The 144,179-nt window shown below is 38.2% G+C and overlaps 5 protein-coding genes and 2 pseudogenes across 6 annotated transcripts in view; 1 reads left to right on the forward strand and 6 right to left on the reverse strand.

Annotated features, from left to right (window-relative positions):
- Nucleotides 1-5,794: 5,794 nt before the first annotated feature.
- LOC149814558 (RNA polymerase sigma factor sigE, chloroplastic/mitochondrial-like) lies at nt 5,795-11,378 on the reverse strand. Its single transcript, XM_089988789.1, has 6 exons — nt 11,241-11,378; nt 9,671-10,372; nt 9,408-9,554; nt 8,783-9,019; nt 7,422-7,685; nt 5,795-6,305 (listed from the first exon to the last, which is right to left on the reverse strand). Exons 2-6 carry the CDS (start codon nt 10,364-10,366, stop codon nt 6,108-6,110), a joined length of 1,542 nt encoding a protein of 513 aa, XP_089844915.1. The 5' UTR covers nt 10,367-10,372; nt 11,241-11,378; the 3' UTR covers nt 5,795-6,107.
- An 11,709-nt stretch (nt 11,379-23,087) lies between these two features.
- LOC149814559 (beta-glucuronosyltransferase GlcAT14A-like) lies at nt 23,088-33,984 on the reverse strand. 2 transcript variants are annotated; one of them, XR_016428062.1, is made up of 9 exons: nt 33,845-33,984; nt 30,008-30,106; nt 29,874-29,930; nt 29,614-29,768; nt 29,422-29,506; nt 28,832-29,170; nt 28,576-28,651; nt 28,374-28,491; nt 23,088-27,840 (listed from the first exon to the last, which is right to left on the reverse strand). XR_016428062.1 is itself a non-coding variant. In XM_089990022.1 (9 exons), the coding sequence occupies exons 4-9, from the start codon at nt 29,614-29,616 to the stop codon at nt 27,868-27,870; spliced, it is 666 nt and encodes a 221-aa protein (XP_089846148.1). In that variant the 5' UTR covers nt 29,617-29,768; nt 29,874-29,930; nt 30,008-30,106; nt 33,845-33,984; the 3' UTR covers nt 23,088-27,867. The 2 variants fall into 2 exon arrangements, 1 of the variants encoding a protein (XP_089846148.1); XM_089990022.1 differs by having other exon boundaries at nt 23,088-27,893; nt 28,374-28,510.
- LOC149814560 (T-complex protein 1 subunit epsilon pseudogene) lies at nt 33,841-34,146 on the reverse strand (annotated as a pseudogene).
- A 14,367-nt stretch (nt 34,147-48,513) lies between these two features.
- LOC149814561 (putative WRKY transcription factor 53) lies at nt 48,514-51,043 on the reverse strand. Its single transcript, XM_089988729.1, has 3 exons — nt 50,414-51,043; nt 49,527-49,652; nt 48,514-49,382 (listed from the first exon to the last, which is right to left on the reverse strand). Exons 1-3 carry the CDS (start codon nt 50,731-50,733, stop codon nt 48,812-48,814), a joined length of 1,017 nt encoding a protein of 338 aa, XP_089844855.1. The 5' UTR covers nt 50,734-51,043; the 3' UTR covers nt 48,514-48,811.
- Nucleotides 51,044-64,895: 13,852 nt separating this feature from the next.
- LOC149814562 (secreted RxLR effector protein 161 pseudogene) lies at nt 64,896-65,453 on the forward strand (annotated as a pseudogene).
- Nucleotides 65,454-80,491: 15,038 nt separating this feature from the next.
- On the reverse strand, nt 80,492-81,604 carry LOC149814563 (subtilisin-like protease SBT2.5). Its single transcript, XM_089989325.1, has 3 exons — nt 81,444-81,604; nt 81,067-81,214; nt 80,492-80,950 (listed from the first exon to the last, which is right to left on the reverse strand). The coding sequence occupies exons 1-3, from the start codon at nt 81,521-81,523 to the stop codon at nt 80,888-80,890; spliced, it is 291 nt and encodes a 96-aa protein (XP_089845451.1). The 5' UTR covers nt 81,524-81,604; the 3' UTR covers nt 80,492-80,887.
- A 15,017-nt stretch (nt 81,605-96,621) lies between these two features.
- LOC149814564 (polypyrimidine tract-binding protein homolog 1-like) overlaps nt 96,622-144,179 on the reverse strand; it is a 53,528-nt gene continuing 5,970 nt past the window's right edge. Inside the window, exons 2-11 of the mRNA XM_089990133.1 lie at nt 144,073-144,179; nt 142,995-143,204; nt 130,163-130,225; nt 129,996-130,069; nt 129,816-129,911; nt 104,783-104,840; nt 104,584-104,688; nt 104,417-104,498; nt 97,438-97,550; nt 96,622-97,362 (exon numbers count right to left, since the gene is read on the reverse strand). The exon at nt 144,073-144,179 is cut by the window's right edge and continues 178 nt beyond it. Coding sequence (XP_089846259.1) covers nt 96,976-97,362; nt 97,438-97,550; nt 104,417-104,498; nt 104,584-104,688; nt 104,783-104,840; nt 129,816-129,911; nt 129,996-130,069; nt 130,163-130,225; nt 142,995-143,204; nt 144,073-144,179 — 1,295 coding nt within the window. The 3' untranslated portion in view covers nt 96,622-96,975. The remainder of the gene's footprint in view (nt 97,363-97,437; nt 97,551-104,416; nt 104,499-104,583; nt 104,689-104,782; nt 104,841-129,815; nt 129,912-129,995; nt 130,070-130,162; nt 130,226-142,994; nt 143,205-144,072) is intronic.

The following is a 144,179-nucleotide window of genomic DNA, read 5'->3' on the forward strand; positions in this document are numbered from 1 at the left end:
GTGGGTCAAACAAACTCAGAATGATCTGATTTTTGGTGGAGAGCATGAAGACATATGCATGAAGTTGCAGTAAAAAATTCAAGTTAAAATGAGCTTTGGTTACATACAAATCGATAGATCTAAAATGCACAAGAATTCAAAGTATAATCTAGAAAGCAACTGAATATGATGAAAGCAAACTGCACATGCGTGGATGTTCAAAAATGAGATCTAATGTCTTAAAATATGAATGGATAAAAACTTTGAATCAGACTCCACAACTCTTCAAGTTGAATGATGCTACTCACGCTGGGAGGAGCCCCCAAACCCCCCTCCTGTAAGGGCAAAAACTCTAAATCAGGTTTCACAACTCATCAAGTTGAACGATGCTACAGTTAGTGTGCAGGTCAGTCGGTGTTTGATGGAGAAATGTTGGATCATTTGTTGGATGTGCACAGAAGTAGAGAGAGAAGGGAGAGAGAGTGAGATGATGTTTTACCCCTCTCTTGTAAGGGTAAAAACTCTGAATCAGGATCTACAACTCATTTAGTTGAATGATGATACCCACGCTGGGAGGAGCCCCCAAACCCTCCTCCTGTAAGGGTAAAAACTCTGAATCAGGCTTCACAAGAGTCAATGTATAGGTCAGTCGGTGCTTGATGGAGCAATGTATGATCTTCTAATGGATGTGCACAGAAGCAGAAATAGAAGGGAGAGAGAGAGTGAGAGGGTTGATGTTCATGGCCTCCTCCAGGGGAGATTTCTTTCTCGGATAATCCTGCAGTGCAGAGACTGGGTCTTAAATAATCATCTTCGGGGCACTTAAGTCTTTACAACCACTCCTTTTCAAGAATCGTCATTTTTTTTTGCACCAATGGAGGAGAGGGTACTTAAGTCTTTGCAATCTTATCAAACTCCAACGCTAATTAATGCTGACAAACATGGGGATACGAGACGCACATGCTTACATACGTGGTGCTCTTTGGGACCCCCGATCATGAGATGTAGCTAACTGCCCTGTTCGGTGGGGGGGAACATATAACCTGCTTCGCAGTCTTGGACATCAGTTTGCCTGTCGTCCCACAGTCCCCAGATGGTAGAGCACTATCATCGTTGTCTTGGACGATAAAGTGCTTTGTCGTTCCCCAATCTTGAATAACATCGAGTATGTCATCCCAGTGCTAGATGGTTGTCTGTCTGTCATCCCACAGTCCCTGGATGGCAAAGCACTATCATCCTTGTCTTAGACGGTAGAGTGCCCTGCCACCCCCTGTCCTGGATGACAATCTGTCTGTCGTCTTGCAGTCCCTAGACAATAGAGCACTACCATCACCCAGTCCTTGATGGCATAAGTTTTGCCATCCCAGATTTGGACGATAGTTTGTCTACCATCTCGTAGTGCCCAGACGACAGAGCACTACCATCACCCAGTCCTGGATGGCATCAAGTCTGCCATACCAGTTCTGGACAGTAGTCTGTCTGTCGTCCCATAGTCCCCAGACGACAAAGCATTCCCATCCTTGTCTTGGATGGTAGAGTGTTTCGTCATCCCCATTCCTGGATGACATCAACCCTGTTGTCCCAGTTATGGACGACAGTCAAACTGTCACCCCATAGTCCCAAGACAATAGAGCATTATCATCCTGGTCTTGGACAACAGAGTGCTATGTCATCCCTTAGCCCTCGACGACTATCATTCTTGTCTTGGATTGCAATCTGTCTGCCATCCCACAGTCTCTGAATGATAGAGCATTATTGTCCCTGTCTTGGACAACAGAGCGTTCTACCGTCCCCCAGTCTTGGATGACATCAGGCATGTCGTCCCAGTGCTAGACGACAATCTGTCTACCATCCCATAGTCCCTAAATGGTAGAGCATTGTCGTCCTTGTCTTGGATGACAAAGTACTCTATCATCCCCCAATCCTAGACGACATCATGCATGCTATCTCAGTGCTGGATGGCAGTCTGTTTGCCATCCCACAATCCTCAAATGGCAACTCACTATCGTCCTTATCTTTGATGACAAAGTGCTCTGCTATCCCCCAGTCTTGGATGGCGGAGCGTTTTGCTGTCTCATGGTGTGTGGACGGCAAAAGTTTCTTGTTTCCTAGTCTAGACAACAAAACGTTTTACCATTTATCGCGCCAGCTTTTTCATCCTCTTTGGGTTTGGAAAACTCAACCTTGTTGTTGATCTATTCAACATGTTGGTATTGTCATACCATCACTCTCTGTCCAGAAACTTGGCCACTTGTAGCTTTCATTAAAATTCACAGTTTCTCTACCAATACTAGCCCGACCTCATTCGACAAGACCCAAACAGTCATGATAACCCAGTTGTTTCTGACATTAGCCTGACCTAGTTCGGTGAGATTCAAATGGTATCAACAACCCAATTGTCCCTAAACTGGCCCGACCTTGTTCGATGAGACCCATACGGTCTCCACAACCCAGATGCTCCCAAAACACTAGTCTGACCTCGTTCAGTGAGACCCAAATGGTTTTCACAACCCAGTGGTTTTCAAAAACTAGCCCAACCTCATTCAGTGAGACCCAAACAGTCTCCACAACCTAGTTCACCCTTTAAACTGGCCCAACATCGTTCAGCGAGACCTAAGCGGTCTCGACAACCCAGTTATTGTCGATATTGGTTCGACCTCATTCAGCGAGACCCAAACAGATTTGACAACCCAGTTATCCAAAAAACTAGCCCGACCTTGTTCGACGATACCCAAATGGTCATTATAACCCAACTGCTTTCAAAGCACTGGCTTGACCTTGTTTGACGAGACCCAAATGATCTCTATAACACAATAATTTTTAAAAATTGGTCTGACCTCATTCGGTGAGACCCAAACAATCTCAACAACCCATCTATTTTTGAAAAATTGTCTCCACAACTTAGAGGTTTTTACACACTAGCTCGACCTCATTCAGTAAAACCCAAACGGTCTCTACAACCTAGTTTACCTTTCAAAACTAGCCCAACCTTATTCGATGAGAACCAAGAGGTCTCAGCAACCCAGTTGTTCTTGACACTAGTCCCACTTTGTTCGGCGAGACCCAAATGGAAGTTGTCTCAAAACTGGTCTGACCTTGTTAAACGAGACTCAGATGGTCCCAACAACCAAGTTGCTCCTAAAACATTGGTCTGACCTCATTCAATGAGACCTAAATGGTCTCCACAACCTAGTGGTTTTCAAAAAACTGGCCCAAACTTATTTGATGAGACCCAAGCGATCTCGATAACCCAATTATTTTTCAAAAATTAGCTTAAACTTGTTTAGCGAGACCCAAATAGTCTCCACAACCCAGTTTTCACAAACTGGCCCGACCTCATTCAATGGGACCCAAACAGTCTCGGCAACCCTGTTGTTTTTCAAAAATTGGCCTGACCTTGTTTGGTGAGACTCAGATGGTCTCCATAGCCTAGTTGCTCCAAAACACTGATCCGACCTCGTTCGAGGAGACCCAACATGGTCTTGATAAGCTAGTTGTTTCAAAATTTGGTTGATCTTATTTGAGGGTGTTTATTTGTCAGAAATCAAATCACATTCGATTAATGATAAAAAGAGGCATCTATAAACACCCATTTTTTTTAAAATGCTCAATGCTTTTAAGAAAATGTGTTCTTAGGGTTCCAAGATTGAGATTTCAAAAGAAAAAACTTGATAAAATCTCACTTTTCCCCCGGATGATACACATGCACACTATTTTGCCTTGGGACAACACACTAGAGTGTCATCTTGACCTGGGATGACGCACTAGAGTGTTGTCTAAACCTAGGATGACACTCTGGAGAGCTGGCCTGCCCTGGGACAACACTCTAGATTGTTGTCTTGCCTGGGAGGACACTCATGGGTGTCATCCTACCTTGGGATGACACTAGGGGTGGCAATAGTGTCGGGTTGGCGGGTCGACCCGACGGGTTGGCGGGTCAGCATACCTCAACCCAAACCCGACCCGTTTATTAAACGGGTCGGCTGTGGCAAACACGAACCCGACCCGTTTAATAAACGGGTAACCCGACACGACCCGCCAACCCATTTAATAAATGGGTTGGGTCGGGTAAACGGGTTCTCAGGTTCGCAGGTCAGGTTGACGGGTCGGGTTGATGGGTTGACGGGTCGACGGGTTGGCGGGTTGGGTTGACGGGTCGGGTTGGCGGGTTGGCAGACGGGTTGGCGGGATGGCGGGTTGACCCACCCGCCTAACCCATTTATTAAACGGGTCAGCCGGGTTGGCGGGTTGGCATACCCCCAACCCGAACCCGACCTGTTTAATAAACGGGTTATGCGGGTCGACCCGTTTATTAAACGGGTTGGCTTAAGCCCAACCCGAACCCGCCTAAGAGGCGGGTTGGCGGGTCGTGTCAGAAATTGCCACCCCTAGATGACACTCATAGGTGTCGTCCTACCTTAGGATGACATTTGAGTCACTGTGAAACGATGTTTTCCTATATCGTCTATCTATTAAAGATACATATAAGCCTCAAGAAGAGGTGTGTCTCAGTCATACCAAAACCATTTCGTGCAGGACTCTTCATAAATTAGCCTTATCCTCCCATAGGGATAGCAATCGAATGCATTTCGGTTGGATTAGGACAAAAACCCTTGGTCTATATCTCAACCTAGACTCTTATAAATATGGGGTAACCTCTCCAGCCTAAGGGGAGGAAGAGGATCTGAAAATCTCTTATCTGAGTTTTGGTCCTAGAGAGAGTGCCTATGCTAGCCTTCCCTCAGGCTAACCCTGTCTCAGCTCGATCCTTATACTGTTATACCTATAACCATCATAACTGCGCAAAGGTATTGTCGAAGTCATTGCAACAACCATTGTACCTACGCGAAGATACTGTTGAACCGATAAAAGAACTAAGCATACCCCAAAGTTCAAAAATGGCCTACCATTCTACCCTACGATGACACGCCAGAGAGTCATCCATCTGTTAAAGATACAAATAAGCCTCAGGAGGAGGTATGTCTCCATCACACTGAAACTTCTGTGCGTTTCATAAAGGACTCTTCATGGATAAGCCTTATCCTCCCACAAGGATAAACATGGATCCATTTGTGTTGGATTCAGATAAAAAAACTCTTAATCCATATCCCCTAGAGCCTAAGGGGAGGAAGGCGATATGAAACTCTTCTGTCTGAGTATTGGCCCTAGAGAGCACCTACCTTAGCCTTGCCTTCACTCCAACACTCTCTCTGCTCGATCTTTATTCTGTCATACCTACAACCATCTTAACTGTGCAAAGGTGTTGCCGAAGTCATCGCAACAACCATCGTACCTGTGCGAAGGTACTGCTGGACCGATAAAAGAACTAAACAGACCCCAAAGTTAAAAAAAGGTGATTTTTCAAGATCTCTTTGATAGTTTTGCGCTTTTCATGTTAGTTTTCGATCTTTTTAGTTATTATTCCTCGCATAGATATTCACACACGTTTGATTTCTATCGCATATTTCATTTCATGGTGGTGAGCTTCACGTTTTGGAAATAGAAAAACCTGAAATGATTACTGAGGCTTGAAACTGGCATCCTATATCTTTTGAAATATTTTGAAAAGGATTTTGTAAAATCCAGGTAAGTCCTCTTCCTTTTACTGCAAAATATTTGTTAACACTCAAGTATATTCCTAAACAAATAAAAAATGTGCAAAATGAGAGAAATATGGGAAAGACCAAAAGAGTAAATAAAGAACAAGACTTTACTCAACAATGTCAACCCTTCTAATCATCCAACCAAACTGGAAAAGAATCAATACAATTCATAGAACTGAAGTACAAAGATATGAATTTAGCTCAGAACAGAATTATAAAAATCACATATCATATATATGAATTGAGGAAAATTGACAAATTACATATGATACATGATACAATTTTTAGAAATCTTTTAAACCTAAAAGAAGAAACATGAGTTATACAGGAGAAAAGGCTTGCATTCTGAATATATGCCTAGTATAAATTCATATTTACAAATATCATGACATGACATAAGGCTTTTCCTTTTTCGCGGTGTGTCATGTCATAATGTTAAAATGATGATGACTATGATGTTGGTGAAGAAGATGAAAAGAAGAATCATTAATGCAAAACTCATGTTGTCGTTGCTGCAGCTGTTTGCTATATGATGTATCGGCGAAGGTAATCAACTCGAGCTGGATGCTTCAGCTTCATGAGTGCCTTCACTTCATGCTTCCGAACCATCTCTCTCGAAATGTTCAGATTTCCAGCAATCTCTCCCAAGGTCCTGTCTCCCTTGCCATCAAGCCCATATCTTTGTCTTATCACCAAACTCTCTTTTGGCTTCAATGAGTCTAGCTGCAGCAGAAACCAATTAACATGTTAAAGACATGCTTCAAAAAAATAATTTTTCACCTTCCAATGGGAAAGAGTGAAATTACCATATGGAAAATACAAGGTTTCAAATGAGGTTGCCCATTCTGAGGAAAGAAGTCAATGATACTAGAATTAGATTTTGTGACTGCACCCAACTTGTCTTAGATCATGGTTGACAGTAAACTTGATAAAGCCCCACCAGAGTAGGTATAGGCCTTTGACAATTTTAATACTATCATCAAGCCCTTACTTTTCCTTTTTCCTATTCTGGTTCACAGTGATTACAATGACTGATCAGTGTATTTGTGTACTCCATAAATGAAGTCTCAAAAAAATCTAAACAAAAGTAGGACTGGAACACCCAACCTAGAGCCTAGTCGAGTGCGTAAGATTCTCAGTGACTTTATCATTCTAGGCTCAGCTCAGCGAGACTTAACATGCGATTGGCTTGAGTAATAGGAACTCATGCAAGTATCTTTTAGTTAATAGAGTTTCCACAAAATCAAACCAAAAACAGGACTTGTTGGCCACCAAGTCTATGTCCCACCTTATGGACAGACTATTTTAGGTCAACTAGTTATTGCAGGATTTGTTTGATTGAAATCTCTAAGCTAGCATTAGTAATCATCATTGCAATGTAGATAATAAATTTAATTATTTAATGAAGCCATACTTCTTGGTTATAAAAATAAGAAGAGATATATGCCTTATGCATTATCTTAATTTACACATCAGAACTTTATGGTCCACAATTGCTGATAGGAGGATTCTCTTAGATCAGTCTGGATGGAGTCCTACTTGACTGTAGAGAGGCCGTATCAATCTCAATTGACTTAGGGTTAGTGGCTTGGAATAAATGTTTGTAACACAAACACATCACACATCAGGGGCCAGTATGCATGCACATGCACACATGAACCTTTTTCCCATGAGAATAAAATGAAAAATGAAGTGCTTTATACGGTTACCCTATTATTGGACTATGAAAAATCTGCTATTCAGAAGACAAGAAAAGAAGTTGGTACATGAGAAATGAAGCTTTTAACCTGTCACCACATAACATCTAAAGGATTTCTTGCAAAAGGAAGAAGGAATTACCACATCATCAAGAGCAAGCCGCAGCAGGGCAGGTGACCTACGCCTGTCATGACCAACCCCTTCCACATCTGTTAGCTGCTTCACCAACTCTTCTTGTGTGATTAAGTGTTTCACATTCAAAGAGAGAACCTGTTTTGATGCCCTCATAACGTCAAAATACCTTTCACTTGAAATCCCCACCTTTTCTCTGACCTCTTCTTCACTAGGCATCCTTTCCAACTCAAACAGTAGTTCGAATTTCGCTCTTTGTATCTCTAATCTTACCTGCAGAAGAATCTCACAGTCAGCCTTCTGTTCCCCGGATGCCATTTCTCCCCACCTCCCCCCCCCCCCCCCCCGCTTTAAACCCAGATGCTACTAAACACATTATACAATTAGACACATTTTCCCAGTTGCATAATATAAGAGTTAGAAACTACAAATGTGTGATACACAGAGCTTTGAACTTCAATTGCTTTATTTTATTGATCAAGTACATTCAAGATTTTCCTATGAAACTGCCATTTTCCAATAACTTAGGGATCTATATCGAATTGATTTTTAATCACTTTCATATGCTTGATCAATACTAAACCTATTGCTATTGGTCTTATCAATCACCGGGGTCTCAACATGGACTGTCTCCTCATTGGAGAGTACAGAGCAGAAATTATGTTGCATTCTTTCCCAGTGGAACCAAAAGCCTGTTGGTTATGCCAGTAGGTCAATAAATAAGATTTTATATGATCACTAGAACCGCATAAAATTCAATATATGAAAGTTTACAAGACCACTAGCAGAGAAAAAACAGGAGATGATCTCATAGATAACCATCATTTCAAAATGCACAAGCATTCATGTGTATGAAACCAAGATTCTATTGATTAAACCAGTGAAACAAATGGAAGTTTATAAGACCACTGGTCACAACATAGGCACAAGTTCAGGTTGCAAATACCGTCATTCAAAATGCAATCATTACTAATTCATGGAGCTAGGTAGCCGATTTGTTGGTCAAGGACTCAAAACCATGAACAGTGACTATATGAAGATAAGTTGAACAGGAAGAGGACAACATTGTCATCATATCATTCCTGAGCATGTCATGTGGAATCTAAGTCTCTGTTCGACAATGCTTAACAATGGTTGAATATCTGCCCAGTATTCTCACTGCAGAAATTTAGCTATCTGAAGTGCTCTCTTTAAGTATTCAATAATACATGTTGAGATTATACTATAAACTGCATCATAATTTGCTGTTTCCATTTGAAAGTCTTTTATTGGTTTAAATATAAATGATTTTGTTTAAAAGAACAGGGCCCTATACCATTGGGAGTATTCCTTAATTGAGTCAAGCAGAGGAACAAGAGGATAAAACTTACAGATTCTAAGCCAAATGAAACACGCGTGAAACTTGAGAGGGTCAATGATCGCATTATTGCATGACGGATCCAGAAGAGGCCATAAGTGGAGAGACGGAAGCCACGCTTCAGTTCAAATCGGTCGACAGCCATGATCAAGCCTTTAGCCCCAGCTTGACAGAGATCCTGAAATTTGGTCCCACTTGCAATTTCTTGATAATACTTGTTTATCACAAACAGAACCAGCCGAAGATTGTGCTGTAACAGGTCATCAGAAACATTACTGTGAGAGAAAATCCTGCTAGAATTATACAGTCCTTAGCTACTAGTTGCAAAAATGTCAGTGGTTTAGCAATCATAAAGTTCCCAAACTTAAAAGAAATATTGACCATGATATTTGACAATCAAAATGACCCGAAGTGCCAAATATGTATCCTATGACTTGATTTTTCACATACACTCATCCAAATTTTATGATTCACATAAGTGCGTACTGTGTACAGTGTACATGAAGAGTTTTCCCCACTATATGATTATCCAATTAGTTGGAAATGATGATGCCATACTGCTTTCTACATCTGATATTCAAATCATGTGCACTTAAGCATATGCTTGCTAACACACATGCAGAGAGAGAGAGAGAGACCTTGATCAGCTTATTTCTTGCAGCTTTACCCACTTGCACTTGTCTCCTAAGTTTAGTCACACTCATTTTTGTGGCCGATGCAAGTTCAGCATCAGTTGGTTCTCTTCGAAGATCCCTCTCCAAGTTTTCCTTTACCAGAAGAATAGCCTGAAACCAAAAAGACAAACACTTAAACAATCATCCAAGAAGAGAAAAGCGAAAACGAAGTAAAAAAAAACAGAACTTTTCCCACAGAGCCTTCAAAGTAGAAAACTGAGCCTCACCTTCATTGGCTGCATCAGTTTGAACAGCCAGGCATGCTCAGAAGAAGGAAGGACAGGTGGGATCTTCATCTTCTTCCAATCCATGCTAACCAAATCAGTAGAAACAGAGTACTCCCTCAGCAGCCTATCAACATCCCCTGTATCTTGTGCCCTCTTCTCTTGCAGTTTCGAACCATTGGTCTCATCTTTCTTCAGCTTCTTCAAAGCAACCCTGTTCTCTAAACTCAATCGCTTGTTCCTCCTCCTCTTCCCACTCGTTACCACCCCAATGGCATCACCCACAAGATCAGCATTCCCTTCATCCTTCTTCCTCCGCTTCTGCCGTTTCCGGTCGCCGGTGACTTCCGTCTCCAAATCCGACACATGGGTTGGGCTCAACTTGTATATGTTTTCGAGCGCGGCCGCGGCTTCATCGTAATCGATCTCGACGACGTCGAGTACTGCTGCGTTTGCCGTCTTTCTGGCCTTTGCATTTCTTCTCTTCTTGGGCTGCTGATTAATGGTCTCAACAGCCAGGGGCAGGTGCTCTGGTGCGGTTGATAATGCTGAACTCTTGTGCTTCTGGGCAACCTGTTGATCTGATTTGAAGGCTACAACCAGTGGCCTTCTCAGAGAATAACAATTGTGTGTCTTGAATCTCAGATCGAAGCCTAGCGGACCACGAGAAGCCGAGCCAGATACAGTGAAAACTCCCATGCCAAACTGCTTATAATACAAGACAAGGGTGAGCTGCCATCAATTCTTGCTGTAAGTAAATTGATGATGTTGGTTGATCACAGCACGTAAAGGGTGCACATCCAACCACCTGCTTGGTATCTGGTGGCGGAGATAGACCACCCTAAAGTACATTCCATAGTTACCGAAGCTTCTTCGTACATGGAGAAACTCGCTTCCCAGAAGCTCGTTTACAAGCCAAAAACTCTTCACTTTCTTCAAAAGGAAGAGAAGCTTTGGGAAACCCGATTTTAAAAAGATGGGAAACTCGATTCTTTTGGCGAGAAGCCCGTTTTCTCGTAGTTTCTAAAATCGATTCTTTTAGCGAGAAGCCAGTTTTCTCGTAGTTTCTAAAATCGATTCTTTTCGCTTTTTTAAAGTTTTTCTCTCTGCTTCTTGTCACTTTCCACTTACTTTCCCCTCATTTCCCATGTACGATAGAATTCTAATTTTTTTATAACAAGCTTGCTTGCTGGTTTTACATCCTATTATTTTTTTTTGTTTATGTCATTTCTTATGTGCTTCTTCTTGTCCTTAATATTAATTTTATGTATTTTTTTTATTTTTCAAGTACTTATATAATCACTTCATAATTGTATCTGGTTTCCTACCTCATACTACTTTTTAGCATTAGCTTCTCAGCTTCCGCTTCACGCATCTCGTATCCATTTTATTTCCTGGGGTAACTATGGTGCATTCTGATCTACTATATGCAATGCAAGTGTTTTAATTATACATAAAGAAACCCATCTACGATCAGCATGAGTGATGCTACCATGATTTTTTTTTTAACCATAAACTCAAGTGAATTCTACTTGAAGGGAAAGAAAACGATGAAGAAAAAGATGAAACATACCTCGAGAGAGAGGGAGAGGGAGACGTAGAGCGAGTAACAGCTCCTCTCTGCAGTCTGCAGTATGATTCCGGCGAGATGTTTCAGGGATGGTGAGAAGAGAAGGGAGCTGGCACACGGACACCGTCAGAGAGATTTATGTGGGGTGGAGATTCTCGAGGGAAGATCGTCCACAAGTGAAGCAACGGTTTGGATTGATCGTGTAACGCCATCTGACGGCTGATATAACTGCGTGGAGCAGCTTCATTTCTCTCATCCTTCTGTTTCTCTGAGTTACACGTGGTTGGACGCTTACATTTTTTTTGTGTTGTTTATGCGGTGAGTGTGCAGTCCACATTGCAGGCATTCGAATCATGGCAGGCGTCGCACATGGATGAGTTTAAATGGATCTGAGGTCCGAACCGATCCGACCCGGCCCATGATAAACGTTACTAAATATGGATAAAAAAATCAGGGTCTTCTATCCGTTTGGAACAGACTCTTTTCTTGGTTAGTGCTTTCTTTCTTGGCCTGTCAATGGATCAGGTTCGACGAGAACACTACCTGAATTGGGTCCTATAGGGCCCCGGGTTGAAACCAATGATGGTCCCATTAATTAGCTAGTCGGATTGGACTGCAAGAACCAAGTAATATATGGATCGGGTTTGGTTTGTAAAATTTCAAACCAAAACTGGGTCTGAACTGAGTTCCAATTAAGATCTGTACTTTTTCAAAAAAAAAAATGGGTTTGGTACATGTAATATATCCAGACTCAAATATGGTTTTTTGGTCAAATCCAGATGCAGACCCGGTATTGGCACCTCAAAGTACCAGGTCTAGAGTAGGTGAGGTCTGACCTGTTGATAAAGCTACTTCCTTCCCAACTATTTTGAGAGGGACTACTTGACTTGACCATACTCTTCCAATTTGTGCTTCTAAAGAAGGGGAACAAACAATACATGGATCCGAAAATCTTTTCATAAACCTATGCCCATGCCCGAGATAGAAAGAAATGCCATGGACCACTCATTCTTTGGCACCAACTTGGAGCTGAGATGGATCATGCTCAGCCACAGCCATTTTCGTCCTCACATGTGAAAACAAGAATGCCACCTAAACCACACTAGACCACCTATTTTACTGGGTTCGTGATTAATCAAGATCCCTGTCAGATCCATATCCACATAATTGCATCCAATTCAAATATTGATTTTAGAATATAGACCAACCAAGGAAAGCTTCCCGCACACGTCAACCAGCTCAGATTCAGCTGACTAGGCTGATTTTATCACAAATATCACCAAGTTAACTTACCGAGTTTTATCACAAATATCACATATATATCAAATTTAGGTGATTTTATCATCATACATTCATAAAAAGTGAAAATCACGATATAATGACAATAAACTCATGCATTGTCTTTATCAATATATCACAACTTTATCGTGATTTTAACATGATTTCAATGTCAGTTTGCTCTTTTTGTTTTACATATTTAAGTACCGTTCAACCCATTTACACGAACCTGTCAACCCGCAACCCGTTTATATATATATATAAACTTATCTAACCCTAACTCCTAACGGGTCGGGTCAACCCGTTTACACGAACCCGACAACCCGCAGCCCGAGACCTCTCCTTTCCTGTGGTGGTGTGCACCTGTGTGGTTATAGTGTCGACCCGTTTAATAAACGGGTCATCGTGTCGTGTAATCGTGTAGTGTCGACCCGACCCGTTTATTAATCGGGTTAACCGTGCTGTGTCGGGTTACCCGTTTAATAAATGGGTCATGTTCGTGTTTGCCACATCCGACCCGTTTAATAAATGGGTTGTGTTCGTGTTGAGGTATTCTGACCCGCCCACCCGATTGCCACCCCTACACAATACCAACCAGCCAGCAGACATCATCTGGCTGGGTCTTGCCGTATCAATAATCGCTTTACATGGATTAAACGATTGAAAACTCGTGGTGTGTGTATATATATACAGTGCGTTCACTGTTAGTGGATGCTTCTCTGCCGCTGATACATGTGAGATCAGCAGCGATTGTTGTATTACAACGTAAAAAAGGGAATTATGATCGTAACCGCCACTAATTCCCTTTTTTTCGCCCAGGGCATTAGTGATAGTCGTGACCACTGAATGTCCCAGATCTCACCAAATCGGAAGTGTAAGGCGGGTCCGACCCCTGTAAGACGAGAAGCCTGTCCACTATTACAGGCTTATATATATATATATATATGAGTAATTATGCACTCCTTCTGCCCCCTCAAAAATCCTTGTTTTGGCATTTTTCCTCACATTTAACACCATAGATGTAATCTATAGGTTTTGTTCAGTGGGGACCGTATTTTGGATCACCAGAATCTGATCTGTATACAGGTTTTTTTGGTGATCCAAAATCAATGGCTATGAAGGTACCAGTTTTTCTCAGCTCATAAAACATGTTTTTAGTAAAAAAAAAACACGTTCCAAGAGTCGACTCCCACTAAATCGAGCATGCTAAACATATCCAACTGTTCAGATCAATCATAAAATACTTTAAAACTATGGGGTAGAACGAGAGATGAGACCTAATATGCTCTCTCTCTCTCTCTCTCTCTCTCTCTCTCTCTCTCTCTCTCTCTCTATATATATATATATATATATATATATATATATATATATATATATGGAGAGAGAGAGAGAGAGAGTTGTGGTAGCTTCCTATTTTTATCCATGCCAATCGCAACTTACTAAGTTTCTGAAGGATTTTTTTTTCTAGTTTTTTATTCCAATACATGGGTAGGTTTTATATATAATATTTAAAAATCAATCTGCAATTTTGATAAATATTCAAGCTGAAAGCAAATCAACCATGTTGAATGTGACACCGTGAATGCTGGATCCACGCAACTGGCGAATGTTGGACTCTCACAACAAGATGGACGTGTGAGTCTCATCCAGCCTGGAGTTAAGAAAGACGATTTTCAGGGAAATCAAGAGAGGAAAGAATCCAAATTCTCAAGATAAGGAGGAGTCTCCTTATGATAGATTAAGAGAGAAAGTTGTTTGTAATAAAAAACCTTGTAAAAATGAAAGCCTATATCAGCTAAAGCAACTCACTCTGGATGTTGTTCATTGAGTGAGAGTAATCGTGAACGCAGGCACATTCACGTTAAAATTCGTGTTCCTTTTATATGTGTGGTGTGATTTTTTTATGGTATCAGAGCCAAGGCTCTTGGCTTCAGAATCGTCAATGGCGTCTTCATCTCTGCCTGCTATAGTATCAGCTTCATCAACAACCTTCAAATATCTCAAATATCTGCACTCTGGTTTCGATCAAACTTGATCGAACCAACTATTTGCTATGGAAAAACCAGTTTCTGCTAATTTTATACTCATGATCTCATGAAGTATATGGATGGCTCACCACCACCACCAAATCGATTCCTAATAGGTGCCAACGGAAAGGAATCTGCAAATCCAGCCTACACTTTGTGGCTTCGATCTGACCAACTCATTTTGAGTTGGTTGAATGCCACTTGTCTGAGCTGATGCTTGCTCTTATTGTTGGCTTCAGAAGCTCCAAATACGTCTGGTGTGTACTTGAAAACGATTTCGCCAGCAGGGCATACTCCCGATACATGCAGTTGAAAGAAGAGCTTTCAAGTCTCAAAAGAGGTACCATGAATATCACCGATTATTTACAGAAAATAAAATCAATAGTTGATGCTTTGGCCATCATTCAAAAACCGATCGACGATGAAGATCTGTTTTTTTGTCTTTCATCGACTCGGGAGTGAATATGAATCGTTTGTTACTGCCGCGTACACTCATACGGTTCCACCATCGTTTGAGTGTACAGGTTATTTGTCAAGCATGTCACCAACAGGGTCACAATGTTAAAACTTGTCATAATTAAATTTCAGATTGCTCAAAATGATGCTATGACTCAAACCATTTGCAGCGTTTTCCATAGATTTCAAAGATGACGAAGATTGATATGTAGATACAGAGGCCATAAATCATATGACTGGCAATGTCAAAAACGTCCCGGGTGATTTTGGTATCAAGGTACAAAATTTATTATTGTTGGTAATGGTAAGGCTGTTTCAGTCTCTCGATCAGGTGATTCTCTTCTGAAGCTTAACCTAAAATTTAATTTGCAAGATGTTCTGTGGGTTCCTGAGACCAAAAGAAATCTTTTGTCAGTTGCAAGATTTTCAGTTGATAATGATGGCTCTTTTGAATTTTTTCCATAGGATATCATGTCAAGGATCTGAGAACGGGGAGAATTTTGCACAAAGGAAAGATTAGTGGACATCTATATCTTTTTTTTTGTGAAAGACAAGCTGGGGTTTGGCAGACCGTTTAAACAGGCATTGCAGTTCCCTGAATGGTGTGTGGCCATGGTAGATGAGTTTTCTGCCTTGCTAAGGAATAATTCTTGGGTGCTTGTTCCTCCCTCTCAGGCCTCTAATGTGGTTGGTTTCAAATGGGTATTTAAAATTAAGCAGCATTCAAATGGTTCTATTGAACAACATAAGTCTAGACTAGTCCTGTCATCCAACCTACCACTGTGAGAGTGCTCTAATCTATTGTTGTTTGTCGCAATTGGCAAAATCCATCAACTGGATGTCAAGAATGTCTTTCTGTATGAATTTTTGGATGAAGAGGTTTACATGACTCAACCACCAGGTTTTGTGCATCCTGCTTTTCCAAACCATGTTTGTCACCTTCAACGAGCTGTTTATGGGCTCAAACAAGCTCATTGTTATTGGTTTTGCCGTTTCAATGATTTTCTCATACAAGTTGAGTTTGTTAAAAGTCGTGCAAATCCTGCTATATTTACTTATCATCATCAATATATCTCTTTTAGTGCTTTTACTTTATGTTGTTGATATTATTTTAACTGAAAACAAATCTTCTGCTATTTTCTCTCTCATTGTCAAAGTTAACAATGAATTAGAGATTAAAGACCTTGGAAATTACATTATTTCCTTGGTCTCCAGATACATTGGACAAGTTTTGCATTATATTTGACTCATAATAAATAATTGGTTCATCTTTTTGGTATGTTAGTTGCCAAGCCCATCACCACACCAGTCTCTTCAGATGGTAAACTTTCTCATAGTGATGGTGTCCTGCTATCCGATCTTCTGGAATATCGATAGATCATTGGCTCACTCTAATATCTCATGCTCACAAGACCTGATATTAGTTACGTGGTTAATCAGGTTAGTCAGTTCATGCATGACCCCACGAATACTTATTTGGTGGTTCTGGTTGCTAAGCACATCCTTTGGTATATCAAAGGTTCCCTTGGCCAGGGTGTCAGTCTACGTCATGTTCAGTAGTTCTCTCTAACCATCTTTCAGATGCTGACTGGGTTGGTTGCCTAGATACTGGTTGATCCATTGTTGGCCATTATATATATTTTGGTTCGAATTTGATCTCTTGGGCAGTCAACAAGTTTTCCATTATAGCTCGCTCTAGTACTGAGGTAGAATACAAATCTATGGATCTTTCCGTTGTAGAATCTCTCTAGATTTGTTATCTACTTCATGATCTTCATGTTCTTGCAACTTGTCATTCACTCTTTTTTTGTGATAATATCAGTGCTTTGCATATGGCTCACAAACTTGTTTTTTTATGCCCGCATAAAACATATCGAGCTGGATTATCATTTTTTTTTAGAACGTGTTACTCATTGTGAGGTTCATGTTCAATTTGTATCCTTGTCTGATCAGATTGCTGACATTTCATTTTAAACAAGGGGATCTCTCGTAAGTTGTTTCAGTATTTTTGGTCCTAGCTTTTGTCTCTCTCTCCCATCAGCTTGTCGGGGAGTGTTAACGTGAATGCTGGACCCACACAACTCGTGAGTGTTGGACTCCCGCAACAAGATGGATGTGTGAGTCTCATCCAGCCTGAAGATAAGAAAGACGATTTTCAAAGAAATCAAGAGAGGAAAGAATCCAAATCAAAGCTGGATTCTCTAAGATAAGGAGGACTCTCATTATGACAGATTAGGAGAGAAAGTTGTTTGTAATAAAAAACCTTGTAAAAATGAAACTCTCAGAGATTCACGTAAATATCGTGGATTCCTCTCTTGTACGTGAGCCTATATCAACTAAAGAAACTCTCATTTTGGATGTCGTTGATTGAGTGAGAAATCGTGGATGTAAGCATATTCTGCTGAACCACGTTAAAATTCTTGTATAGGATTTTAACATTAGTAGTGTTGATAAAATGTGATTTCCAAAAACTGTTGATAAAAACTTGTGAAAGGAAACATCAGTCTTACCCAGATTTAGCTAAAATCCTTTTTAAATATGTGAGAACGCCCTTTGCAAGCTCCAACCATCCTCCTTTGCTTGACGGGAAGGTAAAGACGGGGCATGTTCTCAATTTTCGTAGTGTGAATTACACCCCAAGAAACACCCGATTAAAATAGAATATATATATATAAGTATCTATTGAAATGAATAAATAAATAAAGATAAATTAATTTTAAAAGTACCTTTTTTGGACTCAAGGGTCTGTTTAGCTTTTAAGCTCCTTTTTAGTCCATGAGCACCTCCATGTAAGTTTGAGGGTTCCTCAATGGCATCAAGATAGAGTTTAAGAAAGGCTTGAGTAAGCTTGTTCTATCCCAAATAAGGATAAGACCTATCCAGAAGAGTTCGGCCTTCCTTACAAATGCACAAGAGAAGGGAAGACCGGTTAGGGATAAGATAGGGATGAGCCAAATGGCATATCCGTACATTCGGAGTACCAGATGGTAAAATCCTTTTGTTGTTCCCAAATCTGGATAACACTACATTGTATCGTACCCAAAATTGACACATGATCAAATGACAGAACCATTCTACTATCCAATCTATGGACAAAAAGGGAGCCGGATGACGGGATGAGCCACCGTCCGGGTCCCAAATTGGGAGAGAGAGGGAGTCGAACAGCGGGACTGCTGTCATTTGGGTCCCATGTTTGGAGAGAGAGAGAGAGGGAATCGGATGGCTGGACTGCCGTTGTCCAGATCCCAGGTGCGGAGAAAGAGAGCCGAACTGTAGCATCGTCGTCATCCGGGTCCCAGGTAACGAGAAAGAGGGAGACGGTGTTGGACGGCAGTGGTGTCATCCGTTGCAAAAATTTAGTGTTTATAGATGCCCATCTTTGTCATTAATAGAAGACAATTTGATTTATGACAAAGAAATAGACTTCTGCTAACCAACAACCAAATTTTGAAACAACTGAGTTGTCGAAATCATGCTTGGTCTCGCCAAATAAAGTCGGGACAGCTTGAAAATTACTGGGTTATGCAGACTGTTTAGGTCCCGCTGAACGAAGTCAGGTTAGTGTTTTTTAAGAAAAACTGAGTTGCCAAGACCGTGATTGGTCTTGCCAAATAAGATCAGCCCAGTTTGAAAAAGGTAAGGAATTGGGATGTTAAGACCATTATAGGTCTCACCAAATAAGGTCATGCTAATCAAGGAACCACTTTATTTGTAGCAGGGAGAGAAAATGTTGGGCTTCAGACATGGGTAGCATAAAAAGAGTACAGCTCGCTTTCATGCCTTTTAGGTTCATTCTGATTATTGATGCCTTTTAATGATTTTCTCTTAAGAATTTATGGGGGCAAACTTTATGAGTCCTACACCTCTTAAAGATTTATGGATAGGGTGGGGTTGCCCCAATAAGGCCTTAAGGCAGAGGTGTCATTCTTAGGATGATAATCAATTTAGACATGAGACTTTTTGTCTCAGTAAGGGGAGTTAAGCATACTTCGGTCGGGTGGCATCGAAAAAAATGACAGAGCTTTCTGTAAACTCCTCAAACTCAAGATCCCTATAGCTAAACTCTTTAGTGCATTATGACACATGCAATGGACTTTTATGATATGTAGCAGGACTCATGAATTTGTAGCATAGTGGGTAGCCTATGACAACTATAAATGATTGGTCATATAAGGTCAAAGATTTTGCTCTTCCTTAAAATTAATTTTCATACTTGAGACTCCTACCTTTTCATTTTCTCAGGCTGGTATAAAGTAGCGACACTCGACTTCACTGAAATTTTTCTCGTGTAATTCTGCTTTAGTTTCAAACAACTAGTTATAAGAACATGAAATTAAGTCTCAAGGCACTCATGTTAGGTCTAATAGTTCCTAATAAAACTTGAACTCTGAAGGATTAGGGCTTGATGAGAATGTATTCAAGTACATCTTTTGCCCTAGGTAGGTTTCTTAGAGTCATTGTCTTTAACTCAAAAGGGACTCATTCCTCACTTTTGTCATCCCTTGACCCGAAGCCTGACAACCATGGGTCTCATGGCTTCTCGGTCTAAGAGGGATGCCTCTAGCTATCCAACCTCTGCCTCTAAAGCCATATGATCGAGGTCTACCACCTTGCCATAAGTCGAGTTTAGTATTGACTTTCACCTAGCACACATTTTTTTTATTCTAACCCCTACTCCTAAGAAAGTGTCATGGCCGGAGCCTGCCACCTTGCCATGGACTCAGAGTATATGTTAGCTTAAATGCAGAAATAACTTTTATGCCTTCTCTTTTTTTTTAGTATTTTTTTTTTGCATTTTTTTTCTTTCTCATGCCTTTTCAATATTTTTCCCTATCAAGATAAAAGAAAAAGGCTCCTTAGGGGGTTAACCTATAAAGCATATTAGCATCTAAGGTATTCAACACCTAACCCTTTTCCTAAAGAGTTGGTTGCCTGGGTGGGTTTCCACTAGATCTACATTCATGCATTGATAATAATCTTGTGTACTTATAATTCATCCTTATAGATTCATGATCTAGAATTATTGGATTGAAGTCCATTGGCCTCATTGTATTACTATCTTTTTTCTTTTAAGAATTGGATGTCGTATGTGATAAACTCTCGTATGCAGGGACATACTTGGGGGAATAAGAATTTTAAAAGAGTTGGATCTATTTTGAAACATGATCTCTCATCTTTAATAATCTTTCAATAATGTGCCATGCATTATGATGAAGCTCCATCCTCCTCCTATGATAGTTGGAGTCCAAGTGAACTGGACTGTCAAGACTATTCTGGGTCTTGCCAAATGAGGTCAGACCGGTTTAACGATAACTGAGATGTGAATATCATTTTATGATCTTGTCGAGCAAGGTCGAGCTAGTGTCCAGGACAATTGGAATATAGAGACCATGGTGAGTCCTGTCAAATGAGGTCAAACCAGTGTTCAGAGGTAAATTGGGCTTTCAAGATCACTTGGGTCTCATTGAATGAGGTCGAACTAGTTTGGGATTTGTATGCTTGGGTACTAGTTGTTCCTTCTTACCTAAGAAATTTGAACTTTAAATGGCTTTTACAATGACTTATCCTTGAGTTTCAGATATGTTCAAACTCCTTTGACATGCCCCCACATGATTTTCATATAAAGACATCATCGTGAATGTTAAAAAAAAAAACAAAAAAAACATGTTTGATAAAGGCTTTCTTAGTCTTATCAATAAGAATAGTATGCTCATGTAACAAAGTGGATAGCTTGAACCCTAGGAGAAGAAAATTCTTTTAGATTTTTTGGCTTTTCTTATTTTTTTTATTTTTGGAATATTTCAAGTTTTTTGGATTTTGAAAACTTTTTCATGTTTTTGGATTTTGAAAACTTTTTAATTTTTTTAAGTTTTTCTCATTTTTTTAATTTTTTTTTTTTCAAAAAAATATTTTACAAAGTCCAGGTTTTGAAGGCTTACCTGGGGCCATGGGATAATGACCCATGAAGGATCTTTTTTCTCCTCCATACCAATGTGGTTCTGCCCTGACTTGTAGTCACTGTGTTTTGAGCATGCTGGTCTTTTTGAAACGAAGATAAGGAAGCACCCAAATTGTTGTTCGACTTTTGTAAGCCCAGGCTGAGAAGTGTCAATCTTATGTCCTCCACGGTGACAAAACCTCATACTGAGCTAATGATAGTTGACTCCTTTTTTAAGTGATCCTTTAAGACCCATGAGAGTTTTCCTCTTTTGCCTATTTTTAGTTTAGGCTCTCTGTAGCCTAGACCTTGTGTCCCTGCTTTTGGCACTATTGAGAGAGGCTCTCTCATGCCATGTTGGCTTTTTTCTAGCCTCTCGAAAGATTGGTAGCCTATGTGCAAAGCAATTCTTCATCTATTTCCACATTTTCGTACATACTGATATAAGGGGTGACTCTTGAGTTGAGAGACATTTACCCTGCCACTATTCTTAAAAGCCTTGGGCCTTTTGAAATGGTCAATCATTGATGCTTGGGTCAAACTGAATGATTTTATATTCACGACCGATCTTGATTATGGAGTCATTTTCTTCTTTAGCCAAACTGTAGGTATGTCAATTTGCTCGTCAGATTTGGATAATAAAGATTGTATAGGGAGGTCATCCTTTTCTGTGATAGAAGTAAAGAGAGGAACCTTGATGTGATTGTTGTCTGATGAGTCCAAACGAATCACACTTATTTGAGGCCAATCTCTTGAAATTTTATGGTTCTCTCATGGAACATGTTTTCCTTGTACTCTTACTCCTCCTTGGTAGTAGACTTGGCAAGTGACAGATGACTAATAAGTATTGGCATTGCTCATGAAAGCTTGAGGAATACATGTCACTGAGTTGGCGGGCGGTTCTTATTCTATAGCCTTTTCTAGAAGCCAATTCGCTTTTGGTTAGCAGGCTTGGATCCCTTCTTCTGTATTATGATTTGGGAATGGTTCTTAAAAAAAACCTAAGTCATTGTTGTCTTGGTTTTGTGGTTCCTCATTAACCAGCAACTCGTCTCTCTCGATAAGGACTTCTATGATGTATCCTAGGATGATGCATTCTTCATTGTCATAGTCCACTACCTAATGATACTGAGAGTATTCAGACGAGTCTTTACCCTTCATCTATGGTGGATTCGATACTTCGAATAACTTTATCAGGCCATCCTGCTATAGAAGATCAAAGATATGTGATCGAGCTTGCTTGAACTTTGTGAATCTCCAGTCTCTGGTCCATTTTGGATTGCCTCATATTTATTATTGTTTAGCTTCTTTAAAAAGCCCTTTTGATTGTTTGCATTCTGCCCTTGACTTCTATTCTTCTTGGTCTTTTGCCCTATAGCCCACACTGTGTTGACTTGGCCTTTAAATGGGTTAGACTTCCTATATATGTTATCTTTGTTGCTCTTCAAGAACCTATCATACACTCCTCTTTTGATGCCTACTTGAAAAGTGGTAGCCTTCTTGATGAGTTTGGCATAGGTTTTAACCTGAGCCATACTGACCAGGCTCCTCAAAGGTTAAGAAAATTTGTCTATAACTATCATTAAGGCATGAGAATCTAAGATCAGCTCCTTCATCTAATTACTCATAGACCCCCATCTATTTATTAACTCATGAGCACCTTCCTCTTTCTTCTACTTCTGGTCATAAAGCTGACTGGTGGTGAGAAGGGCCTCTAGATTGAAGTATAAACGATCTATAAATAGGTTTATGATTTGCTTGAATTCTCTGACATGTTAAAGGTTTATGGTAGCATACTATTCCAAAGTCATTCCTTCTAAACTCCTGGGTAACTAGTTGATCAGCCTCTTATTGTTATGTCGATATTTGGCTACACTCTCCATAAACAAGGCCATGTGTGTTCTTGAATCTCCCTTCTCACTGAACTTTAGAAATTTGGGGGGTGTCATCATCATCATCATCACACCCCTTGGGCAAAAAATTCTCTATGAAGTACTCTTTCTAATGATCTACATATTTCATTCTAGCATTGAGGTTTCAAACCATATCTTCTAGAAACTTGATTTTCTGGTTTGATTTTGAGGATGTGGTTTGGATCAGGCGAGTCAACGTAGGTATGTAGATTATCTTCTCCCAGTCAAATGTATGAGATTTATTGTTCTAGTTATAACCTCTTTCTAAATTTGACTCTTAGGCTCTCATATCCCTCTTGTAGGCACATGTTTCTTTGTGTGCTAACTCTTGGGCTCTTCTGACCCTTCTATGGGCTCGTGTCTGCTCTTGTTTTAGTTACTTTTGAATCTCTCTCATTTTTTTGCCATCCTCTCTAAGTTCTGTCAGACTTGTGTTAGCATATTCCTTTCTTTTGACTGTGTTTTGAAATGCGAGGTCTTGAGGGTGTCTCTTAGTGGATTCACCTGTGCTAGAACTGTTTGTCTCGTAACCCATATGGAGACTTTTACGAGACTAGTGAGAGTGCATTTCTTTGAACCAAGTTTTGAAATGTGAGGTCCCTGAGATTCATCTTTTGGTAGACTCATCTATGCTAGAATTACCTATCTCATAACCTTTATGGAGGACATTACGAGATTGATGAGGGTACCAACGTGACCTGGACTTAGAAAACATTAGGGCCTTTCTTCTTTTTTGATCGTCTATAGACTAATTAAGATTGTCAATATGGACCTTCTATTTTGGATCCTCATCAAATATAATGTTTTGCATTATATGGGGTGACATCCCGTATATGAGATTGTCTAGAGGTAGTTCCTTTGAGATGGATTGGATTTAGATTTTTCGATTTTTGAATCAAGTATTCATGATATTCCAAACAATTGGTTCACACAAACCCAAACAAATAATGAGAGATTTCAAAATTGATGGATACCCTAGTTCTCCTTGAAAGATGTATCCACAGATCTGCGAGGTCTCTTCAGGTTCTAGAGTTCAAGATTTTATTCTGAATCTACACCAATATACCCAAGCTAACTTAAGGGTACTGATGCGGATTATATGGCTCTAATAATACCACCACACATATTCCTAAACTAATAGCTTAAAGGTACTGGTGGAAGGATCTGAAGATCCAAATGATAGGATGAAAGATTTTTTGAAAAACCCAAATAAAAGAGGGGCTCTAACTTAAGAGAGGAGATAAAAAATAAAGAGAGCACACAATAAATCAAACAATGTCTCAATCAAGACCCTAACTTGTTAGAGGTGATATTTTTCTATTTTCTAAGTAACATATATTTTCTCTATCAAGTGTTTCTAAAATATGAGAAAACCTAAACCTAATATTTATGTATACATCTAATACAAAAAGACTTATATTCAAGATAAAGATAAACTCAAAAAAAAAAAACTCTAAACCTATAGAAAAAGAAAATTTAACGACCGTATAAAGGCAACAGAACAACAAGGCTACCAGACGACAAAACTACTGAATGACAATGCTACTAGATGACGAAAGCTTCTGAATGACAAAAGCTTATGACAATGCAGCCGGACGATAAACCTTGAATTAAGGTTTTTTTTTAAACGATATGGTTTGCAACGAGGGATGGCAACAAAAATGGGTCAGCCAACACTGTTTGGGATGGCAAAGCTTTTGAACGACGGAGTCATGCTGGATGGCGAATCCCATATACATGTGGGTCTGCGGACAACGAAACCAAAAAACACTACATACTTTAGGTCTACGGATAGTAGAAGCCTAATGGCAAAATCTCCTCAGACAGCAAGTCCTGCAAACATGTGGGTCTGCAGACGGTGAAACCAAAAAATGTTGCATACCTCGAATCTGCTAATGGCAGAAGCTGGATGATAAAACCTTGTCGAATGGCGAGTTCTGCAAACACGTGTGTCTGCAAATGATGGAACAAAAAATATGTTGCAGACTTCGGGTCTATGGACGACAGAAGCCAGAGTCTCTAGACAGGGGCCTGCAGACAATGGGAAACAGGTGGCAGACTATGTGGATAACAGAGTCGGTAGTCAGCAAAACAGACTGAGCAGCAACAAGTCAAAGGGCAAAACAGAGCCTGACGACACCATGCCAGATGGCACAAGGTCAGCGGACAACAAAAGAGGTTTTGTCATCCGAACATAGACAAAAACCCAAAAATGGAGATTTTGGGCTCATTAGGGCTCAAAATCTCCCCGTAATGCAATTCTAGCTACGAAAAAAACATATGATGTCCCATTGTGATCATCAAAGCCTATTGACAAAAATTTATAAAAGGGAAGAATAGACTCACCCAAATTTCACTAAAGTCCTTTTTGAAATGTGTGGGGATGCCGTTTGCAAGCTCTGACCATCCTTTGTTTGATGGAAAGGTAGAGACAGGGCATATTCTCAAGAAATGCCAGATTGAAATAGAATAAAAAAATGTGCAAGTATCTATTGAAATGAATAAAGAACTAAATAAATAAAGACAAATTGATCTGAAATGTACCTTTTTCAAATTTCAGGGTTCGTTTATATTTTAAGCTCCTCTTTAGTCCATCAGCACCTCCGTATAGGTTCAAGGGTTCCTTAATGGCATCGGGACAGAGTGCAGACAGGGCTTGAGTAGGCTTGTTTTGCAGGGCTAATACTTAAGTATGTAATTTTTAAATGACTATATTCTAGGGGTGGGCCCCTATTTATAGAGTTTTAGAACATGATCTAGATCATGAGATCTTCTGAGTCTTGATCTGACCCAAATAGGTCCATGTCTATCCCAAATGGGAATAAGACCTAGAAGAGTCCGTCCTTCCTTCCTGGAAAGCATGCAAGAGGAGAGAATGGTTAATGATAAGCCAAATGGCTTATCTGCACATTCAGAGTACCGAATGACAAAGCCCTTTTGTCGTCCCCAAACCAAATGATAAAGTTTTTTCGTCATTCTCAAACCTAGATGATACTACATTATGTCATTCCCAAAATAGACACATGACCGGATGGCAGAACCATTATGTTTTGTCGTCCAATCTATGGACAGGGAGTGAGCCGGACAACAAGGTTGTTGTTGTTTAGGTCCCAAATAAGGATAGAGAGGGAGCCGGATGGTGGGACTGTTGTCACTTAGGTCCCAAATAAGGACAGGGAGGGAGTCGGACGACAGGACTGCCACCATTCGGATCCCAGGTCTAGAGGGAGAGGGAGCCTGACGGCGGGATGGGCCACCATCTAGGTCCAAGGTCTGCAAAGAGAGGGAATCAGACGGCGAGATGGGCTGTCGTCTGGGTCCTACGTCTAGAGAGAGAGAGGGAGACAGACGATAGGACTGCCACAGTCTAGGTCCTGAGTTTGGAGAGAGAGAGGGAGCTGGATGGCATGATGGGCCACCATTCGAGTCCCGAGTCTGGAGGGAGAGAGGGAGCCGAACGACGCGATGGGCTACCATCCGGGTCCCAAATCTGGAGAGAGAGGGAGCTGGATGGTGGGATAAGTCATCTTTCGGGTCCTAAATCAGGAGAGAGAGGGAGCTGGACGACGAGACTGTCATCGTCCGGGTCTCGGGACTGAAGAGAAAGAGTCGGATGTCTGGATTGCCGATGTTCGGGTCCCAGGTGATGAGAAAGAGGGAGAGGGGGCGAACGACGACGGTGTTGTCCGTTGCAAAAAAATTGGTGTATATATGTAGGAATCTACTCCCCACTATATATATAATCACTATAATATAAGAACTAGAAATATAGTAACTACAATATAAACTAGGCATTTCCAACACTTTTTTAGCAAATCCAACCATGTAGATGAGTTTAGCATAGTGAATTTGCTAGAAATAAACTCTCAAATCATGTATTTTCGAGAAAAAAATGAATATTTATAAGATTATCAGCCACTGATTTTAAAGCCTTAAAAAACCTTGTAAGAGTTGGTCCTTATAAAACCAAACATGTATGTCACATTCATATGGTTATATTTAAGAGAAAAGAAGAGAAAAACTATGAAAATTATAGTTTACATGATACTACAAGAAAAATACAAATTAGTGACAGACGCTATCCATCGCTAATTCATCACAAATTCGTTGCTAACGTGTTTAGCGACGGATTGGTGATGGCTTAGCGACGGATAGCGTCTGTTGCATAATCCTGGACGGTAAATAGAGACAGAACTGATCTCTCGCTAATCCGTCGCTAATTAGCGATGGATGTAATCCGTCCCTAATTCATTGCTAAATAGGCACGGATTTGGTTTTGCGACAGATTACATTTTGTCGCAAAATCAAATATTAGCGATGGATAATATCCATCGCTAATCTGTCGTAAAAATTAAAAAAAAAAAACTTGGTCGGGTATGATGCATAAGAAACCGGGTCTCAAACCGGGACCCGCGTCGGGGGAAACCCCCGGACCCCCTCTTGTAAGGAAAATATATGATACTGCTAAATAGTATAATACAGTTAACACTTTGGAAAAAAATGTCATTCTTACCCAAAATGAAAAAAAGAAAAGAAAAGATAATAAGAATGCAATAAAGTTAATACAGTTGAAAGTGGACAAAGCAAACATGATTAAAGATAGAACAAAGTAGTATTAGGCCATGCCAGATTGCCTGCAATTCATTCAAGTTCATACTCGGTTGAATAGGAAACTAAACGGAGACGATGATTCCCATATAACATTTATAGTGATTACTTGGTTCTTTGACAAGAGAATGAGCAGACTCAGGCTTAACAATCATTCACTACGTGAAATGGCTAATGGCAATATTCCTGTTTACAAGAATCAATGCAACGAAAAACTCCATGAAATGGTAGATGACAAAAAAACAACAGCTATCACTTACAAAAATAGAAGTATACAAGTATGCACCAGTAGCAACTGATAAACCCATTGTTGTGGTACCCTCTGAAAGTGACCGGACCTGGTTGACAGAAATTCCAATGAGCAAAAGAGCAAGAGCCTCCCACTGCTTAAGATAAAACCACAATCTTGATTAGATGAAGAATACAACATCCTTGACTGCAACAAAAAGTAATCATTCAAAAATAACTCTTTCAAGAACATCAAGACCACTTGAGCAACTTATGATCTGAAGATACAATTTTTCAGAAAAACAAGATAGGCAACTCCAACCTTTTATAAGAGACATTTAACCATATTGTCAGAAGCAATGAGCATACCTATTTTCATGGATAACATGTATATCCTTAACTTTTTGATAAAAATAATTTGTAAAGAAAAGCTGAAATGTGGAATACACTTTCCACATACAAACACAAAGAAAATGACCAGATGAGAACTCAATAAATCCACACAAACTGAACCATTCTTCAGTCCTGATAAACAGCAAGAGGGAGTGCAAAAAGGGAATCTACACTATATTAAAACAAAAACCAAACATATGTTTTGTAAAAGTTGGCATTCATCCTGTTAAACCAAATGAGTTAATAGGTATGTAGAATAGTATAATTTCAACAATCACAATTCACAGAAACCTACCTATAAATAACCTAAATGATGTAGGCAGTTCTCTCGTCTGTGTTGCCCAGAAAACATCAGATTTCTCTGACATGTATAGCCCAGGATCAATGATTAGTGGCTTTGCCCTTTTGTCCCCCTGTAGCAACAATGTAGACCTTCTCAGGCTGAAGATGGAACACCAAAAGCAAAGAAAATAAATCACTTTAGGAGAAAGACTCACTTCTTCCATCCTAGTTGACTAGTATGATCGATGAAGCTCAGGTTTCTTGGTAAAGATGAGAATATATACAGAATATCTGCACAACATAGTGTTACAGTCATATAACATGCATAACTTTAAAAAGGGACGAAAAAATAGAAACTTTAACTCCACAAGCCAGAAGTTTCTAATATTAGACAAACTAAGCATTGCCTTGTAGCAGGGAAATATGATAAAACTTTAGCAAAGAGATTCAGACAAAAATAGGAAAAGTTACCATCTTGTGTAACAAGTGGATAATCTGACGCACTTAGATTTATGAACCAGTCCCATTCTTTGCTCTTCTTCATAAGAATGGTGCAGGCATGAAGGGTATTAGAAACCATTGATGGACCTCTGTGTGTGACCATATTTGCCTTGGTAATCATGTGGACATTACCCACTTCTGAAAAAAATGGGTCCTTCTTCACACCAGTTGCAAGTTCCAATCTGTCGGCAACTGGAGATTCCAAGTCCAAATGAACCACATACTGATTTAGAGGATGATATAGCGCACACAACGTTCTCCACAGTTTATCCAAATCACCTGTTGTTAGAAGATGCCGCTTAGGCTGTCCTGCATGATGCTTGCAAAGTGAGTTTGGCAATGGATTTCAAACACAGTACAGCTGTATTAATTTGGCAATGATGATAGCTTTGACCAATAGTCTTTACTAAAAAAACAGCATGCTGAACAACAACAGCAACAAATGTAGAAGCACACGTAACTCCATCAAGGTGATACATCTTTTAAGCACGTAATGGAAAAGGCAGTGCAATATCCAGCCAAAATCAAAGGCAGCCGCAATTCATATAATGGTGTAATACCTTGAAAAATGTGCTTAAATTTCCATTCAACATCATGAAGATCCCTTGCAATAAGCTCCTGGGCTGGTGGTTGCAGAGAAAAATCCTGCAAGCAAATCCAAAAAACTTGTAAGTTCCCCATAACTTAACAATTCATTCCATATAGAAACATGTAGCCATTCCATATAATAGGACCAGAGAAATAAAGCATACCATGGAGGGAAAACCTTTTCAGCTGCACGTCGAGGGACTGAAAATCCTCCATGGGTGCTAGTATCACTGGCTGTCAAAGTCTTGCAGAAATAATTGGTTGGCTGTTTGCTAGGAACTCCCATTTCAGAAGGAAGATATGCATCCTTCTGCTCTTGCTGCAAGAAAGAGAAGTACACGTAAACAATTTGATGTAATCCTAACATAAACGAAACTCATATGTGAGTTACAAGCAAATATTGCAATGAGGGCATGAGCATTACCGGACTTAGAGGTTGCAAAGTCATTTGTGCATAGACTTCATCGGTTTCTACATCTGCCTGAAATTTCATAGCCAATAGTTGTAATGACCCATCTTGCGAGAGCTAGAAACCAGTCAAAAGAACAGAGAACTCACATGCATGGTGACATCATGAAGCTGACAAATAAGTTGTGGAGGCAGGCTGGGATAATTAGGAACATGATCAGTCACTTCCTTGTTAGTTGATATAGCAATCTGAAAGCAGAACGTATCACAACAACACCAATCATAAGGAAATTAAAGTTACCCATGTAGAGGATGAAATGCTTATGATTCATTATCCTGAGAGTAAATCCAGCTAAGTTAAGCAGTAAACACGAACCAGCAAATGAATAAAACATCAGCATCAAACAGCTAACCATAACTTACTTGTTGTGACCCTGAGGGAAGTACATGACTCAGCTCCCTACTGCAGGTTGTTAAAATGTATTCTTCAATCATTGTAATTATATATATATAAAGGATGATACATATACATATATGGTATATATATATATATATATGTATCTTCCTAATTATATATATAAAATATATATTCCTCTATTATTAGCCGTAGGGGTAGTTTAGTCATTTCACTTATTTTTAGGCATATTCCATTTAGAATATGATTGTAATTTATTTTTTATTTTTTATTTTTTATTTTTTATTTTTTATTTTTTATTTTTTATTTTTTATTTTTGTGGTTTGCGCCACCTAGGGAGGCTTCCCAAAAGAGTCGTTGGGGAGCCCCAACGACTCCTTTGGGAGCCCCCTATGTGGCTCCTCTCTTGTATTATAAATAGGGGTCTCACCCTTGTAATTTGAGATTCTTGAGGGAGCTTTAGCTCCATTGTAAAAGGGTCTTTTACCCTATTTTTCATAATAAAGAGATATTCTTCTAGCCTTTTGGCTTAACCCCTTTGTGGGTTTATGGGTTTAGCACTTTATGTGCTTTTGGTTGCTCCCTATGTCACAGGGATTCGGCCAGACAGGTGTCGCACCCGCATCCACGTGACACGATGCAGGTGCGCCACCGGGTGCGGTCAACCCGACTCTGGGTGCGTTGACCACACCCAGGGTCATTTTGGTCCAATTTTTTGATTTTTTTTTTAATTTTGCCTTGTGAAATGGGCTGCGGAATTTTTTTTTTAAAAATCTGCTGACAGCTGACCGCGCAACGGGACCCGCCCCTTGCTGGATTTTGATTTTGATTTTGGCCTTGATAGCTTCGATCTCTTTAGAGTTGCCTATTCCCTGACGAGGACTTCCAGATTCTTCACCCCTCCACACCCCTTGTTGGATCCCTGCAGGTAGTGATGAGAGAATGAAAGGACGGAACAGCCAAAAACTGCTTGTTGTTGCTGCTCTTGTTTTATAAAGGGGGCACTTGTGTCCACAACATCTGACGAGCTTTGTTGGCATCCCATGCTATTCCTGCCTCCAAACAATGAATTCGCAGCGTTGGAAAACATACTGTTAACTTGGAAATGATGATCCATCTTCCTCAAAAATTAAAACCAAAATTCAAGAGCCTTTTAAAGTCTTTATCCTTCAACCATCCAGATCTTTCTTCGTCAAGGATTTTCTCTCTCCATAATAAATGATAATGGTGGTGGTAGCCTTGGTGGCTATTAGTATTCACTTTTCTCCTGACGAGATGGGTGCTCTAACCGTAGCCTGGTGTAGACCTCTCTTTTCCACATGTCAAATCCAATAAATTTCTTTTAGCTGTCATCCAGAGTCTAGACTGGAGATCTGTGTGCAACTGTATATAAAATGAAATTTGAAGAACCCTAGGCAGTAGCGTGGCAGTGGCGGTGGAGCCGTAGGCCTCGTGAAGACTCTCTCTCCAACAAACCACATCAAACCTTTCGCTTATATTTTTTTCGTGAAGACCAGGGAGTTTCAGACATGATTGAATCATGACAGTCAGCAGAACGCAGCAGGCTGGATCGATCAGATTGCCAATCCTTTCAGTTCATCAATTTTGTCCCGTTGCGCCAAAGTATACAACAAGCAGAACGTGGGTAACAAGTCTTCAAACAAACACACCAGCAAAAAAAAAAACTGGTTATAAGTCCTATATATATATATATATATATATATATATATATATATATATATATATTGTCGCACCCCCACACCCGGGTGTTTTGGAAGTGCCACATCCCCACACCCATGTGACATAGGTTGCCCCTTAGTGGGTTTGTGTATTTGCACCTTTAGTGTGCATTCATGGGTTCATTATCGAACCCTTTGTTTTCTAACATGGTATCAGAGTAATGTCACGATCGGGTTGTCTTTTGGTGCATCACAAATGTGACCGTTGGGGGCTCCCAACGACTCCTTTGGGAGCCCCCTATGTGGCTCCTCTCTTGTATTATAAATAGGGGTCTCCCCCTTGTAATTTGAGATTCTTGAAGGAGCTTGAGCTCCATTGTAAAAGGGTCTTTTACCATGTTTTTCATAATAAAGAGATATTCTTTTAGCCTTTTGGCTTAACCCCTTTATGGGTTTATGGGTTTAGCACTTTATGTGCTTTTGGTTGCCCCTTAATGGGTTTGTGTATTTGCACCTTTAGTGTACATTTATGGGTTCATTATCGAACCCTTTGTTTTCTAACACAGGTAAGCAGACAAGAGGTCCAGCACATGCATGCCAAAGCTCTGAATTCAAACATTTCTTTTCACCTGTACATCCAGCAAAGATTCACATTGTAAAACTGCAAATGAGAAATGGTAAATATGCATTAACAGCTATTTATCTAGATATAATACCATACAACTAGTTCCAGAGAAGTTAAAGAGGAAAACCAGAACATGAAATTTGTTTTAAACCAAATGCAAGCGACCTATCAAAAATTTAATCCATCAAAAAATGTTCTCAAGAAGGAATCCCAGTTGATTTAGTTGATTGCAAGATTCACACATACAGTGACCCAGATAACTAACACCAGACTATTTCCAGTGCCTAAGATGGGGATGAGAGTAACTAAAACAGGAAGTTTCACTGACATAGCAGAAACATTCATTATAAGTAAAATCAACAGTACTTCACTAACTCTTAATTAGATTATAATAATATTGAAAAGCATAATGCAAGAGTTCAAAGAAAAGTGTACAGTCGAGGTGACTTTTGAAACCATTCTCATAAACATGCTCAATTGCCCAAAATGAATTTCTTCCAGGGCAAAAGGACTATGTGAACCGTACCCAGCTAGAAAATCAATAATAAACCACCAATTCATTCATATATTTAAGCCTAATGGCGACATCAACATTTAAAGAACGAAAACAAGCTGCACAACTAACTAAAGCCAGAGAAACAAAATCAGTGCTACATACCTCACCCTATTTCCCAACAACCGAGATATCATTGATCAGTGACAACCAATGAACCACTGAAATATCCTTATATTTAAGCCAGAAACAACCTTAAGAAAAACAAGATATATTAAGCAAACCATCACTTTACAATCATCCATGAGTCAAAGCATATCTAGCAGACTAGGGTGCAAACCGTTGCATTAGATCATTTTGGCAACAAAAGGGCAAAATATCTTTGGAAAAGCAAAAGGCCAATTCAGTTGGTAACTGGGGCATCCGTAGGAAGAGCATTGAAACAGTCCACAAAAGTATTATCAGTATCACAGTAAGATGAACAGGCTATTGAGGGTTGAAATTAAGTAATACAGGTATCAGGAAAAATAAAAAAGTGAGACATTTGCCAAGAACAAAGGAAGATGGTTTAGATATATTTGATGAAAAGTTTCCACATTCACCAGAAAAGCATAATGTAAAAACAGGCAAATATATGCAAGAAACTATTCAATGACAAAACCCAAAGATTTTGGAGCAGAAGGTGTCCAATTCATCTCGAGATATAAAAGGTAGACATTTTAACAAGTCCATTAAAAAACCATCATTGAGGTCAAAGAAGAATAATATGACTCACATCTTTGAAGATAACGTAGTCATGCAAGTCTGCACCAGTGGCTCAATGTTGGTGGATCTGAAGACAAACTTGTGAGAAATATGCTCCAAATGCTCTACGGCAATTCTGGAAGCCATCTCAAAGCCCTCCGCTATCCGTATGGGATGAATACCACGATCTAATAAACGTTTAGCCTGCTCCAGAAGTGCACCTGTCATTACAACCACACCGGTGGTTCCATCACCAATCTCATAATCTTGACTCCTTGACAGTTCAACCATTAGCTTAGCTATTTGATTGTCAACATCCATCTGCTCCAACATTGTTGCCCCATCATTTGCTACCAACAAGAAGCATCAATCGTAAGAAATTTCCAGTTGAATAGGCATTTTAGAGAAGTAATGGCGAACCCTCACCCGCTCACAGAGCCCAAGCCCAAGATGGACTCGTGCGTGATGGCCGTGAGCACGACCATGGCCGCCATCGACGCGAAGCTCAGGGCGGTGGTTGAGGTTCGAGAGGACGAAGCCAAGCTGCTGCTGCCCACCGTGCAGGAGCCCGAAGGAGGAGGCGCGGTTTTGACGCCGATGCCGCTCCTCGAAGACGAGCTCAAGACCGGGAGGGCCAAATGGGCGCCGAGGTTCAGTCAGCCCGCCGCCGCCAAGCTCTTGCCGGAGGTCTGCTCATGGTTCGACCGCCTGGATCCGCACTTCGGCGACGGGTGGAAGAGGGTGGGCGTCTACGGTGCGCTCAAGGGGTCTCTCGGGGAGATAAAGCGGCAGAAGGACGTGCTCCTGGCGCTCATGGAACTGTGGTCGCAGGAGACCAACACCTTCGTGTTTTCGTGGGGGGAGATGACCATCACTCTCGAAGATCTAGCGGTGATGGGGCTTCCCGTCTTCGGTAAATTGGCCTGCGATAGGATTTGAGAAGCCACGGACCAGCAGGCGGTCGCCGAGAACGAGCTCGACCTATTTCTCATCTTCCCCGAAAAGAGCAGAAAGGCTCGTGGTTTAAATAGAAAAGTAGGGACTGATTAGAAAAGTAGAGACGGATTAGCGACCAAAACCTTTCATCTTGTGATAGAGTTTGAGACAGAATTTTTTTGTCACTAATTTCAATTTTGATGACGATTAGTTTTCTCTAACTAATTCGTCTTAAATTTGTGATAAAAAAATTTATCGCTAATTAATATTTTTATTGTAGTGTGATAGTTCTTATATTCTAGCGATTAAAGAATCATGAGACTAAGAAAATAACGCAATCATAAGGATCACAAAAAGAAACACCTAATAACATAACTATTGTTCCACAAAAGAATAAAAAAAGACATTTATTAAAGTGAATGACTCTTATAAAAAATCATGTTCTATACCTTATGAATGAATAAACAATCTCATTCATCATGTAAGGCAATCACAAGTGCAAAATGATCAAATATCAATATAAAAATTATTTATTTATAAACTGTATAATATTTTTTAATACTTCATAAACAACTTTAAGTTTTACATAAAGAATACATAAGAGTAAAAGAAGAAAAATTAAATACAAGTTAAGCAAAATTTCATAAGATCATACTTGTGAAAGACACACAACACCATTTCAAATTATTTTAAAATATATGATAATTTTTCAAAAAAAAAAAAAAACAAAGTTCAATAATAAATATGAACATAATTTGACATTTATAACCATGAATTGTTCAAATAAAGCATCTAAATGTCAACAATACATGCTCAGAAATAGTAGAGATTATGGGTGTCAGACGATCCAGAACTGAAGAAAGAACTTTTAGACAAAGCACATCGATTTAAGTATATCATTTATTCAGGCAGTACCATAACGTTCAGAGATATTCAGAGAAATTTTTGATAGAATGAGATGAAAAGAGAGATTGCAGAGTATGTTGACAGATGTTTAGTGTGTCAACCAGTGAAGATTGAACATCGAAAACCTAGAGGACCGATGCAGGCTATAGAAATACTCTAATTAAAATGGGAGGATATCACCATAGGCTTTGTTGTGGGACTACCCAAGACTAGACATCAATACAATGCTATATGGGTGACTGTTGATCGCCTTACAAAGTCGGCACACTTCTTACTGATCACGACCAGTCAAATCTTAGAGACTCTCGTAGATCTATGTATAGAAGAGATCATCAAGTTATATGAAGTACTTGTATCAATCATTTCTGACACAGATCTGAGGTTTACGTCAAAGTTCTGAGGACAATTGCATAAAGCTTTGGGGACAAAGATAAAGTTTAGTACGGTCTTTCATCCTCAGATGAATGAACATTAAAAAAGGATAATCCAAACATTAAAAAATATGTTGTGAGCTTGTGTATTAAACTAAAAAGATGAGTGAAGTAAGCATAATTTACATATAAAAATAGCTATCATTCAAGCATAGGTATGGGTTATTTATATATGTATGTGTTATTTTACTTCTATAAAAGGCTAAAAGCATATTTTTGTTGACTATACTATATATCTACATGTACAATTATATATATATATGTTATGGATATTGATATGTTTTGTGAAAGCATGTGTAACTTTGTACTTCTTTAATGAAAATATAGTATTAGTACAAAAATAAATATATTTTTATGTATATTTTTTTAGATTTTAATTGAGGTACTGACTAATATGCCTAGTTCTTGACTAATCTTTTAAGGGGTCTACCGACTAGGCACTGCTTAACCATTTTGAATACATAGGTTTTCAGCAAAAAAAAAATAATAAACTAATGCGCGTCTGTTAGTGGTGCACCTAGAAGGTAGTTAGCAGCTACGTACTACCTTATTATATATATATATATATCGGCAAAAAAAATAATAAACTTATGCGCGTCTGTTAGTGGTGCACCTAGATGGTAGTTAGCAGCTACGTACTACCTTATTTTTTTTATATATATATATATATACACGATGTCCTACCTTTTAAGAACTATCATGTCGTACCAAGACCCTTCCCACATCCGTATTCGTGTGACAATAGGTTGGAATGGTCTGGCTTGGAGCCACTAAATTCTTGTTTGTAGATTGGTTACTCATGTATCATTGCAGTTACAACAATCTGTAAAGGAAAACCATAGTATCCTTGTCTGAACTACTCAATGTGAGGACCTTGCATCTGCTTTTTATAATCCATTCATACACAGACAATGGACCTGGTTAACCTGATGGAACAAAGAAACTTAAAAGTACACAGTTTTAGAGACCAATCTTATTGATAAACTGATACAATACGACACATATCTTAAATGTTACGATTATCAGTCTGATACAGACCGTATCATATGATACAGAGGTGCACTGTACTGTATCTTATTCTTATGATACACCACGTGTCGTACGAGTCAACCTCTTTTTTAAAATTTTCTGACATACTGACCACTTATGGAAGCTATTTTTAAGCGCTAAGAATCATTTTGATCAGCTTTTTTTTTTCCCTCCCTCTCCAAACTTCATTTTTAAGCTTACCTACTTATTTTTAAGATCAAATCCACCTTAAAAATGAGAATATGTGCTAAGTTAGAGTCTTAGCAGTGTTATTAAAAATGTGTTTCAAGGCGCAAAAAGCATGCATAAACTAAAAGGCGAGGAGTTTTATGCCTTGAGGTGCATATATAAAGCGCAAAAAGCCTGAAGCGTGCACCTCATACGTCTTGAGGCACACGTCTTGGGGCAAGGCGCGCCTCAAGCCGAGGCATATACGCCTCTATTTTTTTGGTCAAATGAGGGTCAAAACCCCCATTTAACAAAAAATTAGGGTTTTCATACAATTTTAATTGATTAGGCTAGTAAAAACTCATTTTTACGCTCCACCTTTGCCTGCTCGATCTTCGGCTCCTCTCTGGCTTGCACTTCCCTCTCCTCTCCTGCTCGTGCTTCCCTCTCCTCACTTGCCCACGTCGCCACCACTGAGTCGGCTCGCTCTCCCTCTCTCAGAGGTCAGGTGTGCTCTTTCCCCCCTCTCTCTCAATCGGTAATGCTCTTCCTCCCTTTCAACGAGTGTGTTTGCGAAAATGAGCGACTCTACAACTGTTGTGCTGTTAGCGTGCTATCACAGGCGCGTCTAGTGCAGCGTCCCATCTCCTTTAGATGAGCATGAATGCTTTTAGAGGGCCCAGCCCATGAGTGAGTTCTTGCATACCATTCGTTGCAGCATTTGATGGATTTTACAGCCCACGCGTGATCTCTACTTTCGATGGTTGAGGTCAACCTGATGCCATTCATTCATGCGATATACAACATCCCATATAGTGTCTATTGAAAAACCTTAGCTGGTTTTTTTTTTGTTTCATGTTTTCTTTTTATATTGTTGAAATGAGTGTCGTTTGCATTTTATTTATAATGAATGTTTTTTATTAGCATGTGCACACAATAGGTTGTTGTATTGTTCTAATTTTGGTTCCCTTGTTGTATTTATATTAGCATTTTATTTTTATTGGATGTTCCCTTATAAAAAAAACAAAAATTTGTTCATTGGATGCTCTCTTATTGCATTAAATTATATCGTGCTATGTCTTTATCCTCTTTCCTCCTTATACAGGATCATCTAAATGGTCTTTAAGATTTAGAATATTTGTTTGGACATTGAGATCACGTTTGGATGTTATTTGTTGTTTGAATGAAAATCATTCTAAGGTATTGTCAGATGACCTGAATTTTTTTTATAGATCACAGTATTAATGACAAGATATACTTTTAATATTGATTTTCACTTATCAGATTTTAATATTAATGAGATTTTTTATTTCTTTTTGGTTGTTGCTTCATCAATAAAGAATTTTTTATTTATTTATAATTTTAGATATTTTTTATAATTTTTTTAAGTTTAAAAAAAATTGAGGCTTACCATTTACACCTCAAGACTTATGCAATAAAACGTGTCAATTTCCATGTGAAGACGTGGCGCTCTTTTGCAGGAGAAAAAAGGGTCAGGGTGTTGGGTCATGTTTCACCGCCGGTCCGGAGTCGCCGACGCCTCAGCCACTAGCTGGTCAGAGCCCCTACAAAATCAAACACACAGAATGCGTACCTGAGGCGGCCATTGCCGGAGGGCGAAGGATGTTGCCGGAGAGGGGTTTCCTTCAACTCAGCCGATCTGCAGCCACCACAAGCGCAAGCCTCCGAATGCCACCGGTGAGTTGACATTTTCCCCTCTTTCACTGTGTTTTTCACCGTATACACAGATTTGATTTTTCATACTCTTTTTCCCGTATGAGGTTGCTCATGAAACCTCCCTTTTATAATCACCGAATGAGAACGGTTAAGCAATCGTTCCCCTTTTATTCGATAATGGGTTTAACGGAAGGAGCACTTTATGGGGAGTGTTACCCACATCGTGGGTAACCACCACCAACGTGGTGGTTTATCCCAACATTCTCCTACTTGTTCCGATGATAAACCCTTTAACCAGAAAACCTTATGGGAATAACTTGATGAATAGAATGACCTTTTTATTCTATTCTATAGGTCCTTAGTTGAATCTCTAATCCTTATGAGATTAACAACAACCATAATGAGAATCAAAAGACTGAAAGTGATCACGTTATTTATATGCATATGTCAAAAAGAGTTTAACAATTTCATCTTCATTACATGTTCGGAATATAATCCCGGTGCTAGCCCTTTAGTAAGAAGATCAACGATCATCTCTTTGGTACCAATATTAATAATATGCACTAAATGATTCTCCGTCCTTTCTTTAACAACAAAATACTTCAATTCTATATGCTTACATGACGTAGTACTTTTGTTGTTGTTCGAAAAGAACACCGCAACTTCATTATCACAGTAGACCTTCAGTGGCTTCCCAATGAAATCGATCACCTTTAACTATGATATGAAATTATTTAACCATATAGCCTGCAAAGTAGTCTCGTACAATACTGTGATTTCTGCTTTCATGATGTGGCCAACAGTAGTCGTTTGCTTTCCACTCCTCCAAGAGATTGTGCCCCTAGCAAGTAAGAAGACGTACCCAGTAGTAAACTTTCTACTATCAAGGCATCCTCCTAAATCCGCATCTGAGTAGCCAATGACCTCGAGGTGATCAACTTTATGATACGTTAACATATAATCTTTTGTCCCTTGCAAGTACCGCAAGACTTTCTTGGCAGCCTTCCAATGGGGTAAACCTGGGTTAGACTGAAATCTGCCAAGTACCCCTACTGCAAAAGAAATATCTGGTCGAGAACATGTTTGCGCGTACTGCAAGCTGCCAACAACTGATGCATATGGATAAGCACTCATCTGTGCTTTGTCAATATCGTTCTGTGGACAATCCTTTAGGCTCAGCTTATCACCTTTTGATATGGGTATAGAACTAGGAGAACAATTCTCCATCCCATATCGCTTTAACACCTTATCTATATAGGATCTCTGAGAGAGGCCTAGAAAATATTTTGCTCTGTCTCGACGGATCTCAATGCCAAGAACATAAGCAGCCTCACCCATATCTTTTATATCAAAATGTGATGCAAGAAACTGTTTTATCTCTGAAAGCAACTTTATATCGTTGGTTGCAAGTAAAATGTCATCCACATACAACATCAATATAATGAACTTATTCTCACTTTCCTTAAGGTATATACACTGATCAATAATATTTTCTGTAAACCCAAAAGTCACAATGACTTGGAAAAATTTAATATACCACTGTCGGAAGGCCTGTTTAAGTTCATATATTGATTTGTTAAGCTTGCAAACCAAATGATCATTTTCAGATAAATCAAGAGGTTGTTCCATATATACCTCTTCATTCAGATCCCCGTTGAGGAACACTGTTTTCACATCCATCTGATGTAACTCAAAGTCATAATAAGCTACAAGGGCCAAAATTATCCTCATTGACTCCTTAGTTGAGATAGGAGAAAATATCTTATTATAGTCAATGCCCCCCATATGGGTGATTCCTTTAGCAACCAATCTTGCTTTATGTCTCTCTATGTTACCTTTGAAGTCTTTCTTGGTATTAAAGACCCATTTACACCCTACGGGCTTTACTCCTTTGGGTAACGTGACAAAATCCCACATTTGATTTTTAGCTATAGAGTCTAACTCTTCTTTCATGGCTTCTATCCAGTGCGAAGATTGTTTGCTTTCAACAGCTTCCATAAAAGTCAACGGGTCATCATCCATATCTATGAAATGACCAGGTTCCTGAAGGTACACCACATAATCAGGATGTATGACATATCTTCTAATCCTTGTGGATCTCCAAACAGGTCGTTCTTCATGCTCAGATTGAACCTGATCATCATGCTCATGCTCTTCCGCATTATCCACAATAGGTTCACTTTGGATTTGTGTATTAACAATCGAATGATCAACCACACCATTATTAGGAATAACAATGTGGTATATTTCGATGTTTTCCTTAAGAGGTGACGAAATTGGATCTTGTACTTCCTTAAAACCAAGGCTTTGAAGTGCACTTAATCCTACTGAACCATCTTTTAGGAATTTTACCTTATCTGTTTCAACAATCTATGGTGAGTGAGATGGGCAATAAAACTTATACCCTTTTGATCTTTCTGGATAACCAATGAAATATCCAGTGGTTGTTCTTGGATCAAAGGCTTTAATGTGCGGGTTATACAATTTAGCCTCTGCAGGACATCCCCATATGTGGTTTTAGGGACAGATTTCGTAGGAACCTTATTCAAAATATGGAGTTTTAGGGACAGATTTCGTAGGAACCTTATTCAAAATATGCACAACAGTCCTTAAGGCTTCACGCCACAACTTTATGGGAAGTGTTGAATAATTCAACATGGCTCTGACCATTTCTTTAAGCATACGATTTTTCCTTTCAACTACACCATTCTGATAGGCACTATCAAGCATAGTATATTGAGGCACAATGCCCTCCTCTTAGTAAATATGCCGTAATATTCACCACCTCTATCAGACCTGACTATCTTAATAACCTTATCAGTTTGTTTTTCTACTTCTTTCTTAAATTCTTTAAACATCTAAAAAAATCAGATTTTTTAAAGATCAAGTAGAGATACATATACCGAGAATAGTCATCAATAAAGGTGACAAAATATTTTTTGCCTGTGTAACAAGGGGAAAACGGTCCACATACATTCGTATGGACTATCTCCAATATCTCACTGCTGCGTTTGGCACCCTTTTTATATGTGTTTGTATGCTTAGCCTTTAAGCAATCAATACATGGGTCATTGTCGGTAAAATCTAGAGATTTCAAGATCCCTTCATTTATGAGTCTCTTTATTCTCTTTTCAGAGATATGACAAACCTTTGATGCCAAAGCATGTAAGATTTAATTCATCAGCTATTTTCAGAAATTTGTAATAAATTATATTCATGAGAAACTAATGACAAATTACCTCTCTTTTTCAACCACTTCTTGTGCTTTATGCAATCTGCCTTTCTTATTCTTGCAAAAGAAGCACCTTATGGGAGTAGACTCAGATTGTCTGTCTTGAAATGACTTATCCCCAGTTGGTTTCTTCCTAGCATTTCTCTTAAATGCATTCTTCTTTGGTCCTACCTTGTATGTATGAGAAGCCATATGTGTACTCTGCACCTTCTCTCCTTTCAACCTCTCTTCTTCTTCAACACACTTGGACATAAGTTCATTGAACGTTCATTCATCATTATGTGTGTTGTAAGAGATTTTGAAAGGTTCGTATTCCAAAGGTAAGGACGTTAGAACTAAATGTACTAGGAAAGAATCAGAGATGGTGAGCTTCATGTCATTTAGCTGAGACGCTATGTTCCTCATCTCCAAAATGTGTTGGCGAATGTTTTCCCCTCCAGTATATTTTATAGATATGAGTTTTGACATCAGGGTACTGGCTCTGGCCTTGTTTGAACTCACAAACTATGCCTCAATGGCATTCATAAATTCTCTCACTGTTCTGCATTATGGGATAGCACTACGAATATTCTTAGCTACTTTAGATTGCAAAAGCAACAAGCTAAGCCTATTTGAGCGCTCCCACTTCTCAAAAGCAATCTTTCGATCAACAATGCTCTGATTAGTGAGGCCAACAAGTTCATCTATCCTTAGGGCCAGATCTAAATCCATATATCCTAATGTAAAAAGAACAATTTATTTCTTATTATTAAAGTTAAATTCATATAGAAAAGGTATAGAGCTAGAGCAATCTAAAATCACAGAACTAGAAACTGCATGACAAAAGACACGTATCAAGAAGCATTCGTACGAGACTAAAACTTTAATGAAAAAGCAAAAGAATAAAGACCCTTGATATGCTTATTTCCAGGTGAGTGAGGGGGGTCATCGGAGTCCAACTTTGGTAAGAGCTCCGACACGCGAAACCACTTCGCCTACCGACCATATTCGGTAAAACTAAGGTTCTTGTGAAGTTAGACCATCAACACAAGGTACCTTTGGATACACATGTGTGATGTATCTCGACACATTTATCTTATTCTACCTTACTTAAATTTCAAACACGATAAAACTACCTTTGGGTCGTTTATCATTTCATGAATATAAGTACAATGTGGATATCAACTTAAATTGTATGATAATATAAAATTCTTTGATGACACACATGTTTTCAGTCACTTTGGTGACATAAAAACACTAAGTCATCTAACTATCCTTAATGCCAATATGAAAAAACAATATCTTGAAATGGTCTGTAAACCAAATGGACCAGTCATATGACCTTCGAAATGGTTCAAAAATTGAATGAACCAGTCATATGTATCATAAATCTGTCTTAAAGCACTCTGAACCGGTCTGAAATGGCCCTGAAACGGTCATCCAAGGGTGTGAACCTTATGAACCGATGTCAAGTATGAACAAAAGTTCATAAAAACCCTATAACCATATGCCAAAATCCCTGTATTCTCTTATATTTAAGAAAATAAGGTCTTAGCATCTCAGAATCGGTGAGAAACTGAAAGGAACCAATAAAAAACGGCTTTGAACCAGTCCCTGATCCGGTTAAGACCAAATAGTGCCTGGACCCTAGTGGATTCGGGTCGGACCCGACTATAACCGGATCCAGTTCAGACCCGGTATGAACTGAATCTAGGTCGGATTCGGTATGGACCAGATCTGGGTCAGACTCGGTTGGAACTGAATCTAGGTCGGACCCGGTTGGAACCGGATCTGGGTCAGACCCGGTTGGAACTGAATCCAGGTCGGACCGTGTAAGAACCGGATCCAGGTTAGACTCGGTATGACCCGATCCGGGTCTGACCCAAGGTTTTAATTGGATCTGGGCTAGACCAAAGTGGGTCCCCACCCGAATCCCAGGTCCGATCCAGAGGAGCCTTATGGATCGGTTCGGGTGGGGCTGGTCCAGATCCAAACCGAGACCTAAAAATCCAAAACAGGTTTAAAATAACCTGAAACACAAAATAGGGTTTCAGAAAACCCCATTTCGCTCTTTTTGCTCCAGATGCAGAGAGAGACGGTCGCTGCTGCCTGCCGGCGACCCACGTCGCCTGCCGACGATGCTCCCTGCCAACGACCAACGCCGCCTGCCGGTGACCAACGTCGGTGCCCCGATGGCAATTGTTCTCAGGCAAAAACAACCACCTGCCGGCCAATCATGAAAAACAGAGGTCCAACGACGATTCTGACAACTCCTTAAAGGCGGATGGAGAAAGAAAAGGTCGGCGATGACCTGGCCGACAGAAACCCCCAAAAAAAATTTGAGGTAAGTCGGTGCCGGCGACTGGCTGCAAAATCGCCCCACGACGATCTACCATGCCGGACGGCCAGAGCACACCCCGCAGCGGATGCGGGGTGTGGGCCCATAACCCATTGTTGGGTCGTGTTTCACCGCCGGTCCGTAGTAGCTGACGCCTCAGCCACCAGCCGGTTGGAGCCCCTGCAAAATCAAACACACATAATGCGTACCTGAGGCGGCCATTGCCGGAGGGCGGAGGATGTTGCCGGAGAGGGGTTTCCTTCAACTCAGCCGGTCTGCAGCCACCCCAAGCGCAGGCCTTCGAATGCCACCGATGAGTTGACATTTTCCCCTCTTTCACTGTGTTTTTCACCGTATACACAGATTTGATTTTTCATACTCTTTTTCCCGTACGAGGTTGCTCATGAAACCTCCCTTTTATAATCACCGAATGAGAACGGTTAAGCAATCGTTCCCCTTTTATTCAATAATGGGTTTAAGGGAAGGAGCACTTTATGGGAAGTGTTACCCACATCATGGGTAACCACCACCAACGTGGTGGTTTATCCCAACACAGGGTCCTCTCTTTTGCCATATAGCCTCTTGCCACTGGTTCGCCAGTTCTTTTTCTTATTCTGCTTCTGTTTTGTTTCTATTCTTTCTCTCTGTAAACACTCCAAGAAAATATGGAAAAAGAAAAGGAGAGCTCGAGATCAGATGTAGAGAATTTGTCTCCCTCTGTAGAACAACATACGAGAAAAAAGTAGATAGAGAGAGGAATTGGGGAGAGAGGATTAGAGCTCAGATGTGAAAATGCTATCGTTTGAGTTCCTGTTAGTTTTTTCTTTTTTTTGTTTTCTTTTTTGTTTTCGTTTTTGGTAGCCAAGTTCGTGTAAAGAAATGCCAAAAAAACAGTAACTATAATGGCCTGAGCTTTTGAATACGTAGTGGTGAATGAATAGAATGGAAGGGAAAAATGGGTGAGAAAGTTGTGAGGTAGGAGAGGACGCATTGCATAGGGTGGAGGGAGAGAAGTTTTTTTTACAGTTTTTTTTTCTAATTTTGAAAGGGTAAAATGGGGGAGGCATACTCTTCATTTTTCAACTTTCAAAAAGTTGGGCACGTGGTGAGAGGCCCTATGCAAATGCCATGGCATATAGCCATGGTATATAGCCGCTCCCTGGAACCGCTCTCCCCTGTTTGTGCTGCCATAATGGTTCCTATAGAAATGCATGGGGCTCCGTGCATTTTCGCAGGAACTTCCTTATTTCACATGCACTCAAACGAGTCCCAAGGCATCTTTAGTACTTCCCACGAAGAACAAAGTAAATGCTACGCCCATCTGCACCATTGTCTCAATGAATGCATGCTTCATAGTTCAGATTCCCTCATTATCCATAAACCAGAGGGGGCACTGATCACAAGTCACAACCAACCATTGCTTGAGTGAACGACGTAGGAGGTAGGAACCAACCTGCTCCTGTTCAGCTCATATGCTTCCAAATCCGGAGGGCAAGAACTTTTCATGTAGAGGGACCCTCATTCATAACTTTTTGTCATGGAAAGATAAAAATAACCCAAAGGTTAGGATGTTTCCTGTCATCTGCAGATAAGAACAAAAGGTGTCAACTGTCACCAATAAATGAAAAATAAATGCTATAAAAGAAAGGAACATGATGTGAAAACCATGCGTTCTGCGTTTCTTCGCTTGACAAGCACCACCTTAACCGTCATTTCTACTAACTTATCCACGTACCTTCCTCTAGTTTTTCTTTAAGCTCTTTTTGTTTTTCTTCAAGCCAACTTACAGGCTTAGGTAATATTATAAACCCACGTTAAGCATTAACAGATAGAGCCGCTTAACTGCTATGTGGTATGTGGCTTGTTATGTCCACGACCTCCTTGTCGCTTGTGTCATATTTACCCTGTAAAGAGCTCGTTCTAACTCATAAAGTAAACTTGGCAAGCCGAACACATGTAACAGGCATTCAGCTTGGCTAAGCTCGTACAGTATCAACAAATATATTTTAGATGTATTTTATGTCGTAATTGAAGTGATTGGCTCGCAAGCAATAGGTTGAGAATTCAAGCCCTATTGCTTGCAGTTGCAAAACAATGCATTTATTATGTAAGTCCATTCAAGCTCAACTTAATAAGTCTAGACTTCAAATCTTTCTTTTTTTATGACAAAGCAAAACCCTCACCGAGAAGCGTGTAACCTAATGGAACTGCCTCCCTGTGAGGTAAAACTCTGAGTTGAGGATACAACTGTGATAAAGCAAATTATAATTACTTGGGTAAGCTCGTTCAGTTGCAATTACTTCCAGCATTGCAAATTGTTTCATTTTTTTTTTTTGTAAACAATCTAGCTCAAGCTTAGGCTCGTTTAACTCAAGCTTACTCAGATGGCCACAATGCAACCCGTGCTTGAAAGCTAGGCAGCCTAGGCTCATTCAGCTTGTGTACCAGCTCTACCAACACCCCTACACAAGCTCTAGGGTAACCTACCGACACATCTCTCTCTCTGTATCTCTCTCCTTTTCTTTTATGGAAATATTTCATCTAGAGAACCAACCTTTACTTGATATACCAAAAACAGCTCCATGCTTTATGAAAAGATATTCAAGGACCCATGTTTTCAACAAAACTGATAAACAGAGACCCTGAAGTTATTTTCACTGTTAAGATGCATGTAAAATGTCATCTTTAGCCTCATTTTGGAAAAGCCAGTTTTCATTGTGTTATAGTACAAGAGCAGCAGGTCAGTAATTTTATTATATAGAACTAGAGGTTAACCTGAGTTATGTCATATTGAAGTTCTCGTATGAGAGTTAGGTTCCACATATCCCCTATATATGTCATCCCCCATCTTCATACCCCTTTTGAATCTTATGATTATAGTTGTTTTAACCAAATCTGACCTTATAGATGGATTGGGCATGAACAATTTAATAAGAATCGAACCTTGGGTCATATTTTCTTGACAAAAAAATGATTTTTTAAATTATAAAGTTGTGTTTTGTCAACCATTGTTTTTTTAATCACAAAAAAAAAGTCGAATTTGGGTAATTTAAATGTCGATTTTCACTAAATGAATGGTTCAGATCACATCTATGGAGTCTCATCTCATGAAAACAACCTGCATCGACATCGGGGATGAGTGGAACTGATTTTCCTATTGGACAGTCCTATTATGGTTCCTGAAAAAAATGTCTTTTAAAAAAGGTTAGGGAAAGTTTCACTTAGAGACTCATCTTTTGCCTGATTACTCCTGATTAATGAGAGCAGATTCAATGACGTGTTGGGCCCCAACCACGTAGTGCCACATAATGGCTGCACCCTTCTGTTAAGAGCTGGGGGCCATGCCTTCCACCCCTTCCCCCTTCAAAAGGGCCATACACCTTTTCACACAATCATGTTTTCTGATTGATCTGAACCAATGTTCAGTATTGTAATAGGACCTGTATCGTTTGGCCAACGATTCAGGTGTATCGGGGCCGATACTGATACTCATCGTTTTGTATCGGTCAAGAAATAAATAGAAAAATATTATGTGTCAATCACAATGTGGCAGGTGTTAAAACCATTAAGATAATACTACTTTTTACATTTATTAAAAAAAAACCCTATTCAGGTCAGTATCGTATCCATTTTCTGGCGATACGATATTGTAAGCACCGATAATGCTGACTACATTGATCTGAACACGGAACCCGCTGAAGGTTAAGATGCCTTGGCCTCCAGGTATCTTACCAAATCCTTGTAGGCTGTTCACTAAAAGGATAGGTTGAAGCCCAAGTAATGCAGACGAAAAAGTTTCATACCGATGAACCATGGTCCTTCTGGAGATTAATTGCAACCATGGTGTATATTTGGCCAGGTAAAGATATGGGCACACTGTTGAAGTAAATTCAAGCTCATCATTGTTCTAGAGAGCAAAACACAGTTACTTTTAAGCATTAAGATTCAAATGACCCATCAAAAGAGTGAAGAGCACAAAAAAAAGACAGGTGAGGGACCTCAAATTCAAGAAACCGTTTCCAGTGCACGGAAATGAGAATCTAATTATATTGTACATCTCTTAGTTGATGATAAGTGCTGCATAGAAACTGAAGGCTGAATAGTGAATACCACTACTGGATATACCTAAGAAGAAAACTGAGGCCAGTTGATCAGTGGTTCCTCATATAAAATTACATAATCCTTCCTTTACGACAAATTAACGTGAACATGTCGCTTGAGCTTTGTAAAATGAAGTCCATGCTGTGCCAAGGGCCATTCCTATGACAAGGGAAAAGACATTGTTCATCTTCTGATCTTAGACTAGAAGAAGTCCGTGACGTCGAAAGCGAGATCCTGGCCAAGATCTAAGGGTGGGAAATCTATGCCAACAATTGGAGAATTGGGCGCCGATGTGGCGGCTGATATGATATCGGTCAGGTCGGATTCCGAAGTGTGCAGATTTGGCTGCTCCATGTCGTAAGAGAAGATGTAGTAATTCGAGTCAGAAGTACTGGGCGAGACGAATTGTGGTGATACAGATCCCATTAGTTGATTAAACGAGTGTTCTTGTTGCTGCTGCTGCTGCTCTTGGTGCTCTGGGGTCGGGAGGAAGGAGAAAGGTGTGGCAGTGTTTGGCTCATCTAGGCCTTCAGTCTTCACCTTGAGGCCAGTTTTGAAGTTCAAAAGCATTTGTGGCTGGAAATTTTGAGGATGCTGGTTTCGTTGAGTTTGTTGGACAGGCACTGTTGTGGAAAACTGATGAGTTGATTGGTTGCAGGTGTGCTTCCCCCTGTAACTTATGTCAAAAATTGTGGGGTTGTGGTCAGATTTCTGCACCTGCTTGGTTGCTTCACATCCTTGGGTATACCGGTGTGTGCATCGGTAGTACCCTCTGCATACAACATCAAACATACCCAATTAGTCTTTTCATGTACCATAATCTATTTTGCTTCCCTCATTCCTTTAACCTAGTAAAAAATTTCATCAATAAGGATAGGTTTTCTTGATGTAAGTTCTGGGGGGTTAATTGAAGTACCTTGGGTGTTTAGCACCAAGTATGTCCTTTTGGCCATACTTCCTCCAGCTATACACATCATCTAAGGGCCCCTCTCCTGTCTCTGGGTTAATGTATACTTGCTCTGTCCATTTGGGCAAGGTCTTTCTGCAGCAATTAATAGATAACCATATGTTTAGAAAGAAGAAAACAATTGCCAGTTTAAAGACAAAAGAAATTTCAAACAAAATGTGCCAATTGGGTAAAAGGCATTGCTTCACGAAACCTGGTTATGCTTAACCTCATGCCAAATGAATAAACTCAATTTTTAATGGCAAATCATGAATCCCCACGTTGAGAGCCATAGTGTGGTGAAGAATGCGCATCTTTATCTAATACAGTTAGTTTGCTGAGATGGATGGTGGGGATGAAGGCAAACTAAAACTGCCAACTTTTGGTGCTTCCTTGAAGCAACTTGGACGACCAACCATCGGGCTAAAGGCCAATTGGGTCATTGAAGAGAGCCAAATTGACGCTTTCCTCTACCTTTCTCAACACGGAAAAAAGTGAGCGCGACTCTGCAAGGACAGACATGTCTGCCCAGTTGACTTCCTAGAAATGACTAATTAAACACTATTTCACGCCCCCTATCCTCATCCCCTCCAAAGAATTTTTTTTTTCATAGATTCTAGTTACTGCGCTGCGCTTGAACAAAACCTTGAGGGGACGTTTGATTGGGCGGACAGAACTATGTAGAACAATTCTGTCTCGACTTCTAATTTTTTTTCGTCAGACAAAGCTGGGATTAGGCAGACCTCTACGGGTTATACAACCATACCATTTGGGGTTCCAACTTGCAAGCAAAGCCCCCGTTGGTAGTAAGGAGTTCTAATCAAAGATGAAACATGAAGTCAAACAAGCAGACCTACCGCTTCTTGCAAACATCCCGGCGTTCCTGTTCTCTAAAGGCCTTGCCGGAATTCTTGTTGAAAATTCCTTCCTGCGGGCTGCTACCGACCGAGCGCGGTGAGTCGGGCACTACCGGCACCGGCGGCATCTCCGGCATGTAGGACTCACCGGATTTGAGGATGGCGAGAACGTTGGCGAACGACGATAAGACCTTATTCACCAACACATCTTTCAACTCGGAGGATGATGGTGCCTCAAGGCTCCTTTGGAGCTGCTTTGCGAATTCTTCGCCCTCAGTCAGTTCCATTATCACTCTCTTCTGCAGGTCTCCGCCCTCCATTTTCCTATCACCACCGAGTCAGATCACGGGAAAAATCCTCAAATTATGCTCCTTCGTCAGAATTGATTGATGCCAAGAAGCAGGCTCAGGTTGATGCAGAGAAGAAGTGTCTCCAAACCTGTGATCCTCGAGATTTTGGTGTCTAAAACTGCACTTTTCCCATGGAATTGGTGTCTCTCACTCATTTGCTGATGAGAGTAGGGTTTTCTTTGGAAGAAAGTGGCAGGAATTCTTTAGGTTCTAGGAGCAGAGGATCTCTGTGAATTGATGAGCTTCTCAGCAGAGAGTTGAGAATGTTGGTGTGTGGAGAAGGTGAAAAAATGGGTGCATATATATATATATATATATATATATATATATATATATATATATATATATATATATATATATATATATATATATATATATATTTATATATATTTGGGGTTCAGGGTGGGGATGAGGTTTGATTGTTTGAGTAAGGAATGCCAAGGCCGGTCTTTGGTCTTGCTTAAGAGCGAGTGATTGACTTGGTCATAACCCTACTCTTTTCACTAACAATGGCAGGTTTAACTCTAAGTACTACAGAATTGTTTCGCTGAGGATTACCAATATGCCCTTTGCAGCTTTCCCTTCACAAAAACAGGTGGTGTTCAACACATTGGGAGGTAAATTGGCATGGAACCTAGTAGCTTCGAGCGCGTTTGGCATGGATCTGAGGGATCGGTGAAATTCAAACTCAAGTCGTGAATCCCAATCAGAAATGGATCTGAGGGTTCGAATTGATCTGTTATGCTAACCACCCCATATTTTACTTGGAACATAGTTAATTGACAGATTTGAGCTAGGCTTTGTTTAACTTAGTTCGATAGATCAAGATATCCAACTTGACCAACTAACAACTCTAAGCTAGCCCAGGACTAGGTCAGGCTGGGAAACAAGACAAGCCGCTTGTGCTCGACTAGTAAAATGGGCTCGGTAAGCCAAAAAGTGGCTTGGCTTGGCTTGGTATATGCTTGTTAAGTATGCTCGCGATATATTTTATGTTATGTAACGTAGTATAAAATAAAGAGTTGATGAATTTGGCTTGTAAACAATCACTTTTAAGAGTTCAAATCCATTTCTTCAGCTTTGAAACATTGTATATTTTGCTCAAATGAGCGAATTTGAACATGTCTCACTAGGTCTAGAGTTCAAACATTATTTTCAGCCTTGAAACAATGCATTTTTTTCGTGCTCGAACTTGGCTCGTTTAGCTCAAGCTCAGCTTGAACTCTTCACAAAAACGAGCAAGTCTTGAATACCTCATGTTTGGTTCGTTTACCAGCCTTAGGTCCAGGAAAGAGATATGAGGGACTTTAAAATCGTTGTCAGGGGTAAATTTGGGCAGTCAGTGGAAGGGGAATGGTCAAAGAGATCATGGGGGTAACTTTGACTATCTATCAGGGCCAATTTAGTAATCCCATTCGCCACAAAACACTGACCGTCGAGGGGCTGAGTGGAAGTGGGGCCCACTTATCCTCAGGAACCGACCGAGAATTTTCAAACCTTCTTCCGCATTGGCCACACAACCCGTGGATGGCGTCCGCGTGATGACGTCCGCGTGATGACGTCATGCGTCCCTTTCGTAGACGTCATTTCGCACATGACTTTGAAGCTTACGCTCTCCACCGTAACAAGGAAGCACGTATTTACTGCCGTCAATCGCTTCAGGTCCATGCATTCCTGGCCGTCCGATGGACTCCCCAAAGCACCCCGTGGAGTTGTGGTAAATGATTGGGATGAGAGTCGGGTAAAAAGAGCGGCTGATTCATCAGATGATCGGGTCGGCGATTATTTGGGTCGCGATTCGTTGACGAGGTCGGGACTGGGGCTCCAGTAGTAAATTACGATAGTGACCTTATATTTATGCCGTACGGAACGGAATGGTTGGGAGCGTTTTGGTATTTTATGTGAGAACAAAATGATTCAACAGCAGAAAAAACGGCAGCTAAGGGGTGGGCAACCGACAGGGAGGCCCGATGGGCCAAGCCGAACCGAATCAAAGGTTTAGGCTCAGGCCCATTAGCAAACGGATTGGAACCCGTCCTGTTATATACATGAGCTGGGTACGGGTCGGTCTGGAGGCTACCAGGCTGTCCCGATGAGCTTGATCTATTTATTAACTTTTTTTTAAAAATAGTATTTTAAAAATTAATTTATTGATTTTATTAAAAAGTAACTTGCAAATGAGTTTGGGCCGAGCCGATCCCGCTTCACAATGAACCATTGAGCCAATTGGCCAGGTCATGGGCTATTCTTCAAACCTGATCCTGTTAAGAACTTGGCCAAAACCCGACCTGTTAATAAACGGGCCGAGCCATCTTTGGGCTGGGCCGCACTTAAAGCCCGATAGGCCGAGCTCTAAACGGATCCGGGCCAGCCCGATGCCCACCCCTTCTAGTGTGAAATTGAAATCTTTTTTTATTTATTATGTTATTATCAGCCAAATATTGTATAAGACAAATTAGTTTTTTTTTATAGGCAGGCTGGGTTAGGCAGACCTCACCCAATGTTGTCAATATCTGTGTCAACCCTGAATGGTTTGGTCACCGATTCATTTGGTTTGATCGATACCGATATTCAAGTGAATCATTTTGTATCGATCAAAAAATAATAAAAAATATTATGTGTCAATCATAACATATGTGTTAAAACTATTAAAAAACTATTAAAAAATAGTATTTATTTATATTTATTAAAAAATAGTTGATTTATGAATAAAGCATACCAAATTTCTATAAGCCGATATGCACAACAATATTTCCCCCACCAATTATACAATCATACCATTAGGATTTGAACTTTTACTGTCCCAACTGACTAACTGCTCCTACCAGACAAGTGGAACCCCATTGGGATAAAATAAATTAGTTAAAAGATTAAAAATATACAAAAAATGATCATACTATACGACCAAAATGACATATTTACTTAAAAGCCTTAAAAATTTTGAAATTTGTTTGCTGTCCAAAATCACAAATACTGTTATTTTTATAACCTTTTTAGCCCTCACAAATATCATTTTTTGAGTGAATTTCCTTCATATGCGATGTTTTGAGGTTGAAGCTTAAAAAAAATGTACACTTTTTTATGCGAAGTTATTACATTTTTTATGTGAAGTAACTCAAGTATTTACGCATTTTGTCGGTTGAGTTTTCACATATTTTTTATGAACTTTTCTATCATTTTTAATGCGAAGTAACTCAACTATTTGTGAGGTTTTTAAGTTTAAATTTAAAAGAAATTTCATAGTTTTTTATGATATGTTATTTCATTTTTTATGCAAAGTAACTTAGGTATTTGCACACTTTGTATGTTTGAGTTTAAAAGAAATTTTGCTGATTTTTATGTATTAAAAAAAATTATGAGAAGTAACTTAGGTATTTGTGATGTTTGAATATTCAAGTTCAAATTAAAGTTAATCAAATAGATCTGGATTAAATATTTTTACTGGAATCTTCAATGACCTAGGTAGGCATGCACATGGAGATAAGGTCGACATCTCCTCTTTGATGCCCTAACCAAAATTAGGGTTAAGCCTCTTGAGACTTTACAATTTCATTTTCAAAATATTTTGTAATCTGTAAAGCTTTTATGAAGCCTCCCTTAGCCTATAAATGGAGGCTCTCATTGTTAGCATAAAATAAGAAATCAAAATGATTGGAATGCTCGTCGCTTTCTCTCTCTCTCTCGTTGGACGTCACCTGTATGCAAGTTTGTGAGGAGGATGAAGGGAAGGCTATCGTGTGTTGGAGTGAAGGGCGGTAGTCAAATATTGGGAGTGATTCCCTTGTGATGTGTTACTTCTGCCTTTGAACTTGCATTAACAAGTTTAAGAGAAGTTAAGCTTGTGTTATCCTATAACTTTTCCCGTATATAGTCTAATTTTCATAGTGTGTTAAAGCGGATACTTGTCAAATTTTCAGAGCGACTTGGTTTGAACTGTGTAGACAGTCTGCGATAAAAGAAAAGTTAGCAAAAAAGCACCAACACATTATAGGCAAAGGGCAGGTTTGAGCAGTCAGTTTCATTATAACTATTCTCAAACTAGGCCTTTACTTGAATTATGTTGGTGCTTTTTGGTTTTTTTTTTTTATCGTAGACCATCTACACAGTTCAAAGCAACTCACTCTGAAAATTGGAGGAGTATCTGATATTAATGTAGTATGGAAATTGGACTTTGTACGAGAAGAGTCATAGGACAATGAAAACTTAAATTACGCATAGGGGCAATTGTGCTTGCATACTTTTATGCCTCTTTGACTAGTGTAGAGGCAAAAAAAGCAAATTTGACCGACATGTTGGTCTTATTGGAGAGAGTTACTCCTTCATTATACTTAAACTGTTGATTTAAGCTAAAATATTAGTTATTTAGTTGTATTTTGATTTTTTATACAATTTACTATGTTATGTGGTAATCCTTGTACAAATCTCTATACATTTGAAAATGAGAGCACATATATGTTGGAAGGCCCCTAAGAAGCCAAGTTGTCCATGAATTTCCACGCCTCACAATGTGGAGACAAAATATCAATGAAGATGCACCTTATGAAAGGAAGTCTTGTCATTATATGGGCTATGACCAGTACTTTAAGAAATTGCAAAAGTTGACCAGGGCAGATGTAAGCATATTTTTTTATTAACAAGTGATACATGTTTTTAGGCAATGTAATATTGGACTAACCATAAATGAAACTTCATTACGTAGGTAAAGTGGTACTCCTATAAAGATGCGGGTGAGGAAGAGGAGTGTAACGCCCCAAATTTCTAAAACAAAACTTTGTCCAAATTTCATGATTTTTTTTTCTTTATAGTAGAATTGAAAAAGACTTTAGCAGTGAAAATCAACGATAGTAAGTCATAGGTATGTGGCAAATCCCTTATTGTCCACAAAAAATATTTCATTTAAGCAAACCAAAATGAGTCATTTATTGCAAATAGACCATTTGGTAAAGCAGTGCTAGATAAACTAGGTTTGAAAATGAAATGTTCAACACAATCTGGAGAAACTCTGAATCTCAATGCCACCCTACTCTGCATATCATACCACAGGTTTAATACCTGTATCCCCTATAAAATGAGATAAGAACCATTTCTGGTATGGTAGAAAAATATTCTAATTCTAACAAGCATAATACATTGAAGATATAAAAATCCACTTTAGAATCGAAGTTGAATTTATTGTAGCTCAAGTCTCCATGATTTAGCATATCAATATCACATGAATTAAAGCAAGTGCTCCTTGAGCCTAGCTTAGCCATGGAGATATAATTTGAGTCCTTTGCCTGATCGATCCAACAGTGTACCAAGATCAGTATCTTACACAAGGTGATGCATGAGTAACACTAACACGCATTCATTCATTTATTCATCGATGTACCTATAGCTACTATAGTATTTTCATAATTATGAGTCCACCCCCTGGTACATAGAAGAATTTAACTTCAGTGTTAAATGAAGCCATATAGATATTTATTATGCTATGTATTTTTGTATGCCTAGAGGCCTGAATGACCTTGCCCGTAGTGGGGCGATAGTTTTCAAGTCGGGATAAACCCCACTAGGTCATTTCATATGCTTCATTCTACTACAGTAGTGAGGTTGAATCCCTAGATCTTAAAAATAATCCGGCCTCCTAACCTTTGAGTGACCCAGAGACCTAAATTCTTTGGTTCATAAGATAATGTATGTCATTTGAGGTAGTACCATCATCATCTGCCTCGATGAATGTAAAGTCCTTAAAGGGTTAGACAATATAATATTTCTTATTAGAACGTCGAGTGCCACATAGGCAATTCAGTACATTTTGTACAAAGGGAATATAAACCCAACCCCAATCAGTTTGCCGAAGCACGGGTCAGTTCTCATGTGGATAGGGACTACCTTTATGTTTTATTTATATGCATGCAAACATCGCTCTTGATGTCTACGACCTTCATGAGTGCTTCACCCCTTGTGGGTGGATAACCAACTCTAGCACAATGACGCTTTCGAGTATTATTCTTGTACAGTATTTTACAGAGGCATGCATAATCAATGATCACTTTGGATCGACTGCTCGACGCATTTAGCCACAACAAGTACTGGCCTAACATAACACAATGCCTATTCTGGCACAATGGTCCTTACAAGTGCAATGCCCTTGAAGGCAAAAATAGAACGAGCCATCTAGGCAAGGTTCCCATAATGAGGGTATCATCGTGACATCCATACTAGCTTAGGTGCATATTTTGCCAAAAAAATTATAGCATCTCCTCTGTTTAACAGGAAAAACACGACATTCCTTTTAGCTTAGAGAGCATCTTGTCAGAAATTTCAACATCTCTCCTATTTATCAAGAAAATCACTATTATCATTTTTTGATAGATGCACACCGTTGTGCATACTTTGCATCTTCAATGGTTTATTAAAAACTTAAGTCTTAATTAGACCTTACGCTGATGATTTAGATGTTTACGTAAATATGATTTTGCACAAATCTGAAATATTTCTAATAGGAGTTTCTTTACCAAACAATGTTTTGAATGAGACAAGGTATTTGGAATCACTTTGGGCAATAAGGATTAGTCACCATTTATATGCTTATTATAGCACAATTATATTTAGTAAAAACAGGAGCCTCTATACATAACAGTGTGACCATAAAGCAAGGTGCGTGAAGCAAGACTTGGTGAATTAAACCATTTATTGGGCTAAGTAAAGTGCATAAGAAGGGCCTGATAAATGAAACTATGCACCATGCTAAGTAAATTGTGTAAAGCAGAAGTCTGTGTACATAACGGCATGACGATAAAGTAAAGTGCGTAAAGCAAGGTTCAGTGAATTATACCACACATCGAACTAAGTAAAGTGCGTAAGTTAGGCCCAATGAATGAAACCATGTATCGGGCTAAGTAAATTGTGTAAAGCATAAGCCTTTGCACATAACAACGCGACGACAAAGTAAAGTGCATAAAGCAGGGACCGATGAATGAAACCACGCATCGGGCTACGTAAAATGCATAAAGCAACATATATGTATATTTTTACATATATATAGTAAATAGAGAAGTAGTCACAAAGATATACATGTGGACACCGAAGCAAGCTTGCAATAGCCTAGAGGACGTAAACCAAGAACTAAGACCCTATGGCATATAATTTAACGCAAATATCGAGCGATAGTGATAAGGGTATGCGCGTGAACACTGAATCAAGCTTGTAGTGTCCTAGAGGGTGTGAATCAAAGATTATGACCAGATATTATTTTTAAAAAAATGTACGATAAGAAAAATTCCACCGTACATAACAATTAATCTAACAAATAACTTGAAAGAGAGAGAATAGCGTGCAAACCTACCAAAATTCGATAGGAGTGGCTCAAGGTAGTATAGAGGCACTCCTAGGTCATGGTCGACACATCCTTATGTTCGGTACGGTCACAACCAAAGGCATCTCATGCAAAACTTGTCAATGTTGAGAAACGAAGAGGTATAGGCCAAAAATAGATTGGACCTAGTTTAGGTCCAACTAGGTTCAAACCTACTTCAAGTGGGCTAGACTAGGTTAGATGGGTTGGACTTAGTTAAAAAAAAGATAGGGGAGGTCAAGCTACTAGAGCCAAGGGGTCTTGACCTAACTAGGCTCAGTCTAGGTCAGGTGGATCCAAACTCTCCTCAAGTGAGCTCAGTTTAGGTCAAGTAGGCTTGACCCAAGCAAAGACCAAAAATAAAGGAAGAGAGAGAAAAGTTAACATGGTAGATCAAGTAAACTTGACCTAGGTGGACTCAGGCTAAGTCAGGTAGGTCCAAGCTCACTTGTAGTTGGCTTGGTCCAAGCTAGAACCAAAAGAGAAAGATAAGAGGAGAAAGGCTAGAGAGAGAAAGTAGACAGAGAGGGAGGGGACAATTTTATAAAAGGGGGTCTCCTCTTATTTATAGCCAAGAGTTTGAATCTTGGATGAGAAACATTGCCGCTATTGACCCTCATCCTTGTAGTGAACCTAAGACTGTATTATCTATTTACTATTAATAATTTTTTTTCTCAAAAAAGAAAAAAAAGTGATGATGAAGTAGTGTTGCCAACATGATGTTGTTGTGGTAATCTTGACATGAATTTTGCTTCTTTAGTTCATATTATTTTTATGTTTTTCTAAAGTTTTTAATTTATACGCCAAGATTTTTGCAATCTTTTTCCAAAAGAATTTATCAGGAAAACTTTCCCTCACTTAAAATAACTGCGGTCATTATTATAATCATGTTCTTGCCGGCTGACTTTGGTATATGTTTTATTTGCAAGAACAAATTGAATTTTTTTTCCAACAGGAGCTCGGTAGGAAAGGTTAGTGAACGTCCGCCTTGTGGTGGGACGTTGCAGGTTCAAAATCTAGTGGTACAGTTGAATAAGTTGTGGGGATCCGACTAACCCCGGCTTGCCTTTCAAATAAAAAAACAAGTTGCATTTTCATTTGTTTAATTAAAAAACTTCAGCGCAGTGTCGAGGGCTCCACATCTAGGAAGAGGCGATTTGTGACCATTACCCAGTCGACACAACCTCATGAGTTCAAAACCTAAAGGTCACAAAGCTGGGTATACTCTCTCAAGAGCATTAAAAGACTTCAAGAGTTTTTTTTTAGCACAAGAAAAAATCAGAACATGAGACAAATATTGGGTCATGAAATTCTAGAGGGTGGTCACCAATTTATTGTCCAGAGATCCCACTGACTTATCCACAAAAAAAAAGCCCACAACACATTAAGGGCTCTCTCCTACCCCTTAACCATTTCGTCACATGGTTTGGTACGTTATCAATGCTTCATTCAAACTTCCATCTCCTTTTTGCTTGTCCTCTCAAAACACAAGCCTCAATGACTGAAATTTCTTGGATATTGGGTTTGTTTATCACCAGTAAGTAGGGGTGGCAAAATCTGACCAGACTGGCCAACCCGCTTCTTAGCCGGGTTAGGGTTTGGCTTAAACGGGTTTGTGTCGTAAATGAGTCAATCCGCCGAACCCGTTTATTAAACGGGTCGTGTTCGTGTTAGGGGTATGCCAACCCACCAACCCGTTTAATAAACCAGTCAACCGGGTTGGTCAACCCGTTTACACAAATCAGTCAACCCGCAACCCGTTTATATATATATATATATATATATATTAACTTATCTAACCCTAACTCCTAACTTTACACTTTAGTCACCCACGTAACTCCTTCCTACCCAGCCGCAGCCGAGAGCGCGAGACCTCTCCTCTCTAGTGGTGGTGTGCGCTTGTGCGGTTATCGGGTCGACCCGTTTAATAAATGGGTCACCGTGTCGTGTAATCGTGTCGTGTCGACCCGACCCGTTTATTAAATGAGTTAATTGTGTTGTGTCTGGTTATCCGTTTAATAAATGGGTCGTGTTCGTGTTTGCCACATCTGACCCGTTTAATAAATGGGTCGTGTTCATGTTGAGGTATTCTGACCCACCGACCCAACCCGATTGCCACCCCCGTAAGGGACACTTATTTTATTTAACTTGGCCCATATTCAATATTTTATCGGACATAGGGTTTATTAAAAACCTTGAAAACGATTGCATTGTTTTCTTTCATAAGTTTCCCAAGGAAACTTCCTAACCAATTTTTAGCCTCACTTGTCCCCATCGAGTTTAGCACATGAAAACAGGAATTTCAACTGAGAATGTATGGAAACCGCTAGGAACGACATGACTGTTGGCTTTATTTGTAAGTGAATTTCTAAGGACCGAGAAAATTTTGTGGAGTTTTACGCTGTCAGGACAGTGACTGAAAGTATGATAGGCAGAGCCAACGCGGTTAGGTCTCTGTTCTTTAGAGTTAGAGTTGGCGTTATTTGTATAAAGGAGGAAATTTGGTGGAGTTTTTACGCTGACAGGACAGTGATTGAAAGTACGCCAGGCAGAGCCAGAGAGGCTAGGTTGCTGTTCTTCAGAGAGGTTCTCTCTCTCTCTCTCTCTCTCTCTCTCTCTCTCTATATATATATATATATATATATATATATATATATATATATATATATATATATATATATAACGATAGCTTCATGGTTTCTTCTTTATGTTTTCTCCTCGGTAGCCTTTCTTGGCCACTTTGTGTATCGTTGCAAGAAATCCATGGCTCGTGTGAAGTTGGGTGCAACCATGATGCACCAACAATGTTAGACAATGATCACAAGTCCCACTTACCTCCAACTTGGTTGAGGCTCTCAACACGGGGACGCTTACGATGAGCCACACATATATAGGAGTGTGTCACAAGGATACTGCAGATACTGAGACACGATGTGGATTCGTGTTTTTTATGAATTTGTAATAGATATAGTACACAATACATTAATTAATAGAAAAATATAACAATTTTTAAAAATAATAAACATTTTTATAATATAAAAAAAACATGTCATAACACGTCACATGGAGGGTCCACGTGTTCTTGTTTCATGTCCGTGTGACAGAGATAGGGATGCGGACTGTTTGGATCTAGGTTGGATATCCAATCTAATCCAAACCCGTTTAGTTTGTTATGTTAAGGAAAATTTATGGATGATTTGTGTGTCAAGAACAGCTAATCTGAAGCATCATGGACCAGAGGCTCTAGAAGATGAAGATTAACTGTTGGTTGTTGGTTGGAAAGTGACAAAAGTTAAAAAGCTGTGGTTTGTTGTCCAAAATATATTTATCGAGGGATTTTGAAACTTTTAAAACTAAAATCAGTTTTTATAATAGATTCGTTGTAACAATATAGTCATGATATATTTAATATATCTAAATTTAGTCACTGTTTTTAACTTTTGTGGATCAGATTTTGCAAAAACATCCTGAAAACACCTACTTATTGGCTTATTGATGATAAGCAACTATATATCACTTTTTCTATATGGTTAATTTAACATTAAAATAAATATATTTAACATTAAATAGATTCATTATTATAAAAATAACTAAAATACCCTTAAAAGAATGGTATTTTTAAAATGCATCACTACCTTTTGAGCACTATATAGGTTCTTTGAATTTGAAGGGAATTAAAAAGTCAAAAACCTTTTTTCAAGAAAATCACTTTATTAATCTAATAAATTTATTTATTTTACCTCAAAAAGTAATCATACATTTTTAAAAAATATCACATTCTAAGGATATTTTAATCATTTTAACATAGTTGAATTTATCTAACGTTAAAGACAACTAGTTTAATGTTACATTAACCCATATATAGTTACTAGAATATGAGAACTAATGTGTGAGCCACGATTTTCATGAATTTTTTTGTTTTTTTTTCTTGAATCTAACCGCATGGATGTGATCTACATGCTTGCTTTTATAAAAACCCTCTCTTGAATCATCCAATTTTAATGCATAAATGATATTTTTTTAAGGTTTTAAAATCAATTGCTCATAATCTTCATAAATATTCAAGCATTCAAAAATCATATTTTTTCATAAAAAAATACACAATCCAATGGTTGATTCATAGCAAGTTCACCACGCCAAGCATATCCACATGGTTGGATTTGCAAAAAAAGTGATCCCATATTTTTAGTTCTCATATTTATGTTCTTATATTCTACTGATTCTCTCTCTCTCTCTCTCACTTTATATATATTGCTAGAATATGAGAACTGAAAAATATAAGAAGTCTCATAATAACTTACCCCAGTCGTTTGATCAAGGCTGATCGGGCGGTTGTGGGTCGTTCCACTTTTCACTTTTCCACCCATCATATACCTCAGAAGCAGATTAGGTCATGCTGAAGATGAGCATTTTTGCTCATGCTGACATCATGGCCATCCAATTTGCATTTTAAAAAGCTCAAAAGTCAACAAAACCACGTGGCATTCATCCAAAATGCAAACAGACGGCCATGATGTCGGCATGAGCAAAAACACTTATGTTCAGCATGACCTGATCTGCTTCCGTATACCTCCCTACTTAAACACAACACCCGCCTTCTCTCTCTCCTCATCTCCTTCCCTGCAACCTTCGTTGGAGGCCGACCACTGCCAGAGCGCCGTTAGAGGCCGAGCACCCCCTCAATGTCGAAGGTCTGCCCTTTCTCTTATCTCTCTCTCTCTCTCTCTCTCTCTCTATATATATATATATATATATATAAACTCCCGTATTGTTGATTCTGTAATTCTTGTGAATGGTTTATATAAATTGATTCTTGATTCTCATTATGAACAAACCCTTTTAACTCTGCATGTTGGCATAAAACGTAAATGTGACAATGGTAGGTCATCAATGTTCTGGCACAGGAGATTGGGACATATCTCCATTAAGATAATAAAGAAATTAGTGAATGATGGAGTTATTAAAACTCTTGATTTCACTGACTTTGGGGTATGTGTAGATTGCATTAAGGGAAAGCAAACTAATCATAATACCACTAAAGGTGTCAGAAAAAGCTTTGAGCTCTTACAAATTATACATACAGATATTTGTGGACCATTTTCTACTCCATGTTTTGATGGTAAAAAATATTTTATTACCTTTATTGATGATTTCTCTAGATATATGTATCTCTTTCTACTGCATGAGAGATCTGAGGCACTAGATGCCTTTAAGGAATATCACTCAGTAGTAGAAAGGCATACAAAAAAGAAAATCCAAATAGTGAGATTAGATAGAGGTGATGAATATTATGGAAAGCATGATAATGGACAAAAACCTGGTCTATTTGCTAGATTCCTTAAAGAACAGGGTATTGAACCTCAATATTAATGCCAGGTACACCATCGCAAAATGGTGTAGCTGAAAGGTGAAATCGAACATTAATGGACATGGTTAGGAGTATGATTAGTAATTCTACTCTCCCTTTATCTCTCTAGAGCGAGGTCTTAAAAACTGCAATATACATATTAAATAGGGTTCCGACTAAAGCAGTTCAAAAGACACCTTTTGAATCGTGGAAAGGATGGAAACCTAGTTTGGAACATGTACACGTTTGGGGTTGTCCTGTAGAGGTCAGTATTTGAAATCTGCATGAGAACAAGTTAGACATGAGGACAACCAATGGTTAATTATTTCATTGGTTATCCGAATGAGTTTAAGGGTTACAAATTTTATTGTTCATCTCATACTTCGAAAATAGTTGATGCAAGAAATGCCAATTTTTTTGAGAATGATGAAATTAGTGGGAGTGTACAATCTTGAGATATAAATTTTGAGAAAATACAAGAATCTGTTTCAGTTTCTAAAAATTCAGGTGATATAGTTGTTGTTCAAATGCCTTGCTTTATTCAACAAAGTGAGGCATTAGAGGGACAATCAATCAATGATGTACAACTCAATGAAGAATCAATCATCTTTGAAGCAGTGGATCCTACTCCTATATTCTTACAGGATACAAAACAAAGGGTAAGATCAACATGATCTGGTAGAGTGATAAGGCCTGCAATTGCTTCAGATTATGTCACTTACTTGCAGGGAGTTGACTATGACATTGGGGTTAATGAAGATCCTACATTGTTCTCAAAAGCCATGAGTGGGAGTGATTCTATAAAATAGTATGATGCCATGAAGGAAGAGATGAAATCTATGGCTAAAAATCAAGTCTAGAATATAGTGGAGTTGCCTAAAGGGGTCAAATCAGTTGGTTGCAAATGGGTCTTTAAGACTAAAAGAGACTCATTAGGCAACATAGATCGTTATAAAGCCCGACTTGTAGCCAAATGATTCACTCAAAAGAAGGGCATCAATTACCATGAGACCTTCTCTTCAGTTTCTAAGAAGGACTCATTTAGGATAATCATGGCTTTAGTTGCTCATTTCGGTTTTGAGCTTCATCAGATGGATGTGAGAACAACTTTTTTGAATGGGGACCTAAATGAACAACTATACATGCGACAACCTGAGGGTTTTATCTTAGATAAAGGTTCCAACCTTGTTTGCAAGCTTAAAAAATCCATATATGGGCTGAAACAAGCTTTCCGTCAATGGTATATTAAGTTCAATGATGTGGTATCCTCTTTTGGTTTCACTGAGAACATTTTAGATAATTGTATATACCTTAAGGTAAGTGAGAGCAAATTTATGTTTTTAGTTCTTTATGTGAATGATATTTTACTTGCAACCAATAATTTGAACATGTTGCACAAAACTAAGTAGTTTCTTTCCAAGAAATTTGAAATGAAAGATATAAGAAATGCCTCTTAATTATGTTTTGGGCATTAAAATTTACAGAGATAAAACTCAAGGAATACTTGGTCTGTCTCAGAAAGCCTATATCAAAAGGATCCTTGAAAGATTCAGTATGCAAAACTGCTCAACTACAGCTGCACCTGTTGTTAAAGGAGATAAATTTTGTTTGGCACATTGTCTGAAGAATGAATTAGAGAAAAAGCAAATGACAGACATACCTTATGCATCAGTAGTTGGTAGCCTAATGTACGCTCAGACTTGTACAAGGCCTGACATTTGCTATATAGTGAATATGCTGGAAAGATTTCAAAGCAATCCTGGATTGGATCATTGGAAAACTGCAAAGAAGGTTATGCGGTATTTACAGGGCATGAAAGATTATATAATCATATACAGACAGACTGATCACTTGGAGGTGGTTGGTTATTCAGATGCAGATTATGTTGAATGCCCGAATGATAGGAAATCTACTTCAGGGTCTATCTTCCTACTTTCTGGGGGTGCTATTTCATGGAAGAGTGGAAAGCAAGACACTATTGCTTCTTCCACTACGGAGGCATAATTCATAGCTTGTCATGATGCACTACTAGAGGCTATTTGGTTGAGAGATTTTATTTCTGGTTTTCGAGTTGTTGACACCATTTCGAAGCTTCTTAAGTTACTTTGTGATAATTCCTCTACAGTTTTCTTCTCCAAGAATAATAAGTTTACGTGAGCCAACATGCATATTGATATTAAATATCTAACTTTGAAGGAGAAGGTTCGAGATCAGATAGTGTCTATTGAACATATTGGTACAAAGTTCATGATTGCAGACCCTTTGACGAAGGGATTGACACCAAAAGTGTTTAATTAACATGTAACCCGTATGGGACTTGGTGTACCTTTGGATATGTGATATCTGACACTTGACTCATGTCATTGTTTATGTTGATCTCATTTGTTAATGCTTTTATTTTAGACACGTTATTATGATGAATAGAAAGCAATTCAGTTTCATTATTGTTATTGTTTGGACCTTAAGTGAGCTTTTAAGTAGCTTGCTAATTAATTATCAATCTTCCTTAAGAACTTATTCAAGGATAAACTAGTGGTAGACATGGAAGGATATATTCAATTGAAAGTATTTACCGCCATGATTCACGCCATTAGGAGTTCTTGTTTAAGACTTTGATTGGGATTGCAGAATTGTAATGAATTGGGCCGTGGAAGAATGTTGGGTTATGACCCGTATATGACCTGTATTCATCACATTAAGAAGGGGTTACATTTTGGATACGGATAATCTCTATCACATCCCATTCAGTTACCCATCCAGTTTGGATTCCTCTATCATGGGTTGAGGAATATGTATATATATTTTTATGAGACAGGTCCCTAGAACTCACTAGATCTAAAGTGCACATGCCTGTGGGTGCCCATCTCCCGTGCATATCTAGGAGAGATTGGAAGGCCTTTCCCTCACGTGTTTGACGTCTTCATCAATGTACATCATCTTCATTCCGCTGCACTCATGGCAGGAGGTATGTATCTATTTTCAGTTTCAGCCCTTTCAGTATCCTCATTAATAGGGACCGCATCATTTGGAAAGATAATCCACCTGACTGACTTGTACCTGTTACTCAACAGTAGGGGTTGTCTACTGTACCCTATAGGAGGGGGATCCTAATCCCCCCAGCTTGACTAATGAAAAAAGGGACACTGGATTTTTCATCTGAACTACCATTTTACTTGCACGAGTTCTCCATTACCAAATACAAACAATACGTCATTGTCACTGACTTGCTATGCCTATGATGCACCTTTCATGAAATAACATGTTCCACATGCTACCAGCATTTTAGAAATCAAGAGATATTTGCAGGAACAAAAGAGTGTGCGGGAACTAACAAAGAGAAGCCCTCAAAGAAATCTTTCAAGGATTCCACGAGGCAAAATTAGAAGGCTATTTGTGCCCAAGATCGGAAACATAATGGAGACAGTCCTACACGGATCTTAGATGGAGCAACAAATTACTATATGCCATTTATGATCTCTCTCTCTCTCTCTCTCACACACACACACACGCGCTTGCCGGCATGCACGCATGCACACACACACACACACAAACTTAGCGGTTATCCTGAAGGTGCTAACATCGTAACCCAGCAAACAACATCCTTTTTCAACTTAAACCGATCATGGCAAAAGAACATACTGAGGTGCGCAGGAATGATACAAATTACAAGATAGGGGTGGTGGTTCAACCCTTTCTCTAAGACAGCACAAGGATACCATTGAAGGACAACCGATTTGCTACCTGGATGAAGTCTCTAGGCACACCCACCTGCAATATATGGAAAATTATTAGCGAACCACAAACAGGAACTTATTCAAAGCTATGAGGTGATTGTTGTTGATAGCAAGGAGTGATATGGAAAAATCTGTGCCTTCAAGGTGAAAATACATCCATGGACACAGCATTCTTCAAACAGCTATGTGCCCCAAAAACATACAGCTAATGTCACTAATATTTGATACAGAGAGAGAGAGAGAGGACAGCGATTTGTTTTGTTTAAAGTGCATACTGAAAAACACACCTTCCAGTAGGACCTTCCACCAGGACAAAAATTTGGCTGAGAACATTGAAACACATTTTTGAAGTGAATTCTCTGTTGATTCTATCCAGAAGTGGCTCCCACACCACCCTACAACTGACCAACGGGAAAGAAGAAAGCCACATAGATTAAACAGCATTAAAGGAAAAGCCCTTCGTACGTACGTTTTTATGCAACATCAAGCTGAACATGCTGCTATGAGTCAAATGCAACCGTTTCTGTAGGTTACCAACTGAGAACAATGGCAAGTAATAAACCGTTACATCTGTTTTCATTTGAAAATTTCATGATACCATCACCCTAGCACAAGATCTGAACTTGATCAAGTAGGAATGAGAATTCACCCCCGAGAGTGACTCAGATAGATATCCATAATTGACTAAAATACGTAGCTTCACCAATTCTTTCGAGTGATGAAATTCTCCTTTTTCTTCTTGGAGCCGACACTTTGGCATCATAAATAAACCACTTTGTCATCCACTCAGCTACTATCCAGAGTGGCTTGTTCATGCCAGACACCATTCAAATTTGACTGCCATAACCTAACCATACCATCACTTCCAGCAGTTGCTAGCGTCATACCACTCATATCCCATTCCAATTGCCATATCTGAAGAAAAGAAAAGAAAAGAAAAGCCATGTTAGTGAAATGAATCCCCCTCCCAAAAAAAAACTCCCGACACCTGCACTGTATGTCAATTAACCTCAAGGATGTTCTCTAATGGCTGAATATTCATATCCTAGGACATGAACCAAATGACATGAATGCACAGGCTTTGTGTAATGCTTTGTCCTTATATCCATAGAGTCTAATTTGTTCCACAATTCAAGAACAGTGAGTCCCAGTGGAACAGGTATACTTTCTGAATGCCTGATTTTACTGGTTGTCTTTGCAGAAGCTTGGACCACCAAAAAGATCCTACACTCTCTCTTAAACTTTTTATCTGCCCCTTTCTAATGCCACAAAAGTAAATTCTCTCTCTGAACTTTTTCCTAATGGATTTTTTTTTTGTACTGGCTTTATATCTTTTGGTTTTGAGTTCTGGTACAGTATCTTGCAGCAATACTTTCACCATGGTTTCTGTGGTACTTTTTATTCAGAATCTACATCACTTGGATACTTCACTGAGCATGTGTATCTTATTTCAACGTGACATGATACTCAGACACACCAGGACACTTCATAGGCACAAACAAACCAGTGTCTAACATAGTCAACATTATATCATTAACTTTATCTGTTTTCTTTTATAATCTTGATTACTAATTTTGCATTGACTTGCATTTTTTTTCTTTTAAAATTTGTCATCAATTATATTACATTTCATTTTCAACTTTTATTATTTAGTTTTTTTAATTATAATGAATTATACTTTCTGCTATTGATATGGTCATGTGCTAAAAGTTGCAAAAATGATTTTTAGCGGTGGTTGTTGATAGCAACTAAAGGCAGTTTTCGGCTATGTAGTCAAAAGCTCCGACTAGGCACCTACTAGTCGACCTAGGCATAAGTAAAATGCCTAGGCTTCTCAATTCCTAGGTGGACAGCTGGGATGGAGTTTGGATATGATCTCTTTAGGAGATTGTTTCAGACATGTTCATCTAGCTACAATAATTTTTACTCTTATGTAAAGTTATTGGTTGAGGCTTCTTCAGAAGGACTAAATCAGATGTGTCTGTTTAGGAGTAGAAAAAATAGTTTCGGTAAATTATTTATTTTTTTCTGTTCCGAACTTTGATTGAGTCCTTGCATCTACTGTAAAAAAAATAGAATTTTACTCACTATGGTTTAATACTGTTAAAATTTTGTCCCTACAGTTTTGAGTTTGAACTCCTGTGATTTCAGTGACTAGTGGAACATAGTTTGGTTCCATAACTGAACCAAATAAACACACTAATTGTTAGAGACCAGTGTGTGTTTTCATTAATATTTATGTCATGCAATATGAAGATTATATATACCTTTATGTTATGTTGTTTAGCCGGCAATGTTATATTGTCAGTGATCATGTATGCATACATATATTTATGATGAATAGCATGTATTATGATGTGCATACAATGCCATGATGCATATAATTGGATAACATGCAGTGTACATATGAAATGCATATTATATTGCATGTACGACATGAGGTTTTAAATGTGAACCAAGATTTAATTGATATAATGGGTTATTCTTGTGTGATAGCTGCATTAACCCATGACCTAATAAAGATAACCCTTTTAGGGATTTTGGGTATGCCCTATAAGGGTATACTAAACTGAAAGACCCATGTCTACCTTGGAGAGGGTAGGCGGTACAAATTTTCTAGAGCAGTGAATTTGTTAAATGTGTTATGAGTGATAATAACACGGATGGCCTCCAGGTCCAGGGGAGTTAGGAGGCCTAGACTACCAATATTTAGTCCTAGGTGGTATGTCCAATCTTCTGCAAAAGTATAAGATCGATTATTTTTTAGGCCGCAACCAACTAAGAGATCTTCTCTCGGTCTTAGACCGCTCCTGGTAGATTCAACTCAATTAGTCATTCGAGCAAAATTAAAATATATAAGCATAATAAATACCTGAGTGGTCTGAACTATTTCGTGTTATAGCCAAGTGTACTCGATGAAATTTTATAAGCAAGAGAAATATTGCATTAAATGATTAAGAACACTTTTTAATTATGTAATTGCATTCATATCATAAATGTTATTAAAAGCATTCATATGTTATTGTTCTTGTGCAAATTTATGATATATTCTGATGATGTGCTATCTGAATTTATTCAATATGATTATCATGCTCTTATTTTGAAATGGTGGGGTTACATGCATGCTAAATATTGTGTATGTATGCTTGATTAATGTGCAACCTACTGATACTTGTGAAGTCTGATCTCCCCTACTTTAAATAAATACATGTAATGAATGAACAGTTACAGAGTGGTTGCGGGATGCTCTGGGGGTGCCATGTGAATCAATGATTAAAAATCCCAGAGACATGATTTGATTATTCAATACTTGAATTCTTAAACTTTAAGATTGGATATGTGAATTTTATTTATGTGATTAACCATTTAATTTACTCTAATTTACTTCATGAATGAATGTGATATGTTTAAATACCGCTCAAAATGTTTAAATCGATTTTAATTTAAAATTTTTTATTGTGTTTTCAAACTTATTTGAAAAGGGGTTTTGTTAATTGGATGTCATTTCCCAAACTCTATTATAAGGAGCTATTAAATGTTGGTGCTTGTGTAGGATGACTTCTTAGAGCTTAATTTGGTTAAGACAATGTCGTAGATAAGATCTCATTTAAAAAAAAATTTATATTTTTTGAGTTAAAATTTTGGGGCGTTATAATATGTCTCACCTTATTGAGAAGATGTAGTTGAGATTAGAGTTAATTATGATTCTATTTGCGAGCCAGAGAAAATAGGAAAGCAGGTATTTAATGAGGATTTAATAAGTACCACCTACACCTACATGTGCTTTGAAACCTTGTTTTGAGAGAAGAGAATAGTGTTGGGACTGGAAATAAGCCATTTTCAACTACAACTCCAGCCTCATCACCCATTTTTTTTCTACACTCTCATTATGGCAGGCCTATTTCTTCAATAGGTCAGTGCAGCATGACGGTCCTTCCTTACAGCCACAAGCTATCTAGTTGCTCGCTTGCCGATGTGAAAGCTTTTATAATAAAGAGTGCAAGAGATAGAGATAGAGAATAGAGAAGGAGAGAAATTGCAATCACTTGAAAGTAATCACAACAAAAGTGAACAAAAGAAAGTTTAATGCATTTGCATTCATTTACAATTTTGCCTGCAGGCTCATTATAGTGCAGATCTACGGGCTAACCCTTCAGGGTATTAATCAACCTGAACCAAAGTGCAAGGGTGGCTTGGAGAAAGTTACAAGTGACTCGACACTTACATTAAAACTCAACCAAAGCAAAACAGACTCTAGACACAACTGCACAAAGTAGGTCACAGAGAAATATGCTCCTCCCTTCAAATCATGCGCCACCCTAGGTGCTATTTGTTTCATGGTATGCCTTGACTTCATTTGGATCGCGGCTCTTCATCCAAAATGTTGGCTCCCACGTTAGTTCTATTGTCTCCTTCTACTACACAAAATACTTCTTCGCTTCTTTCAAGTAGTTGACCTTGTAGCAAAAGATCTTGCTGAGATGCTTCTCGGCTCGTTGTGCTATTGAGGCCCTCTACAGGATAGGAGCGTGTTGTGGCATGCTACATTCTGGATCTTCCTCATCCACATAAAACACTTTCATGTTGCACACGTGAAACACTGGGTGCACCTTGAAGTCTGGGGGTAGGTCCAACTTGTATGCTAGGTTGCCTACTTTCTTGGTGATGGTGAATAGTCTCTCGTACTTCCTGATCAGTTTGCGGTGTTGTCCACGAAGGATGCTTGTGCGATCTGGGTAAAGTTTCACCAACACCTGGTCCCTAACATGGAACTCAACAGGTCGACGACACTTGTCCGCCCACTTCTTCATCCTCTTAGCCGCTTTGTACAAAAACGTCTTTGCCAGCTCAGTCTGCTCGTACCAGTCTCGAACAAACTGATAGGCAAAGGATGACCTTCCCTTTTCCTATGTGGCTAGAGTATGTGAGGTCAGCGACTGCTGCCCCATAGCTATCTCGAATGAGTTGTGGCCTGAAGACTTGCTCTTTTTAAGATTGCAGCAGAATTGAGCCACGTTCAGGAGCTTCACCTAGTCTTTCTGATTGGCACTAACAAAGTGCCTCAGATACTGCTGGAGCTTGTTTTCTTGTATTCTACTTTGTACAGTTGTATCTAGAGTCTGTTTTGATTTGGTTGAGTCTTGATGTAAGTGTCGAGTCACTTGTAACTTTCACCTGGCCACCCTTGCACTTTGGTTTAGGTTGATCAATACCCTGAAGGGTTAGCCCATAGATCTGAACTATAATGAGCCCGCAGGCAAAATTTTGAATGAATGCAAATGCGTTGAGCTTTCTTTTATTCACCTTTATTGTGATTACTTTCAAGTGATTGCAATTTCTCTTCATCTCTATTCTTTCTCACTCTCTTGCACTCTTTATTAACAAAGCTTTCACAACGACAAGTGAGCGACCAAAAGACTTGTGGCGGTAAGAAAGGACCGTCGCCCTGCCCTGGGCTATTGAAGAAATAGACCTGTGACACTCATAGTCCTTTTCATTTTCTCCCAAATAAAGGAGAAAGACACATAGATAATCAAAACACAAGAGCAATACATATGATATATTAATGTAGTTCAGTTCGTCAAAACCTGCATCCATGATCATCCTCTCAACTCTCTCACCAGAGGATGTTTCCACTAAGGTAAACATATGAATACACACTACAAGAGAGGAGAGATAACTAGCCTCTTATCTCCAAGATTATAATGCCTCAATTAGAGGCTACATACAAGGAAGAAGATCAACAAGTAGCTATTTTGGAGGTCCACTTGAGTAGGATTTGCCTTGATTAGATTTGGAAACTCTTCAACATTCCTTTGAGTGTCGACCTTATCACCATCTCATTAGGTTTGCCTTTTAGATCATTGTTTGGATCAGTTCAAGACTTTGAATCTAGATTCCTCTAAGCTTCTCTGAGTGTAGCTTTAACACCCCCTGCATTTTGGGTCTAAAAAACGTTGAGTTTGAACCTTAGTGGATTGAATGAGGAGGCAGGAAGTGGTTAGTTAAGTATGGTGGCCAACTGGTAAGGTGAAACTATGTGCCTAATACATAAACCTTGTTTGGAAACCTGATCACAAACGAAGTGAACGTTGATCTCGGTATGTTTGCTTTGGTTGTGGGAGGTGGGATGAGCTTAGGTGGCACTGACATTGTCACACCACAAAGTAGGTGGTGGAGAGAGTGTGACACCAAGCTCTTGTAAAAGAAATTGCACCCATGATAATTCATGAACTGTATTGGCAATGGAATGATATTCTGCCTTTGTGGGGGAAGCGAGCCATGCACAACATGTTGCTTCTTAGAGCTCAACGATATTAAATTGGACACGAGGAATATTGCACAACTAGAATTAGATTTACGTCATCAAGGTAGCTGTCCCAATCCACATCCAAATAAGCATTGAGTTTAAAGGTTGACATAGGTCTTAGTAGAAGACCAAGATGAATTGTACCCTTGAGGAAATGAAGGATCAATGTAACTGCACTCCAATCTTTAGTAGTGGCACAGACAGTTCATCTGATGAGAAAGGTCTGGCCTTGTCAACATTACATATTGTAAGGCACCAACCATGCTTTGACACAGAGTCTGATCATGAAATGGGGATCCGGAGTCTGCAGTGAGACAGGAGGAGTTTGTCATAGGTGTCTCAATGGGCTCTGCACCAAGCATGTGGGTGCACTGAAGAAGGTCAAGAATATACTTGCATTATGATAACCATAGCTCATGAGCTATATAATTGGCTTCCACACCAAGAAAAAAAATGCAAACGCCCAGGTTCTTTTAGAGCAAAACACCAATTAAGTCTGTAAATAAGCCTTTAAATATATACTTCTAAGCTGCCTCTCAACATATATAAGGATAAGGATGTAAATTATTTCTTATGAAAAGAGAAGCATCCGTCCAAGATTCAACAAAACCATAAGAGATAAGAGTAGATTTTCAGTGTTGGTGACGAAACCAGAAGGATGTAAGTGAGCCTATGTGTTAGGATTTGCATTCATAAGACTCCAATTTAATCTAGATCCACAATGGGTGTATAAAAACCCAAAAATGACACCAAAATGAATATGAATGATGAATTTCTTCCATGGAACATCTTTCTTTCTTCTCTCTCATCTCACTCTTCTCTCTTTGAGAGGTCTGTTTATTAGATCTAGGCTATTGTGAGTTCAACGTGATACCCATTAGAGGATCGTCCATCTAGCTCATGAATGAAGGACAATATAATCAGCTGATCCAAAAACTCCTCCGGTGAGCTTTCTAGCGAGTGATTCATCTTCTTCGGCGTGTGTTCAGTTGTTGGAAGGATCAGATTGAGGCTACAGTAGCTAATATAATCTTTTGTAGAAGAATTGAAGCCAAATGCTGCTCGGATCGTGAAGAACAAGTGTAAATCGTGAAGTTCGAGCTCCATAGAAGCAAATCTCTTCAAATATCGCAAGCGAGAGGTAGATTCAGCAAACTTAGGCTTATTTTCGGTTGAATTTGATTCCTAATAGCTAGATCTACTCTAGTTCCTCGTGCTTGAGAGATCTCTTAGGTAATTCACATGAAATTGAGCCTAGAAAGAGTGGGTCATTCCATTCTCTAGCTCATTCATTCGTTCTAATTGAGATCTGAATTTTGTACTGAGTTTACATCACAATTCCAGACAAATTTTGGTGGTTTTTAGTGATCTGATACTTAGATTACGCGCAATTGGATCTTTAGATCGTATCTGGAGTTTTGCACGATCAGATTTGGGTTAAGTTTCCCAGAATCGATCATTTTCTGGTGACTCCCCGGCCAGACTTTACTTTTCTGCAGAATTCTGTTTAGCAGAAATTCTAGCAACTTTGCAACACAATTCCTGTCCACTCTGGATGAGAGTGTTGGCGATTAAGGAGGCGTTGGAAAGCTTGGAGTGTCTATTTTGAGGAGGTGTAAGGCACACTAGCCAATCTGTCAGAGTAGACACTGTTCCTATTCATAAAAGAGTTGTGCCACTTTGGATCCCCATTTCAGAGATTCTGCTCGTGAGATGGGCTTTATTTTCAGTGTGTAGAAGGAAGTGATGGGGTGGCATGTTATTGAATTGAGGAGGTTTGGGGAGCAATTGTGCGAGATTTCGGCAAACCATATTTTGTGCACTGTTCTGCAGTGTGTGAACAGTCCTATTTTTTGACCACTTTGTTGCAGTGATATCTCGACAACCGTGATGAGTTACTGTCTAATTTTTTGTGTATTTTTGTGACTAAGTCTAAATTTTTAGCTTCAGAGCCCTTCTGTATATAGATCTGTGCTTCTCTAAATTTGCCCCCGAAAACAGTGTTGTATTGTCTTGACAAAACACTTGTTGAGTACGCCAAGTGTTCGATCTTTATAATCTTTGCCCAATTCGGGTAGTAATAAGCTGAATGCGGGTCAACTGAGTTGTAAACATTGTATATTATGTGGGTCAAGAATTACTAATCTTGAAGAATTTGAAGGGTGAAGTTCGAAGGAAGAATTGTTTAAGGCAATTTGGATTGCAAGACACCTACTTGGATAGCCGGTGAGTTGCTCACTCTTCTTGTGAGAGTCACATTGGGGAGATTTTGGAAGATTCTAGTGAGGCCTTATCCTGAGGAGCCTGTTTAAAGTCCATACATAATGTGGTCGAGTTGGATCCCAAAAGCCTAGTGAATTTAGAAAATAACATCAAACACTATGTGCTTATAACGACATCCAAATTTGTATACATTAAACTAGGTTTCTGTAAGACAGTATCATGTAGTACAACAATCCGGTAAACTTCAATTCTATGGCAATCAATACTATAATTGAAAATAGAGTTCATGGAGAAGGTTTGCATCCACAAATTGCTTGTAAAATTTAAATCATTTAAGGCCATGGAGAAGGTCAAGGAGAAGCTGGGAACTAGCTTAACCTCAAATCTAATTGTGTGTCAGTTTGCAATAAATCTGGTCATACTGCACTAAAGTGAATGGAATTTTTTCACACTTTTCAATAGAGAGTTTGTCCTCCACAAGATGCCCGCCACTCCATTCACATATAGAAATGGGAGTTGGCATCTAGTCCTAAGAACAACCACATTATATCATACCAGGATAATTTCATTTAGAGTGTCAAGGAAATGATTCAACAAAAAATTGTAATAGTAGGAGTTTGGTAGTTAAACATATAGGTTCCTCTAAGATTTCGAACTTGACTGTGAAATAACAAAAAAATCATGTGAATCTGATATAAGTTGATGATTTATGGCTTTTACAGATGTGACTCAAATACAAATCATGCTCAACCCAATTGGATCTAGACCCAATTATAAATATAATAATGCATTGTATCAAGAAGTTAGTTATATATAATATAAAAGAAGGAAGAGATTGTCTATACTTCACCTTAGGATATTGTTGATGAGTGTTGAAAAAGAATCACAAAATTTTTTTTTATCAACAATCACAAAATTTCATTTGATGACATTATGCATGATATATCTGAACCTCTTGAGCATGTTTTTGTGGACATGTGGGGGCAACACCTGTCATTGGTGCTAATCAATTCATATATTATGTGAACTTTGTGAGTGTATTTCAAGGTATACATAGAGTTTTTTATTGGGGCAACATTTTGAAGTTTGGGATGTTTTTCGAAAATTCAAAGTTTATGTTGAAAATATTACTAGAAAAAAACCAAGTTCTTGCAAAATGATGGTGGGGGTGAATTTTAGGCTCTTGACTCTTATTTAAAAAGTTCAGGTACCTGGGCATAAAATATCTTACATACTCAAAAACAAAATGGTGCCACTAAGGGCAAGTTTGAAAGTGAGAAAGGTGAAGGAAAAATAATACAAATTGAAAAATCCATACAACTTTTTTAACTTTTTCCAAATGAGAGAATTTCTCTTGAGAGAGTTTTTCTAAAAAGTACACTTTTTATAAGAAACATTTCTCTATGGGTAGGTAGAGGAATGTTTTCTACCAAGCGAAAATGGTGAGGTTCACTCCCTAGCACCCATCTCATCACCACCGCCCACCATCTCACCATCACTCCCACCATCTATCTCACCATCACCACCACCCACCATCACCCACCTCTTGAAAAACCGCCATCCCCATGATGATTTTTCACTATCCATCACCACCATCTATCATACTACTATCACTATCACCCACCTCTAAAAAAATGGCACCCGAGAAGATCCACCACCACTACCCCCATGATGATTTTTCACCACCACCACCATCAATCTCAAAGCCACCCACCTCCCGAAAACCCTCCCTCTCCACCATCTATCACTACCTACCATCACCCCATATCTCAAAAAATAGTGCTGGAGAAGCTCCACCACTATCACCTTGCAATGATTTTTTGCCAACACTATTCATCTTACCACCACTACCACCCCACCATCACCCACCTTCCAAAAAACCATGTTGGAGAAGCTCCACCACTACCCCCTCTTCCTCTCTCTCTCATTTTTTCAAAATTTTCATTTTATTTTTTTCATGCTACAAAAACAAGTGAAATTTTTTTATTTTAGAAAAATTATCATATCAAAACTTCTCATAGGCAAATTTTTTTTTTATGAGAGTTTTTCTTGCTTCCAACCGTGTCTAGAGAAAACATAGACATCTAGTGGAGACTGAGAGTTCTGGCCATATGCCTTTGACACCACAATGTTCCTAATAAACCTTCTTCCGACACCCAATCTCAATCATAAATTACCTATAAAAGTTTTGTTTAAAAGAAAAACCAATTACCAATTTGTGCTGGTTTTTGGGTGTGCTTGCTATCCATACCTTCGTGCATACCGCAAACATAAGTTAAACTATAAGTCTAGTTGCCATTTGTTTTGGATATAACCCTCAACATCATGGATACTTGTGTCTCAACCTGAACACCAAGAAAGTGATTCTTCTCTTCATGTTATCTTCAATGAACATACACTTCCGTTCAAACATGTTCCAATTGACAAAACTATGTCCAATTCTTCCCAAATCGTGCTCCCAATTTCCTTACCAACACCACCCTCACTCAACTCCCACCTCATTGCCTCTTTATTGCCCAATTCATCCTCGCCTTAATTCTACTCAATCTGACTCCTCTGGCATCAACTTAGTAATTGACCTAGGCATACCTGAACCTAATCCGCCACCCATCCGAACCCATCAAATGGTCACTCGTAGTCAAGACGGGACCTTGACCGATATTAAACCCACCAGTTTTAAGCAAGCTAAAAAAGAGGCACATTGGTGTGTTGCTATGCAAGAAGAGTACTATGCCCTCCTTCGGAACAATACTTGATATCTTGTACATTCGGACAAGTCTCAAAATTTGATTGGCTCTAAATGGATTTATCGGGTCAAGCATAAAGTTGATGGTACTCTTAAATGCCTCAAGTCATGCCTTGTGGTGAAAGGTTTTCACCAAGAAGAAAGCATTGATTTTTTCAAGACATTTAGTCTCGTTGTAAAACCCCCAGCCACCTCTATTGCTCTTAGTAATTGTTGGACCGTTCACCAGGTGGATGTTCACAATGCATTCTTAAATGGATCTCTTGATGAAGTTGTCATAATAATTGTTTTGTCTCACTCCTTTGGGTAACCAAATCTCAATGAACATATTACAGAAATGGAGGACTATACGTATAAATGTCTATTATGCTACACAATTCCTTAATATGTTTCAGTGATTTCTAACCATTTATGGATCATGGATTCTCGTTTAAAAAAAAAAGAGAACATTCAAATATCTAGATTTGTCAAAAAATGTTGGGCCCATCTGCTTTGGCTCCTCGTAGGAGAGAGAGAGAGAGAGAGAGAGAGAGAGAGAGAGAGAGAGAGAGAGAGAGAGAGAATTAAACGTAGGGTTAATAAAATAATTTGAATGTTGATAAAAGGTGAAGGAATAAGTAACTAGTACTTTAGGAAAACTTTAGTCGCTAGATGACATAGAATAGTAAAGATGATGCTCATGATGAGTAGAAAGATGAGTTTTTTGCTGAAAGTTTTTCATCTCACTTACAACAATCCTAAGGCCCTGTTTGGAATCTAGGCGCTGGAGGTAACCTGAGCGGAAAGTGTGGAATACTCGTTGCCAAAGTTGTTTGGGATGTTGTGTATTTGACACCTTCAGTTCTACATTTCACTTCCCAACTACATGAGGTGGTAGTTGCCAAATGCTACACCAGCTCCCACATTGGTGCCTAATTTTGATGTCCTTCCCAATGTTCTTTCAGTTATCAGCTGCAGAAGTGGAAGTGGTAAATCCTTAGCTGAACCGTTTCACTTATCCGAAACAACCATTGTGGATTTACTAAAACCACAAATTTTAGAGATTCTATAACTGCATCATTAGCTACCACCGACTGAAGTATTCCAAACAGTGCCTACTTCAAAAGTTTTAGAGCTGATAGAAACGCACAACACTTGGGGCAGCTTTTATGAGTTGCGAGACTGCAAAGTAGATATTTGGATATATGAACCCTTCCTTAACTAGTGAAGTCCGTCATGTTCCTAAGCCAATAATGGAGCAAAAGGAATAGATTCAATGCCTGAGGAGAATAATTTGGTGCATATGTGTGTGCTTATGGTTTATTCGTGTGCGTGCGTGCGCGCTCATGTGTCTGTGACAAAGACAGAGAGAGAGAGAGAGAGAGAGAGGCAGACACGTCACACGTGCACAGAAACAGAGTGTGACACGCCTCAGAAAGCTTTGCAGCAGCACGTACACAAGCTACTATATGCATCGTAAGCACACAGACAGAGTGAACATCATAGGCATGAGCACATGTACCCAATCTGAGGACATGCAAAGAAACGCAGAGAAGCCCCAAATCCGTTCCACTCATCCCCTATGTCATCCCTAACTTCATATCCCCTCCTTGGGATTTCAATGATTTAAGTTGTTTTGATCAAAAGATCAACATTTAAACCAAAATCCGACTTGTGTGCAGGATTTTTTAGCGATTCATAGATCAACTGTTGACAAAAACAATTTTTTGTGATTTAAAAAATCAGTTTTTTCATCAAAGAAATACAGCCCAAGTGTCGATTCTTGTTAAATTGGCCATTTGGAATCCATCTATAGTTTGATCAAAACTTGCATCATAAGAGGGGTATGAAGATGGGGATGACATAGGGGATGAGTGGAACTGAAATCAGTACTATATGCATCATAAACACACACAAAGAGTGCACATCTTAGGCATGAGCACACGTACCTTAGCAGAGGGCATGCAAAGAAACGCAGAGAAGCTCATCTGCCCACACGTGCGATCTCACAGACACGAAAAACAGTACCACTCGAGCGGAATGTGACTCGTTTGTTCCATAAAATCAGGCTCCCTTGATATTCAACCAAATAAGTACAATGATATGGAATCAAAGTTACCCCTCTCAAATCTTTTTCTACCAACTATAGCCAACCAATCCCATATTCCAGCCTGACACCCATACGATGGGGAAAAAAAATGCTAGTTACCATTACCATGGAGACTTCTTTCATACTTCAGTAAATCTCCTATCACTTCATACCAATAATTGCTCATTTCTACTACCCCCCATGCAACACATAATTATACTTACAGTTTCAAACATAATAGTCCCTGTTACCCGGTTTTGGGCACCATCCCTCAGCCGACCTCATAGCTGTCATTGTTCTTTGCTCGCCTCTCAAAAGCAAGAGAGAGAGAGAGACAGACTTCTTTATTCCCCATTATCAAATAAACTCTAGATTCTTCTCTACAACCCTCACCCCCTCTGCAGATCTAAGCCGGCTTGCCTGCTCAACAAAAAAGGAATTAAATGAATGTTATAAAGCCAAGAATAAACAAATTTACCATATACTAATTTTATGTTTAAAAAGACCTACAAATGAGGAGAAGAAGAATAGCTCACCTGCTCGTTGGTAATCTCAACACCAAATCCATCAACAATAACCCAAGAAAACCTCTTGGTATAGGTCCCTGATTCAAACACCCTCTCCAGCAAGATGTCATGCTTCTTACTCAGATACATATCCAACTCGCAATCCGCTTCTTTTGAGCTATAAACAATAACCAAAAAGAAAAAAGAAAATCTCAACAACAAAAACACATTTAAGCTTTAAGCAGTGCAACATTTGAGAGAGAGAGAGCCGAAAATAAGCATAGTTGAACACAGCAGGCCCGAAAGCCAAAGACACAAAACCAAAACAGAGATGCAAAGCAAAAAGCACCGGCTGATCAGCCCGGTTCAGGAAGAAGAAGAAACTTGAGGTGATTGGAGAAAGCAACCGATTAGATCGTAGGCGTTCATAGTCTGGATCGTAGTCCATGAAAACGAAGTAGAGCTCTCGAGTTGATGAAGCCGTCATGGTGCTAGCTAGACCTCTCTCTCTCTCTCTCTCTCTCTTCTATGCCTCAATGGACCTATGAGTGAAGAAGGGAGGTTCAGGTGATAAGTCTTATCACCGTAATGGGTCGTCTCTGCATTTATAAAATGCAACACCAGGATAGCGTTCCACCATGAAACCTCTCTTTTCTTTTTTTTCCCACTGTTGGATCGGCCATCGTCTTGTTGATTGCATTTTATCAACCATGCTCCCTGCTTTTTACCATTGGTTAATCGGTGCCTTTGTTATCGTGCGAAGCCAATTAGCTGCCAACAACATATCTCAAGATGCTCAAAATCTTGTGGGACCACCAAATCATGGATGAATAATGTGTGTTGATTTATCCAAAAATTTCAGTGTTCCTATAATGACAATTGTATCCTTTCGTGGGGATGAGTGTTTTTTTGCTTCTTTTTTGCAGAAATATGAAGGGGCATCAAAATGGTTAATTTGGAGTTTATGATCAATACATGACTTTTTTATGCTTTTATTCTGCATGCTTCCTTTCTCATAATTTAATGCGGATAAACTTTTGTTGCATCTAGAAATTTCTCAGTAATGAAAATGGTGGGATTCACAGCAGTGTGTCAGTATCGGTGCCTATCGGCCTGAACCGGCCGATCGTATCGCCAGAAAATCAATACGATACCGACATGAATTGGCTAATTTTTAATAAATGTAAAAAAAATAGCTTAAATTTATTTTTTTGATATTATTTTAACGGCTTTAACATGTGTCACGTTCTTATTGACACGTTATATTTTTTAATTATTTTTTGGCTGATTCAGAACGATTTACTTAAGAATGGTATTGACAGATTTACCTGAATTGTTGGCCAAATGATACAGGTCCGATTCTGATACTGACAAGCTCAGGCACTTCCATCAGTATTAAGTATACCCCAGTGTGAGAAACATCAGATATTTATGAAAAAATCATGAAAATATTGTGAGAAATTACTTGAAAGTTTTAAATTGATATTTGTCATGATATTTTTAAAATATCTGTTTTTCATAATAACATATATATCACATTTTAAACGTGATATTTATGCTTTTAACAGTTATTTATCATGAAAAAAATCATGTTTTTTTTATTTCTAAATATATTTTATTTTTATTTCTTCATAGAATTTAAATTTTCAAACTGTTCAGTATTCTGATATTTTGCCAAAAAATGAGTTTTTCAAAATTTTTATTACTGGCAAGTTTTTGGATGCCGATATGTTGCCGTTTTGAACTTTTGTCACTATTGTATGCCCTAAGGTACCGCAAATCTGTCATAGTCATACCAGTACCAAAAAACCGGTTCCAAACTAATGAACAACACTGTCAATATCAAATATTAAAGAATTGCGTCCCAAATTCTCAATAACACATTTCATGTCTGATAGAAATTGGTTCCAATGAACTAGAAATCAACCCTTCCAGATAAAAGAGGACAACTTGGTTGTGTCATACAAGCACAATACCATTTTGCTGAAGCTTACAAATATTATGATTTATTAAAAAAATACAAAGTAATTAATTTTTTTTTCGACAGAGAAAGCTGGTGTTAGGCATACCCCTGTCAGTTTTACAATCATACCATTGAGATTTGAACTCTTGCAATGTCCCAACACAAGGTGACGTGCACTAACTGTTCCTGCCAGATCAAACAGAGCCCCTAAACATAAATTAGCATTTTTTATCCAAAAATACAAGGGTAATTTTGTCATTTGGGATGGGCTTCCCATGGGAGAAGGACGTGTCCATGGACATAATGAAAACTTGGGGGAAGAGGGGACCATGTCCTATAATAAGGAGGGGAGGGTCCTATAACGAGGGGAGGGTGTGGGGGTGGACCACCTGGGCATCCCGTGGGAAGAGTGGACCATGTCTCTGGGCCCCATAAAAAAAAAGAAAAAAAAACTGCTTAATGTTCGTGGGGCCCATGGTTCGAATCGGACGGGTGCTGCGCTTCGAGATGGGACATCACATTTTTCTGTGCAATGCGATTGCACTTGATGTGCAGCTCAGCTTCCATGTTATCATATGCAAAATGTGGGGCCTGGATCTGGATCTGCTATCATTGCCTCGATGGAGATCCAAAACCAGGCTCGTGCCTGGCGAGTCATGGGCTGGGTCGACACCAGGGACTGACTTGGTCAGAGAACCGGAAGTGTCCACCCTGATGCAGCCCACAGGGCATGCGTGTGGGGTGGCCTTGGATCTTACTCCTGCTTCAGCTTCCATGCTTTGTGAGACATGCAACAAAGGTGACATCCAATGCCAATGGGCGCTCTGCATAGTTGGTAGGAGCGGTCAGTGCACGTCTCTTTGTGGTGGGACGTTGCAGGTTCAAACCTCAATGGTACGATTGATAGGGGTCTGCCTGACCTCAGCTTGTCTTTAAAAAAAAAAAAAGGGTAACATCCAATGATCTCTTAACTCATTCCCTTATGTCGACAGGCCCAATCAAATAAATGACAGCATTTTGAGTGGGGCCTGCATTATGTTAATGTGGGGGTTATGGAACATGATCATATGTCTAGCCCTAACGTAGCAGATGAGTTAAGAGATCATTTGATCTCAATTTGCTCGCGCGTTGTAAGTTTTTTAACAACTTTTATATATTGTGGTTCTAAACCCCAACAATATATAACGGTACACCCTCTATTTGCATGGATCTAGGCACTAAATGTGTGATCCAATTGTATACAGATGTATTTAGCACACTTTTGTTTTTATATTAACAGATTTAGTTATTTCCAATATAACAGAATATGGAGTTTTGACATGTTTCACTAAGATAGGATGGTCTAAAAATGATCCAAAACGTCATTGTGGTTTCAACTTTAACACATGAAAATAATAAACATATATATAGGACATGCTAAACACCATTCAAAGGGTTGTTTTTGCTTTTTGGAGAAGTGTATATCCCTACCAACAGACACATAAATATATATAGGGTAAATATTGGCTACTAATGAAGGTAAAAAACTAATGAGCTAGAAATCATAGGTGCAAGTTGTATCGACTCAATCTAACTACATAGATGGGTTCATCGTGGTTTGCTTGCTAAGGATCAAGCCTTCAATTCAATAAAAATGTGATCTTTTGAGTTATAAAATTTTGGCACATTATAGACCATTAATTTTTTAACCCCTTTAAAAACCTAATTACTTGTCATAATCACATTATTTAAAACAAGTTTTCTACTAAAAAAACCATGTTGATCACATCAGTAAAATTTGATCAGCAAAAAATTAGAATTTTTTGAAGAAAAAAGTGATTTCTACTCATTAATAACCACTATTTACCCATATATATAAAAGTTTATCTAACTCAAAATTGGTTATATTTGACAAAGTTTAATAGCATTAACTGATTGAAATAACTAAAAAACCTTTAGAAGCAACAAAATTATTTTTGAGACTCTTAGTTACTTCTAAAGTAAAGTGAGCCTTATGTTTTGCAAGGAAACAAAATGTTAGCTAGACACATGCCCACAAGGGCTCCTACACCTGGCTAGGTGGGTCAGCTCGAGGGTTTCAAGTTAAAGAAGGTCAAAAGTTGCAAGGCCTAAGCTAAATGAGAAACTATGCCCGAATAGTAGGGGAAGTACTTGTGGAGTTTTATACTGTGGACACCGACTCCAGTCCATAGTCAAGGTGACACGTCTCAGTAACGAGTTCAACCCATAGCAGCTGTTTCTCTACATTAAACAAAAAGAAAAAAAAAGAAAAATTCAAACACATTTTCAAACAATAAATATATAAAGTAAGTGATTTTTTTAACCCTAATCATTGCTTTTAAGGGTGTTTTTGTGATCAAACTATTGAATTTTTTAATGCGAATATAACTAGTTGAAAGTTAGATAAACCATACTTGTATATGTTTTTAGTTGTAAAATTTATTTTTCTTAGCTAACTTTCCCCCGTGCCTTCTTCTGAATTTTTTGAGCCTTTTTTTTTTAGTTAAATTTGTAAACCAACTATTTTTGTATTTATAACCCAAAGAAATCTTACCTCACACAAAGACCTGGTCGTGCTGGCTCATCCTACCATACCTACGGTCATCATGCCAGCGGGGTCGAGGCTAGAACCCCTGACCCCAAGGCCTATGCTAGGCGGAAGCAGATCAGGTCATGCTGAACATGAGCGGTTTTGCTCATGCCGACGTCTGTTTGCATTTTGGATGAATGCCACGTGGTTTTGTTAACTTTTGAGCTTTTTAAAATGCAAATCGGACGGCCACGATGTCGGCATGAGCAAAAACGTCGCTCATGTTCAGCGTGACCTGATCTGCTTCCTTGCTAGGAAGTTGGCTTTTATAGAGGAGAGAAAAACCAAACCGTGACAGACCATCTAGCAGCCAAGGCCTCACCCCACTATATGCCAACGCCCCTTGGGGGGCAAACTGACTAAAACTTTTTTTTTTTTTTGATGATGAGGAACCCTGGCCGAAGCAAGGAAAACCCCCGGTGGGGGCCCCATGACCACCCTGCCTTACATCGCTCACCTCTGAAAGCTACGGACAAAGCCACAAACAGACTAAAATTTTGAAAAAGAGCAAAAGGAACACTTGACATAATGTTGTAAATGCATCAGCTCTCTGGTTTCTATTTAAGAAGGTAGTCCACTACCGGTGCTTGTGGGTGACTGCACTGTCTGCATGCATCTAGGGAGGAATGGTCCTGTGTCAAGGAGCACTAGGTCCGTGCAGCAGCATATATACAAGCGGACCTTGTTGCATCAGTGCTTTTGTATCTGGCTAGGTTGTACCACTCGATCGCCACATTCTTGTGATGTAACGGCCATTTGGATGTGTACTGTGGCTTCTGGTGCACGGCTTGATATTGTTGGTGTTTGGGACTCTGTCCACAATGAAAAAGGGCCAATAGGGAAGGCATATGCCATTTGAAAAGATCCCTTATGTTGCTTCTTGATTCTCAAAAGGAATAGGAATGAAATACCTAATATTGCACCTCTCAAAGGGAGAAGGAAAAAAAAAAGGATTGGTGAGAGAGAGTATAAGGTCGAGTACATCACTGGAATTTTCATAAGGGAGCCTGACATATGCTATCAATGGAGTGGAGCACCTAACAAGGACTCACATGTCCTTGGTGTGACAATACGTAGAGGACATTCATAAGATGGTCCCAACTGGCCAGATGATGAAACGTTAGCATCTGAGACAATGAAGCGACTTGGACGGTTCATACAAGGTGCATCTAGGGACTTGTGTGGTGACCACTGCTCGTACCCCTGAGTTTCGACGTACGTGAACGGGACAATGCTGTAACTTTACTTACGATCAATATTTTGACTTGGGAGTCCAAGAGAGATCCTCTTGTACAATTATGATCTTTTGCTTTAGTGTCTTAATCGAGTCTTAATTATTATTTGTCACCATAACAGGACTCTAAAGGGTTTGGTCCCATCCGAGTCAGGTCCACCAGGTAAACCCGATCCCTTGACACTGAGATGGGTTCCCAATATTCTAATTAACTTGGTTTTTAAGGTGTGACCGTTGGGATTAAGAGAATTAGGTATTTCTAGCAACACACGTGCGGTCGCTCGGAACGGGATCCAATTCTAACTAAAGCAACACGTGCAGAGTTTTTAATTATAAAATCTAAGCATCAAGGCGTTAGATGGTGGAATTTTGCATTAAAGAAAGTGAGCGGATCAAGTGCAATGTGATTGCACACTTTTTGTATGTTGCAACATGTTGCACCTGGTTTTTGTGTGCTGTTGCACCTGATCATTCACCATCCTTGAGATAGAGCAAGTCATTGGTTGAACCAATGTTGTCTGTATCGTTTGGCCAACGATTCAGGTGATGGGCCAAAAAATATTAAAACATGTTAAAGTCATTAAAATAATATTTAAAAATTAGAGTATTCAAAGGTAAATAGTATTAATTTTCTGATGATACGATACGTATCTGTCTATGCTAAGAACCCATACTAACAACATTGGGTTGAACTCAATAGCAGATGATGGGTGATAAGTGCATCAGCAAAGTAAAAGTGTGACAATCACAAACAAGCAAGATCAAATGTTGCACTGGACGCCAGCAGAGGGACAGGGCCCACATCAAGCTTGACCAGGTGAATGACACACACACACACACGATGCACACGTGCGGGTGAGAAGTGCTTTTGATTTAGCCCTGACATATACAACTGTCAATCACGTGGTGGTCCTAGACACCAAAAGCAGGACAGCATTTGCAGTTGCAGGCCAAGAAAAGAAGATGAAGCGCCTTTTCTTTCATCTTAACCACGCCTTCCTCGATCTGCTACTGCACTGCGTCCAGGTTACCGAGAAAGCAACATTCTGCTTCGCTGCCCTGGAAATAAAGAGCCTTGGGCCAGCCAGTCGACCGACCACCCAAGGGCAATAAACCCACTTAGTACCGAACGCGCTGTCACAGGGACAAACCATTTAACGCGGTTGTGTCCATGATGGCACGATAAGACACGTGGACACATATCGGCGTAACGCAATGTGAGGATGCCGTAAAGTGGTTTGTGTTTTGTCATTTGGGTCCACTCTTCAGTGTCCTGTCTTTTAGGTGGAGCAAGTAAGCGGACAGGCTAGACCCAAGGGGGTAGCGGAGTCGGAACGGGCCTCCACTGTTAGACGGTCTGCTGGGATTCTATTCCCGTAAGCGTTATTCTGCTTGCTTTAGCCCAAGCCGGAAAGGTTTACGCCCCTCTTTGGTGTTTTTTCAGCTCCTATTAGGGATGGCAGTGGACCGTGGGACAACGGGGCTCCACCCCGCCTCGCCCTGTTTGGACCGGGGATGAAGGGCATGAAACGGGGATGAAGGTTAAAATTTATCTCCATGCAGGGATGAAGGCGGGGATGGACTTAAGCTTTTCCCCGCCCCATCCTGTTCCCAATCTTTTAAGGGATGACTTGACTAAGGAGGAAACGGGCCCCACCTCGCCCCCGTTTGGACCGAGGATGGAGGACATGAAACGGGGATGGAGGCGGGGGTGGAGGTTGGAATCCATCCCCGTGCCGGGATGGAGGCGGAGATGAAGGTTCGGATTTTGAAACGGGGCGGGGGCAGAGACCTTGTCCCCCGCCTCTCCGCCCCGATCCACTACCATCCTTTGATCATATATGAAAAAATAAAAGTGGAGCGGCCCATATTATGAGTGAGGAAAAGGCATTCGTGGCAAAGCGCGTGCGAGTCAGTACCTCAAACAATGCAAAAAGGACGGTGGCCCTCTTCAGCATTTTTGCTGCTGCATCGCTTTCTAAAACGGAGGGGTACGGTCCCAAAAACTTTTAAAAGGGGGGGACACCACAGGTCAGGTCACGTGGGAACGACCTGCTCTCTCCTCCAGCCTTCGCGCACTCAAACGTGTCATGCGCCAGACGTGGGTCGGACAACACTCCAAACACAGCTAGTTAGCAACTAGGCCGTGGTGGGGATCAATGTTGTCAAAATCGTCGTATAGGCTATCGAATCGTTTGGTCAACGATTCAGGTGAATCCGGCTCATACCAATTCTCAAGTGAATCGATCTGAATCGGCTAAAAAATAATTAAAAATTATTCCATGTCAATCGGGACATGACACGTGTTAAAACTATTAAAATAATATTAAGTTTACATTACATTCAAAGATCTTGCGGTAGGTCTCACAAGTAGCTTTTAGATATTAAAAAATTAATTTTAAGCGTTTTTTGCATTTATTAAAAAATAGCTGATTAGTATCGTATCGGTTTTCTGCCGGCACGAATCGACCGATTCACACAGATACTGACAACATTGGTGGTGACCATGTGATGTGTAACATTCACTCGAGCAGTTTGGGACCTAAGCGGTTAGGATTCGGGTTGGATGCTACTAATACCATATTTGCCTAACCTAACATTGGCTAAATGGATTTGGATTCGGATGGAATAAAACTCATATTGAATATGCCTTTTTACATTTAAACGAATTTAGATATCCATTAAATTCAAATACTTGTCAGAATCGGTAGCAAAAAATAAAAACCATATCTGTATGTGATACACCTAGGTACATAAAAACAGCAACAGATGTGGGTAAACTTACAACAGCTACATTCCAGTATAATTAAAATGAACAAGCAGCACATTCAAAATCAGATGAACCCAATACATAGCAAAAAAAATGAAATAAAATAAATAAATAAGTATTATATTGACAAAGTTCAATTGCATAACCTTAAGGAAATCTTTTATTCTTAAAATCGATATCGAAAAAGCCTTTGATTCTTTAGATTTGGATGTTTTTGGTTACAAAAAATGGGGTTGGGAGATTGATGGGTTTCTCTTAATGGAGAAAGATGTGACTTTTTCAAACCGAAAAGGAGGTTGTGGCAAGGTGACCATCTCTCAACTCTTCTTTTTATCATGGCTATGGAAGAGCTTTCTATGATGCTTTCTTGTGCGGAATAAGAGAGTGTGTTCAAGGGCTTCAGAGTGTTTAAATCAGTCTCTATCTCTCACCTACTCTTTGCGGATGACTTGAGAAGCTTCAGAAAAAAATGTAGGCACATTAGGTGGTACTTAAATGTTTTTTCAAAACATCCGTATTAATGAAAGAAAGAGTCAAATTATGGTGCATAATGACCTTTCTAATGATTTATAACGATTGGCTTAGTCTATTTTTAATTGTGATTTCGGGACTTTACCAATGAAGTGGCTGCCTCTTCACTTGAGGATTTCTAGAGATCTCATTAGAGTGTGGTTGATGATAAGATTTGCCAAAAACTTCAATCTTATGCCTCCCGATTACTCTCTAGAACAGGAGGAGTTAATCTTGTCTGTTTCAGCATCTCTTGTATAGTACTACGTACGCTTCCTACAAATTTTCAAGATTCCTAAGAAAGTTGAGAAACAACTAAACACATTGTTTAAAAAATTTATTTGGCAAAGCTCACGGAAATTCTAAGATGCCTCTTAAATGGTTTCATCACCCAACCTCTTCAAGTTGGGGGTTTGAAAATCCGCAATCTTGAAAGATTCAGCCTTGCACTCCTCGCTAAGCGGCCATGGAGGATTTCTATGAAGGAAGGACCACTTAGTTTGATATTCTCGAAAAAGTATGATTTTGTGGGTTGGTTCAAAAATCATAAATGAAAGAAGGGCTCTGAGATTTGAAAAGATTGGGTCATGACTTTAGACTAATATAAATTTGTTGCCCAAGTCAATGTACACTGCAAGAAAAATGTGGATTAGTGACGGACGCTATCCGCTCCGTCGCTAAATGTGTTTAGCGACAGATAGCGTCTGTCACATATTCTTGGTCGCTAATTAGAGACAGAACTTATATCTTGTTAATCCGTCACTAATTCATGATGGATTAACAATGGGCATGATCTGTCGCGAGTCTGTCGCTAAATAAGCACGGATTTGGTTTTACGACAGATACATATTCATCGTTATTTTAGCGATGGATTACATTCTGTCACAAAACCAAATATTAGCGACGGATAATATCCGTCGCAAAATTTAAAAAAAAAAATTGTTTGAAATATAAATATTTGAAAAGTATGTACAAAACGAGAACGTCAAAAGTATGCACAAAATATATTGTGTCACTAACCATGGATATCATGTGCAGCTATGCATGTGTAGGGCCAGAGCCACCAATAACAGTGTTGACCATTTCTCTCACAATTTTTTTAAAAATTAATCATCTATGGTCGACATTTTCTTCCTCTAAAAGCAACATTTCATTGAATTTGAGAAAAACATTTTTGAAGAGATTTTAATTTAAAAATATAAGAAACAACTACAGAAATTTCATGCAATAGTATCCAAAATGGTCAGAACAAAAAAAAAAAATGAGAGAGAACAAAAACAAAACAAAACAAAACAAAAATTTTCTACATTTACAAAAATACCCAACCACAATGAATGAAGAAATGTAGGAGAGAAATGCATCACCTAGGAGGCCTCTTGCTGAGGAAATCATTCGCTTGAGCCAATGAAGGCTTGAACAAATTGAGCCTCGCAGCCAGAGCGCCCTGAAACAGAACAAATATGCCTATTGCTCTGCCTCAAAACAAACAAACAAAATTTTTTCAAAAAAAACAACCAAAACACCTCAATCCCACAATCCTTCACCAAACACACATCTTCGTCCACTCAGTGACTGCTTCTCCGGCGCCACAAAAATCCATCAACTCGTTGATCCCCTCATCGATGCACATCGTGCTGTCGACGTCGAAGCACACAACGTCTGCACCCCGCCAAATCTCCAACACCTCTGCAAGGAAGGCAAACAAGCTCTCTTGATCAATAAAGAAAGAAAAAAAAAATGATGCAAGCAATTAAGGAAAGGAGGAAGAGGGAAAACCTTTAGAAGGAAGCCTGTTATCAAAGAGCTTGGGAGGAGAGGTCTGATCCGGCTGTACGGAGGCCGTTTTATATCGAAAATTATCAAAGAGAGGGAGGAAGAATTTCACGCCCTAGATGGGCTGGTTTAAATCGAAAGGTAGCGACGAAAAAATTTCATCGCAAAATCCGTCGCTAATTAGCGGCGAATTTTGAGACGGAAAACTTATGTCTCTCATCCGTCGTGAAATTATGGCAGATTTTGAGACAGAATTTTTCTGTTGCTAATCCATCGCTAATTAGCGACGGATTTTGCGATGAAATTTTTTTCGCAACTAATTTCAATTTTAGCGACGATTAGTTTTCTCTAGCTAATTCGTCATAAATTTGAGACAAAAAAAAATCCATCATAAATTTTCGTCGCTAACTAACATTTTTCTTGTAGTGGCATGTAATGGCTTGAGGACGTTGTTTTGGCAAGAGGTTTGGTCTGGAGAAACGAAACTAAAGGATATTGTCTCTAACTTATATACTGCAGCTAGAGACAAATACGGTAAAGATTGTGACTTTAGGTGGAGAAGGGAGGATGTGTGGGACATTGTCCTAAGAAGGGACCTTTCAGATTCGGTTTGCAATGTGTCCGTTCTCCTCTCGATTAGGGACTTGAAGATTTTTATGTATATTAAGAAAAACTTTGACATGTTTTATTAATTTATATTATACCACTAATGATGATCAATATACCAATATTTTATTAATACTAAATATTAAAAAAATAAATATACATTAGAATATGCTTCTACCAAAGACATCAACACATTGTGTAAATACCACAACTGTTTTGTGAGGCTCGCCACGTGGCCAGTAGAGTGATTGTGAGGTGTTGAGATGAAGGTGCTGGATCAAACCCCACTGGTGCACAGGTGATGGAGCCACATAAGACAAGGTTATATCGTGGGGGTTTTCCTTGCTTCATTGAGGGTTCCTCGTTATAAAAAAAGATTATACACCTTGGTCTTGAAAGAGATTCAGTTGTTTACAAGTACAATCATACTGTTTTCTTCTTAGTTAAACTGAGTTTCACGATCATTAAGGGCTTTCATAAGATTATATATTTTAGCCTTGAAAAAGATTTAATATTTATTTAGAAAGCTGACAATTTCCTGTGCTTCTAGGCTTTCAAGTCTACTTCATCTAAGTCCTTTCTTTGTGCATGATCATTGCTTCTCAAGATGTAGAATTATAGCCCAATATCTAAAAAGCACTAAATAGAGATTTTAATTTTTCCATAAATCGCATTAAGTACAATGAGCATATAAGATCCAAGATATTTTTGACCTTTTAATTGGATATTCCATGGCTAACACAGCCACCATTCTTTTGGTGTGTGGATTTCTTGGCATACAACTCCCATAATTATAAATTTTTTGGTGTGTGGATTTCCGGGGATGGACGTGCACTTTTCCCCGCCCCGCCCCATCCCCACCACGATCCCCACCTCATCCCCGCCCCGATCACTTTTCCCCGCAATATCCCCGCCCCGCCCCGCCCCGCCCCGCCCCGCCTCATCCCCGTTTGAACCGGGGATGGAGGACATGAAACGGGGATGAAGGTGGGGGTGGAGGATAAAATCCATCCCCGCCAGGGATGGAGGCGGGGGTGGAGGATAAAATCTTGAGGCGGGGCGGGGGTGGAGACCTTGTCCCCCGCCCCGCTCCACTGCCATCCCTACTTGCATTAGGCCAAAAAATATGCAATTGCAAGGGTTTAATGTCAGGCCACAGCGTCATAAAGGACACAAATTTTACCCCTGCATTGTTTTAGTTCCAATGAAAATATGCTTACTTATACCATTTGGTATCTTCATCTCCTACTCCTTTTTCCTAATGGATAGCAATTTCACAAAGGTGAGTTTGACACTGCTATCTTCAACTTTTCTCTTTCATGGACTGTATTGAAGCAACTTGTTGATGTCGGTGGTTTTATTTAATGTGGTGGTATCAGTGACTAAACTAAAACTGAGCTCACACAGAAAGATTATGGGCATAAAAGCTAGTTTGTTTCCTTCAGGGCCAGTGTCAATTGAGGTCCTGCTGATGTTGGAACATGATGGCCCATGGGTATCAGGGTCCCTGCACTATCTAGCATGTCATCCATGCACTATCTTCATTTTGACTGTATGGTGCTAATGTTGATTGCAATTAGAATACAACTGGAATCTATACTAGACTAAAATCTAATTGAAAAGCTTATGCATATTTGGTCTCGTGCGCCTCACGTCTCAAATGGGAAAATCTGATTGAGTTTTGCAAACCATAACAGTAGTTTCTCTATCCTAAAAAAAAAAAACAAGTCATCCAAGTTACATTCATCTAAGCCTTCATGAAACTGAAATCTTGAAAGGTAGGGATGTAAATGACTCGAACTCGATACCCAATCCAACTAATCAGATATTGGCTGATTGTACTTGGATTCGGATGGATAAAAGCTATTTGGGAATCCAAAAAACACATGTAATCAGAATCACTAATCCAATTTTAGTTTCTTAACCAAATCCAACTAATCAGTTTTGGAAGCGGATCCAGCCCATTGACATCCCTATTGGAAGGAAAAGATATCATTAGGATGACATCAGAATCCACCCATATTCAAAATATTAGTCATGTCACTTGTTGCAGCAGCTACTTCTAAAAAAAACAATATCATTGATGCACATGAAAACTGACCAATTGATTAAAAATTGCGTTCAACAATAGAAGGGTGTTTGTATGTGACCACCACAAGCATATACATACCTACGGGCTCAATCAACTTACGGTCACATGCAGGATCATCAAATTTAAGAAGCAACCATAGGATATCAAATTGATATAAAATCAGATTTGAAAGAGGAAGCAAGCCCTCCAAAAACCTCTACGAGAAGTTTAATAATGATTGTTTGAATAGCATACTCAATATTGGTGGATTGTGCAATCCAATCACAGTCAAAAAGTTACACCATAACAAACAATGTCACTAACCGAGATGAACAAATAAGCCTTGATTCATGAACTGTGAACAATTCCTGATCCTAAAACCAGACTTTGCCAACTTAATAGACAAAGTGAGTACAAGCAGTGTTGCATATTTGCCACCCGCATCAATATGGATGAAGAAGAGGATCTAAAGTCAGAAGATCACATGCACAAAAAATCAAAAAAAATTGTTGCAACCTCTTTTGTACCTGCAATCATCAGCATTTTTGACAAAAATGAGATTTTTCTACAATACACATGCCAACAATAATAAAACTTTTTTAGTTGGCTAAAACCTAGTAAAAGTATAAAACTCGAAATAAAATCTATCTTTTCCCTTGGAAAACTTTTTCTTGTAAATGCAACCAACTGGACCTATTCAGATGCACTTCATCCAAGTTTTGCAAGCCAATACTTAGCTAAGTGCAAAGCAGATAGTACTTCATTTTCTCTGCCTAATAATCAAGCTATCAACTTGGATGAATAATGGCTCAACTGTCATATTCTCTAGTAGAAACCATTTGTTTTTCATCCGTTTTTTTGGTTGATCAAGCTCTATGGGTATTATTTATGGGATTTGTAGTAAAAAACGTGTTGTATTGTTTCGTTGTGTTGCCTAATTAGGTTCTTTTTAAGAGCTTCAGAACTTAATGGTTCATAATGCACGAAAATTTCACCATAGAAATGTAAATCATATTTTTAGTGCTTGATCTAAAAAAAAGTAAAAAAAAAAACAAATGGCTTCTACTAATGAATATATACTATTAGCCAATATTTTTCTATTAACCCCTAAGGTTAAATCATGGTAAATAATAAATGTTCCAACATGAAAGTGACAGTTAAATAATGGTTAAATAACAACATTTAATAATGAACAATGAATATCTTAATGGCCATATAATGGTCAGATTTTACATCAGTGATGGGCTTTGTACAATGTACCTGAATGCAAAAGTGAAAGTTTCATACGCAGTTACATGCACAATTTTGTAAAAATCAATATCAATGTTTGGTCAAGGTCATAACTGAGTAACTAGAATATGAGAACCAGAAATGTGGGCATTTCCAACACTTTTTTGCAAATCCATCCATGTGGCTGTGCTTCGCATGGTGGATTTGCTAGGAATCAACTATTCGATCATGTATTTTCAATGAAAAAATGTGATTTTTGAACGCTTGAATATTTATGAAGATTATGAGCCATTGATTTTAAAACCTTAAAAGAATCACTTTTATGCATCAAAATCGGATGATTCAAGAGCGGGTTCTTATAAATCCAAGCATGTAGACCACATACTTATGGTTAGATTCAAAAGAAAAGAATAAAAAATCCATGAAAATATCGGTTCACACATTAGTTCACATTCTAGTGAACTAAGCCAAAGTGAAGTCAGATAAAGCTGAATTATACTTGGGCTACGATTATAACTTTGAAACATAAAATGCAACAAAAACAACCCAGGTGAATGCATGCAAACACCCGTGCACATGCTTGCATCAATGAAACAAGCAATGATCGAAAAAATATGAATTTGCAGAGGAATATTATAATAGTTATGATATCAAAGTAATTCAGGTTGAAATGAAACACAATATATTTATAATTGTCACTAAAGTGGACTACGAAGGATGATTTCTAGCGAAAGATAATAACAGCTTACCCGTAGAGCACAATTAACTGACTTTAACCATGTAAAGGATCTGGGATAATCCCATAATGATCAAAAACATAGATGCATGGATTCATTCAAGAGAGCTGAACCTGTAGAGTTGCACTATATTAAACTGAGGGGCGTTGAGTTTGAATCTCACCCCAGGCCATTCCCCGTCCTGGCTATCCACGAATTAGGAAAAAAAGAGGAACATCAACACGTGGCAGTATGGAAGGGATACTGTTACATACTCAGGGCACTGCAAACACTAAATGGTATTTCTAAAAGAGTGCTGTTCACATCTTTCATGTGTTCAAGAAATGGACGCTCCCATTAACGGGCCAGAAACAAAGACGCCATCCAAAAAAAGTATAACAATTATATTCATGCTACCAAAACTGTTCCTACTGGGATTGTGCATAGAGATGGAGAACAGCCAACATCAATTCTGATCAATGATCATAGGGGGCCGTCCAAGAAACACGTGGCTGAGTATTCTGGACTGGCAACTGCAACATTGTAGCACCAATATCAGCCTGTACAGCACCTGGCATCATGTACATTTGGTTGTGCACATGCACGGACATGTTTTCCAGCATATTCATGTTTGCAGGCACATGCATGGGCAGTCGTGTCGTTGGAGCCTCACCACCCACATCCCAATTTCCAGCAGGATGAGGTCCCATTCTTTGCTCAGAACTAGACATAAAACCATAATTGGAAAACTGAGATGCTGCCATTCCAACCAAAGGAACTGGTTGCTGCCTGAGAATTGATGATTGCATCTGCACTATGGTAGCATTAGGATTTGTGTAATCCCTGCTTTTATCATTGTTTACCTAGCAAATCATGCCCAAAGTGTCAGCAGCCAAATAATTGTGTGTGGCGTTAGGATTTTCAAGTGATATTAGTACCTTCACATTAAGATCAGTATGCCGAGAATACGTAAGGCGAAGCTTGCAATATCCTCCATCATAGATGCAGTGACCTTCTAAAGCTTCCTTCGCAACAATAGCAGTCTGCACATCTGCAATTGAAAACAAAAATGTAAAATGGAAAGAAATTCATTCAGTGATTCACATCTGTATAACAGAACTGGATGGAACATGTGGTGGTAACGAATACATTACTGGAGCCATGAGTTCAGATAACGAAATAACAAATTCCCCAGGCAAGACAATACATATGTAAGCTACTGTACCATGCAGATATGCTGAATTATGCAGACAAATCAATACATATGTAAGCTATTGTACTATGCAGATCTGTTGAATTATGCAAATTTTCCATGATGCTGAATTGTGCAGACAAATCAATAGTATGTAAGCAATTGTACTATGCGGATCTGTTGAATTGTGCAAATTTTCCATGATGCTGAATTCTGCAGACAAATCAATACTTATGTAAGCAATTGTACTATGCAGATCTGTTGAATTATGCAAATTTTCCATGATGCTGCATTGTACATGAACCACTGGTCTTTATCTTGATAGCATACCCCTTCATGTGCAAAAATATTAAGTGGAAATATTACAAATTGGGACAACCACCAAATCCAATTCACGGCTCAGTTATCTCTTATTTTTTGAAGTATTAATAATCACCAGAAGAGGGTAAATACATAATAGTGTCCAAATCCATAAGAAATTAAACGTTTTTGGGTCATAAGCCACTAGACTATTGTCTCATTGAAATCAAATCCTTTACCCTTGGCAACAGTGACCAATACACAATATATTTGATGCAAGAATCAAAAACTTAGTCCATTGCCTTTTCCTGTGAATGTGCTAATCTTATTCTTGCACTCTAGTGGCCTGTGACCTTGCTATTTAAAGTAGACTTTCTTGTTGTGGAACAATAAAGTTAAATTACTTTCTACCATACAATATACGATATCACTTGTATTCTGTACCATTGATAGTACCATAATACCTAGTGAACCTCAATGTTTCCTAACATTCTTTGGAATGATTCGGAGATAAGACTCCACAAATGTGATTGTAAAATTGTCTACGAAGAGACAATACTCAAACAAACACAAATACTTTATAAAAGAAGTGCACTAAAGCACTCTCACAACACTTGAACAAAATACGCAAAAAGCGTATAAATAATAAACATGCAATAATGCATGTATTTCATAAATAAAAGCAAATGCTTGAGACTCTCAAGCTACTTTTACAACAAGGGGGAACACCCCTATTTATACAAGAAAGGAGAGGTGCAAGGGGGCTCCCCAAAGGAGTCGTTGGGGAGCTCCCAACGGTCACAATTGTGACCGTTGGGGGCTCCCCAACGACTCTATTGGGGAGACCCCCAATGCACCTTTTTGTAAATACAAAAAGGAAAAATAAAAAATAAAAGAAATTTAAAAATAAAGGAAAAATTACAGCATATTCCAAATGGAATATGCGCAAAATGTAAAAGGACTAAAATACCCTTTTCGGGTAAAAAGGGAAAAATGTATAAATATATATACTTATATATAGAGATACATATACATATACCATATGTATACGTATCTCTATGTATATAAGTATATATATTTATACTTACAATAATGTCTTTAAGTATACATTTTAACACTCCCCCTCAAACTTACGGTGTGATAACCGCAAGTTTGTCAAGAAAGAAATGAAATCTAGGCGAACAAAGAGCTTTTGTGAAGAAGTCCGCAAGTTGATACTCAAACGTCACGTATGGTAGATCAATGACCTTCTTCAAGTATTCTTCCCTGACATAATGGCAGTCCATCTCTATATGCTTTGTTCGCTCGTGAAATGTGTGGTTCTTGGCAATATAGATTGCACTTTTATTGTCACAGCAAAGCTTTGTTGGTTCTTTGACAACTACTCCCATATCTTCCAAAAGACGTTGAATCCATACTATTTCCATGGTGGTAGATGCCATGGCTCTGTATTCGGCTTCAGTGGATGATAAGGAGACCTTCTGTTGCTTTTTACATTGCCATGAAATCAAAGATTTTCCTAAGAAAATACAAAAACCAGTGGTGGAGTGACGGTTACTAGGGTCACCTTCCCAATCTAAGTCAGTATAAGCAAGCAATTTTAATTCAGAAGAAGAGGATAGGAATACTCCCTTATTCACCATTCGCTTCAAATATCTGATGATGCGAAGCACAGCACTCATATGAACGGTTGTAGGAGCATGCTGAAACTGGCTGGCGATGTGTATAGCATGTGACAAATCGGGTCGAGTAATGCTGAGATACATTAAAGAACCTACCAACTGTCTGTAAGGAATAGGATCGATTAGAGGAACACCGTCGTCAATCTTCATTTTTGCTCCCACAATTTCAGGGGTTTCGCATACTTTGTCATCAGAAATTCCTGATCTGTCAATAATCTCACAAGCAAGCTTAGACTGAGATAAAAAATAACCACGTTGCGAATAGGCAACCTCAATTCCAAGAAAATATGTCAGAAATCCCAAGTCTGACATCTCAAATTTTGAAGTCAAGACGGACTTAATACCCTTGACTCCTTGAACATCATCACCTGTAATTAACATGTCATCAACATATAGTAATAATATTACAATCCCTGCCTTAGATTTTCTAGTAAATAGAGCAGTGTCAGTATAACAGGAAGAAAAACCATTTTCCAGCATTACACTGGTAAATCTGTCATACCAGGCTTTGGGGGCCTATTTCAAACCATAAAGGGCCTTTCGAAGACGAAGGACTTTATCTTTAGGGATCTCCATGATGGTGGAGCATACATATACACTTCTTCATTAAGATCACCATTTAAAAAAGCATTTTTCACATCCATTTGAAAGATATTCCAATTTTTAATAGATGCAATAGTGATAAGACATCTAACTGTAACCATTCGGGCTACAGGAGCAAAAGTTTCTTCATAATCAATTTCATACTCTTGCCCATACCCTTTTGCAACTAAGCGAGCCTTATACCTTTCAAGAGATCCGTCGCTCTTAGTTTTAACTTTAAAAACCCATCGACAGCCTATAGTTTTCTTTCCTATGGGTAGAGTTTGGAAATCCCAAGTTTCAGCCCTTTTAAGAGCATTAAGTTCATTTTGCATAGCTTCTTGCCATTCTATACATTTTTTTTGCTTCTTCAAAATTTCTTGGTTCAAAATAAGAGTGAATGGCACTAAGACAAGCCCTATATCGGGGTGAGAAGGAATCAAAGGAGACAAAACGAGTGGGAGGTCTCCTATTCCTCTCCGATCTTCGGTGATCGAGAACAGGAACAAGTTCATTATATTGATGAATAGCACTTCTAAAGGTGTTTTGGTTTCTACGAGAGTATGTTATAGGATCACTTGCAATCCTGCCTTCTTGTTGGTTATGCTCTTCGACATTACTCTCAATGTTCTCATCATGGTTTGATGATACATCATCATCACTAGATGTATCATCATTACTAGACAATAAGTCAAAAAGGAAGGAATAATCAAAATTTTCTTGTTGAGAAACAATTTTTTCAAATCCACTTTCATTTTCCAAAAAAGTTACATTTCTAGAGACATATAACTTATCTTCTCGAAGATCATAGCATCGAAATCCCTTTTGAGTTTCAGAATATCCAAGAAAAGCGCAGGGAATAGCCTTGGGAGAGAGTTTGTCATTCTTATTCGTAAGTATGAAACATTTACACCCGAAGACTCGTAACCTATTATAATCCGGTTCGAGTTTATATAAAATCTCAAAAGGGAATATTTTCCCTAATATTCTAGAAGGCAAGCGATTTATCAGATAAACAGAAGCAAGAGCTGCTTCAGCCCAAAAATTTTTAGGGATGTTTTGGGAAATAAGGGTTCTAGTGGTCTCAATGATATGCCTATGTTTTCTTTCGGCCAACTCATTCTGTTGAGGGGTTTTAGGACAAGATCTTTGGTGAATGATTCCTTGATCTTCAAGATATATTTTAAATTGGTTGGAGAGATATTCTCCTCCAGAATCGCTTCTAAAAATCTTTATGTTACTATTAAATTGATTCTTGATCATTGAATGGAAGGTTCTAAAGCACGAAAAGACTTCATGTTTGAATTTAAGAAAAAAGATTCATGAATATCTAGAGAAATCATCCACAAAAATCACATAATAAGAAAAGCCTCCTTTTGAGACTACAGGTGCTGGTCCCCAAACATCGAAATGAACAATTTCAAAGGGTTTTGATGAGAACATAGTTCTTTGCTCAAAAGGTAAACTTTGCATTTTTCCGAGAATACAGTCATTACAAGAAAAGATTTTAAAACTTGAAGAGATTCCATATAGTATAAATCGCCTTTTCTAAAGTCTTCCCCAATCAATTTTCCGGACAGGCGATCCTGTATTAAACATTTATCACATGAAAATTTAATATCACAACCATGGTCCGAGAGTTGAGAAATAGAGAGAAGATTTAAGTTAAGTTTAGGTATAAATCTAATTTTAGGAATAAAAAAATCTTGAGTTTCAAAATTACCTATTCCTTTAATTTCAAGAGAGGTTCCATCCGCAGTGGAAACAAAGGATGGAGAAACATTTTTTGAATAATCGGAAAGTGAAAACATGTTTGGGGACATATGAACAGATGCACCTGAGTCCAAAAGCCAAGAGACTTTACCTGGAATGGAAGAAGTAGACACGGCGGCACCGGATGTAGCTCCCTTGAGAAGAGGTTGAAGGGCTTCCATTATTTGGTTCAACGAGAGTGACCCACTTGATGATGCCTCTTTCTTTTGTGGTGCACCGGTGGTGGCCATAGCGAGAAGCTTCTTCCATTTGGGACATACGGGCTTGATATGCCCCGGTTCTTTACAAAAATGACATATAGTCTTGCTATAGTCCCTCTTTCCTCTTTGTCCACCATCTCCTCCTTGATTTTGGAATTTAGAATGAGGAGGACGATAGGTCTTTACATTGTTTCCGGGTCTTGATACGGCATTAACCTCATTGTTTTCTTCATGATTACAAGGAACCATAAGAACACTTGATCCTTGTTTACATAAACTCATGCGAGTCTCCTCACCACTTAATTTGGTGAGAACATCTTCAAGAGGGGGAGGAGAAAAAGAGGATAGAAGTGATGACCTTATTTGCTCAAATTCCGGTCTCAACCCATTCAAAAAATTGAAGAAACGATCTTCTTCAAGTTGCTTGTGGCGAAGTTCAATTGCCTCTCCACTCCATTTTGGTTCGAGCATAAAGAGCTCATCCCAAATAGAGGAAAGATCGGCAAAATATTCCCTAATAGACATTTCACCTTGAGTAAGGGAGAGGGCCTTCTTTCGAAGGTAATACTTATGGGATAGATCTCTTGATGTATACATTTTCTCGAGATAATGCCAAGCTTCCGATGCACTTTTGAATTTGATAATGTTGGCATTAATCTTTGTTTCGACGGATGCGAAGAACCAAAAAAGAATCTTGAAGTTCTTCATTTCCCATTCGTCGTGTTTTTTGGAGTATTCCTCAAGAGCTTTGATTCTTTCCTCTCCTTCAAGAATCTTGATTTCACTTCCGTCCATTACGGTTATCTTGGGTTCCGGTTCCGGAATTGTTCCTTGCACATAACCCCACAATCCTTTTCCTTTTATGTGGGCCTCCATATTCCTGGCCCAAATATGATAGTTGGACCCATTCAACTTGAAGCCAAGGGCAAAGTGAGACTCTTTCTCACCCATTAAGGCGTAAAGAGAAGGAGAAAAAAGACGTACCAATACAATGTTTCAACTTCTACTTTGCACAAGATCCTTCTAAAATATTTGAGAAGCAAGATCCACCACTTCAATCTCTAAAGATCTGAAGGCACGGTTTTCGAGGCACTCGAACAAAAGAGGATCCCACGATCTTCAATCACCAACCGAGCTCTGATACCATGTAAAATTGTCTACGAAGAGACAATACTCAAACAAACACAAATACTTTATAAAAGAAGTGCACTAAAGCACTCTCACAACACTTGAACAAAATACGCAAAAAGCGTATAAATAATAAACATGCAATAATGCATGTATTTCATAAATAAAAGCAAATGCTTGAGACTCTCAAGCTATTTTTACAAGGGGGAACACCCCTATTTATACAAGAAAGGAGAGGTGCAAGGGGGCTCCCCAAAGGAGTCGTTGGGGAGCTCCCAACGGTCACAATTGTGACCGTTGGGGGCTCCCCAACGACTCTATTGGGGAGACCCCCAATGCACCTTTTTGTAAATACAAAAAGGAAAAATAAAAAATAAAAGAAATTTAAAAATAAAGGAAAAATTACAGCATATTCCAAATGGAATATGCGCAAAATATAAAAGGACTAAAATATCCTTTTCGGGTAAAAAGGGAAAAATGTATAAATATATATACTTATATATAGAGATACGTATACATATACCATATGTATACGTATCTCTATGTATATAAGTATATATATTTATACTTACAATAATGTCTTTAAGTATACATTTTAACAGTGATCACCATAGTTTATTTAGTATGATGTTTAAAGAGTTTTTATTTGGAGGGGTCAGAGGCTCATACTGTACCATAACTTCATCAGAAAGAAACAGGTTTTTAAATCAAAACAATTCAAGCCAAAGCATGTTGCCTCTTAAACAAGCTGTCATAAACACATCGATCAAGTAAATAATACATGCAACCATAATTTTCTACTAGATAATATGGTATGATTAATAGTGTGTTGTGTGTGTAAGCATGAATGCATGTTTGTGTCTGTGTATGTATAGATAGACATCTCTCTCTCTCTCTCTCTCTCTATATATATATATATATATATATATATATATATATATAGAGAGAGAGAGAGAGAGAGAGAGAGAGAGAGAAATCAGCGAACTGTATCACCTTAGGCGAAGTTGTTTTAGGATGTTCTATAACCATCTGAATTCAAAGTGAAAGGCTTTGGACGTACCTGGGTATTGAATTAATGCTTGCCATCCACCATTCTTCTCAAACATTGCAATTTTTAAAACAGTTCCATAAGCAGAAAACACCTAAATATCAAGCCAAATAAGGAGAGCTGTAAGAACTGTGTGACCTTCGAACTAGTGAAATTATATGGTTAATCATAGTCAATACCGTGTGCAAAACATCGACATTTACTGCATACTGCATGTTTTCGATAGATGCAAGCAGAACATTGCTCTCTGGCTCCCTTAATTTGCCATCAGGCCCCACACTAAACTGCACACACGCAAGAGCTTTCAAGCCATGAGGCCATAAACTGCATAAACAATAAACCAGCTATGTGTGTGACCAAAAGAAAAAAAAAACTTGCCTGAGCATTGGCATCAATTGCTGAAGCAGCAACAGGAAGGTAAGGATTAGTGTAGTCCCTAAGATGAAACCACAAGGTTAACATGAGTTTTTTATGACAAAATATTGGAGATAAAATATATAAAACGAGAAATAATCAGTTTACTATGGACGCTTCTGCAATAAAATGTAATATAAATTTTGCACGATGATAACATTGTGTTAGCTAGATAAGCACAGTATACTGTGGACCTAACATCCTTCATAAAAAAATAAGAGAAAAATCATCCACCTTAAAAGCCTGAAAAAACATTCATCACCACATCAAAATGTCCCATTGATATTTCCATAATAACCTGACTACCTACCTTTCATATTGATTGTAAGAATGTACTTCCAATAAAAACGTCTCTCTCTCTCTCTCTGTGTGTGTGTGTGTGTATATATATATATATATATATATATATATATATATGCTAGTTGTGAAGTCATAATTTACCTGCAAGCCTGCGGGAACTTATCCATGACACGTCGAGTCAGTATTTATGATAGACCCCAAATTGTACTGTATTGTACGATACATACAATACACACTCATCGAAATATGAGTATGTATCACATCGAGTTACCTGATCAATACGCTACAGGACTGGTCAATATTGTGTCATTAGCTTTATCTATTTGTTTTATGGTCTTGATTATTTATCTTGTATTCACATGCATTCTTTTTCTTTTAAAATGTCATCAATTACATTAAATTTTGCTTTCAACTTAGTTTTATTATTCAATGTTTTTAATTATATTGATTTGGAATCATTGTTCAAGAGCTTTCTTCTCTCTATATATATATATATGTGTGTGTGTGTGTGTGTGTGTGTGTGATCTTGCAGTAGCAAGCACATTTTTTCAAAAGAAAGATGAGCACTTGATAACCTTTAAGAGTAGAACACACTCAACGCAAATTCATTATTTACTCTTAAGATGAAGGGAACTAAAAATGTGTAGAAATTGCGAAGTAATTCCAGGAGAATGTAATACCAATCAGCATAGACTAATTTTGGATTTATACATAAAGAACAAGACAATTAGAAGATATATGAAGAGAAATCCAAGAATTAAGTGGTGGAATCTCCAAGGTGATAATGTAAAAAAGTGAACATTATTACTTAAAACAAGAGTGAAACTGAATGGTGATTGTTGACCAACAGTGGCAGCAGATGGCATGTAGAATTAAGTCGGTTGTCAAGCAAGTGCTTGGTGAGACCAAAGGCAGATGTCAGATGCATAAAGAAACTTGGTGGTGGAATGAAGAAGTTCAAAAATTAATCAAGGATAAAAAAAGTATCCTTTAAAGAATGGCAAAAAACAAGAAGCATGATACAACAACAACAACAACAACAACAACAACTACGCCTTCATCCCAAAACAATTGGGGTCAGCGATATGAACCAAAAAAGAAATTCATTTTGGGTCTTCCACATGAATCCTTTTCCTCCAATCATTTCTATCCAACGCCATGTCCTCGGTGAGGTTCAAAGCATTCATATCCTTTCCTATCATCTCCATCCAAGTCTTCCTAGGCCTACCCCGACCTCTTTTAACTAATATATTTTCCCATTTCTCCAACCTTCTAACTGGAGCATCATTAGGCCTTCGCCGAATATGTCCAAACCACCGTAAACGATTCTCTCGCATCTTATTTTCAATGGGTGCAACACCTACCTTCTTACGTATCTCTTCGTTCCGAATCTTATCTTTTATTGTATTTCCACACATCCATCTAAGCATCCGCATCTCAGCTACACTCATTTTTTGAATATGATGTCTCTTGGCAGCCCAACATTCCGTACCATATAGTAAAGCGGGTCTAATAGTCGTCCTATAAAACTTTCCCTTCAACCGCAATGGCATTCTACGATCGCACAGCACTCCAGTAGCACTTTTCCATTTCATCCACCCAACCTTTATCCTATGATTTACATCTCCATCAATTTCTCCATACTTTTGAATGATGGATCCCAAATATTTGAAATAATCATTCACCGGTATATCTTGCTCACCAAGCTTCACTACACTCCCATCACTACTTCGTTGCTTACTAAACCGACATTCCATATATTCAGTCTTACTCTTACTCAACTTAAAACCTCTAGCTTCCAATGTCTGTCTCCATAATTCTAACTTAGCATTAACCCCAGCTCTAGACTCATCAATCAAAACAATATCATCAGCAAACAACATACACCACGGTACATTTTCTTGAATTGATCTCGTAAGCTCATCCATCACTATCGCAAATAGGAAAGGGCTTAAAGCAGATCCTTGATGTAACCCAACAGTTATCGGAAAATTGGTTGTCACCCCTCCACAAGTGCGGACATTGGTTACTACTCCTTCATACATATCTTTAATTATACTAATGTACTTGAGAGAAACACCTTTCTTCATCATTGTCCACCAGAGAACGTCCCTAGGTACTCTATCGTATGCCTTCTCTAAATCAATAAAAACCATATGCAAATCTTTGTTCCTCTCTCTATATCTTTCAATAAGTTGTCTAAGAAGATGTATAGCTTCCATAGTTGATCTTCCAGGCATAAAACCAAATTGATTCTCCGATATCATGACAACCTTCCTCAACCTAGACTCAATCACCCTCTCCCAAAGTTTCATAGTATGACTCATGAGTTTTATACCACGATAGTTTGTGCAATCTTGTATATCACCCTTATTCTTATATAAAGGCACCAAAGTACTCTTCCTCCACTCATTAGGCATCTTATTTGTTCGCCAAATCAAGTTAAAAAGATTTGTCAACCATTCTAAACCTTTCTCTCCCAAGCATTTCCAAGCCTCGATAGGTATACCATCTGGGCCAACTGCCCTTCTTGATTTTATTTTCTTCAAAGCCTCTGCAATTTCTTTCTTTTGAATCTTGCGCATGAAGTCACGATTTATCTCATGAAAAGGAATGGAGAAGTCTCCAAGATCTTGAGCATGACTATCATTAAATAGCTTATCAAAATAATCTTTCCATCTCTCCTTAATCTCCTCATCTTTGACTAAAACCCTTTGCGTTTCATCTTTGATACATCTAACCATACCCAAATCCTTCGATTTCCTATCTCTCATCTTTGCAAGCCTATAAATATCCTTCTCGCCTTCTTTGGTATCCAACTTGTCATAAACCTCCTTATATACCTTAGCCCTCGCGTTTCGAACAACTTTTTTAGCTTCCTTCTTTGCTATCATATACTTCTCCAAATTCTCATTATCACGACTCTTACTTAGATTTCTATAACACTCTCTTTTAACCTTAATAGCTAATTTGACATCCTCGTTCCACCATGATGTATCCTTACCTAGTGGTGCACCGCCTTTAGACTCACCCAATACCTCCTTAGCTACTTTTCTCATACCACCCGCTATCTTATTCCACATTGATTCTGAATCCTCCTCGAGACACCAATCAACTTCCTTAACTACCTGCTCTACAAACATTCCTTGTTTAGCTCCTTTCAATGCCCACCACTTAATTCTAGGATCTATCCTATGTCTATCCCTTTTGCGGCATTGTCTAATTCTAAGATCTAAAATTAAGACTCTATGTTGTGTAGCTACACTTTCTCCTGGTATAACCTTACAATCGATGCAACAACCCCTATCTCTCTTTCTAAGTAGGAAAAAATCTATCTGACTCGTATTAACCCCACTTTTAAATGTTACTAGGTGAGACTCCCTCTTCCTAAACCAAGTGTTTGCTAAGATCATATCATAGGACAAACAAAAATCTAAAATCCTTTCTCCACTTTCATTTCTTTCTCCTATACCATAGCCTCCATGGATATTCTCAAATCCATCCCTACTAATGCCTACATGTCCATTAAGGTCACCGCCGATGAAAAGCTTTTCTCCATAAGATGTCTCTTGTACTACTCCATCTAAATCTTCCCAAAATTGATGCTTAATGGAATCATCTAAACCTACTTGAGGTGCATAAACACTAATAATATTAATAATATCCGTACCTAATACTAATTTAATAAGTAAAATTCTATCACCCTTCCTACGGACCTCAACTACATTATCTATAAACTGACGACTCATAACAATCCCTACTCCATTCCTATTCCTATTTATTCCTGTATACCAAATCTTATATCCCCAAGGTTCTATCACATTAGCTTTCTCACCTACCCATTTGGTCTCTTGAAGACATAAAATATCAATCTTTCTCCTACACATAACATCTACTAACTCTACCAACTTACCAGTTAAAGACCCTATGTTCCAAGTGGCTAACCTAATTTTATGGTCTTGGACTAACTTCTTTACCCCCACCCGTCCAACAAAGTGAGGGAACCCTTGCCTATTTGACACCACACCCGGGCACTGGTGTGACGCGTCGCTTCTGGGCGACGACCTAGCAACCCTTGCACATTTATCACTGCCTCCGGGCCTAGAGAGTACAGCGCGTCGCTCAGTAGGGAATGCCCCAACGAAATTCTCATATTGGTTCATTTTCATAGGATATGACAGTTTTTATGCTGGATGTCACAGGCCTACCGCAACCCTCCTCCTTTATCCGGGCTTGGGACCGGCAGTGTATAACTACATAGGCGGAGTTAAAAAACAAGAAGCATGATGGATTTGGAAAAATACAAGTTAGCAAAAGAAAGAAGCAAAGAAAGTCATAAGGCAAAGTATGTTGCCTATGACAATATATACACTAAATTAGAACAAAAGAGTGTGTAAAGGATATATATAAACTAGCTAAAAGTAGAGAGTAAAACTAGAGATTCAAGCCCAATGAAGTGTATTAAGGATGAAGATGGGAAAATTTTGGTTAAAGATAACCAAATTAAAGAAAGATGGGAAAATATATTTGTCATCTCTAAAATAAACAATGGAATGATGAGGTAGAGCAGGACAGAGATTTTAACCAGAGAATGGTGAATAGAATTGATGGAGTGAAAATGCCTATAAAGAAGATGAAGAAGAGCAAAACACTCGAGCCAGACAAGATACCTAATGAATTTTGGATGTCAATAGTGTTAAAATGTAAAACTGTACATATATATATATATATATATAATATTATATTATTATATATATATATAAATACATTTTTCATTTCTTTCTTTTCTGTAATTTTTTTCCTTTATTTTTTTTTTTGTCTTTATGTCATCTAGTTCAGTTTGAACTAGAATGACTGTTGCTAGTCAAGTCCTGTCCAGACTTGACTAGCATAAGAGTTGTTGGACTGACACATTCCAACAGCTCTAAATAGAGCTGTTGGATTGTGTCCAACAACTCTATTGAGTCCTCTTTCAGCTGTGTATATAAAGGGGTGCAGCCCCTCTTGTATTTCATTCCAATGCTTCTTAAGCAATTGGTTTTTCATATCAATAAAGAGTACATTTTTATTTTTATTTTTATTTTGTTTCCAGTTATACCTTTTTAAGGGTTATGCATTAGTGTCATTCTTGACACTTGCCCTTGTGAATCTAAGCTCGTGTTTCGAAGATCCCCATTTCATTTCATGGTATCAGAGCCGCGGAAGTACTAAATCTTGAGGAAAAGCTACCTCGGTTTCTGTGCCTGTTTGCAAAAGTGTTCGCCACTTGAAGAGAAGTGTTTTATCACTTCATTGGGGAAGATTTCACATCTTGTTGTATTGTTTTTTTCTTCTTTCTTTTTCATTTTCTTTCTTGTTTCTCTTCTATCCCTATTCTTTCTCTCCTTGTAATCGATGGATGACAATGATAAAGTCACCATCATGCCTATGAAACTAAGCGATACGAACTATGTAACATGGGCTTCAATCATGAAGCACCATACATGGGGAAAAGGCCTATGGGGGATTGTGGATGGTTCCGATTCGGAACATAAGCTATCTCTTACTAAAAAGGAGAGAGATAAAGAGGTCCCTCTATCGGAAGAAGAGAAAATCAAGGTTATTGCCTCATACGAGAAGAAATGGAAAGAATGGAGAATATCTCATGCAAAGATAATGTCATGGCTTATCAATAACGTTGACATTAAAAAATGCTTAAGTCTTGCCAAATTTGATCATGCCGATAAGGCATGGGAATACCTTAAGAATATGTATTCCCTTAAAGATATTGCACACGTGTGCAACTTCCAAGAAAAAGTTCGAATGATGACACAAGGAGACAAAACTATTCGTGAATATTACAATGGGTTGTCCGAACTTTGGGAAGAACATTCTCTTTTAGAACCAAAGTGGCATTGTGTCGAAGACATCGAGCTTCGTCAGAAACAACTCGATGCTGAACATTTTTACCAGTTTATCACTGGATTAAGGCCGGAATTTGAAACCACTAAATCGGCCCTACTTCACCGGGGAAAAATTCCTTCTATTGTTGAAACTATTGAAGAGTTAACAATGGAAGAAAATCGTCTCCGGAAAGGTTCTTTAAAAATTGAAGATGATTCCATTTTAGCCGTGTCTAGACCAGGGAATCATGTTCGATCATATAGGCCTCCTCACTTTAACCGACAAAATGGTGACTATGATAAGAAGAAAGTTATTTGTCATCACTGTCATGAACCGGGACACTACAGGCCACAATGTCCCAAACTTAAGGAGCTGAGAGAAAAAAGAGCTGCAATTGCTGGATCGGAGCCTAAAGATCAGGATGCACCAGTTTCCCTGACCCAACTAATGGAGATCCTTCAGCCTCTCATCAAAGGTGCCTCTGTGAAAATATCTCAAAAAAGAGATAAAGTGTGCGATAAGCACAACACCACCAATGTGCACAAATGCACAAGAACACTTAGAACAAATGTACACAAAGGTACAATAAAGAAACTCAAATGCACAAAGGCATACAAAATCTAAAGAATTTTATTGAGAAGAATGGAGAACAAAAGCTCCAAGAAGTGCATTTTATAAAAGGGGAACTCCCCTATTTATAAGAGGAAAAGGAGCCTTGGAGGGGCTCCACTAGCTGTTGGAGCCCCTCCAACAGTTAGAATTCTAACCGTTGGAGAGGCTCAACAGCTAGTGTTGAGCCCTCCAAGTTGACTTTGAGTCAACAAAAATAAAGACAAAAAAACTGAAAAGAAAAAAGGAAAAGTAAAAATAAAAAAAGAATTACAACATATTCATAATTATGAATATGCGTAAAAGATAAATGACTAAAATACCCTTGCGGGTTTTACAAGAAAAAGGAAACATATATATTTACATATATATAGAGAGAGAGAGATAGATACATATACATATATACATGATGTATATATGTATATGTATCTCTCTTTATATATATATGTAAATATTTACATAAAGAGAGATACATTTTAACAACCTCCCTCAAACTTAGGGCACAATGACCGAAAGTTTGCTAAGGAGAAAGTTGAATCTTGGAGAGCAAAGCGCCTTGGTGAAGAAATCTGCCAACTGATATTCTGAAGTTACATAAGGAAGATCGATGACTTTTTGTAGATATGCCTCTCGGACATAATGGCAGTCCATCTCAATATGCTTTGTCCGCTCATGAAACGTGTGATTCTTAGCAATATAGATTGCACTCTTATTATCACAACACAACTTTGTGGGCTCTTGAATTGGAATCCCCATGTCTTGCAGCAACTGATGAATCCAGACAATCTCCATAGTTGTAGACGCCATGACTCGATATTCTGCTTCGGTGGATGATAGAGACACCTTCTGTTGTTTCTTACATCATCATGAGATCAGGGATTCACCTAAAAAAATGCAAAAGCCTGTAGTGGAGTGACGATTATTTGGGTCACCTCCCCAATCAGAGTCAGTATATGCAATTAAATTCAACTCACAAGATGATGAAAGGAAAACTCCCTTATTTAAAGTTCCCTTTATGTATCTGACAACTCGGAGAACGACACTCATATGAACGGATGTAGGAGCATGCTGAAATTGGCTTGCAGTATGCACGACATGAGAGATGTTCGGCCTTGTGATGCTAAGATACATTAGAGATCCCACAAGTTGCCGGTAGGGGGTAGGATCCTCCAAAGGTTTCCCATCATCGATCTTTATTTTTTATCCCACAATTTCAGGGGTCTCACAGATAATACTTGATCTGTCAAGAATCTCACAGGCAAGTTTAGTTTGAGACAAAAAATAGCCTTTATGAGAGTAGGCTACCTCGATACCAAGAAAGTAAGTCAGATACCCCAGGTCTGACATTTCAAACCTTTCTTTTAAAGTGGTTTTAATGTTTCTGATGCCCTTTATGTCACTACATGTTATCAACATATCATCAACATACAACAGTAAAATCACAATTCCTGCATCAGACTTTTTGACGAACAGAGCAGTGTCAGTGTAGCATGAGGAAAAACCATTTTGAACCATCACATCATTAAATCGATCATACCATGCCTTAGGGGCTTGTTTTAAACCATAAAGCGCTTTTTGCAAACGAAGGACTTTCCCCTTTGGTACGTTCATACCAGGAGAAGCATCCATGTAGACTTCTTCATTAAGGTCCCCATTTAGAAATGCATTTTTAACATCCATTTGATAAATATTTCATTTTTTAATAGATGCAATGGTGATCAGACACCTTACAGTAACCATTCGTGCAACAGGAGCAAAGGTTTCTTCGTAATCGATGTCGTATTCTTGACTATATCCTTTTGCGACAAGACGGGCTTTATATCTTTCGAGAGTGTCATCACTCTTGGTTTTGACTTTAAAAACACATCTACATCCTATTGTTTTCTTTCCTTCTGGAAGACATTGAAAAACCCACGTTTTGGCTTTGTTGAGGGCTCTAAGTTCGTTGTCCATGGCATCCCTCCATTCTATCATTTCCTTAGCTTCTTTAAAATTTCTAGGTTCTTGATATGAGTGAATGGCACTAAGACATGCCCTATGCTTTGGAGAAAAAGACTCATAGGATATAAATCTAGAAGGATTTTTCCTAGATCTTTCAGTTCTTCGAGAGTTGTTGGAAGATTCACTAAGATCACTATATTTCTCTATAGCACTTCTAAAAGTGTTTTTATCTCTATGAGTATAGGTAATTGGTTCATTTATCATTTCTTCTTCATCATGAATGGTTTGAGGAATACTTTCACTTATATCCTCATTCTCATTTAATTCATCATCGCTAAAAAAATCTTCATTTCTAGATAATAGTTCAAACAAAAAAGAATAATCGGCATTATCTTCATGAGTTTTGTGTTCTTCAAAACCACTTATGTTTTCTAAAAAGGTTACATTTCTTGAAACATATAGTTTATCATTCTTAATATCATAACACCTAAAACCTTTTTGGGTTTCCGAATATCCTAAAAATGCACAAGGAATAGCTTTGGGAGATAATTTATCATTCTTATCGGTGAGAACAAAACATTTACAATAAAAAATTCTTAACCTATTGTAATCGGGTTCTTTTTTATACAAGATTTCATATGGAGATATTTGATTCAAGTTTTTGGATGGAAGTCGGTTGATGAGATAAATCGATGCAAGAGCCGCTTCGGCCCAAAATCTTTTTGGAATTTTTTGAGAAATTAGCAAAGTTCTTGTAGTTTCAATTATGTGTCTATGTTTTCGTTCGGCCAACCCATTTTGTTGGGGAGTTTTGGGACAAGACCTTTGATGAACAATCCTATTATTTTCAATATAACTTTTGAAATCATTTGAGAGATATTCTCCCCCGGAATCAGTTATAAGAATTTGTCATTTACTATTGAATTGATTTTGTATTAACATGTGAAAAACCTTAAAAGTAGAGAAAACCTCATGTTTATGTTTGAGGAAGTATATCCAACTACACCTTGAAAAATCATCCACATAAATAACATAATACGAAAAACCTCCCTTAGACACAATAGGTGCCGGTCCCCAAACATCCGAATGCACAATTTCGAAAGGCTTAGTTGAAAACATAGTTCTTTGTCCAAAAGGTAAGCTTCTCATTTTACCAAGAATACAATCATTACAATTGAAATTGTCTTTACATAAGGTTTTAGCAAAATGTAAATACGAAAGCTTGACAATATTTGGATGCCCAAGGCGTTTATGCCAAACATTTATATCCTTATGTTGGACAACATTACAAAAAGAGGTTTTTGGAATTTGAAGAAATTCCATGAGATAAAGATCTCCCTTCCTAGAGCCTTCCTCAATCAACTTCCCAGACCGACGATCTTGTATCCAACATTTATTTGATGAGAATTTGATATCACACCCATGATCCGATAGTTGAGAGACCGAAAGCAAATTTAAATTTAGTTTTGGTATAAATCTAACTTTTGGAATAAAAAAACCTTGTCTTTCAAAATCACCAATTCCTTTTATTTCAAGAGAAGCCCCATCCGCGGTGGAGACAAAAGACGGTGACAAATTTTTTGAGTATTTAGAAAGTGAAAAAACATTTGGAGTCATATGAAAGGATGCACCCGAGTCTAAGAGCCAAAGAGTCTTACCGGGAGGAGAGCAGGTGGTCATGGCGGCTCCGGAAACGGATCCCTTGAGGAGTGGTTGAAGAGCTTCCATGATTTGATTGAGAGACAAAGTAGCATGATTGGAAGTAGAAGGACCTTCCTCCTTGGTTGATTGGAAAGTAGTAGACATAGCCACCATCTTCTTCCATTTAGGGCATACCGGTTTAATGTGACCCGGTTCTTTGCAAAAATGGCATATGATCTTACTATAATCTCTTCTTCCATAATGCCCACCATTTTCTCTTCCTCCTTGATTTTTGTTAAAATGAGGAGGTTTATAGGTTTTAACATTATTCCCTGGTCTTGAGACGGCATAAGCACCCTCATCCTCATCTTTAGAGGGAACGGCCAACACACTTAGATTGGTTTTATTCATTCTCAATCTAGTTTCTTCTCCACTTAATTTGGTAAGCACATCTTCCAAAGGAGGGGAAGAGAAAGAAGATAAGAGAGAGGATCTAGTTTGTTCAAACTCGGGTCTAAGCCCATTTAAAAAGTTAAAGAAATGATCCTCTTCTAATTGTTTGGCTCTCAATTCAATAGCCTCACCACTCCATTTAGGTTCTTGGAGGGCAAGCTCATCCCAAATAGTGGATAACTCGGCGAAATACTCTCTAACGGACATTTCTCCTTATTGAAGGGTTAAAGCCTTCTTTTGGAGATAGTATTTATGGGACAAATCTCTTGAAGTATACATTCTTTCAAGATATTCCCATACTCGATATGCCTTTTTGAACTTTAGAATGTTGGCATTAATTTTGGTCTCAACCGAAGAGAAGAACCATGAGAGTATTTTGTAATTTTTCATTTCTCATTCTTCATGCTTCTTATTGTAATCTTCAAAAGCCTTTTCTCTTTCTTTTCCCTCAAGAACCTTGATCTCCCCTCTCTCAAGGGTAGTAATTTTCGGTTCGGGTTCGGGAATAGTTCCTTGAACATATCCCCAAAGACCCTTTCCTTTTATATGGGCCTCCATATTCCCGGCTCATACATGATAATTCGTTTCATTCAATTTGAAGCCAAGAGAGAAGTGAGAATCCTTTTCGCCCATTAGAGAGGATACAAAGAGAAATAAATGCGTACCACAATGCGAAATGAGTCCCTTCTTGATGTAGGAAGCTTCTAAAATATAGAATGAAGAGCCGAGTCTTCACTCCAACCACCACAACTTAATGGCACGCTTTACGAGGTACTCCAACGAAGAGAAAAAGCACGATCTTCTTTTCCTTTAAGCCTAGCTTTGATACCATGTGAAAATATCTCAAAAAAGAGATAAAGTGTGCGATAAGCACAACACCACCAATGTGCACAAATGCACAAGAACACTTAGAACAAATGTACACAAAGGTACAATAAAGAAACTCAAATGCACAAAGGCATACAAAATATAAAGAATTTTATTGAGAAGAATGGAGAACAAAAGCTCCAAGAAGTGCATTTTACAAAGGGGGAACTCTCCTATTTATAAGAGGAAAAGGAGCCTTGGAGAGGCTCAACAGCTAGTGTTGAGCCCTCCAAGTTGACTTTGAGTCAACAAAAATAAAGACAAAAAAACTAAAAAAAAAAAAGGAAAAAGAGGAAAAGTAAAAATACAAAAAGAATTACAACATCTTCATAATTATGAATATGCGCAAAAGATAAATGACTAAAATACCCTTGCAGGTTTTACAAGAAAAAGGAAACATATATATTTACATATATATAGATAGATACATATACATATATACATGATGTATATATGTATATGTATCTCTCTTTATATATATATGTAAATATTTACATAAAGAGATATATTTTAACAGCCTCTTCCTCATCTGAAGCTTCAACCGGCGCAACAGCCTCATCTTTTTCTGATCTAGGTAAAATTTCTTGGCTCCTTGACTCTGGCGCATCTTTTTATATGACCCCAAATAATCAAAGTCTATCCAAATGTGTTAAAAATAAAACAAGTGTGTCAAAGGTCTTTACTACTGATGGGACTTCTCTTGAAATAGAAGGAATATGAAATTTTGAAAAAATTTATAAAACAAAAAAAAATTCTATTCCAGAAATTAAACATGTTCCCAAATTAAATTTAAATTTTTTATTTGTATCTCAAATTTCTGATTATGGGTGTAATATTTCTTTTTCTTCTTATGGTTGTTGGGTACAGGATCGTCAGTCAGGCAAGCTGATTGGGTAAGGCCATAGAGAAGGAGGACTCTATTATATGGATTTTTTGGAAATGCCGAAGAAAGTTTTTTGTTATAATATTCAAAAAATAGAGTTGGAACTGTGGCATAAGAGACTTGGTCACCTACATATAGCCAAAATCCAACATTTTCCAAATCTAGGAAAATTTTGTAACTCTGAATCATTTGATTATAAAGATTGTATTTTCGGCAAAATGAAAAGATTACCATTTCAGAACAGAACCTTTTCTCTACAAGACCACTTGAATTAATACACTCGGATGTTTGGGGTCCTGCACCAGTAATTTCTAAAGGAGGATTTGTTTACTATGTTATTTTTGTCGATGATTTCTCCTGACATATGTGGATGTACTTTCTCAAACATAAGTCTGAAGCAGAGTTACCGGAAGCGCCTAGGCAAAAGGGGAAGCGCGCTTCGGAAGCGCGAAACGTCGCGCTTCCGAAGCGTGAGGGGAAGCGTCCCCCTTTTTTGGGAAGCGCGCTTCCCTTTTATGGGAAGCGCTTCCCCCACGTTTCCCCCACGCTTCCCCCACGCTTCCCCCTCGCTTCCCCATTTTTTCCATTTTTTCGCTTCCCCTCGCTTCCGGTTCGCTTCCTAGGTCGTTTCCGAGACGGTTCGGAATTTTCTTCTAAGTGGTCCCACGCTTCCTCGCTTCCTAAATTTTTGAAAGTGCCTCGCTTCCCGCTCCTGCTTCCCGTATCGCTTCCCGCTCCCGCTTCCTCGACTGGTAACTCTGGTCTGAAGTATTTTCATACTTTCAAACTTTTCATAATATGGTTAAAAACAAGTTTCAAAATGATATTACTATTTTTCGCACAGATTCAGGGGGAGAGTTTTTATCCACAGATTTTCAAAATTATCTTAAATTGCGTGGCATCACACATCAAAGATCTTGTCCTTATACACTTCAACAAAATGGACTGGCAGAATGAAAACATCGCCATATTATAGAAACCACTAGGACTTTATTAATAGCAAATCAAGTCCCGAAAGACTTTTGGGCAGAAGTTGCCTTAACTGCCACCTATCTCATTAATAGGATGTCATTTTCTTTGTTACAAAATATCACTCCCATTGAAAAACTTATGAACATTTCTCCATACTACTCTAGACTAAGAATATTTGGGTGCAAATGTTTCATATTTACTGACAAAAATGATAAACTTTCCCCTCGTGCGATTCTCTGTGCCTTTTTAGGATATTCTGAAAACCAGAAAGGTTATAGATGTTTTGACTTCAAAAATAATAAACTATATGTGTCTAGAAATGTTTCCTTTCTTGAAAAGGAGAGCTTCTTTGATTTTAGAAAGTTAAAAGACGTCACTGAGTACTCCTTTTTGCTAGATCTAACATCAACATCTGATGAATATGACCTTGACTGTAACTTTGATGATGATCAAAGAATTATTGATCTTAATGTTGAAAATGAAGAAGTTCATAGAGATACTAGTATTCAATATTCCAGGCGACAAGAGTCTAATCCTCCATGTGCACTTGAAAAATATTCTAACATTCCAACTAGACAATCATCCTGAGTCTCGAGGCCTCGAGGAAAGTTTGTATCATACGAGTCTTTCTTACCCACATATAGGGCAGTTATTGCATTAATTCACTCATATGAAGAACCATCCACATATTTTCAAGCAAAAAATGATATCAAATGGATAAAAGCCATGAAAGCTAAATTAGATGCACTTGAAAAGGCTTCTACATGGAATATTCAAGATCTTCCTTCAGGAAAGAAAACTATAGGATGTTGATGGGTTTATAAAATTAAAACCAAGAGTGATGGTACTCTTGAAAGATATAAAGCCCGTTTAGTAGCCAAAGGTTATGCCCAAGAATATGGGATTGATTATGAAGAAACCTTTGCTCCGGTGGCTCGTATGACTACTGTCTAAACCTTAATTGCCTTAGCTTCTATCAAAAAATGGTCTATTTTTCAAATGGATGTCAAAAATGCTTTTTTAAATGGAAAGCTAGTTGAAGAAGTATACATGGAACCCCCTCCAGGTCTAAGTATTCCTAAGGGTAAAGTCCTTCGCTTAGAAAAAGTTCTTTATGGACTTAAACAAGCACCAAAAGCTTGGTATGATAGGTTTAGTCGTGTTATGATTGATATTGGTTTTCAATTCTGTTTAACTGACACTGCTTTGTTTATTAAGAATTTTGTTGCTGGGATCATTGTGCTTCTTCTCTATGTGGATGATATGATCATCACCGGAAGCGATAAACAAGGACTTGAAACAAGCAAAACACTTCTTAAATCTCATTTTGAAATGACTGATTTGGGCTTTTTGAGATATTTTTTAGGCATTAAAGTTACTTATTCTCCTAGAAGATATTTATTATCTCAAACTAAATTTGCTTTTGATATTGTTTTCAAGTCTGGTATTACTGATGATAAGAAAGTTGACACTCCAGAAGTTGTTACTGTTAAAATGAAGATTGATGATGGAGAACTTCTTGTAGACCCTACTCCTTACAGACAGCTTGTCGGGGCACTTTCCTATCTATCCATTACCAGACCAGATATAGCACATGTTGTTCACACAGCAAATCAATTTCAACATGCTCCTACTTCTGTTCATATGGGAGCAGTCATGCGTATTATCAGATACATCAAGTCCTCTTTTTCACCAGGACTTTTCTTATCTTCCTCCTCTTCTCTTGATTTAATTGCATATACTGATGCTGATTGGGAAGGTGATCCCAATAACAAATACTCAACCACTGGCTTTTGTGTCTTTTTAGGGGAATCATTGATCTCGTGGAGGTGTAAAAAGCAACAGAAGGTATCTCTCTCATCCACCGAAGCTGAATACAAAGCCATGGCAACCACGACCATGGAAGTAGTTTGGCTCTGACGACAACTTCCTAACATGGAGCTGAAGCAACAAAGGCGTCACAAATGTGTTGAGACAACAAAAGTGCGATCTACATTGTCAGTAACAGAACATTCCACGAATGCACCAAACACATCGAAATGGATTGTCACTACGTCAGAGAGAAATATCTACACGGGATAATTGATCTGCCATATGTCACTTCAGAATATCAGTTAGCAGACTTCTTTACAAAGCCTCTCGCTGCTCCCCGATTTCACTTTCTCTTAGACAAACTTTCGCTCATTGTACCGTAAGTTTGAGGGAGAGTGTTAAAATGTAAAACTGTACATATATATATATATAATAATATTATATTATTATTATTATATATATAAATAAATTTTTCATTTCTTTCTTTTTTGTAATTTTTTTTCTTTATTTTTATTTTTTGTCTTTATGTCATCTAGTTCAATTTAAACTAAAATGATTGTTCCTAGTCAAGTCCTGTCCAAACTTGACTAGCAATAGAGCTGTTGGATTGACACATTCCAACAACTCTAAATAGAGTTGTTGGACACAGGACTGTGTCCAACAACTCTATTGAGTCCTCTTTCAGCTGTGTATATAAAGGGGTGCAACCCCTCTTGTATTTCATTCCAATGCTTCTTAAACAATTGTTTTTTCATATCAATAAAGAATACATTTTTATTTTTATTTTGTTTCCAGTTATACCCTTTTTAAGGGTTATGCTTTAGTGTCATTCTTGACACTTGCCCTTGTGAATCTAAGCTCGTGTTTCGAAGATCCCCATTTCATTTCAAATAGGTAATATTAAGATAACGTGGTTAATTGAATTGTTTAATAATATTTTGTCTACAGAAAAAATGTCGGAAGAATGGAAACAGAGAATTTTGATTTCTATATATAAAAATCGAGGTGATATTCAAAATTGCTCTAACTACAAGGGTATTAAACTTATGAGTCACACCATTAAACTATGGGAGAAGATAATAAAGAAACATTTGAAAAGAGAATCAAATGTATCGAAGAATCACTTTGGCTTTATGCTAGGAAGGTCAATGATAGAAGTTATTTTTTGTTAAGACAACTTATAGATAAATTTAAAGAGAAGGGTAGAAATTTGAATATGGTTTTTATAGATAAAGCTTATGATAGAGTCCCAAGGAACTTAATTTGGTCAGTGTTAAGGAAGAAACAGATCTTTTATGGATATATTAAAATACTTTAAAATATGTATGTAGAGGCATTTATGACTGTTAAACTACATGTGGTGAGACAAGGTTGTCCCCAATTAGAGTTGGGTTACATCAAGGATCTGCTTTAAGCCCATACCTTTTTGCCTTAGTTGTGGATGAAATAACTTCTTCTATCCAGGTAGAAGCTCCTTGTTGTACGCTCATAGTACTAGTTAGTCATGATAGAGACAATATACAAAAGTAACTAGAACTTTGGAGGCGCATACTAGAAAAATAGTTTAAGAATTAGTAGAACAAAAACTGAATACATGGAATGCACGTTTAGTTAAGAAGCTAGTGGAAGCATTGTCATAAGAATACAATATATGTTTGTTCAATAATACCATAAGTTTCGGTAGTTAGGGTGTAATATCTCGTAAAAATCTTGACTTGTTTTAATTTTATGAATATAATTTTTTACCTAAAATAATAATATTTTTGCTGTTTGGATTTATATAATATATAATATATTCATACTAGAGCTGACACTAACTTTGGATCCGGATATGGATCATGGACCTGTTGGATGGGATCCATGACACATCCATGTTAAGATAAATAAGTGATTATAATAATGATAAAAATAACGACTATAGTGTTAATATAATGTATATAATATATAATATATATAGTAGTTTAGTTAAGGAAGGACGTCTATTTCTAGAAAGAAATAGAAGTCCTATTTCAGAGTTTGACGTCTCCTCCTTAGAGGAGTCTTATTTGTTTTATAAAAAGGGGTATAAGCCCTCTCTCTCAATTACGATATTGAGAGAGAGAGAGAGGGCAGCGCGTGGCCTACACCTCTTTTGGACCTTCAACGTCTCATTCTTCTTCTTCCTCTTCTTCAAGGTTCAGCCTATAGCAAGAAAAGATACGGGTCTCTCTCTCTTAACCCAGTAGAAAGGGGTGTAGCATGGGTCGATCATGCATGGGTTTAAGGAAAATCGCAGAATAGGGTGGAAGCCAATGTAGTTGTAAAGTCCGCAAATTTTCTGAGTTTTTTCAAAAATGATACAGGATTATTCCTGGTACTTTTCTGAGAAATTCATCGACCATGATTGGATCGATGAACTTTAGGATGTTAAAATGGTTTAGAGCTTAATCAAATGCATTATGGATCTGGATCTTGGTAGAAGATCCACACATATCGACATCCATAAAACCTAGTTTTGAGGATACTTTAGATACTCAAGAGATTCACTGAATCTTTGGGTTTACTATGTTCGGATCCAGTATATATCTGAGTTTATAAAGCTTATAAGAAGGACTCGGATCCATTTAATGGATCCGGTCCGGGTTCAAAATAATTTAGAGCCGAATCTCTAAAGAGATCCGGAACACTCAAAACCTTTAAGGCATGAGATTGAATCCATTGAAAATAAAGATCCAATCTCAAAAAATAATTTGGATCCAAATATATATCCATATCGATAAACATCATAAATTAAGAATTTGATTAGAAAGATAGATCAATTCTCAAAACATGTGAAAACCTTATTAAATATGTATATATACATAAATGCTTGTGTTTGGATCCGAGATCCAAACAAGACCCAAGATGGATCTCACATAAGAGAATAAGGATTTTGGATCCATTCGGATCCAAACCACCCTCCATGCAGTTATATGTGTATATACATATATGTATATATATATATAATAGATATATATATAATTAGGATTGAGTTGGATCCAAATGGACTCAACCCAATCCGAATCAAAACACCTAATATATATATATATATATATAAGAGTAAGACTGAATATATGGAATGTCGGTTTAGTAAGCAACGAAGTAGTGATGGGAGTGTAGTGAAGCTTGGTGAGCAAGAAATACCGGTGAATGATTATTTCAAATATTTGGGATCCATCATTCAAAAGTATGGAGAAATTGATGGAGATGTATATCATAGGATAAAGGTTGGGTGGATGAAATGGAAAAGTGCAACTGGAGTGTTGTGCGATCGTAGAATGCCATTGCGGTTGAAGGGAAAGTTTTATAGGACGACTATTAGACCCGCTTTACTATATGGTACGGAATGTTGGGCTACCAAGAGACATCATATTCAAAAAATGAGTGTAGCTGAGATGCGGATGCTTAGATGGATGTGTGGAAATACGATAAAAGATAAGATTCGGAACGAGGAGATACGTAAGAAGGTAGGTGTTGCACCCATTGAAAATAAGATGCGAGAGAATCGTTTACGGTGGTTTGGACATATTCGGCGAAGGCCTAATGATGCTCCAGTTAGAAGGTTGGAGAAATGGGAAAATATATTAGTTAAAAGAGGTCGGGGTAGGCCTAGGAAGACTTGGATGGAGATGATAGGAAAGGATATGAATGCTTTGAACCTCACCGAGGACATGGCATTGGATAGAAATGATTGGAGGAAAAGGATTCATGTGGAAGACCCAAAATGAATTTCTTTTTTTGTTCATATCGCTGACCCCAATTGTTTTGGGATGAAGGCGTAGTTGTTGTTGTTGTTGTTGTTGTGTATATATATATATATATATATATATATATATATATATTAGGTGGAAATGGACCCAACCCAATCTCTTGAACAACCTCCCTAAATATCCCTTTTTAAGAAAGAGATGGAGGTTTGGATCAAGGTTGGATCCAACCCAGATCCAAACCACCCAGCCGACACCCCAACCATTGCCCCACAAATTCTATTTAAACCATGTTATAATCAAAGCGATCTGATCACAGCTATTATAGTTGTCATCGATCACCTTACACGTGTTATGATCGATTCGGGTGCAACTCATTCGTTTATTACTTCTTTTGCTAGATTGCTTGACATTACACCGTCTAGCTTAGAGACCAAGCTAGAAGTTATGTCTCCTTTGGGTGTGTCGAGTCGGTGTGTTAAGTATCTTCCTGTACTTAAAGTGGTCATTGAAGGACACGAGTTGTCTGCCGATCTCATTTTACTCGAAATGACATTCTACAATGTCATTTTAGGCATGGATTGGCTATCACGTCATAATGCGACTCTTCAGTGCCAGGGTAGGAAGGTGAGCTTAGAGCAACACGATCTATCAGCGTTGGTTTTTCAGGCGACTTGGCCGGCTATCGAGGTGAATATCGTATCAGCGTTGAAGATCTCGAAATACTGCAAGCAGGGGTGTACTATGTTTTTGGCTAGTGTGTTTGCAACGGATAGCCAGGAGTTACCATTGGAGCAATTGAATGTAGTCTACGAGTTTCCCGATGTATTTTCAGAAGACTTACCGAGATTACCGTCTCATCATGAGATCGAGTTTTTGGTTAAGTTGATGCCTGCAATGGCACCTGTGTCGAGAGTGTCGTATCGTATGGCACATGCCGAGCTCGTGGAGCTGAAAAAGCAATTGCAGAAGCTTCTTGACAAAGGGTTTATCAAACCAAGTGTGTCACCTTGGGGTATACCAGTCTTGGGAGCAGTCGAAGGCGATCATAGAGATCAGGAGTTTCTTGGAATTGGCTGGAAACTATCGTTGATTTATCCAGGATTTCTCTTGTATTGCTACTCTGAAAAAACAAATTGTTACAAAAGAGAGTGAAGATTGTTTGGACACCACGTTGTGAGGAGAGCTTCCAGGAGCTGAAGAATAGGTTGACCTCAGCTACAGTATTGAGTCTGCCATCAGGATTGGGAGATTTCATGGTATACAGAATGCCTCAGAAACTGAACTGGGTTGTATCTTGATGCAGTACGGAAAGGTGATTGCTTATGCTTCTCAACAACTGATGGTGCACCAGAAGAATTACCAGACGCACGACTTAGAGTTGACAGTTGTAGCTTTTGCACTGAAGATTTGACGACACTATTTATATGGGAAGCAATTTGAGGTTCTCTCTAATCACAAGAACCTCAAATATATATTTACGCAGAAGGATCTGAACTTGACGCATCACAGGTGGCTAGAATTCCTCAAAGATGGTGAGTTCTCCATCGCTTACCAGTTTTTGTGGCAGATGCACTTAGTAGGAAAACTTCAGTTTTGACCGCCAGTTTGATTGGGCAAAGTTGAGATTTACTTGAGGAATCCGTCAAGTGGCAGTCGTTTGTAGATGAATTCGGGCGTATACATTATGCAGGAATGGGAGTGCGACCCGAGATTATATATTGTACTGAGGCATTACAATCAGATGATCCAGACTTCGTAAAGATATGTGAGAGTGCTTAGAAGCCCAATGTGCAGTTCCACTGTGAGGAAGACGAGACCATTATGTTCGTAGATAGATGGTGGGTTCCGAAGGCGCTCAGAGAAGAGTTGATGAGTGAAGCCCACAGATCAAAGAATTTTCTTCATCCTAGTAGTACTAAAATGTTCAAAGACTTGTAGAGGATTTTTTGGTGAAACAGGATGTGGCAGAATACGTGTCTCAATGTCTTACTTGCCTGCAAGTTAAGATCGAGCACTAAAGGGCTGGTGGGCTGCTACAACCTCTAAATATCCCAGAGTAGAAGTGAAATGACATCTAGATGGATTTCATAGTGAGATTACCGAGGACCCATCGTCAACATAATGTTATTTGGGTAGTAGTGGATTGACGAAGAACACATATTTTCTACCAATTATAAAGCTATGTATAGTAGACGTTGCAGATCCTTGGTGTGTTGGGATGAGGTCGGTGTTAGAATAGTTGAATCACCAAAGGTGATCCAGCATTATTCAGATCAGGTGCGATTAGATTCGCCAACGATTGATCGATGCATAGAGCCGACAAAAGAGATCCGCCAATCAGCAATGTAAGAAGCTCAGTTTTGCAGTGGGAGAACATGTTTTTGTACGGATATCATTAACGAAGAGTGTTTTCAAGTTCGAGAAGAAGAGGAAGCTTAGTCCTCGATACGTGAGACCTTTTGAGATCCTTGAGTGGATTGGTAAGTCGGCATATCGATTGGCACCTTCGTCTCAGTTCTCTCAGATCTGCGTCTTTCATGTTTCGATGTTAAGAAAGTACGTACCCGACCCCTCGCATGTTATTCAGTATGAGGCAGTCCTGTCAGAATTCTCCAGAACGATGAACAAGAAACTGTAGAGAAGAAAGATAATGGGGCTGCAACTGCTCACGTTTTTCCAAATTGGAAAAATCGTGATCTCTTTCTTTAGTTTATAAAATAAAACCTAATACATGGTACTTTACAAGTAACTCTAATAGGTTACAAGTATTTACAAGTATGCCCCAATATTGGCTGGACATGTTACAAGTAGTTTGGATCCGGATCCGGATCCGGATCCAAACTTAAATACAAATACAAATACATGATATCTGCCCTGTCTAACAAGTCCAAGTACAATCAGACTTAACGGCAGAAGAGAGACCAATGAAATTTGTGGATAGTCAAGAGTGGTTGCTTCGAAGCAAGACAATTTTGTTAGTGAAAGTGTGGTGGCAACATCACGGATTGAACAAATGCACCTGAGAGCCTAAGAATGATATGCGCAAGCATTACCCATATTTATTCAGTACGTTATAATTTCATGGGTGAAATTCTTTTAAGGGGGTAGGGATGTAATATCGCATAAAAATCTTGACTTGTTTTAATTTTATGAATATAATTTTTACCTAAAATAATAATATTTTTGTTATTTGGATTAATATAATATATAATATATTCATACTAGAGATGACACTAACTTTGGATCCAAATATGGATCATGGACCTGTTGGTCAAGATCCAAGACCCATCCATGTTAAGATAAATAAGTGATTATAATAATGATAAAAATAACAATTATAGTGTTAATATAATATATATATATATGTATATATTTAGTAGTTTAGTTAAGGAGGGACGTCTATTTCTAGAAAGAAATAGAAGTCCTATTTCAGAGTTTGACGTCTCCTCATTAGAGGAGTCTTATTTGTTTTATAAAAAGGGGTATGAGCCCTCTCTCTCAATCACGATATTGAGAGAGAGAGGGGGGCAGTGTGTCGCCTGCACCTCTTTTGGACCTTCACCTTCAACGTCTCCTTCCTCTTCTTCGAGGTTCAGCCCACATCAAGAAAAGGTATGGGTCTCTCTCTTAACCCAGTAGAAAGGGTGCAACATGGGTCAATCATGCATGGGTTTAAGGAAAATCGCAGAATAGGGTGGAAGCCAATGTAGTTTTGCGTATTCTTCTAGATTTCTTTGGAATTAATGAGATTAGGGTAGAGACGTGTGTTATTTCTTTGATTTTTTTTTTTTGCATATATAGACCACGCTTGGCTGAGTATTCTCCACATAGAAATAAACCCTGTTTCGATTCCCTCTTATAGCATAATTTGATTTTCTGTTGGGTTCTTGATTTAAACCCAAAGAATTTGCACATAAGTCAGAATCATGGTTGTTAGTCGAGGAAGCGGGAACGGGAAGCGAAAGCGGGAAGCAAGGCACTTTCAAAATTTTAGGAAGCAGAAAGCGTGGGACGACTTAGGAGCGAATCAGGAAGTGTCTCGAAAGCAACCTAAGAAGCGAGGGGGAAGTACGCTTCTCATAAAAGGGAAACACGCTTCCCAACGCATTTCGAAAGTATGACATTTCGCGCTTCCGAAACGCGCTTCAGGAAAGTGTGCTTCCCCAGTTACCTAGGCGTTTCTAGTAACTCTGGTCAGAATCACATGAGTTATGGTCAAGGTTTATATATGTTTGTTATGATCAAGATTAATTTTGTTTGGGATTTAAATTTACTGGGCATACATACAACCCAGTAGAAAGGGGTGTAGCATGGATCAATCATGCATGGATTTAAATTTTCAGAGGACTGCCTTGGGCCTCAGGACTTTGGCCCATTTTGAGTATCTGCAGGTTCTATAAAAGATGACACTTAGTAGGGACATGCATTCAAAAGCAATACTTGATAATTAAATTAAAAAGTCGTTCATGCAAGTCGCATTGGTTTATGCATCCCTAAATGTTTACGTGGCATGTGGTTTTTGGTTGCCTGTGATTGAACTGTTTATATTGCATACTTATTCTAAGTATGAATTGTTTACTAAAGTTTTCTTAAACTTATGTTATGATTTAATCTATGCTATCTTCCTTTCTATTGGATTTCGAGAGGGTCTCGTACGAGAACTTCGGTTCTTATTCATTTTTAAAAACCATTTTCAGGTATTGAGGCTCAATGATGACAGGACCGGCTTACTGGAGGGAGCAATGGTTTATGATTTGGTGGACCGGATTCTGACCGTTTTAAGAGTTTGTGGTTTTTGGGAAACTTGTTGAACCCGAAATGGAGACTATTCAATTAATTTAAAGTCAATTTAAATTTATGGTTTGAATAATTCTATATTTGGAATGTATGTTGATTTGTGAATATGAAATCTATAATGTGCTCCTGGATCCATGGGATATCTCTTCGCATTATTTTAAAATAATTTATTTGTTAAAAAAAAACGCATTTTTTAAGGGTCAGTTTGGGGTCGTTACATAGGGTCCATAGTACAACAAAATGGTGGATTTGAAGAAGATATTACTAATAGGATTATTGTCGGTTGGGTTAAGTGGAGACAAGCTAGTGGTGTGTAATGTAATAAAAGAGTACCTCTAAGATTAAAAGAGCATTTCTACAAGATTGTTACAAGACAAGCACCATTATAATGAAGCCGAATGTTGAGCAATTGTATCCACGTAACATAGAATACATCACAATGTTTACACTAATGGTTTTGAAGACCATTATACAATGTGATATTCATGTTTCCACTTTGTTATTCTTATGCATGTCCAGACCTATAAAAAAAAGTCATGCATGCACACACAGAGGACAGTCCTAGAGTAGCAACCCTTGCACATCTTTGTGTGTGTGAAAGAGAGAAGCCAGAAAATGACAGCTTGAGTAGCTGTAGGGTGCAAGCAAGTTTGATCCATAATGCAATTAAATCTTGTCAAGAAAAGAATAGAGATGCAGGGTTCTGATCTAGTTGGATCAATTCTGTTATTTCATTTAGTAGATTCACTTGATATGCAACCATTAACTAGCAATATCTCAATTTCCTCTAAAAACTGAAAATAGGGAAACATATAAAGGAAATTTTGATTAAAATTTTGTTATCACCCAAAGCCACAAACCAAGAAAAAAAATCAGTATATCTTTCACCAGAACAAAGTCAAAATGGATATGAACCTAAAATATGCATTTTGTAGCCTATTATACTGGGAAAGGAGCATAAACAATTTTGAATGCATAATCCCAGCAATCATGAGTTGAATAAAGGCACACATGAAGGAACATTATGCAAGAATGATTTGACGATTCTGATCGCTAAATGAACATTCAAGCACTTAAGACAGACAAATGTGGATCTGTTTCATAGCCATACCGGCTACGATGACTCTGAAACTTCACATTCAAGTCTGTATAGGCTGAAAAATTAATTCTGAGGGTGCACATTCCCACATGTTCTGGAAGCAAATATCTGAAATAAAAGGCAACAGAAAACATCAAGAATCTGTATGGCAATATCTCAACTCAATAAAGACATACACAAATTATGTTTTACCTAGGAATGCTTCTTCCATCTAATGAATCTTTTGCAGAAGATGCAGTTTCAGAGTCTGAAAATTGGACCAAAGCCTGGAGACATCAAACAATCAAATGAAAGGCATGAGAGGACTCTGAAATAATCTGCCTGTGTACTGTTCAATATAACATGTCAACATTTATCACCTGGAAACCAGCTGTCTTCTCAAAAGTTGCAATTTTGTGCACAAAACCAAAGGCTGAAAACACCTGCATTTATGCAATGATGGAAAATTAGATATTTGGAATTTCAATACAACAAAAAAAACACACACTAAAAGATTCAGTCAGAAAAGATACATTATAATCAACCTAAACAAGAGGTGCAAAAGATTTCCAAAGCAAAGCTTCACATGTCAAAGTAGGAAAATATTGTGTTTTTTCATGATATTTTCAAAACATCTCGATACTCACATAGCTAGTGAGAAATTATTATGTGATAAATATCACAATATTTTAGAAATTATCATGAAAAAGCACAATATTTTCTCATATTGCTTAAACATTTAAAAATCCTGAAACATTTTTGCTTAAATGAAAATATGACTTTATCGAGATATTTATGCTTTTACTAGAAAGATCAAGGGTAAAAACATTTAATTTATCACATGTATTTTATTTTTGTTATTTTATATATAACTTTTATATATATTTTTATTAATTTATTTTTCAAAGATGTTTCAGATAAAAACACGCAAATAACCAAAAAGTCAAAATAACACAAGAAATTAATGACCAAAAAATTGCCATTTGAAATATTTATCACTATGCTCATTAGCATGAAACTCTCGGTTGTATTGTCAAATCACACAGACAGATGGATCACCATCTCCTCAAGCTCACCAACTGGACATGGACAAATATTCTTAGCCACAAAAGAAAAAAAAATACAACAAAAGATTCATAGCTCCTAGTAAAAATTTGTCCTATTCCTAGCATTAATTTGAATTTAGGCATCTAAAGCCTTATACCTCAACAAAGTAAAGATCATGTCATGCCAAAATTTAAAGACAAGATTTGGCAATCCAATCACTGCTGCCAGCGTCCATTTTGTTAATTTTATATTAGTACATGGATTATACATTTATCTGTGATTGCTAACCATGAAAGTACAATTTCATATTCTTGTGCTCGAAGAAGAAAAAGCTCCAGCCATCTCAATGACTTAAAAATCATAACTATAGGAAAATTAGAGACCATAAGACTATGCAATAAGGAATTAATGAAAGATATCATGCATGAATAATTATGAGTGGCAATTAATACCAATTATCTTAAAATCCTCCGTAAGCAACATGTGGGTTGCTTGGTCTTTATGTTTTCCACTCATGAGCTCTTGACATAAAATCTTAAATGTAATATCTCACAATTTTTCAACTATTTTTAAATTTAATAAATATCATTTTTATTTAAATAATATTATTTTGATGTCTAAAATTAAAACAATATATATAATAATAAATAGTGACTGACGTTAAATGGATCTTGGACCCGTTGTCAAGAACCATGATCCAGTTATAATATGGATCTTGAACCCGTTGCCAAGATCCATGATCCAGTTATAATATGGATTTTGGACCCATTGCCAAGATCCATGATCTAGTTATAATATGGATCCTGGATCCGATGCCAAGATTCATGATCCAGTTAAGATATGGATCTTGGACCCATTGTCAAGATTCATAACCCATTTAGGTTAAGATAAATTAATTATTATTTTTAAAACTGAAATTTTATTAGCAAAAAGATTATTAGAAAGTGATAATATATATATATATATATATAAGAACCTTGGATTAGAAAGACTTTTATTTCCATAAGGAAACAGAAGTCTTTCTATTTCAAACAAGGTGGGACACCCTTTCTAGGGAGTCCCACTAGCCTTATAAATACCAATATCAGCCCTCTCTCTCAATACCGATTTTGAGAGAGAGGGAGAGGGCTGAAACACAGAAAAAAAAGAGGAGGTTGAACCGTGGGTGAGAGAAAGGGAGAGAGTTGTAAAAGTATCTTCAACAAGATACTTTAGTCGATAACACAACAACCTTAAGAATAAATGTGTGAACATACACACCCAAGAACACTTGTGCACAACAAACACAACACACCGAATCACAAATGTGCACTTGCACCCATAAGTTTCATAAACACTAAAGAGGTTGGGCTATAATCCCAAATCCCTTGAAGAAATACAAGAGGAGCTGCCCATATATATAGGGCTTTGGAGGAGGCCTTGGGAGGGGCTCCACATAGTCGTTGGAGCCCCTCCAACGGTCACAAATGTGACCGTTGGAGGGGTCCAACGACTAGTGGGTTGGGCCCCTCCCAATGCATGTACAATGCATTAAATGAAAAAGAAAAAATAAAGAAAGAAAAAAAGAAAATACAAAAAACATATTCTTGAAAAAGAATGTGTAAAATTCCTAAACTACCCTTACTATGGCTATATATATTTTATATATATAATTGGTAAATACATATACATATATTATATATATGTATATGTATTACCTTATATATATAAAATATATATACGAAATTACAAGTTTGATTACATAATTTAACACCCCCCCTCAAACTTAGGGCAAGATGACCGATAGTTTGCCAAGAAGGAAGTTGAACCGCGGAGCGCACAAGGCTTTAGTAAAGAAATCTGCAAACTGATATTCGGACGTGACATAAGGAAGATCGATAACTCCTCGGAGATATGCTTCACGAACATAGTGACAGTCCATTTCGATGTGTTTTGTCCGTTCATGAAAGGTGTGGTTCTTTGCAATGTAGATTGCACTTTTGTTGTCGCAGCATAGCTTGGTGGGTCCTTCAATTTTGATCCCCATGTCTTCTAGCAGTTGGTGAATCCAAACAATCTCCATAGTAGTAGTGGCCATGGCACGATATTCAACTTCAGTTGAGGAGAGCGACACCTTTTGTTGCTTCTTGCATCTCCACGAAATTAGTGAGTCTCCTAAGAACACACAAAAACCAGTGGTGGAGTGACGGTTATTTGGATCACCTCCCCAATCAGAGTCAGTATAAGCAATCAATTTTAAGTCAGAGGAAGAGGACAGAAAAACTCCCTTATTTAGAGTACCCTTTATGTATCTTACGACCCGTAAGATGGCACTCATGTGAACGGATGTAGGCGCATGCTGAAACTGACTTGCAGTATGGACTGCATGGGATATATCTGGTCTGGTAATACTCAGATACATCAGAGATCCTACAAGTTGTCTGTAGGGTGTAGGATCCAACAGGGGAACTCCATCATCAATTTTCATCTTTGCTCCTACAACCGCAGGAGTTTCACACAGCTTCTCATCTGTAATACCTGACCTGTCAATGATCTCAGAAGCAAGCTTAGTTTGAGATAAGAAATATCCTCTAAGAGAGTATGCCACTTCAATTCCCAAAAAATAAGTTAAAAAACCCAAGTCAGACATTTCAAATTTATCTTTTAAGATAGATTTTATATTTTTAACCCCGTTAGAATCACTCCCAGTGATGAGCATGTCATCAACATACAGAAGTAAAATTACAATCCCTGCATTGGATTTTCTAACAAATAGAGCAGTGTCAGTAAAACAAGAGGAAAAACCATTCTCAATCATAACAGAGTTAAATCTATCATACCAAGCCTTGGGAGCTTGTTTTAGGCCATAGAGTGCTTTCTGAAGACGAAGCACCTTTCCCTTAGGAGTCTCCATTCCAGGAGGAGCATCCATGTAGACTTCTTCGCTTAAATCGCCATTTAAAAAGGCATTTTTCACATCCATTTGATAGATGTTCCATTTGTTGATAGAGGCAACGGTTATAAGACACCGAACAGTGACCATACGAGCTACAGGAGCAAAAGTTTCTTCATAGTCAATACCATATTCTTGACTATATCCTTTTGCAACCAAGCGAGCTTTATACCTTTCAAGGGATCCATCACTTTTAGTTTTTACTTTGAAAACCCATCTGCACCCTATTGTTTTCTTGCCTTTAGGAAGATTTTGGAATTCCCAGGTTTTGGCTCTTCTCAGAGCCTCAAGTTCATTGTTCATGGCATTAATCCATTCAGGGCATTTACGTGCTTCTTCAAAATTTCTAGGTTCTATATAAGAGTGGATGGCACTAAGGCAGGCTCTATATCTTGGGGAGAAAGAGTCATAGGAAATGAACCTGGAAGGAGGCCTTCTACTTCTCTCAGTTCTACGAGGGATCACTTCATTCTGAGAGGCACTGGGACTGACATCATTATATCTGTCAAGAGCACTCCTAAAGTTGTTTTGATCTCTATGAGAGTAGGTGATAGGGTCTCTAGGTAATTCAATAGGTTGATGTGACGAAGGAGACAAGTAGATGTTTTCCTCGGTTTCAAGTTCATTTGGGTTACTTTGATCTGACTCATTATCACTAGTATCATCGTCCTTATTCAATAAATCAAATAAAAAAGAATAATCCATATTTTCATTATGGGGGTCACAACGTTCAAATCCACTAACATTTTCCAAAAAACTCACGTTCCTGGAAACATACAATTTATCACTTTTGATATCATAACAACGAAACCCCTTTTGGGTTTCAGAATAGCCAAGAAAGGCACAAGGAATGGCTTTTGGAGAAAGTTTGTCATTCTTATCAGTAAGAACAAAACACTTACACCCAAAGACCCTTAACCTGCTATAATCAGGTTCCTTATCATACAGTTTTTCAAAAGGAGAAATTTTGTTTAAATTTTTCGATGGAAGTCGGTTTATGAGATAGACAGAGGTAAGGGCTGCCTCAGCCCAAAGATTTTTTGGAATGTTTTGAGAAATGAGCAAAGTCCTAGTTGTTTCAATGATGTGCCAGTGTTTTCGTTCGGCTAACCCATTTTGTTGAGGGGTTTTCGGACATGATTTTTGGTGAAGAATTCCAAAATTTTCAAGATAACTCTTAAATTCATTTGAGAGGTATTCTCCTCCAGAGTCAGACCTAAAGATTTTTAAACATCCATTGAATTGATTTGAAATCATCATGTGAAAACTTTTAAAGGTTGAAAAAACTTCATGTTTATGTTTAAGGAAATAGATCCAACAAAACCTAGTATAGTCATCCACAAAGATCACATAATATGAAAAACCTCCTTTTGACATTACCGGAGCCGGTCCCCATACATCGGAATGGACAATTTCAAATGGTTTTGTCGTAAACATGGATCTTTGAGGAAAAGGCAAACATTTCATTTTCCCAAGAATGCATTCATTACACAAAAAGTCACTTTTACAAAGATGTTTAACAAAAGGCAAATACGAGATTTTAACAATATTGGGATGACCCAATCTCTTATGCCATACATGAATGTCTTTGTTTTGGACGACGTTGCAAAATTGACTCTTGGGGACTTGAAGAAAATCTACGTAGTAGAGGTCTCCTCTTCTAGAGCCTTCCCCAATCAATCTCCCGGACTGGCGATCCTGTATCCAACATTTATTAGAAGAAAATTTTATATCGCAACCATGGTCCGAGAGTTGGGAAACGGAAAGAAGATTTAGGTTAAGGTTTGGGATAAAACGAATTTTTGGAACAAAGAAGTCTTGTTTTTCAAAATTACCTATTCTTTTAATCTCAAGAGATGTACCGTCCGCGGTTGATACAAAGGATGGAAAAGCACTTTTAGAAAAATTTGAAAGAGTGCAATAACTAGGGGTCATGTGAAAGGATGCCCCGGAATCTAAAAGCCAAGATGTCTTACCGGGGGAAGAGGATGACATAGCGGCTCCGGAAGTACCTCCCTTGAGAAGAGGTTGTAGGGCTTCCACGATTTGTTGAAGAGAAAGAGACTCACTTGATAAAGGGGGTCGTTCTTCAACTTGAGATGCCATAGCCGTTGCAATCAATTTCTTCCATTTAGGACACAAGGGTTTGATATGTCCGGGTTCTTTACAATGATAGCAAGTTACTTTGCTATAGTCTCTTTTGCCATACCGATCATTTCCTCCTTGACCTTGATTCTTGAAATGAGGAGGTCTATAGGTCCTCATGTTATTTCCCGGTCTTGACACGGCATTAGCCATTTCACCATCTTCTTGAGTAGAAGAAGTAACAAGAATGCTAGGGTTATTTTTGTCAATCCCCATACGGGTTTCTTCACCACTTAGCTTGGTGATAACATCTTCGAGTGAGGGGGATGTGAAGGCGGAGAGAAGAGAGGACCGAAGTTGTTCAAATTCGGGTCTAAGGCCATTTAAAAAATTGAAGAACCGATCTTCTTCAAGTTGTTTGTGTCTTAATTCGATAGCCTCACCACTCCATTTAGGTTCAAGAATTGCGAGCTCGTCCCAAATAGAGGATAATTCGGCAAAGTACTCCCGAATGGTCATGTCATTTTGTTGGAGAGTCAAAGCCCTCTTTTGAAGAAAGTACTTGTGGGATAGATCTCTTGAGGTGTACATTTTCTCAAGATATACCCAAGCTTCGGAAGCCCTTTTAAATTTGATGATGTTGGCATTTATCTTGGTCTCAACGGATGAGAAAATCCAAGATAATATCTTGAAGTTCTTCATTTCCCAATCATCATGTTTCTTAGAATACTCTTCAAGGGCCTTTTGTCTTTCATTCCCTTCAAGAATCTTAATATCACCTCCTTCAACAATGGTAATTTTGGGTTCCGGTTCCGGTATGGATCCATAAACGTAACCCCAAAGCCCCTTTCCTTTAATATGGGCTTCCATATTACCGGCCCAAACATGATAGTTTGAGCCATTAAGCTTAAACCCAAGAGAGAAATGGGAGTCTTTTTCGCCCATTAGAGAGGAAAGAATGCAAGAGATAGTATGTACCTTAATTACTTTTTGCGTCTTTCTTGACAAAAGGAGCTCCTAAAATATTGCTCGAAGAAGATGATCCTCTTTGATTTCAAAAAACTTGAAGTCACGCTTCCCGAGGAATGCAAAAGAAGGCGAGTCGCAATTCTTCTTCTTCAACGAGGCTCTGATACCATGTAAAAGTATCTTCAACAAGATACTTTAGTCGATAACACAACAACCTTAAGAATAAATGTGTGAACATACACACCCAAGAACACTTGTGCACAACAAACACAACACACCGAATCACAAATGTGCACTTGCACCCATAAGTTTCATAAACACTAAAGAGGTTGGGCTATAATCCCAAATCCCTTGAAGAAATACAAGAGGAGCTGCCCATATATATAGGGCTTTGGAGGAGGCCTTGGGAGGGGCTCCACATAGTCGTTGGAGCCCCTCCAACGGTCACAAATGTGACCGTTGGAGGGGTCCAACGACTAGTGGGTTGGGCCCCTCCCAATGCATGTACAATGCATTAAATGAAAAAGAAAAAATAAAGAAAGAAAAAAGAAAAAAAGAAAATACAAAAAACATATTCTTGAAAAAGAATGTGTAAAATTCCTAAACTACCCTTACTATGGCTATATATATTTTATATATATAATTGGTAAATACATATACATATATTATATATATGTATATGTATTACCTTATATATATAAAATATATATACGAAATTACAAGTTTGATTACATAATTTAACAAGAGTAAGAGACCCGCTTTAACGTTTCTTCCTTCTTCCTCCACGTTTTCGCAAATCTGAAAGCAAGGTACGGGTTTTTCTCTTAAACCGATGGATGAGAACTGAGAAGTTTGGCATAGGTTGGATCAAGCGTAGGTTTGAGGAAATAAAAACCTGTGTTCATGCACAGACCTTGGTTCCTCATGCCTAAACCTTTGCTGGACTGTATATAGATTTCTTTTGGGTCGTTAGGCTTCAACTGAACCTGTGTTTTCTCCTAATCATGGTTTAATTTTATTACAGCTGCTTTTTGGTTTGAGGCTCAATATCTGAACCTGCGTTTTATTTTCTTGGTTGGGGTTTTAATAACCTAAACTGGTTATGTTTTTAAAATACATCTTAGCATAATACTTACATGCGTGTGGGAGTGGTTTAATGGTTGAGTGTTTGGTCCTTGAATTCCAATATTTAGAATATATTCAGACTATTAACATGTACAGAAAATTTTTTTTGGAGTTGATTTAGTTTAGATAATTTTAATGACGTGATCCGAATTTGGTTATCATGCATCGTTTCTTTTTACATTTTATGTTGTATCGGTTCTGATGAAGGATGCATGAATAGATTTTGTAGTATCCTTAAAATCGATGCTGTTTATGTAATTGTATATTGTTCAGACCTATTAAGTTTGATATTGTGTTTTGCCCATGCATTTGTTTGTGAGGTTAAAAGGTATAATTACAATCTGATTTTTTTGGATTTGATAAAACTGGTGTTAGATTTAACAAAAGATTTGATCCAGAAGCAAGAAAGTAGATTCTTGGATTGAAACCAAGAATCAAAGTTGGGAGTTCAATACTGAATTTTGGTCTGAGCTAAGAATAGATCTTGTGGATTCAAGACAGATTCTTGGACTGACTCCAAGATCCAATTCCATGAAATCAAATCGGACTCTTGTGTTGGATCAAAATCAGATTCTTGGATTAATCCAAGAATCGGCTGTGGATATTCAGGTTAGTTTTAAAAAAGAAAAAATTTGAGTCTTACCTGTATCCTGTTTGGGTGGGTCGAGCAGTATATCTATCTATCTATCTATCTATCTATCTATCTATATATATATATATATATATATATATATATATATATTAAGTGTTGCGGTCAATGTACTCTGAAATCTTTGTTATATGGTTCTTTATCCAATGACTTAATCATGTATATCATGCTTAATTTCCCGCTTTAGCCTAGGTGTCGTACACAAATTCAGTATGTACTTATTAAAATCCAAATCTGATTTTAGTATTTTGTCAGTCATGCCTTAAGAAAATCTTATTATGGCAGTTATGGCTTTGCATACTTAAGATTAGTTGTATGCATGGGATTTGCTTCCTTAAATTTAAGTAAATTGATTTTAGTGTTCAAGCATGAAGTATGATAAAATCTGATTTTTTTTAAATCAGTTATGTAAACCTGTATCGGTGGTTAGGAATTGGGGTGTTTCATCCAATTGGTTTAAAAATTGTTTTGTTAAATGGATTAGAAACCAGATTTGAAGAATTGTTTGGAAAACTGAAATTTTCCTTATGTTGATCCAAAAATATGATTTCTATTGGATATGTGAAATCTGGTCGGTCATGGATATTGAATCTGAACTAATAAGTGTTGAAATTGTTCGGTCACAAAAAGTTTGGCTTCTAGGCCAATATGATTAAATCTGATATGATTGGTTAAGTTTGCATTCAGTCACTAATCATAAATATGTGTTGATGTCATGTCTTGTGTACTGTTAATATTAAATGTATTCGTATATAGATGATTATTGTCACTGTAAAATTTGCAATGTTATTTAATTTATATTAAATTATATAGTGGTTATGTGTGAACCACGGATGAGCCATTGGAGGCCAGGAGCATGTGTTGCTCATGTTGCTTTTAAATTAATTACACTGTTGAATTTGACAGGGCAAGAGCTCAAATATATTATTGCATGATGATTGCATAATTGTTCTTGTGTAAAGAACTCTTAGTTGTTAAAGAGTGGTAAAAGAGATCACAGTGTAATAATTTTTCTTCTTTGGTAGCCCTCTAAAATTGTGAGAACTTCGGATAGCGGTCATGGGAGACCATGAGGATACTAAACGTCATGTGCATTGCTTTCTCAAAAAACCTGATATGTGATTCGTGTTCCCGACCACGGTTGTAGGGAACTTCCGCCACTTTACCTGGAGGTGGTGTTATTAGACTCAGCTGCAGTTATTGGTATGCCGAGAAAGTGGTGTCAACATCTATTGATTTTCTTGTTGTCCCGATATTAGGTGATGATTCCTAATGTTCTGATTGATGGTGATTATTTCTGACGTTGGTCGATGAACATGTGTATAACTCAATAAATAAAATACAAATTGTGTTAAGATACCATTGAGAACTGCCTTGAACCTCAGGAATTTGACATGTTTTGAGTATCTGCGAGTTTTATATAAAAGAATTAAATTGTGTGCATTAAGTAGGACATGCATGCAAAAACAATACTGATAATTGAACTTAAAAGAAAAAGTTATTCATACATGTTGCATTGATTCATGCATCCCTAAATGTTTAGTTTAGCATGAAATTGTCGATTACTTGAATTAAACTGTTTGTACAGAAAGCTTGTTCTAAATATGTGATGTTTGTTGAGCCCTCTTAAACTTATGTTTGGTTTTATTTATGTTAATTTTCTTATTGTTAGATTTCGAGAATGTCTTGTACAATAACTTTGGTTCTTATCCATTTTTAAAAATCCTTTTTAGGTACTGAGGCACATTGATGGAGGGACCAGCTTGCTGGAGAGAGCGAAGGTTATGATGTGGTGGCCCAAGTTCTGACTGTGTTGGCGAGTTTTTGTTTTGGAGGGAACATGTGAACTCTAAATGGAAACTATTCAATTAAAATAAATTCAATTTCAATTCATGGTTTGATTTATTCTATGTTTGGAATGATTGTTGGGTTGTGTATATTAAATTTTTAATGTGCTCCGGGTTCCTGGGATATTTTTTGCAATGTTTTAAAATTATTTATTTATAAAAAAAAATCACAAAATTTCGAGGGTCAGTTTGGGATCATTACATTCAGTCTAATACAATATTTCATTAATTACACCATTTTTAACCCTCTATTGAAAGGTGCCATGGAAATGGAAACTGATATTTATCACAGTACAATTAGGCAAGGTGCTAGAGTTTAAAAATTAGGAAACGATCATACCTTAAAATCATTCAGACCATTTAATTCAGGAATTCAGGTGGGTGAATGATAGAGCATTTACCATAAAACAAAAGAAAACACTGTTTTTTCTCTCAATTATTTTCCAGCCACTATGAGTTGTAGTTTGAAGGTTAAACCAAATTGCCCAGACACTTGTCTTGTTGAAGATAACAAAGAATGTTCAATCATGAGCCTTGCCATATTTCTTTTTTTCTTGTGTTACATTAAAAGTCAACACTACGGAAGACAACCCTATAACTGCATTCCAGTGCATATCAATGGTGTGTGCTATGACATTCTTACATATTGTTCCATTTCCTTCTGTTAGCAATGTACAGTGGTCAAATAGGATCATTTTTCATGATTGTTCCATTTCCTTCTGTTATTGATGTACACTGGTCAAATAGGATCATTTTCTTCTGAAGACCTTTAACTTTTTTTTGAGTAGGAGCGGACACAAAGACATTTCACTCATCTATCAGCCTAACTGTAGGTTCTTTTATAATAATTAAAGACAATCATTGTCTTTGCAATTACGATTCATTAAAACCAGAAAAGATGGTTTCAAAATGGTCTAATACTAATAGCCTTCAACCTAAGCAAAATGTTCATGAAAAACATCTTCAGCATTTGTTTCAATTCTCCATTTCTGTAATTGGTATTCCTTTATTATTTGAAATTTTTATATCAATGTTTTCACATTTATTTTAGCTTTTCCTTTTCTCTTGTAAAATTCTTATCATTCTAAAGTTTGGAAATTTTATAGAAATGATGAAGCTATTTAAGAAACTGTTTAAAGAGTATATTTTTACCTTTTTCCTTTTCTCCCATATATATATATATATATATATATATATATATATATATATATATATATATATATATATATATAATTGGACTTGGACAGGATTGAAACAAGCAAGTGCTAACAGTCTTCTAGAATTGTATGGAAGATTAACTCTAAAATAGGCAAATAAATACACATTAATTGAAAATCTCAAATGAACACAAATGGCTATTTTCATGGGCATTTCAGAGATAAGTAGTAAGCACAAGGAGTGGATATCATACTTACACCTAATGTAATGTATCCACAGAAAACACAATGGTCTTCCTAGAGTACTATTCTGGACTTCCCAATACTAAATTCTTATCGTATAAATTGTGTTTTAGTTCACTAATTAATGGATCTCAGTTTCATCTGTTGAGTTCTCCATTCCAAATTCAACCATAGTTACAAATCCTGGTATCAGAATTTTCTCAATAAGTTCTTTAAAAAAGGTGAAAATCTTGGTAAATTTAAAAGTAAAAATGAAAACAAAAGATACAAATAAAGAAAGTGCTTAAAACAGTAAAAAGCATACATCACGTAAAAATCATGTTAGAAACAATAAAATCACTATGTATCCAAAGTATGCCACAAACTAATGCACCACAATTTTACTGTGATTTTTGTTTTCTGCAAATTTATTTGCAACAAAATCATTGATAATTTCAAGATATAGCCTATAATAATGATTGTGGTTGCAACTAAACTTTCCGCCTTCAAGACATAGACATTTGACTAACTCAAACAGCATGAATACTGAAACCAGACAGAAGAACAAGAGTAGATTCCAGTTGGCATCCATGGAACATGAGACACATACATCCCACAAACATATATTCCAGAAATGGCACCTCAAAGCCCGAATACCAAGACAAAGAAAATGTTAATCACCTAGAGAAAAAAGTACAGGCAACCGTATAACAGAAATCATTAAATTAAAGTATGAAAAACATTTGAAAGTAATACCAAGAAAGCACATGATTCCATAGAGAACTGAGAAAAGAAAGAATTAGCATGACTCAAGTCTCATGGACTTAAAAAACAGTGGAGCTATGGGTAAGGAATAAAGAGGAGAGAGAAACAAGCACACCACCCTAACTCTAGAGAAAGGTAAGGACAGGAGGAGGAGAAGGGTCAGAAGGCAGCTTTAAGCAAGGGAAAAGGAAACAAACACACATGTGCATTCTCCCGATGCAGTAGGCTGCCATCGAAGATGTTTCCCTGACATAGTCCTGCTGATCCAGTTAGATTTGTGTCAAAGATTTTATAATAGTCACAAGCCATGCATCAAAAGCTCTGCAATTTTTGTATCATGATACAAACAGAAACCTAGTACTATGGGAAAGTGTATCTCTCCTTCATTAAAAAGAAAGCTAGTTATTCTCTTACCAGGTGCAACACATCAATGCTGACATTTCCTGCTTCAACACCTTCTATTTTAAGCAACAAAACATTGCTAGCAGCATCTCCAGAAGTTTTATTGTTGACAATTTCTTGCCTGTTGGAATACTGAAGATAGACAGTCTTTCCACGAACCTGAGCTGGCTCTGGTGATGAAGCATAATATGAAATCATTGCAATAGCTTGATTCAATTCAGCCTGAGGGAGCAAAATAAAGTCAGAACATCAGCTAACTTTCAGAGGTACACTATCTTTAAAATCACACGGTCTACAGCTCGTGCCTTCTTCCTTTTTTGTTTTTTCAGGCTAACAATAACATCACTCTAATACAGTTCTTGCCAATGCATAGGTATATACAGTCTATAACCCATTAAATGTCACATCCAATATCACGGTCCCTATTATGGTTGTAGTGTTGCAATCATATTCGTTGATCTGGATCACATGCTTCCCTAACTTTGTCTTTAGAATATCCAACCTTTTGGCAGTAATGACTGGGCATATATTCACTCCTCCACTACCGTCCGACAATTGGTGACTGACATGCCCTTGATTTGCAAAGTAATGTACAGTGTCTTGGTGTGGGAAGGGCTTTGGCACATCATCATATGAGAAGGTAGGCATCTGAGTCATAACTTGAGAGATTAAGGCTGCCAATCCTTCAGGTTGGGTGCTGGGGGGGGGGGGGGAGGAATTTGGAAAACAGTCTTAGAATGATATGTAGGTCCACGCCAATTCGGTACTACAAGAATGTTCACAAACTCTAGACAATAAAACCACATCTAAGTTAATCATCCTTGATTATATATCACCTGCACCAAGTGCCTTTTACTGTCTTCAGCCAACTTCAAAAAAACACTAAAATATAGCCTTTTTTGATGATCAGTTACATATAAGCTCTAACCAATGAAAGCTTTTGAAAACAGTGCTAGAATGATATGCAAGTCCAGGCCCATTTGGTACTAAGAGAATGTTCCCAAAGTCCAGATGTTTAAAGTTTCCAAATTAACTACCCTGGACAATTCCTAGCAGCAGTTAGAAGAGAACATAGATGGATTACACTCACAAATTCAATAAATGCCTGATTGTGATTTGCTCCAACATTACATTTTGTGTTGATTATCTTCCCAAAAGGCTTCCCCAGTTCAATCAATTCCTCCTCTGTGCATTCCC

Source organism: Nuphar pumila, chromosome 15, assembly GCF_984573655.1.
Source record: "Nuphar pumila chromosome 15, dmNupPumi1.hap1.1, whole genome shotgun sequence".
Taxonomy (NCBI): Eukaryota; Viridiplantae; Streptophyta; class Magnoliopsida; order Nymphaeales; family Nymphaeaceae; genus Nuphar; species Nuphar pumila.

What these genes read in the sequence shown, in the direction of transcription:
- LOC149814558 (XM_089988789.1), bottom strand. Translation starts at nt 10,366, where the DNA reads ATGGGAGTTTTCACTGTATCTGGCTCGGCTTCTCGTGGTCCGCTAGGC. An exon ending in AACTGATGCAGCCAATGAAG is followed by an intron (nt 9,555 to 9,670) that starts GTGAGGCTCAGT and finishes TTTTGGTTTCAG; the next exon opens with GCTATTCTTCTGGTAAAGGA. An exon ending in GGCTTGCTCTTGATGATGTG is followed by an intron (nt 6,306 to 7,421) that starts GTAATTCCTTCT and finishes TTTCTGCTGCAG; the next exon opens with CTAGACTCATTGAAGCCAAA.
- LOC149814559 (XM_089990022.1), bottom strand. An exon ending in TCCACTTGTTACACAAGATG is followed by an intron (nt 28,652 to 28,831) that starts GTAACTTTTCCT and finishes TATGTTGTGCAG; the next exon opens with ATATTCTGTATATATTCTCA. An exon ending in AGTCAACTAGGATGGAAGAA is followed by an intron (nt 28,511 to 28,575) that starts GTGAGTCTTTCT and finishes CAGCCTGAGAAG; the next exon opens with GTCTACATTGTTGCTACAGG.
- LOC149814561 (XM_089988729.1), bottom strand. Translation starts at nt 50,733, where the DNA reads ATGGAGGGCGGAGACCTGCAGAAGAGAGTGATAATGGAACTGACTGAG. An exon ending in CGGGATGTTTGCAAGAAGCG is followed by an intron (nt 49,653 to 50,413) that starts GTAGGTCTGCTT and finishes TAATTGCTGCAG; the next exon opens with AAAGACCTTGCCCAAATGGA. An exon ending in CTTGGTGCTAAACACCCAAG is followed by an intron (nt 49,383 to 49,526) that starts GTACTTCAATTA and finishes TGTTGTATGCAG; the next exon opens with AGGGTACTACCGATGCACAC.
- LOC149814563 (XM_089989325.1), bottom strand. Translation starts at nt 81,523, where the DNA reads ATGACGGCTTCATCAACTCGAGAGCTCTACTTCGTTTTCATGGACTAC. An exon ending in GAACGCCTACGATCTAATCG is followed by an intron (nt 81,215 to 81,443) that starts GTTGCTTTCTCC and finishes TATTGTTTATAG; the next exon opens with CTCAAAAGAAGCGGATTGCG. An exon ending in TTGAGATTACCAACGAGCAG is followed by an intron (nt 80,951 to 81,066) that starts GTGAGCTATTCT and finishes TTTGTTGAGCAG; the next exon opens with GCAAGCCGGCTTAGATCTGC.